This window comes from Cetorhinus maximus, chromosome 20 (assembly GCF_964194155.1).
Source record: "Cetorhinus maximus chromosome 20, sCetMax3.hap1.1, whole genome shotgun sequence".
Classification (NCBI taxonomy): domain Eukaryota; kingdom Metazoa; phylum Chordata; class Chondrichthyes; order Lamniformes; family Cetorhinidae; genus Cetorhinus; species Cetorhinus maximus.
This window is the reverse complement of record NC_135898.1, coordinates 8139859-8284037: the sequence shown is the minus strand read 5'-3', so window position 1 is coordinate 8284037 and position 144179 is coordinate 8139859. Positions and strand designations below refer to the sequence as shown.

General features: G+C 44.5%; 3 protein-coding genes across 3 annotated transcripts; 1 reads left to right on the top strand and 2 right to left on the bottom strand.

Moving 5' to 3' along the window:
* Positions 1-42014: 42014 nt before the first annotated feature.
* On the bottom strand, positions 42015-87947 carry arhgap25 (Rho GTPase activating protein 25). Its single transcript, XM_078565452.1, has 11 exons — positions 87779-87947; positions 69882-70081; positions 68477-68564; positions 63779-63904; positions 58828-59035; positions 56533-56665; positions 54671-54744; positions 53420-53541; positions 51088-51257; positions 48936-49507; positions 42015-45751 (listed from the first exon to the last, which is right to left on the bottom strand). The coding sequence occupies exons 1-11, from the start codon at positions 87945-87947 to the stop codon at positions 45547-45549; spliced, it is 2067 nt and encodes a 688-aa protein (XP_078421578.1). The 3' UTR covers positions 42015-45546.
* A 15837-nt stretch (positions 87948-103784) lies between these two features.
* cds2 (CDP-diacylglycerol synthase (phosphatidate cytidylyltransferase) 2) lies at positions 103785-130741 on the bottom strand. The gene is made up of 13 exons (XM_078565438.1): positions 130548-130741; positions 121383-121504; positions 118101-118197; positions 115940-116037; positions 114168-114307; positions 112154-112212; positions 111540-111622; positions 110416-110503; positions 109212-109280; positions 107970-108122; positions 107606-107725; positions 105279-105382; positions 103785-104056 (listed from the first exon to the last, which is right to left on the bottom strand). Exons 1-13 carry the CDS (start codon positions 130596-130598, stop codon positions 103933-103935), a joined length of 1308 nt encoding a protein of 435 aa, XP_078421564.1. The 5' UTR covers positions 130599-130741; the 3' UTR covers positions 103785-103932.
* Positions 130742-134823: 4082 nt separating this feature from the next.
* Positions 134824-142064, top strand: pcna (proliferating cell nuclear antigen). Its single transcript, XM_078565436.1, has 6 exons — positions 134824-135362; positions 137198-137295; positions 138154-138221; positions 138821-139015; positions 140560-140683; positions 141747-142064. Exons 1-6 carry the CDS (start codon positions 135142-135144, stop codon positions 141824-141826), a joined length of 786 nt encoding a protein of 261 aa, XP_078421562.1. The 5' UTR covers positions 134824-135141; the 3' UTR covers positions 141827-142064.
* The last annotated feature ends 2115 nt before the right edge of the window (positions 142065-144179 follow it).

Below are 144179 nucleotides of genomic sequence, written 5' to 3'. Positions count from 1 at the left end.
ACTAACTTCATCAAATAGAGCCATGTATCTTCAACATCAACCCTTTGCCAAATCGTGCCGTGAATCTTCTACATCTTCACTTCGTCAAACAGTGCCATGAATATTTGATATCTTCCCTTCGCCAAATAGTGCCATGGATTGTTTACATGCTCCCTTTGTCAAATAGTGCTATGAATCATCTACTTCCTCCCTTCATCAAGTAATGCCATGAATATTCTACGTCTTCCCTTCCAAAACAGTGCCATGGAATATTCTACATCTTCCCTTCGTCAAATATTGCCATGAATCTTCTGCATTGTCACTTCGTCAAATAATGCCATGAATCTTCTACATCCTCCCTTCATCAAACAGTGCCATGGGTCTTCTACATCCACCCTGTGTCAAATAGTGCCATGAATCTTCTACATCCTCCCTTCGTCATTTCGTGCCAGGAATGTTCTACATCTTCCCTTCATCAAATAGTGCCATGTATCTTCAACATCAACCCTTCGCCATATCGTGCCATGAATATTCGACATCTTCCCTTCATCAAACAGTGCCATGCATCCTCGACATCCTCCCTTCATCAAACAGTGCCATAAATCTTCTACATCTTCCCTTCATCAAATAGTGCCATGAATTTTCTACATCCTCCCTTTGTCAAACAGTGCCATGGGTCTTCTACATCTATCATGTGTCAAATAGTGCCATGAGTCTTCTACATCCCCTCTTCATCATTTCGTGCCATGAATGTTCAACATCTTCCCTTCATTAAATAGTACCATGAATATTCTACATCTTCCGTTTGTCAAATAGTGCCATAAACCTTAGCCATCTTCCCTTCATCAAATAGTGCCATGAATCTTCTACATCTTCACTTCGTCAAACAATGCCATTAATCTTCTGTATGTTCCTTTTGTCAAATAGTGCCATGGATTGTCTACATCCTCCCTTTGTAAAATAGTGCTATGAATCGTATACATCGTCCCTTCATCATCTAGTGCCATAGATCTTCTACACCTTCCCTTCTAAAACAGTGCCATTAAATCATCTGCATCCTCCCTTCTTCAAACAGTGCCATGGGTCTTAAATGTAAACCCTGTGTCAAATAGTGCCATGAATCTTCTAAATCTTCCCTTCGTCATTTCATGCCATGAATGTTCTACATCTTCCCTTTATCAAATAGTGCCATGAATATTCTACATCGTCCCTTTATCAAAAAGTGCCATAAATTTTCGACATCTTCACTTCGTCAAACAGTGACATGAATCTTCTGTATCTTCCATTCATCAAATAGTGCCATGGTTTGTCTACAACCTCCCTTTGTCAAATAGTGCTATGAATCGTATACATCGTCACTTCATCATCTAGTGCCATGGATCTTCTACACCTTCCCTTCTAAAACAGTGCCATTAAATCATCTGCATCCTCCCTTCTTCAAACAGTGCCATGGGTCTTATATGTAAACCCTGTGTCAAATAGTGCCATGAATCTTCTAAATCCTCCCTTCATCATTTCATGCCATGAATATTCTACATCGTCCCTTTATCAAAAAGTGCCATAAATTTTCGACATCTTCCCTTCCTCAAATAGTGCCATGAATCTTCGACATCTTCACTTCGTCAAACAGTGCCATGAATCTTCTGTATCTTCCATTCATCAAATAGTGCCATGGTTTGTCTACAACCTCCCTTTGTCAAATAGTGCTATGAATCGTATACATCGTCCCTTCATCATCTAGTGCCATGGATGTTCTACACCTTCCCTTCTAAAACAGTGCCATTAAATCATCTACATCGTCCTTTCGTCAAATCGCACCATGCATCTTCTACATCTTCCTTTCATCAAATAGTGCCATGGAATCTTCTATATCCTCCCTTCGCCACTCAGTGCCATGAATCTTCTATGTCTTCCCTTCGTCAAATAGTGCCATGAATGTTCTACACCTTCCCTTCGTCAAATATTGCCATGAATCGTCTACATCGTCGCTTCGTCAAATAATGCCATGAATCTTCTCCAACCTCTCTTCATCAAATTGTGTCATGAAACTTCAACTTCCTCCCTTTGCCAAATAGTACCATGAATCTTCCTCATCCTTCCTTGGCGAAATAGTGCCATGAAGCTTCTACATCCTCCCCTTGTCAAAGAGCGCCGTGAATTTTCTACTTACTAATTTCATCAAATAGTGCCATGTATCTTCAACATCAACCCTTCGCCAAATCATGCCATGAATCTTCGACACCTTCCCTTCATCAAATAGTGCCATGAACCTTCTACATCTTCACTTCGTCAAACAGTGGCATGGATGTTTGATATCTTCCCTTCGTCAAAGAGCGCCATGGATTGTTTACATGCTCCCTTTGTCAAATACTGCTATGAATCGTCTACTTCCTCCTTTCGTCAAGTAATGCCATGGATCTTCCAAGTCTTCCCTTCCAAAGCAGTGCCATAGAATATTCTACATCGTCCCTTCGTCAAATAGTGCCATGAACCTTCTATATCTTCCCTTCATCAAATAGTGCCTTGGAATATTCGACATCCTTCCTTTTTCAATCTGTGCCATAAATCTTCCACATCCTCTCTTCGTCAATCAATGCCATGAATCTTCTGCACCTGCCCTTCATCAAACAGTGCCATGAATCTTCTACATCCGTCCATCATCAAATAGTGCCATGAATGTTCTACATCCTCCATTCGTCATACAGTGCCAGGAATCTTCTACATCTCCCTTCATCAACTAGTTTCATTAATATTCTACATCCTTCCTGGGTCAAATGGTGCCATGAATCTTCATCAAACTTCATTGGTCAAATAGTGTCCTGAATCTTCTACATCATCCCTTTGTTAAATGATGCCATGAATATTCGATATCTTATGCATCCACACTTCGTCAAACAGTGCCATGGAAGGTCTTCATCTTCCCTTCATCAAATAGTGCCATGGTCTTCTTTATCCTCCCATCGTCAAATACTGCCATGGGTCTTCGACATAAACCCCGTGTTAAAGAGTGCCATGAATCTTATAAATCCTCCCTTCGCCATTTCGTGCCATGAGTGTCCTACGTCTTCCCTTCATCAACTAGTGCCATGAATATTCTACATCGTTGCTTCATCAAAAAGTGCCATAAATTTTCGATATCTTCCCTTCGTCAAATAGTGCCATGGATTGTCTACATCCTCCCTTTGTCAAATAATGCTACGAATCGTATACATCGTCCCTTCGTTAAATAGTGCCAAGAACCTTCTACATCTTCCCTTCATCAAATAGTGCAATGGAATATTCCACATCCTTCCTTTTTCAATCAGTGCCATAAATATTCTACATCCTCTCTTCGTCAATCAATGCCATGAAACTTCTGCACATGACCTTCATCAAACAGTGCCATGAATCTTCTACATCCGTCCTTCTTCAAATAGTGCCATGAATGTTCTACATCCTCCCTTCGTCAAACAGTGCCAGGAATCTTCTACATCTCCGTTCATCAACTAGTTCCATTAATATTCTAGATCCTTCCTTGGTCAAATGGTGCCATGAATCTTCGACAAACTTCATTGGTCAAATAGCGTCATGAATCTTCTACAACTTCCCTTTGTTAAATGATGCCAGGAATCTTCTAAATCTTCCCTTCATCAAATACTGCCATGTATCTTCTGCATCCGCACTTCGTCAAATAGTGCCATGGAACTTCTTCATCTTCCCTTCATCAAATAGTGCCTTGGTCTTCTTTATCCTACCTTCATCAAACAGTGCCATGAAACTTCAACATCCCCTCATCGACAACAGTGCCATGCATCTTCTACAGCCTCTATTCGCCAAACAGTGCCTTAAATCTTCTACATATTCCCTTCATCAAATAGTGCCATGAATCTTCAACATCTTCACTTCGTCAAACAGTGCCATGAATCTTCTGTATCTTCCCTTCGTCAAATAGTGCCATGGATTGTCTACATCCAGCCTTCGTCAATAGGGCCATGAATCTTCTACAACCTCTCATCATCAAATTATGCCATGAATCTTCAACATCCTCCCTTCGTCAAATAGTACCATGAATCTTCCACATCCTTCCTTGGTGAAATTGTGCCATGAATCTTCACATCCTCCCTTTGTCAAACAATGCCCTGAATTTTCTACGTACTAACTTCATCAAATAGTGCCATGTATCTTCAACATTAACCCTTCGCCAAATCGTGACATGCATCTTCGACATCTTCCCTTCATCAAATAGTGCCATGAATCTTCGAGATCTTCCCTTCGTCAAACAGTGTCATGAGTCTTCGATAACTTCCCTTCATCAATTAGTGCCATATATATTCTACATCTTCCCTTCGTCAAACAGTGCCATGAATCTTCTCCATCTTCCCTTCCTCAAATAGTGCCATGGATAGTTTACAGCCTCCCTTTGTCAAATACTGCTATGTATCGTCTACTTCCTCCCATCATCAAGTAATGCCATGCATCTTCTACGTCTTCCCTTCCAAAACAGTGCCATGGAATATTCTACGTCTTCCCTTCGTCAAACAGTGCCGTGAATCTTCTACATACCATCTTCATCAAACAGTGCCATAAATCTTCCCTACATCAAATAGTGCCATGAATCTTCTACATCCTCCCATCATCAAACAGTGCCATGGGTCTTCGACATAAACCCCGTGTCAAAGAGGGCCATGAATCTTATAAATCCTCCCTTCGCCATTTCGTGCCATGAATATTCTACATCGTCCCTTCATCAAAAAGTGCCATAAATTTTCGATATCTTCCCTTCATCAAATAGTGCCATCAATATTCTACATCGTCTGTTTGTCAAATAGTGCCATAAATCTTCGACATCTTCCCTTCATCAAATATTGCCATGAATCTTCTACATCTTCACTTCGTCAAATGATGCCATTAATCTTCTGTATCTTCCCTTCGTCAAATAGTGCCATGCATTGTCTACATCCTCCCTTTGTCAAATAGTGCTACGAATCGTATACATTGTCCCTTCGTCAAATAGTGCCATGAACCTTCTACATCTTCCCTTCATCAAATAGTGCAATGGAATATTCCACATCCTTCCTTTTTCAATCAATGCCATAAATATTCTACATCCTCTCTTCCTCAATCAATGCCATGAATCTTCTGCACATGACCTTCATCAAACAGTGCCATGAATCTTCTACATCCTCCCTTCATCAAACAGTGCCAGGAATCTTCTACATCTCCGTTCATCAACTAGTTCCATTAATATTCTAGATCCTTCCTTGGTCAAATGGTGCCATGAGTCTTCGACAAACTTCATTGGTCAAATAGTGTCATGAATCTTCTACATCTTCCCTTTGTTAAATGATGCCATGAATCTTCCAAATCTTACCTTCATCATATACTGCCATGTATCTTCTGCATCCACACTTCGTCAAATAGTGCCATGGAACTTCTTCATCTTCCCTTCATCAAATAGTGCCTTGGTCTTCTTTATCCTCCCTTCATCAACCAGTGCTGTGAATCTTCAACATCCCCTCATCGACAACAGTGCCATGCAGCTTCTACATACTCTCTTCGTCAAACAGTGCCATAAATCTTCTACATCTTCCCTTCATCAAACAGTGCCATGAATCTTCTACATCCTCCCTTTGTCAAACAGTGCCATGGGTCTTCTACATCCACCCTGTGTCAATTAGTGCCATGCATCTTCTACATCCTCCCTTTGTCATTTCGTGCCATGAATGTTCGACATCTTCCCTTCATCAAAAAGTGCCATGAATATTCTACATCATCCCTTTGTCAAATAGTGCCATAAATCTTCGACATCTTCCCTTCATCAAATACTGCCATGAATCTTCAACACCTTCACTTCGTCAAACAATACCATGAATCTTCTGTATCTTCCCTTTGTCAAATAGTGCCATGGATTGTCTACATCCAGCCTTCATCAAATTGTGCCATGAATCTTCAACATGCTCCCTTCGTCAAATACTACCATGAATCTTCCACATCCTTCCTTGGCGAAATCATGCCATGAATCTTCACATCCTCCCTTTGTCAAACAGTGCCCTGAATTATCTACGTACTAACTTTATCAAATAGTGCAATGTATCTTCAACGTTAACCCTTCGCCAAATCGTGCCATGAATCTTCGACATCTTCCCTTCATCAAATAGTGCCATGAATCTTCGAGATCTTCCCTTCGTCAAACAGTGTCATGAGTCTTCGATAACTTCCCTTTGTCAAATAGTGCCATGTATATTCTACGTCTTCCCTTCATCAAATAGTGCCATGAATCATCTACATCTGCCCATCATCACCCAGTGCCATTAATGTACTACATCCTTACTCGATTAAATAGTACCATGAATCTTCCGCATCCTTCCTTCATCTAATAGTGCCATGTATCTTCTACATACTCCCTTCATCGAATAGTGACACGCATCTTCGATATCGCCCTTTCATCAAATAGCGCCATGGATCTTCTATATCCCCCCTTAGTCAACAGTGCCATGGAATATTCTACAGCCACCTTTCGTCAAAAAATGCCATGAATCTGCTACATCATCCCTTCATCAAACAGTGCCATGAATCTTCTACATCCTCTCTTCATCAAACAGTGCCGTAAATCTTCTACATCTTCCCTTCATCAAATAGTACCATGAATTTTCTACATCCTCCCTTTGTCAAACAGTGCCATGGGTCTTCTACATCCTCTCCTCATCATTTCGTGCCATGAATGTTCTACATCTTCCCTTCATCAAATAGTGCCATGAATATTCTACATCGTCCCTTTGTCAAATAGTGCCATAAATCTTCGACAGCTTCCCTTCATCAAATAGTGCCATGAATGTTCAACATCTTCACTTCGTCTAACAGTGCCGTGAATCTTCTGTATCTTCCCTTCGTCAAATAGTGCCATGGATTGTCTACATCCAGCCTTTGTCAAATAGTGCCATGAATCTTCTACAACCTCCCTTCGTCAAATTGTGCCATGAATCTTCAACATCCTCCCTTCATCAAATAGTACCATGAATCTTCCACATCCTTCCTTGGCGAAATAGTGCCATGAATCTTCTACATCCTCCCTTTGTCAAACAATGCCCTGAATTTTCTACGTGCTAACTTCATCAAATAGTGCCATGTACCTTCAACATTAACCCTTCTCCAAATCGTGCCTTGAAGCTTCGACATCTTCCCTTCATCAAACACTGCCATGAATCTTCAACACCTTCACTTCGTCAAACAATGCCATGAATCTTCTGTATCTTCCCTTCGTCAAATAGTGCCATGGATTGTCTACATCCAGCCTTCGTCAAATAGGGCCATGAATCTTCTATAACCTCCCTTCATCAAATTGTGCCATGAATCTTCAACATCCTCCCTTCGTCAAATACTACCATGAATCTTCCACATCCTTCCTTGGCGAAATCATGCCATGAATCTTCACATCCTCCCTTTGTCAAACAGTGCCCTGAATTTTCTACGTACTAACTTTATCAAATAGTGCCTTGTATCTTCAACTTTAACCCTTCGCCAAATCATGCCATGAATCTTCGACATCTTCCCTTCATCAAATAGTGCCATGAATCTTCGAGATCTTCCCTTCGTCAAACAGTGTCATGAGTCTTCGATAACTTCCCTTCGTCAAATAGTGCCATGTATATTCTACATCTTCCCTTCGTCAAACAGTGCCATGATTCTTTGATATCTTCCCTTCCTCAAATAATGCCATGGATAGTTTACATCCTCCCTTTGTCAAATAGTGCTATGAATCATCTACTTCCTCCCTTTGTCAAGTAATGCCATGGATCTTCCACGTCTTCCCTTCCAAAACAGTGCCATGGAATATTCTACATCGTCCCTTCGTCAAATAGTGCCATGAACCATCTACATCTTCCCTTCATCAGATAGTGCCATGAATCTTCTACATCTGCCCATCATCATCCAGTGCCATTAATGTACTACATCCTTACTTGGTTAAATAGTACCATGAATCTTCGCCATCCTTCCTTCATCTAAAAGTGCCATGTATCTTCTACATACTCCCTTCATCAAATAGTGACACGCATCTTCCATATCACCCTTTCATCAAATAGCGCCATGGATCTTCTATATCCCCCCTTAGTCAACAGTGCCATGGAATATTCTACACCCACCCTTCGTCAAAAAATGCCATGAATCTTCTACATCATCCCTTCATCAAACAGTGCCATGAATCTTCTACATCCTCTCTTCATCAAACAGTGCCATAAATCTTCTACATCTTCCATTCTTCAAATAGTGCCTTGAATTTTCTACATCCTCCCTTTGTCAAACAGTGCCATTGATCTTCTACATCTATTAGGTGTCAAATAGTGCCATGAATCTTCTACATCCTCCCTTCGTCATTTCATGCCATGATTGTTCGACATCTTCCCTTCATCAAATAGTGCCATGAATATTCTACATCGTCCCTTTGTCAAATAGTGCCATAAATCTTCGACAGCTTCCCTTCATCAAATAGTGCCATGAATGTTCAACATCTTCACTTCGTCTAACAGTGCCGTGAATCTTCTGTATCTTCCCTTCGTCAAATAGTGCCATGGATTGTCTACATCCAGCCTTTGTCAAATAGTGCCATGAATCTTCTACAACCTCCCTTCGTCAAATTGTGCCATGAATCTTCAACATCCTCCCTTCATCAAATAGTACCATGAATCTTCCACATCCTTCCTTGGCGAAATAGTGCCATGAATCTTCTACATCCTCCCTTTGTCAAACAATGCCCTGAATTTTCTACGTGCTAACTTCATCAAATAGTGCCATGTACCTTCAACATTAACCCTTCTCCAAATCGTGCCTTGAAGCTTCGACATCTTCCCTTCATCAAACACTGCCATGAATCTTCAACACCTTCACTTCGTCAAACAATGCCATGAATCTTCTGTATCTTCCCTTCGTCAAATAGTGCCATGGATTGTCTACATCCAGCCTTCGTCAAATAGGGCCATGAATCTTCTATAACCTCCCTTCATCAAATTGTGCCATGAATCTTCAACATCCTCCCTTCGTCAAATACTACCATGAATCTTCCACATCCTTCCTTGGCGAAATCATGCCATGAATCTTCACATCCTCCCTTTGTCAAACAGTGCCCTGAATTTTCTACGTACTAACTTTATCAAATAGTGCCTTGTATCTTCAACTTTAACCCTTCGCCAAATCATGCCATGAATCTTCGACATCTTCCCTTCATCAAATAGTGCCATGAATCTTCGAGATCTTCCCTTCGTCAAACAGTGTCATGAGTCTTCGATAACTTCCCTTCGTCAAATAGTGCCATGTATATTCTACATCTTCCCTTCGTCAAACAGTGCCATGATTCTTTGATATCTTCCCTTCCTCAAATAATGCCATGGATAGTTTACATCCTCCCTTTGTCAAATAGTGCTATGAATCATCTACTTCCTCCCTTTGTCAAGTAATGCCATGGATCTTCCACGTCTTCCCTTCCAAAACAGTGCCATGGAATATTCTACATCGTCCCTTCGTCAAATAGTGCCATGAACCATCTACATCTTCCCTTCATCAGATAGTGCCATGAATCTTCTACATCTGCCCATCATCATCCAGTGCCATTAATGTACTACATCCTTACTTGGTTAAATAGTACCATGAATCTTCGCCATCCTTCCTTCATCTAAAAGTGCCATGTATCTTCTACATACTCCCTTCATCAAATAGTGACACGCATCTTCCATATCACCCTTTCATCAAATAGCGCCATGGATCTTCTATATCCCCCCTTAGTCAACAGTGCCATGGAATATTCTACACCCACCCTTCGTCAAAAAATGCCATGAATCTTCTACATCATCCCTTCATCAAACAGTGCCATGAATCTTCTACATCCTCTCTTCATCAAACAGTGCCATAAATCTTCTACATCTTCCATTCTTCAAATAGTGCCTTGAATTTTCTACATCCTCCCTTTGTCAAACAGTGCCATTGATCTTCTACATCTATTAGGTGTCAAATAGTGCCATGAATCTTCTACATCCTCCCTTCGTCATTTCATGCCATGATTGTTCGACATCTTCCCTTCATCAAATAGTGCCATGAATATTCTACATCGTCCCTTTGTCAAATAGTGCCATAAATCTTCGACATCTTCCCTTCATCAAATAGTGCCATGAATGTTCAACATCTTCACTTCATCAAACAGTGCCATGAATCTTCTGTATCTTCCCTTCGTCAAATAGTGCCATGGATTGTCTACATCCAGCCTTTGTCAAATAGTGCCATGGATTGTCTACATCCAGCCTTTGTCAAATAGTGCCATGAATCTTCTACAACCTCCCTTCGTCAAATTGTGACATGAATCTTCAACATCCTCCCTTCGTCAAATAGTACCATGAATCTTCTACATCCTCCCTTTGTCAAACAGTGCCCTGAATTTTCTACGTACTAACTTCATCAAATAGTGCCATGTACCTTCAACATTAACCCTTCGCCAAATCGTGCCTTGAAGCTTCGACATCTTCCCTTCATCAAACAGTGCCATGAATCTTTGATATCTTCCCTTCCTCAAATGGTACCATGGATAGTTTACATCCTCCCTTTGTCAAATAGTGCTATGAATCATCTACTTCCTCCCTTTGTCAAGTAATGACATGGATCTTCTACGTCTTCTCTTCCAAAACAGTGCCATGGAATATTCTACATCGTCCCTTCATCAAATAGTGCCATGAATATTCTACATTGTCCCTTCATCAAATAGTGCCATGTATCTTCTACATCTGCCCATCATCACCCAGTGCCATTAAGGTACTACATCCTTACTTGGTCAAATAGTACCATGAATCTTCCACATCCTTCCTTCATCTAATAGTGCCATGTATCTTCTACATGCTCCCTTCACCGAATAGTGCCACGCATCTTCCATATCGACCCTTCATCAAATAGTCGCATGGATCTTCTATCAACAGTGCCATTGAATATTCTACACCCACCGTTCGTCAAAAAATGCCATGAATCTTCTACATCATCACTTCATCAAAGAGTGCCATGAATCTTCTACATCCTCTCATCATCAAACAGTGCCATAAATCTTCTACATCTTCCCTTCATCAAATCGTGCCATGAATCTTCTACATCCTCCCTTCGTCAAGCTGTGCCATAGGTCTTATACACCCTCCCCTCGTCATATCGTACCATGAATGTTCTACATCTTCCATTCATCAAATATTGCCATGAATATTCTACATCGTCCCTTTGTCAAATAGTGCCATAAATCTTCGACATCTTCCCTTCATCAAATAGTGCCGTGAATCTTCTACATCTTCCCTTCGTCAAACAGTGCCAATTATCTTCCATATCTTCCCTTCATCATCTAGTGCCATGGATCTTCTACACCTTCCCTTCTAAAACAGTGCCATGGAATATTCTGCATCGTCCTTTCATCAAATAGTGCCATAATTCTTCGACATCTTCCCTTCATGAAATAGTGCCATGAATTTTCGACATGCTCCCTTCGTCAAATACTGCCATGAATCTTCTGCATCCTCCCTACAGCAATCAGTGCCACGAATCTTCTACATCCTACCTTCTTCAAATAGTGCCATGGAATCTTCTATATCCTCCCTTCATCAAATACTGCCATGAATCTTCTATGTCCTCCCTTTGTTAAACAGTGTCATGGAATCTTCGACATCTTCCTTTCGTCAAATAGTGCCATTATTCTACGACATCCTTCCTTGTTCGAAAAGTGCCACGAATCTTCCACATCCATACTTGGTCAAATAGTGCCATGAATCTTCTACATCCTCCCTTCGTCAAACAGTGCCATGAATATTCTACATACTCTCTTCATTAAATAGTGCCATGAATCTTCTACATCTTCCATCCACCAAATGGTGCCATGAAACTTCTGTATCATCCCTTCGTCAAATAGTACCAGTAATCTTCTAGATCTTCCCTTCGTCAAATAGTTCCATTTATCTACTACATCCTTCCTTGTTCAAATATTGCCATGAATCTTCCACATCCATCCATGATCAAACAGTGCCATGAATCTTCAACATCTTCCCTTCCACAAATAGTGCCATGAATGTTCTACATCTTCCCTTTGTCAAACAGTGCCATGAATCTTTGATATCTTCCCTTCGTCAAATAGTGCCATGAACCTTCTACATCTTCCCTTCATCAAATAGTGCCATTAATCTACTACATCCTAACTTGGTCAAATACTGCCATGAATCATCCACATCTTCCCTTCATCAAATAGTGCCATGGAATCTTCTAAATCGTCCCTTCATCACACAGTGCCATGAATATTCTATGTCCTCCCTTCATCAAATATTGCCATGAATCGTCTACATATTCACTTCGTCAAATAGTGCCATGAATGTTCTACATCTTCCCTTCGTCAAATACTGCCATCAATCTTCTACATTGTCGCTTTGTCAAATAGTACCATGAACATTCTGCAACCTCCCTTCTTCAAACAGTGCCATGAATCTTCAACATCCTCCCTTCGTCAAATAGTACCATGAATCTTCCACATCTTTCCTTGGCGAAATAGTCAAATAGTACCATGAATCTTCTACATCCTCCCTTCATCAAACAGTGCTGTGAATTTTCTACTTACTAACTTCATCAAATAGTGCCATGAATCTTCGAGATCTTCCCTTCGTCAAACAGGGTCATGAGTCTTCGATAACTTCCCTTCGTCAAATAGTGTCATGTATCTTCTACATCCTCCCTTCGTCAAACAGTGCCATGATTCTTTGATATCTTCCCTTCCTCAAATAGTGCCATGGATAGTTTACATCCTCCCTTTGTCAAATACTGCTATGAATCGTCTACTTCCTCCCTTCGTCAAGTAATGCCATGGATCTTCTACGTCTTCCCTTCCAAAACAATGCCATGGAATATTCTACATCATCCGTTCGTTAAATAGTGCCATGAACCTTCTACATCTTCCCTTCATCAAATAGTGCCATGAATCTTCTACATCTGCCCATCATGAACCAGTGCCATTAATGTACTACATCCTTACTTGGTCAAATAGTACCATGAATCTTCCACATCCTTCTTTCATCTAATAGTGCCATGTATCTTCTACATACTCCCTTCATCGAATAGTGCCACGCATCTTCCATATCGCCCCTTCATCAAATAGTCGCATGGACCTTCTATATCCCCCGCTTAGTCAACAGTGCCATTGAATATTCTAAACCCACCGTTCGTCAAAAAATGCCATGAATCTTCTACATCATCCCTTCATCAAAGAGTGCCATGAATCTTCTATATCCTCTCTTCATCAAACAGTGCCATAAATCTTCTACATCTTCCCTTCGTCAAACTGTGCCATGGGTCTTATACATCCTCCCCTCGTCATATCGTCCCATGAATGTTCTACATCTTCCGTTCATCAACTAGATCCATTAATATTCCACATCCTTTCTTGGTCAAATGGTGCCATGAATCTTCGACAAACTTCATTGGTCAAATAGTGTCATGAATCTTCTACATCTTCCCTTCATCAAATACTGCCATGTATCTTCTGCATCCACACATCATCAAATAGTGCCATGGAAGTTCTTCATCTTCCCTTCATCAAATAGTGCCATGGTCTTCTTTATCCTCCCTTCATCAAACAGTGCCGTGAATCTTCTACATCCCCTCTTCGACAAACAGTGCCATGCATCTTCTACATACTCTCTTCGTCAAACAGTGCCATAAATCTTCTACATCTTCCCTTCATCAAATAGTACCATGGGTCTTCTACATCCACCCTGTGTCAAATAGTGCCATGAATCTTCTACATCCTCCATTCGTCATTTCATGCCATGAATGTTCGATATCTCCCCTTCATCAAATAGTGCCATGAATCTTCAACATCTTCACTTCGTTAAACAGTGCCATGAATCTTCTGTATCTTCCCTTCGTCAAATAGTGCCATGGATTGTCTACATCCAGCCTTTGTCAAATAGTGCCATGAATCTTCTACAACCTCCCTTTGTCAAATTGTGCCATGAATCTTCAACATCCTCCCTTCGTCAAATAATACCATGAATCTTCCACATCCTTCCTTGGCGAAATAGTGCCATGAATCTTCTACATCCTCCCTTTGTCAAACAGTGCCCTGAATTTTCTACGTTCTAACTTCATCAAATAGTGCCATGTATCTTTAATATTAACCATTCGCCAAATCGTGCCATGAATATTCGACATCTTCCCTTCATCAAATAGTGCCATGAATCTTCGAGATCTTCCCTTCATCAAACAGTGTCATGAGCCTTCGATAACTTCCCTTCGTCAAATAGTGCCATGTATCTTCTACATCTTCCCTTCGTCAAACAGTGCCATGACTCTTTGATATCTTCCCTTCCTCAAATAGTGCCATGGATAGTTTACATCCTCCCTTTGTCAAATACTGCTATGAATAGTCTACTTCCTCCCTTCGTCAAGTAATGCCATGGATCTTCTATGTCTTCCCTTCAAAAACAGTGCCATGGAATATTCTACATCGTCCCTTCGTCAAATAGTGCCATGAACCTTCTACATCTTCCCTTCATCAAATAGTGCCATGAATCTTCTACATCTGCCCATCATCCCCAGTGCCATTAATGTACTACATCCTTACTTGGTCAAATAGTACCATGAATCTTCCACATCCTTCCTTCATCTAATAGTGCCACGCATCTTCCATATCGCCCCTTCATCAAATAGTGCCATGGATCTTCTATATCCCCCCTTAGTCAACAGTGCCATGGAATATTCTACACCCACACTTCGTCAAAAAATGCCATGAATCTTCTACATCCTCTCATCATCAAACAGTGCCATGAATATTCTACATACTCTCTTCATTAATAGTGCCATGAATCTTCTATATCTTCCATTCACCAAATGGTGCCATGAATCTTCTGTATCATCCCTTCGTCAAACAGTACCATTAATCTTCCAGGTCTTCCCTTCATCATATAGTTCCATTAATCTATTAAATCCTTCCTTGTTCAAATATTGCCATGAATCTTCCACATCCATCCTTGATCATATAGTGCCATGAATCTTCTACATCCTCCCTTCGTCAAACAGTGCCATGAATCTTCGACATACTCTCTTCATTAAATAGTGCCATGAATCTTCTACATCTTCCCTTCCTCAAGTAGTGCCATGAATGTTCTACATCTTCCCTTCGTCAAACAGTGCCATGAATCTTTGATATCTTCCCTTCGTCAAATAGTGCCATGAACTTTCTACATCTTCCCTTCATCAAATAGTGCCATGAATTTCCTATGTCCTCCATGCGTCAAACATTGCCATGAAGCTTCTACTTCTTCCCTTCATCAAATAGTGCCATTAATCATCCACATCTTCCCTTCATCAAATAGTGCCATGGAATATTCTACATCCTCCCTTCGTCACACAGTGCCATGAATCTTCTATGTCATACCTTCATCAAATATTGCCATGAATCTTTTCCATCTTCCCTTCGTTAAATACTGCCATGAATCTTCTACATCTTCCCTTCATCAAACCGTGCCCTTAAGCCATCTGCATCATCCCATCATCAAATCGCGCTATGAATCTTCTACATCTTCCCTTCATCAAATAGTGCCATGGAATCTTCTATATCCTCCTTTCATCACACAGTGCCATGAATATTCTATGTCCTCCCTTCATCAAATAGTGCCATGAATCCTCTACATCCTCCCTTGGACAAATAGTGTCATGAATCCTCTACATGCTCCATTCATTAAGTATTGCCCTGGATCTTCTACATTCTCCGTTGGTCAAATAGTGCCATGAATCTTCGATATCTTCCCCTCATCAAATACTCCCATGAGTTCTCTACGTCCTGCCTTGGTCAAATAGTGCCATCAATCTTCGACATCTTCCCTTCGTCAAATTGTGCCAGCAATCTTCTACATCCTCCCTTCATCAAAAAGTGCCATCAGTCTTCTATATCCTCCCTTTGTCAAATCGGGCCATGAATCTTCTATATCTTCCCTTAATCAAATAGTGCCATGGAATCTTAGATGTCCTCCCTTCATCAAATAGTGCAATGAATCTGCTACATCTTCTGTTGGCCAAATAGTGTCATGAATGTTCTACATCCTCCGTTGGTCAAATAGTGCCAAGAATCTTCCATATCCTCCCTGGGTCACATAGTGCCATGAATCTTCGACATCCTCCATTCGTCAAATAGTGCCATGAATCTTCGACAACCTCCCTTCGTCAAATCGTGCCATGGAATCTTTTACATCCTCCCTTCATCAAATAGTGCCATGGATCTTCGACATCCTCCCTTCATCCTTGGTCAAATACTGCCATGAATGTTCTATATCCTCCTTTCGTCCAACAGTGCCATGAATCCTCTACATCCTTCCATGGTCAAATAGTGCCATGAATCTTCTATATTCTCCCTTCATTAATTACTGCCATTGAATCTTCTTCATCCGCCCTTCATCAAGTAGTCCCATTGGAATTCTACATCCACCATTCATCAAATAGTGCCATGAACCTTCTACATCTTCGCTTCATCAAGTATTGCCATGGATCATCTACATCTTCCCTTGGTCAAATAGTGCCACTAATCTTCTACATCCTCCCTTGGTCAAATAGTGCCATGAATCTTCGATATCCTCCCCTCGTCATATGCTCCCATGAATTATCTACCTCCTCCCTTGGTCAAATAGTGCCATGAATCTTCTACATCCATCGTTCCTCAAATAGTGCCATGGATCTTCGACATCCTCCCTTGGTCAAATAGTGCCATGAATCTTCTACATCCTCCCTTCATCAAATAGTGCCATGGATCTTCGAGATCCTCCCTTAATCCTTGGTCAAATACTGCCATTAATCTTCTATATCCTCCTTTTGTCCAACAGTGCCATGAATCCTCTACATCCTTCCATGGTCAAATAGTGCCATGAAACTTCTATATTCTCCCTTCATTAATTACTGCCATTGAATCTTCTTCATCCGCCCTTCATCAAGTAGTCCCATTGGATTTCTACATCCACCATTCATCAAATAGTGCCATGAACCTTCTACATCTTCGCTTCGTCAAGTATTGCCATGGATATTCTACATCCTCCTTGGTCAAATAGTGCCACTAATCTTCTACATCCTCCCTTCATCAAATGGTGCCATGAATCTTCGATACCCTCCCCTCGTCAAATGCTCCCATGAATTATCTACCTCCTCCCTTGGTCAAATAGTGCCATGAATCTTCTACATCCTTCCTTCCTCAAATAGTGCCATGGATCTTTGACATCCTACCTTCGCCACATATTTCCATGAATCTTCGACATCTTCCCTTCGTCAAATTGTGCTAGCAATCTTCTACATCCTCCCTTTATCAAAAAGAGCCATCAGACTTCTATATCGTCCCTTCGTCAAATCATGCCATCAATCTTCTATACCTTCCCTTAATCAAACAGTGCCATGGAATCTTAGATATCCTCCCTTCGTCAAATAGTGCCATGAATCTGCTACACCTTCTGTTGGCCAAATGGTGTCATGAATGTTGTACATCCTCTCTTTGTCAAATTGTGCCATAAATGTTCTACAGCTTCTATTCGCCCAACAGTGCCATGAATCTTCTGCATCCTCCCTTCTTCAAATATTGACATGAATCTTCTAAAACTTCCCTTCGTCAAATAGAGCCATGTATATTCTACAGCCACCCTTCATCAAAACGGGCCAAGAATCTTCAGCATACATCCTTCATCAAACATTGCCATGAGTCTTCTACATCTTCCCTTCGTCAAATACTGCCATGAATCTGCGACATCCTCCCTCCATCAAACAGTTCCATGAATATTCTACATCTTCATTCCTCAAACAGTGGCATGAATCTTCTTCATCCTCCCTTGGACAAATAGTGTCAAGAATCCTCTACATTCTCCGTTCATTAAATAGTGTCCTGGATCTTCTACATCCTCTGTTGGTCAAATAGTGCCAAGAATCTTCCATATCCTCCCTGGGTCACATAGTGCCATGAGTCTTCGACATCCTCCATTCGTCAAATAGTGCCATGGAATCTTCGACATGCTCCCTTCATCCTTGGTCAAATACTGCCATGAATGTTCTATATCCTCCTTTCGTCCAACAGTGCCATGAATCCTCTTCATCTTTCCATGTTCATATAGTGCCACGAATCTTCTATATCCTCCCTTCATCAAGTACTGCCATTGAATCTTCTACATCCGCCCTTCATCAAGTAGTTCCATTGGAATTCTACATCCACCATTCATCAAATAGTGCCATGAATTTTCTACATCTTCGCTTCATCAAATATTGCCCTGGATCTTCTACATCCCCCCTTGGTCAAATAGTGCCACGAATATTCTACAACCTCCCTTCTTTAAATAGTGCCATGAATCTTCGACATCCTCCATTCGTCAAATAGTGCCATGAATCTTCGACATCTTCCCTTCGTCAAATTGTGCCAGCAAATCTTCTACATCCTCCCTTCATCAAAAAGTGCCATCAGACTTCTATATCCTCCCTTTGTCAAATAGTGCCATGAATCTGCTACATCTTCTGTTGGCCAAATATTGCCATGAATGTTCTGCATCCTCCCTTCATCAAATTGTGCCATGAATGATCTACAGCTTCTCTTCGTCAAACAGTGCCATGAATCTTCTGCATCCTCCCTTCTTCAAATATTGACATGAATCTTCTAAAACTTCCCTTCGTCAAATAGATCCATATATATTCTACAGCCTCCCTTCATCAAAACGGGCCAAGAATCTTCAGCATGCATCCTTCATCAAACAGTGCCATGAGTCTTCTACATCTTCCCTTTGTCAAATACTGCCATGTATCTTTGACATCCTCCCTCCATCAAACAGTTCCATAAATATTCTACATCTTCCCTTCCTCAAACAGTGGCATGAATCTTCTACATCGTCCTTGGACAAATAGTGTCATGACTCCTCTACATGCTCCGTTCATTAAATAGTGTCCTGGATCTTCTACATCCTCCGTTGGCCAAATAGTGCCAAGAATCTTCCATATCCTCCTGGGTCACATAGTGCCATGAAGCTTCAACATCCTCCATTCGTCAAATAGTGCCATGAATATTCTACATCTTCCCTTCATCAAGTAGTGCCATGAATCTTCGACAACCTCCCTTCGTCAAATAGTGCCATGAATCATCTCCATCCTCCCTTCATCAAATTGTGCCATGGAATCTTCTACATTCTCCCATCATCGAATAGTGCCATGGATCTTCGACATCCTCCATTCGTCAACTAGTGCCATGAATCTTCGACATCTTCCCGTCATCAAGAAGTGCCATGAATTTTCAGCATCTTCCCTTCACCCTTGGTCAAATACTGCCATTAATGTTCTATATCCTCCTTTCGTCAAACAGTGCAATGAATGCTCTTCATCTTTCCATGGTCAAACAGTGCCACGAATCATCTATATCCTACCTTCATCAAGTACTGTCATTGAATCTTCTACATCCGCCCTTCATCAAGTAGTTCCATTAGAATTCTACATCCACCATTCATCAAATACTGTCATGAATTTTCTACATCTTCGCTTCGTCAAATATTGCCCTGGATCTTCTACATCCCCCCTTGGTCAAATAGGGCCACGAATCTTCTACATCCTCCCTTCGTCAAATAGTGCCATGAATCTACGACATCCTCCATTCGTCAAATAATGCCATGAATCTTCTACATCTTCCCTTCATCAAGTAGTGCCATAAAACTTCGACATCCTCCCTTCGCCAAAGAGTGCCATGAATTTTCAACATCTTCCCTTCGTCAAATTGTGCCAGCAATCTTCTACATCCTCCCTTCATCAAAAAGTGCCATCAGACTTCTATATCCTCCCTTCATCAAATCGGGCCATGAATCTTCTATATCTTCCCTTAATCAAATAGTGCCATGGATTTATAGATATTCTCCCTTTGTCAAATAGTGCCATGAATCTGCTACATCTTCTGTTGGCCAAATAGTGCCATGAATGTTCTACATTCCCCCTTCGTCAAATTGTGCCATTAATGTTCTACAGCTTCTCTTCGTCAAACAGTGCCATGAATCTTCTGCATCCTCTCTTCTTCAAATATTGACATGAATCTTCTAAAACTTCCCTTCGTCAAATAGAGCCATGTATATTCTACAGCCTCCCTTCAACAAAACCGGCCAAGAATCTTCAGCATACATCCTTCATCAAACAGTGCCATGAGTCTTCTACATCTTCCCTTTGTCAAATACTGCCATGAATCTTCGACATCCTCCCTCCATCAAACAGTTCCATGAATATTCTACATCTTCCCTTCCTCAAACAGTGGCATGAATCTTCTACATCCTCCCAAGGACAAATAGTGTCATGACTCCTCTACATGCTCCGTTCATTAAATAGTGTCCTGGATCTTCTACATCCTCCATTGGTCAAATAGTCCCAAGAATCTTCCATATCCTCCCTGGGTCACATAGTGCCATGAATCTTCGACAACCTCCCTTCGTCAAATAGTGCCATGAATCATCTCCTTCCTCCCTTCATCAAATTGTGCCATGGAATCTTCTACATCCTCCCTTCATCGAATAGTGCCATCAATTTTCAACATCCTCCCTTCATCCTTGGTCAAATACTGCCATAAATGTTCTATATCCTCCTCTCGTCAAACAGTGCCATGAATCCTCTTCATCCTTCCATGGTCAAATAGTGCCATGAATCTTCTATATCATCCCTTCATCAAGTAGTGCCCTTGAATCTTCTACATCCCCTCTTCATCAAGCAGTTCCATTGGAATTCTACATCCACCATTCATCAAATAGTGCCATGAGTCTTCTACATCTTTGCTTCGTCAAATATTGCCATGGATCTTCTACATCCCCCCTTGGTCAAATCGTGCCACGAATCTTCTACATCCTCCCTTCGTCAAATAGTGCCATGAATCTTCGATATCTTCCCCTCGTCAAATACTCCCAAGACTTCTCTACGTCCTGCCTTGGTCAAATAGTGCCATGAATCTACTACATCCTTCCTTCATCAAATAGTGCCATGGATCTTCTACATCTTCGCTTGGTCAAATAGTGCCATGAGTCTTCTATATCCTCCCTTCGTCAAATAGTGCCATAAATCTGCTACATCTTCCATTGGCTAAATAGTGCCATGAATGTTCTACATCCACCCTTCGTCAAACTGTGCCATGAATCTTCTAAAGCTTCCCTTCGTCAAACAGTGCCATGAATCTTCTGCATCTTCCCTTCGTCAAATAGTGCCATGTATATTCTACATCCTTCCTTTTTCAAACAGTGCCATGGATCTTCTACATCCTCCGTTGGTCAAATAGTGCCAAGAATCTTCTACATCCTCCCTTGATTAAAGAGTGCGATGAATCTTTAACATCTTCCCTTCGTCAAGTAGTGCCATGAATCTTCAACATCCTCCGTTCGTCAAATAGTGCCGTGATCCTTCGACATTCTCATTTCGTCAAATAGTGCCATTAAGCTTCTACATCTTCCCTTCGTCAAATAGTGCCATGACTCTTCTACATCCTCCCTTTATCAAATGGTGTCATGCATCTTCTACATCGTCCCTTCATCAAAGAGTGCCATGAACCTTCTACAACCTCCATTCATCAAATAGTGCCAAGGATCTTCTACATCCTCCCTTGGTCAAATAATGCCATGAAACTTCTACAACCTCTCTTGATCAAATCGTGCCAAGAAACTTCTCCTTCCTCCCTTTATCAAATAGTGCCATGAGTCTTCTATATCCTCCCTTCGTCAAATAGTGCCATAAATCTGTTACATCTTCCATTGGCTAAATAGTGCCATGAATGTTCTACATCCTCCCTTCGTCAAATTGTGCCATGAATCTTCTAAAGCTTCCCTTCGTCAAACAGTGCCATGAATCTTCTGCATCTTCCCTTCGTCAAATGGTGCCATGTATATTCTACATCCTTCCTTTTTCAAACAGTGCCATGGATCTTCTACATCCTCCATTGGTCAAATAGTGCCAAGAATCTTCTACATCCTCCCTTGATTAAAGAGTGTTATGAATCTTCAACATCTTTCCTTCGTCAAGTAGTGCCATGAATCTTCAACATCCTCCATTCGTCAAATAGTGCCGTGATCCTTCGACATTCTCCCTTCGTCAAATGGTGCCATGACTCTTCTACATCCTCCCTTCGTCAAAGGGTGCCATGAGTCTTCTACATCCACCCTTGATCAAATGATGCCATGGATCTTCGACATACGCCCGTTATCAAATGGTGTCATGCATCTTCTACATCGTCCCTTCATCAAATAATGCCATGAACCTTCTACAACCTCCATTCATCAAATAGTGCCAAGGATCTTCTACATCCTCCCTTCATCAAATAGTGCCATGGACCTTCTACATCCTGCCTTCATCAAATAGTGCCATGTTTCTTCTACATCCTCCCATGGTCAAATAGTATCATGAATCTTCTGCATCCTCCCTTCATCAAAAATTGCCATGAATTTTCGATATCCTCCCTTTGTGAAATAGTGCCATGGATCTTCTACATCTTCCCTTCGTCCAATAGTGCCATGGATCTTCTACATCCCCCCTTCATCAAATAGTGCCATGAATCTACATCATCCTCCCTTCGTCAAATACTGCCGTGAACCTTCGACATCCTCACTTCGTCAAGCAGTGCCATGAAGCTTCGACATCTTCCCTTCATCAAAAATTACCATGGATCTTCTGCATCCTCCCGTGGTCAAATACTGCCATGAATCTTCTACATCTTCCCTTTGTCAAACTGTGCCATAAATCTTCTACATTCTTCCTTCATCAAATAGTACCATGAATATTTTAGATCCTTCCTTGTTCAAATAGTGCCATGAATCTGCAACATCCTCCCTTGGTCAAATAGTGCCATGAATCTACTGAATCTGCCCTTCGTCAAACAGTGCCATGAAACTTCTACACCCTTCCTTCTTCAAATAGTGCCATGAATCTTCTACATCCTCTCTTGGTCAAATAAAGCCATGGATCTACTACATCCTCCCTTCATCAAATAGTGCCATCAATCCTCTATATCCTCCCCTGGTCAAATAGTGCCATGAATATTCTACATCCTTCCTTCATCAAATAGTGCTATGAATCTACCACATCTTCCCTTTATCAAATAATGCCATGAAATCTTCTACATCTTCTGTTCGTGAAATACAGCCATGAATCTTCCACATCTTCCTTCATCAAATAGTGCCATGAACCCTCTATATTCTCCCTTCATCAAATAGTGCCCATGAATACTCTACATCCTTCCTTGGTGAAGTTGTGCCATGAATCTTCGATATCCACCATTTATCAAACAGTGCCATGGATCTTCTATGTCTTCCCGTCATCAAATAATACCATGAATCTTCGACATATTCCCTTCATCAAATAGTGCAAAGAATCTTCTTCACATTCCCTTCGTCATAGAGAGCTATTCATCTTCTACATCTTTCCTTCATTAAATAGTGCCATGAATCTTCTACATCCTCCATTGGTCAAATAGTGCCATAAATCTACCACATCTTCCCTTCACAAATAGTGCCATGAATCATCTCCATCCTCCCTTTGTCAAATAGTGCCATGAATCTTCAATATCCTCCACTCGTCAAATACTCCCATGAATTCTCTACATCCTCCCTTGGTCAAATAGTGCCATGAACCTTCTGCATCCTCCCTTGGTCAAATAATGCCATGAACCTTCTGCATCCTCCCTTGGTCAAATAATGCCATGAATCTTCGAAATCCTCCCTTCGTCAAATAGTGCCATGAATCTTCAACATCTTCCCTTCATCAAATTGTGCCAAGAATCTTCTACATCCTCCCTTCATCAAACACTGCCATGTGTCTTCTGTATCCTCTCTTTGTCAAATCGTGCCATGAATCTTGTACATCTTCCCTACATCAAATAGTGCCAAGGACATTCTGTATGCTCCCTTCATCAAAGAGTGCCATGACTCTTCTACATCCTCCCTTGGTTAAATAGTGCCACGAATATTCTGCATCCTCCCTTCATCAAATAGAGCCATGAATCTTCGATATCCTCCCTTCAACAAATATTGCTATGAATCTTCTACATCTTCCATTCACCAAATAGTGCCATGAATGTTCTACATCCTCCCTTCGTCAAATCATGCCATGAATCTTCTACAGCTGCCCTTCATGAAATAGTGCCATGGGTCTTCTATATCTTCCCTTCATTAGACAGTGCCATGAATCTACCACATCTTCCCTTTATCAAATAGTGCCATGAATCTTCTACATCCTCCCTTGGTCAAATTGTGCCAAGGATCTTCTGTATGCTCCCTTCATCAAAGAATGCCATGACTCTTCTACATCTTCCCTTGGTCAAATAGTGCCACGAATATTCTGCATCCTCCCTTCATCAAATAGAGCCATTAATCTGCTACATCTTCCATTCACCAAATACTGCCATGAATGCTCTACATCCTCCCTTCGTCAAATCATGCCATGAATCATCTACAACATCCCTTCATGAAACAGTGCCGTAGGTCTTCTAAATCTTCCCTTCATTAAATAGTGCCATGGAATCTTCTACATCCTCCCTTCATCAAATAGTTCCATGAACATTCTACATCCTCCCTTCATCAAATAGTGCAATGAATCTTCTCCAGCCTCCCTTTGTCAAGTAGAACCATGAATATTCGACATCCTCCCTTCATCAAATTATGCCATGAGTCTTCTATATCCTCCCTTCGTCAAATCGTGCCATGAATCTTCTACATCTTCCCTTAATCAAATGGTGCCATGGAATCTCCGATATCCTCCCATCGTCAAATCGTGCCATGAATCTTCTACATCCTCCTTTCTTCAAATAGTGGCATATATCTTCTACATTCTCCCTTCATCAAATCGGGCCAAGAATCTTCTGCATACTCCCTTCATCTAATAGCGCCATGAGTCTTCCACATCTTCCCTTCGTCAAATACTGCCACGAATCTTCAACATCCTTCCTTGCTCAGATAGTGCCATGGAATCTTCTCCATCCTCCCTTCATCAAATGGTGCCATGAATCCTCTATATCCTCCCTTTGACAAATAATGCCATGAATCTGCTTTATCCTCCCTTCATCAAACAGTTCCATGAATCTTCTACATCTTCCCTTCCTCAAACAGTGCCATGGATCTTCTACATCCTCCCTTAGACAAATAGTGTAATGAATCTTCTACATATACCGTTCATTAAATAGAGCCATGTATATTCTACAGCCACCCTTCATCAAAACGGGCCAAGAATCTTCAGCATACATCCTTCATCAAACAGTGCCATGAGTCTTCTACATCTTCCCTTCGTCAAATACTGCCATGTATCTTCGACATCCTCCCTCCATCAAACAGTTCCATGAATATTCTACATCTTCCCTTCCTCAAACAGTGGCATGAATCTTCTACATCCTCCCAAGGACAAATAGTGTCATGAATCCTCTACATGCTCCGTTCATTAAATAGTGTCCTGGATCTTCTACATCCTCCGTTGGTCAAATAGTGCCAAGAATCTTCCATATCCTCCCTTGGTCACATAGTGCCATGAATCTTCGACATCCTCCATTGGTCAAATAGTGCCATGAATCTTCTACATCTTCCCTTCATCAATTAGTGCCATGAATCTTCGACAACCTCCCTTCGTCAAATAGAGCCATGAATCATCTCCATCCTCCCTTCTTCAAATTGTGCCATGGAATCTTCTACATCCTCCCTTCATCGAATAGTGCCATGAATTTTCAACTTCCTCCCTTCATCCTTGGTCAAATACTGCCATAAATGTTCTATATCCGCCTTTCGTCAAACAGTGCCATGAAACCTCTTCATTCTTCCATGGTCAAATAGTGCCATGAATCTTCTATATCCTCCCTTCATCAAGTAGTGCCCTTGAATCTTCTACATCCTCCCTTCATCAAGCAGTTCCATTGGAATTCTACATCAACCATTCATCAAATAGTGCCATGAATCTTCTACATCTTTGCTTCGTCAAATATTGCCCTGGATCTTCTAAATCCCCCCTTGGTCAAATCGTGCCACGAATCTTCTACATCCTCCCTTCGTCAAATAGTGCCATGAATCTTCGACATCCTCCATTTGTCAAATAGTGCCATGAATCATCTACATCTTCCCTTCATCAAGTAGTGCCATAAATCTTCGACATCCTCCCTTCGTCAAATAGTGCTATGAATCATCCCCATCCACCCTTCATCAACTTGTGCCATGAATCTTCAACATCCTCCCTTCATCCTTGGTCAAATAGTGCCATGAATGTTCTATATCCTACTTTCGTCAAACAGTGCCATGAATCCTCTACATCCTTCCATGGTCAAATAGTGCCATGAATATTCTATATCCTCCCTTCATCAAGTAGTGCCATTGAATCTCCTTCATCCTCATCAAGTAGTCCCACTGGAATTCTACATCCACCATTCATCAAAGCGTGCCATGAATCTTCGATATCCTCCCCTCGTCAAATACTCCCATGAATTCTCTACCTCCTCCCTTGGTCAAATAGTGCCATGAATCTTCTACATCCTCCCTTCCTCAAATAGTGCCATGGATCTTCGACATCCTCCCCTCGCCAAATAGTGTCATGAATCTTCGACATCTTCCCTTCGTCAAATTGTGCCAGCAATCTTCTACATCCTCCCTTCATCAAAAAGTGCCATCAGACTTCTATATCCTCCCTTCATCAAATTGGGCCATGAATCTCCTATATCTTCCCTTAATCAAATAGTGCCATGGAATCATAGATATCCTCCGTTCATCAAATAGTGCCATGAATCTGCTACATCTTCTGTTGGCCAAATAGTGCCATGAATGTTCTACATCCTCCCTTCGTCAAATTGTGCCATGAATGTTCTACAGCTTCTCTTCGTCAAACAGTGCCATGAATCTTCTACATCCTCCCTAGGACAAATAGTGTCATGAATCCTCGACATGCTCCGTTCATTAAATAGTGTCCTGGATCTTCTACATCCTCCATTGGTCACATAGTGCCATGAATCTTCGACATCCTCCATTGGTCAAATAGTGCCATGAATCTTCTACATCTTCCCTTCATCAAGTAGTGCCATGAATCTTTGACAACCTCCCTTCGTCAAATAGAGCCATGAATCATCTCCATCCACCCTTCTTCAAATTGTGCCATGGAATCTTCTACATCCTCCCTTCATCGAATAGTGCCATCAATTTTCAACATCCTCCCTTCATCCTTGGTCAAATACTGCCATAAATGTTCTATATCCTCCTCTCGTCAAACAGTGCCATGAATCCTCTTCATCCTTCCATGGTCACATAGTGCCATGAATCTTCTATATCCTCCCTTCATCAAGTAGTGCCATTGAATCTTCTACATCCTCCCTTCATCAAGCAGTTCCATTGGAATTCTACATCAACCATTCATCAAATAGTGCCCTGAATCTTCTACATCTTTGCATCGTCAAATATTGCCATGGATCTTCTACATCCACCCTTGCTCAAATCGTGCCACGAATCTTCTACATCCTCCCTTCGTCAAATAGTGCCATGAATCTTCGACATCCTCCATTCGTCAAATAGTGCCATGAATCTTCTACATCTTCCCTTCATCAAGTAGTGCCATAAAACTTCGACATCCTCCCTTCGCCAAAGAGTGCCAGCAATCTTCTACATCCTCCCTTCATCAAAAAGTGAAATGCAATCTTCTACATCCTCCCTTCCTCAAATAGTGCCATGAATCTTCAATATCCTCCATTCGTCAAATACTCCCATGAATTCTCTACATACTTCCTTGGTCAAATAGTGCCATGGATCTTCTACAAACTCCCTTCATCAAATAGTGCCATGGATCTTCTACATCCTCCCTTCATCAAACACTGCCATGTGTCTTCTATATCCTCCCTTTGTCAAATCGTGCCATGAATTTTGTACATCTTCCCTACATCAAATGGTGCCCTGGAATCTTCTACATCCTCCCTTCATCAAATAGTGCCATGAATCTTCTACATCCTCCCTTGGTCAAATAGTGCCAAGGACATTCTGTATGCTCCCTTCATCAAAGAGTGCCATGACTCTTCTACATCCTCCCTTGGTTAAATAGTGCTACGAATATTCTGCATCCTCCCTTCGTCAAATAGAGCCATGAATCTTCGATATCCTCCCTTCATCAAATATTGCTATGAATCTTCTACATCTTCCCTTCATCAAACAGTGCCTTGAATATTCTACATCTTCCCTTCCTCAAACAGTGCCATGGATCTTCAACATCCTCCCTTGGACGAATAGTGTCATGAATCTTCTACATACACCATTCATTAAATAGTGCCATGGATCTTCTACATCCTCCCTTCGTCAAAGCGTGCCATTAGTATTCTACATGCTTCCTTGTTCAAATAGTGCCCTGAATCTTCTGCATCCCTCCTTGGTTAAATAGTGCCAGGGAACCTTCTATATCCTTCCTTTGTCAAACAGTGCCATGCATTTTCGACATCTTTCCTTCATGAAATAGTACCATGAATCTTCTACATCCGCCCTTGGTCAAATAGTGCCATGAATCTACTGAATCTGCCCTTCGTCAAACAGTGCCATGAAACTTATACACCCATCCTTCTTCAAATAGTTACATGAATCTTCTACATCCTCCCTTGGTCAAATAGTGCCATGAATCTTCTACATCCTCTCTTGGTCAAATAATGCCATGGATCTACTACATCCTCCCTTCATCAAATAGTGCCATCAATCTTCTATATCCTCCCCTGGTCAAATAGTGCCATGAATCTTCTACATCCTTCCTTCATCAAATAGTGCCATGAATCTACCACATCTTCCCTTTCTCAAATAATGCCATGAAATCTTCTACATCCTCCCTTCTTGAAATAGTGCCATGAATCTTCTACATCCCCCCTTCATCAAATATGGCCATGGAATCTTCTACATCCTCCCTTCATCAAATAGTGCCATGAATCCTCTACTATCTCCCTTCATCAATAGTGCCATTAATCTTCCACATCCTTCCTTGGTGAAATAGTGCCATGAATCTTCGATATCCACCATTTATCAAACAGTGCCACGGATCTTCTATGTCTTCCCGTCATCAAATAATACCATGAATCTTCGACATATTCCCTTCATCAAATAGTGCAAAGAATCTTCTTCATATTCCCTTCGTCATATAGTGCCACGAACTCTTCTACATCTTCCCTTCATTAAATAGTGCCATGAGTCTTCTACATCCTCCGTTGGTCAAAAAGTGTCATAAATCTACCACATCTTCCCTTCATCCAGTAGTGCCATGAAATCTTCTGCATCCTCCCTTCTTGAAATATTGCCATGAATCTTCTACATCTTCCCCTCACAAACAGTGCCATGAATCATCTCCATCCTCCCTTTGTCAAATTGTGCCATGAAATCTTCTGCATCCTCCCTTCATCAAATAGTGCCGTGAATCTTCAATATCCTCCCCTCGTCAAATACTCCCATGAATTCTCTACGTCCTGCCTTGGTCAAATAGTGCCATGAATCTTCTACATCCTCCCTTGATCAAATAGTGCCAAGAATCTTCTACATCATCCCTTGCTGACATAGTGCCATCAATCTTCAACATCCTCCATTCGTCAAACAGTGCCATGAATCTTCGACATCCTCCCTTCTTCAAATAGTGCCATGAATCTTCGACATCTTCCCTTCATCAAATTGTGCCAGGAATCTTCTACATCCTCCCTTCATCAAATAGTGCCATGTGTCTTCTATATCTTCCCTTCATCAAATAGTGCCATGGAATCTTCTACATCCTCCCTTCATCAAACAGTGCCATTAATCCTCTATATTCTCCCTTCATCAAATAGTGCCATAAATACTCTACATCCTTCCTTGGTGAAGTAGTGCCATGAATCTTCGATATCCACCATTTATCAAACAGTGCCATGGATCTTCTACGTCTTCCCGTCATCAAATAATACCATGAATCTTCGACATATTCCCTTCATCAAATAGTGCAAAGAATCTTCTTCATATTCCCTTCGTCATATAGTGCCATGCATTTTCTACATCTTCCCTTCACTAAATAGTGCCATGAATCTTCTACATTCTCCATTGGTCAAAAATGCCATAAATCTACCACATCTTCCCTTCATCAAATAGTGCCATGAATCTTCAATATCCTCCCCTCGTCAAATATTCCCATGAATTCGCTACGGCCTCCTGTGGTCAAATAGTGCCATGAATCTTCTACAAACTCCCTTCATCAAATAATGCCAAGAACCTTCTACATCCTCCCTTGGTCACATAGTGCCATGAATCTTCTACATCCTCCCTTGGTCAAATAGTGCCAAGGACATTCTGTATGCTCCCTTCATCAAAGAGTGCCATGACTCTTCTACATCCTCCCTTGGTTAAATAGTGCTACGAATATTCTGCATCCTCCCTTCGTCAAATAGAGCCATGAATCTTCGATATCCTCCCTTCATCAAATATTGCTATGAATCTTCTACATCTTCCCTTCATCAAACAGTGCCTTGAATATTCTACATCTTCCCTTCCTCAAACAGTGCCATGGATCTTCAACATCCTCCCTTGGACGAATAGTGTCATGAATCTTCTACATACACCATTCATTAAATAGTGCCATGGATCTTCTACATCCTCCCTTCGTCAAAGCGTGCCATTAGTATTCTACATGCTTCCTTGTTCAAATAGTGCCCTGAATCTTCTGCATCCCTCCTTGGTTAAATAGTGCCAGGGAACCTTCTATATCCTTCCTTTGTCAAACAGTGCCATGCATTTTCGACATCTTTCCTTCATGAAATAGTACCATGAATCTTCTACATCCGCCCTTGGTCAAATAGTGCCATGAATCTACTGAATCTGCCCTTCGTCAAACAGTGCCATGAAACTTATACACCCATCCTTCTTCAAATAGTTACATGAATCTTCTACATCCTCCCTTGGTCAAATAGTGCCATGAATCTTCTACATCCTCTCTTGGTCAAATAATGCCATGGATCTACTACATCCTCCCTTCATCAAATAGTGCCATCAATCTTCTATATCCTCCCCTGGTCAAATAGTGCCATGAATCTTCTACATCCTTCCTTCATCAAATAGTGCCATGAATCTACCACATCTTCCCTTTCTCAAATAATGCCATGAAATCTTCTACATCCTCCCTTCTTGAAATAGTGCCATGAATCTTCTACATCCCCCCTTCATCAAATATGGCCATGGAATCTTCTACATCCTCCCTTCATCAAATAGTGCCATGAATCCTCTACTATCTCCCTTCATCAATAGTGCCATTAATCTTCCACATCCTTCCTTGGTGAAATAGTGCCATGAATCTTCGATATCCACCATTTATCAAACAGTGCCACGGATCTTCTATGTCTTCCCGTCATCAAATAATACCATGAATCTTCGACATATTCCCTTCATCAAATAGTGCAAAGAATCTTCTTCATATTCCCTTCGTCATATAGTGCCACGAACTCTTCTACATCTTCCCTTCATTAAATAGTGCCATGAGTCTTCTACATCCTCCGTTGGTCAAAAAGTGTCATAAATCTACCACATCTTCCCTTCATCCAGTAGTGCCATGAAATCTTCTGCATCCTCCCTTCTTGAAATATTGCCATGAATCTTCTACATCTTCCCCTCACAAACAGTGCCATGAATCATCTCCATCCTCCCTTTGTCAAATTGTGCCATGGAATCTTCTGCATCCTCCCTTCATCAAATAGTGCCGTGAATCTTCAATATCCTCCCCTCGTCAAATACTCCCATGAATTCTCTACGTCCTGCCTTGGTCAAATAGTGCCATGAATCTTCTACATCCTCCCTTGATCAAATAGTGCCAAGAATCTTCTACATCATCCCTTGCTGACATAGTGCCATCAATCTTCAACATCCTCCATTCGTCAAACAGTGCCATGAATCTTCGACATCCTCCCTTCTTCAAATAGTGCCATGAATCTTCGACATCTTCCCTTCATCAAATTGTGCCAGGAATCTTCTACATCCTCCCTTCATCAAATAGTGCCATGTGTCTTCTATATCTTCCCTTCATCAAATAGTGCCATGGAATCTTCTACATCCTCCCTTCATCAAACAGTGCCATTAATCCTCTATATTCTCCCTTCATCAAATAGTGCCATAAATACTCTACATCCTTCCTTGGTGAAGTAGTGCCATGAATCTTCGATATCCACCATTTATCAAACAGTGCCATGGATCTTCTACGTCTTCCCGTCATCAAATAATACCATGAATCTTCGACATATTCCCTTCATCAAATAGTGCAAAGAATCTTCTTCATATTCCCTTCGTCATATAGTGCCATGCATTTTCTACATCTTCCCTTCACTAAATAGTGCCATGAATCTTCTACATTCTCCATTGGTCAAAAATGCCATAAATCTACCACATCTTCCCTTCATCAAATAGTGCCATGAATCTTCAATATCCTCCCCTCGTCAAATATTCCCATGAATTCGCTACGGCCTCCTGTGGTCAAATAGTGCCATGAATCTTCTACAAACTCACTTCATCAAATAATGCCAAGAACCTTCTACATCCTCCCTTGGTCACATAGTGCCATGAATCTTTGACATCCTCCCTTTGTCAAATAGTGCCATGAATCTTCGACATCCTCCCTTCATCAAATAGTGCCATGTGTCTTCTATATCCTCCCTTTGTCAAATCGTGCCATGAATCTTCTACATCTTTCCTACATCAAATAGTGCCCTGGAATCTTCTACATCTCCCTTCATCAAAGAGTGCCATGACTCTTTTACATCCTCCCTTGGTCAAATAGTGCCACGAATATTCTGCATCCTCCCTTCGTCAAATAGAGCCATGAATCTTCAACATCCTCCCTTCATCAAATTGTGCCATGAGTCTTCTATATCCTCCCTTCGTCAAATCGTGCCATGAATCTTCTACATCTTCCCTTAATCAAATAGTGCCATGGAATCTCCGATATCCTCCCTTCATCAAATAGTGCCATGAATCTGCTACATCTTCCATGGGCCACATAGTGCCAAGAATGTTCTACATCCTCCCTCCGTCTAATAGTGCCATGAATCATCTACATCCTCCCTTCTTCAAATACTGCCATGAATCTTCTAAATCTTCACTTCGTCAAATCGTGCCATATATCTTCTACCTCCTCCCTTCATCAAATCGGGCCAAGAATCTTCTGCATACTCCCTTCATCAAATAGTGCCATGAATCTTCTATATCCTCCCTTCATCAAACAGTTCCATGAATATTCTACATCTTCCTTTCCTCGAATAGTGCCATGAATCTTCGACATCCTCCATTCGTCAAATACTGCCATGAATCTTCTACATCTTCCCTTCATCAAGTAGTGCCATAAATCATCGACATCCTCCCTTCATCAAATAGTGCCATGAATCATCCCCATCTACCCTTCATCAACTTGTGCCATGAATCTTCAACATCCTCCCTTCATCCTTGGTCAAATAGTGCCATGAATGTTCTATATCCTACTTTCGTCAAACAGTGCCATGAATCCTCTACATCCTTCCATGGTCAAATAGTGCCATGAATATTCTATATCCTCCCATCATCAAGTAGTGCCATTGAATCTTCTACATCCGCCCTTCATCAAGTAGTTCCATTGGAATTCTACATCCACCATTCATCAAAGCGTGCCATGAATCTTCGATATCCTCCCCTCGTCAAATACTCCCATGAATTCTCTACCTCCTCCCTTGGTCAAATAGTGCCATGAATCTTCTACATCCTCCCTTCCTCAAATAGTGCCATGGATCTTCGACATCCTCCCTTCGCCAAATAGTGTCATGAATCTTCGACATCTTCCCTTCGTCAAATTGTGCCAGCAATCTTCTACATCCTCCCTTCATCAAATTGGGCCATGAATCTCCTATATCTTCCCTTAATCAAATAGTGCCATGGAATCATAGATATCCTCCGTTCATCAAATAGTGCCATGAATCTGCTACATCTTCTGTTGGCCAAATAGTGCCATGAATGTTCTACATCCTCCCTTCGTCAAATTGTGCCATGAATGTTCTACAGCTTCTCTTCGTCAAACAGTGCCATGAATCTTCTGCATCCTCCCTTCGTCAAAAGGTGACATGAATCTTCTAAAACTTCCCTTCGTCAAATAGAGCCATGTATATTCTACAGCCACCCTTCATCAAAACGGACCAAGAATCTTCAGCATACATCCTTCATCAAACAGTGCCATGAATCTTCTACATCTTCCCTTCGTCAAATACTGCCATGTATCTTCGACAACCTCCCTCCATCAAACAGTTCCATGAATATTCTACATCTTCCCTTCCTCAAACAGTGGCATGAATCTCCTACATCCTCCCTAGGACAAATAGTGTCATGAATACTCTACATGCTCCGTTCATTAAATAGTGTCCTGGATCTTCTACATCCTCCGTTGGTCACATAGTGCCAAGAATCTTCCATATCCTCCCTTGGTCACATAGTGCCATGAATCTTCGACATCCTCCATTCATCAAGTAGTGCCATGAATCTTCGACAACCTCCTTTCGTCAAATAGTGCCATGAATCATCTCCATCCTCCCTTCTTCAAATTGTGCCATGGAATATTCTACATCCTCCCTTCATCGAATAGTGCCATGAATTTTCAACATCCTCCCTTCATGCTTGGTCAAATACTGCCATAAATGTTCTATATCCTCCTTTCGTCAAACAGTGCCATGAATCCTCTTCATCCTTCCATGGTCAAATAGTGCCATGAATCTTCTATATCCTCCCTTCATCAAGTAGTGCCATGAACCTTCTACATCTTTGCTTCGTCAAATATTGCCCTGGATCTTCTACATCCCCCCTTGGTCAAATAGTGCCACGAATCTTCTACATCCTCCCTTCGTCAAATAGTGCCATGAATCTTCGATATCCTCCCCTCGTCAAATACTCCCATGACTTCTCTACGTCCTGCCTTGGTCAAATAGTGCCATGAATCATCTCCATCCTCCCTTCTTCAAATTGTGCCATGGATCTTCTACATCTTCCCTTGGTCAAATAATGCCATGAAACTTCTACAACCTCTATTGATCAAATCGTGCAAAGAAACTTCTTCTTCCTCCCTTTATCAAATAGTGCCATGAGTCTTCTATATCCTCCCTTCGTCAAATAGTGCCATAAATCTGCTACATCTTCTATTGGCTAAATAGTGCCATGAATGTTCTACATCCTCCCTTCGTCAAATTGTGCCATGAATCTTCTAAAGCTTCCCTTCGTCAAACAGTGCCATGAATCTTCTGCATCTTCCCTTCGTCAAATAGTGCCATGTATATTCTACATCCTTCCTTTTTCAAACAGTGCCATGGATCTTCTACATCCTCCACTGGTCAAATAGTGCCATGAATCTTCTACATCCTCCCTTGGTTAAAGAGTGCTATGAATCTTCTACATCTTCCCTTCATCAAGTAGTGCCATGAATCTTCAACATCCTCCCTTCGTCAAATAGTGCCGTGATCCTTCAAGATCCTCGCTTCATCAAAGAGTGCCATGAAGCTTCTACATCTTCCCCTCGTCAAATAGTGCCATGAATCTTCTACATACTCCCTTCATCAAATAGTGCCATGGATCTTCTGCATCTTCCCTTCATCAAATTGTGCCATGAATCTTCTACATCCTCCCTGGTTAAATAGTGTCATGGATCTTCTACATCCGCCCTTGGTCAAAGAGTACCATGAATCTTCTGCATCCTCCCTTCATCAAATATAGCCATGATTCTTTGATATCCTCCCTTTGTCAAATAGTGCCATGAATCTTCTACATCCTCCCTGGTTAAATAGTGTCATGGATCTTCTACATCCTCCCTTGGTCAAATAGTGCCATGGATCTTCTGCATCCTCCCTTCATCAAATATAGCCATGAATCTTCGATATCCTCCCTTCATCAAATAGTACCATGAATCTTCTACGTCTTCCCTTGGTCAAATAGTGCTATGAACCTTTGACATCCTCCTTTCGCCAAATATTGCCATGAATCTTCTACATCCTCCCTCCGTCATATCGTGCCATAAATCTTCTACATATTCCCTTCATCAAACAGTACCATGAATCTTCTACATCCTCCCTCCATCAAATCATGCCATAAATCTTCTACATATTCCCTTCATCAAACAGTACCATGAATCTTCTGCATCCTCCCTTCATCAAATAGTGCCAAGAATCTTCTGCATAATCCCTTCATGAAATAGTGCCATGAATTTTCTATATCTTCCCTTTGTCAAATTGTGCCATGAATCTTCTACATCCTTTCTTGGTCAGATAGTGCCATGAATCTTCTAAATCTTCCCTTTGTCAAACAGTGCCATGAATCCTCTACAACTTCCCTTTGTCAAACAGTGCCATAAATCTTCTACATTCTTCCTTCATCAAATAATACCATGAATATTCTAGATCGTTCCTTGTTCAAATAGTGCCATGGAACCTTCTACATCCTTCCTTCATCAAACAGTGCCATGAATTTTCGACATCCTTCCTTCATCAAATAGTGCCATGAATCTTCTACATCCTTCCTTGGTCAAATAGTGCCATGAATCTTCTGCATCTGCCTTCGTCAAACAGTGCCATGAATCTTCTACATCCTCCCTTCATCAAATCATGCCATGAATCTTCTACATCCTCCCTTCATCAAATAGTGCCATGAATCTTCTACATCCTCCCTTCATCAAACAGTACCATGAATCTTCTACATCCTCCCTTCGTCAAATCATGCCATGAATCTTCTACATCCTCCCGAGTAGGCAGATGGGTTTTCAGTTGAACACCTCCTCAGAATAGAAAGGAAGAAACCTGGTAAACATCTATGTTAGAGGTCACTTGGGTTCACTCTTAGTCATTGAATGAAATTTATTGCAGGCTTGGTGGAGGGAGGTGAGTTGTAAGTCTCTAAGTGTGTCAAATAACCCAGCAGCCATACCAGATTATCAGACTAGTGAAGACAAGGTAGAAAGCCTTTTACAATTATTTAGTCCAAAGTTGTTCCTTATTCTTTCTCGCATGGCAGTGAGGGGCAGAAGACAATCATGTGAGTGTAGTCGAGAAATATAGAGGACCAGACTCAGTAACACACAGTGGCTCCCTGCATTGAATGTTAGCTCATTGGAGGTCTTCCTAGATCTGCTTCACTCCTCACCTCTGTGCTCACTGACCTACCAGAGAGTCAGAGAGCTGTTAGAGCACTGAAGGAGGCCATTTGGTCCATCTGTGTAAGAGCAATTTCCTTCATGCCATTCCCCCACCTTCTGCCTATTTCCTTCTTCCTTTATAGAAGATGTTTACAAGCTTTGTCAAAGATGTAAGGTTTTTAAAAATTCATTCACAGGATGTGGGCATCTTCGGCTAGGCAGCATTTATTGCCCATCCCTAATTGCCCCTTGAGAGGGTGGGGGTGAGCTGCCTTCTTGAACCGCTGCAGTCTATGTGGTGTAGGTACACCCACAATGCTGTTAGGGAGGGAGTTCCAGGATTTTGTCCCAGCGACAGTGAAGGAACGGCAATATATTTCCAAGTCAGGATGGTGAGTGGCTTGGAGCAGAATTCCAGGTGGTGGTGTTCCATGTGTCTGCTGCCCTTGTCCTTGTCGATGATAGTGGTCGTGGGTTTGGAAGGTGCTGCCGAAGGAGCCTTGGTGAGTTCCTGCAATGCATCTTGTAGATGGTACACATTGCTGCCACTGTGCATTCTTTAAGTTGTTCCTTAAAATCAAGCTTTTTGACCAAGCTTTTGATCAGGTCACATCACCTTACGTGGATCTGTGTCAAATTTTGTTTGAAAATTCTACTGTGAAACATCGAGGGAACATTACTCACTAAAGGCGCTGCATAAATGTAGGTTGTTGTTGTGGGGAATGTAGATACTGACACTGAAGTTCCAGGGAGCTGTTTACTTGCTGGCATTGATGGAACTTTGTCCATGTGGGCATAAGGATGGCCAAGGACTGCCCAACCCCCTCTCCACCCGCCCCACAATTGCAATAGTCTGATGTGGAGAAGGTGGCCTCTCCCGCAGGGAATCTGAACTCGAGGAACAAGTTTCAGAAAAAGGGGTCTCCCATTGAAGACGGAGATGAGGAGGAATTTCTTCTCTCGGAGTGTTGTGAGTCTCTGGAATGTTCAAGGCTAAGATACAGTCAAGGGCGGTTTGGAGGAACAGGCAAAAAAGTGGAACTGAGACCAGGATCAGACCAGCCACAGTCTTATGGAGTAGTATAGCAGGCCCGAGGGGCCGAATGGTCGACTCCTGCTTCTATTTCTTATGACCTCATGCCAGTGATGGCAATTATAGCAGTGTTAACTTGGGATAGGTGCAGTACAGAAACAAGCCATGCGGCCCAACCAGCCCCTGCTGGTGTTCATGCTCCACTTGAGCCTCCTCCCATCTTTTCTCATGTAAATCTATCATTTGAGCCCCTGTTCCCTTCTCCCTCATACACTTGTCCAGTTTCACTTCAACCACTCGCTGTGGGGGCGATCGCATTCCACATTCTCACCACGCTCTGGGAAAAGAGGTTTCTCCTGACTTCCCGATTGGATTTCTTGGTGCCGATCTTATTTTGATGGCCTCGGGTTCTGCTCTTCCCCACAAGAGGAAACATTCTCTCCGGCAAAACCTTGCAGCCTTTTTTTCTGACCTTGGCCTTCTTTTTTCAAGTGAAAAGAGACCCAGCCCGTCCATCCTTTCCTGATGTGTATAACCCACACATTTCTGGGATCACCCTTGTCAATCTGATTGGTGCCGAAGCAGGAAGATTGGAAGTGACCATTGCTGTGACCCAGCAGGGACGATTTTCTTTTGAAGAGGTGTTCTGGGGCGATGTGCTTCATTACCAACCCCGAGAATAGCATTTGCAGAGTTGCAATGTGTTTTTAAATGTTCGAGTGCAGCATTGTGCTGCACCTGGGTTCCTGAAGGAAAAATGATTTGCAAATCACGCTTTCTCCGCCAGCAATTACTTGCCCCCTCAGAGATGTGGAACTGGTGCCAATGCCGTGACTGTGTCGAGAGTCAGACTCAGTCGCACGCCACCACCTGCTGGACACACCATGCAAATGCATCCACTTGAAGCTCGGTCTCAGGGATGCTTGCAAGCATGACCTGAAGGCCCAGGACATCGACTCTCCCACCGGGGAGTCACGATCTGGCAAAAGAGGGAAATGGCGACACCTCCCGTGGGCTGGCGTGCACTACCGCAATGAGCAGTGGCTACGTCAGCTTGGCAACAGGCACTAATGCCAGAAACAGAAAGCCACTACGACACCTGGGGGCTTCGTGTGTGCGGCACTCGTGGAAGAACCTGCCTCAAGGATTGGCCTTTCCAGCTGGTGGCAAATGAAGACACCCCACCCCCAACCACCTTCCCACCCGCCCACCCCATTGCCCATGTGAAATGGGTTTGTTTGCTGCGTGTCCATCTGCTTTCGTGGGACTGAGTATACCCATCACCAAACCACCTCCGATGAAGATGCTTCCAATTGGTTTATCAGTGTTGTCCAACAGGATTTCAATGCTTGTGGTGAGCAGGTTGACCACCTGATACAAAATCCATACGAAGGATGGGATGAACCTTGTGACAATCTCGCAGTGATGAAGTGAGATTGAGGGCAGGACTAAAGGTGTACTGGATGGTGACAGCCACTCTGCCACTGTCACAGCCTCCGGCTGAAATATCTCACCGTCTCCTCACAACAGGGAGGGGAGGGGAGGGGAGGGAGGGCTTCTCTACGATAAGCCTTGATGGAGCTCGGTTACTGTTCTGTCCATGCAAAGGGTTGCTCCTTGTGTGGCGGGTCTTTCTACTTGTGATGGGGACAGGGTCAAGAGCTGGGTCCTCGGTCACAGAGGCTGCCGCAGTCTCCAAATAGCCACCTGAGTTCAAATCTTCCAGCTGGTGAACAGCATCAACTCGCCATGCGCCCACTGTCGATTCACCAGGCGTGGTAAGTGCCCAGTGTGTTGGAGGGCAATGTGGGCGAAATCTCACCCCCTCCACTACCCCCCGCCACCACCCCGGGCCACCCCACCATCAGCGGGGTTCACGGTGGGTTGATGGCAGGATGGCCTTCCCATTGAAGCTCGGCGGGAGCCCACTTTGCATCATTAAAACCCCAACCGGCTGGAATCAAACCTTCCCGCCCTGCCAGCGGCAGGCTGGTGGTCTGCACCCAGCGAGGGAGAGTGTGAAAGCGCTTGTCTTGGAGTTGAAGCTGGCTGCACCACTGGAGCTGCTCACAGGTGTGGAACATGTGGAAGACACAAGTGAGGATGGTGCCAGAGGAGAAGTGGGGACGGGGTCCTGAATGAGAACAAAGGCTGGGGGCTTTCTGGATGGAGTGTGTGAGGCCAGAGTGCTTCAGAGGGTGGGGCCAGCGGAGTTGACATTGGGATTCTGGGGGGGTGTTGGCGATATGAGGGGACGGTAACTGTTGTGGGGGGTGGTGGTGGAAGTGGGACGTGGTAATGTGGGAGGGTCCGATACAAGAGTGTTGTAGCCATCTCCGGGGTCACTTTGTGCTGGTGTGCTAGCTACTTTACCTACCTTACCTAGAATGGAGAGAGGAGGGAATGAGGGGCTCCTAGCTGGCTCAAATGTGGCACTCATCAATCGCCTTGGTTTTCCGAGGATTATGCCTGCTCCCTCACTCGATGGTTGGCGGAGGCCGACCTTGCCATTGGCACAGACACAGTCATGGCCTCCCCTACCACCCTGCTGCTGTGTGAGGGGAATGAGATCTGGCATCATCCCCACCCATCCCCTCTTGTTTTCTCCCTCTCTCCCTCTTGTTGTGGGCCGCCTCCTCCTGCCTAGGGACAGAAAGATGGATTGTGAGCACCTATGATCACAGGCTTCTAAATCTACGGCTGCTAACTGACCTTGTGACTCCCCAAAACCCGACCACCATGTGCAAGGCGCAAGTGAGGAGTGAGATGGAATACTCTCCAGGTGCCAGGAAGAGTGCAGCTCCCACAGCACTCAGGAAGCTCAACACCATTCAGGAAAAAGCAGCCCGCTTGATTGGCACCACATCCAGCATTCAGACCCTCCACCACCCACGCACAGTGGCAGCCATGTGTACAAGTTGTATTGCAGCAAGTCACTAAGACTCCTTGAACAGCACCCTCCAACCCCACAAGCTCCTACCAGCTAGAAGGACAAGGGCAGCAGATGCACAGGAACAGCACCCCCTGCAGGTTGCCCTCTACTCTATACCCCCATGGCTGTGCCCTCATTGGGGCTGGGTGAAAATCCTGCAGCTCCCTTGCCAATAGCACAACACGTGGACTGTGAGGGTTCAGTAAGGCAGCAGCCCACCATCTTGTCAAGGACATTGAGGGATGGGCAAGAGAAATGCTGGCCTTGCCAGTGATGCCCAAGTCCAAGTGGGACAAATACAGATGTGTGAAGGTGGATTGGAAGAGTAGAAGATTCACTTATTCTAACATTGTTCTTTTTCTCGCACTGCGGGAGCAGTGTTTCTCAGGCGCTGACCTCCCTGGCTCCCTCCTCCCAGGCCACAGTGGAGAGCTGGGATGGCCTGCTGTTGCCATCCCTGGGAAAGATGGACATCCCACCTTCCTCGCACTGCCCCCAGGGAATGCTGGAGGGATGTATTGCTAAAGCAGGAGGCCTGCGGCTTACTGCCTTCTCCTGTTCATCCCTCCCTTCTTCCCATTAGTGAAGGCCTGTCTGGGTACCTTTTCAATATGGACATGATGGTGGGGTGCCCAACTCTCTGCCCGCCCTGCCATGAGACTCAATGTGGGGATGCACGCATGTGTAACTTACAAGGTGGGGAGCGCATGACTGCCGTAAAAGCCTGTCCGCCTGCGGTGGGAATCACTCCGACTTTCTCATCCTGCCACAGAACCTATGGCGGGAGGGGAAGATTCCGCCCTCTCTTCCAGCTTTCATCTGTTTCTTAACCAAGCCAACTGTCCTTGCCACCAATCTTCAGGCATCAATTGGACAGAATTTCCAAAACCAATCACCAATAAAACACAGCCACGGTTCTTCGGGAAAGGATAGCACTGATGGCTTTTGCAACACAAGTGACACTTGCAATCACAGTTGGGGAACTAACCCTTTTTAATATGGCTGGAGTTTCAAGAGTTCAGAAGAAATAGACAAGAAAAAAGACATCATAAATGATTGAAGAGCTATAATCACTCAAAGGCAAGAGAGGACACATCAAATAATGAAACCTTACTGTACAATGAAAGTGTACATTCACTCAAACAGACACAGGATCCAAATCTGCCTAAATCCTGCCCTAAGAAACCCCCTTTATACAGTACTTTTCAGCAGCATCGGTGATGTAAGCCACACAAACAACATCGCCACATTCGAGAAAAAAAAATGTTTACAAATGCAATACACAAGGTTGATTCCAGGACTTCCAGGGTATGCTTACTGGAATGGTCTGAACTGGCTGGGGTGCTTTTCTCTAGGCTTCAAGAGGACCCAATGGAGATCTTTCAAATGATGATGAGTTTAATGGGATGGATGTGGAGAAAATGTTTCCACTTGTGGGTGAGACCAGAACTTGGGGCTATAAGTGGCCATAGTCACCGATAAGTTCAATAGGAGGAACTTCTTTATTCAAAGAGTTTGTACATGGGACTCAGTACCACACAGAATTGTTGAGGCCCAAAGCATAGATGCATTGAAAGTGAATCTGGATAGACACATGATGGAGGAAGGAATAGAAGGACATGCTGGCAGGGTAGAAGGAGGCTCAGCTGGGGCATAAACACGAGCATGGACCAGCTGGGCTGAATGGCCTGTTTCTGAGCTATCGATTCTATGTGGTAGGCAATTGGAGGAAGGGGCCTTCGATGAGAAGGCAGTTCTGGAAACAGTTTCTGTTGTGGAATGGCACACAAATTCTGAATGCATGTCATGACTGGAACAAACCATCAGCTCCCCGCTTCTCTCTTAGCAATGAAACGGGAATATCTGAACTCTTATGGCTCAAATGTGACCACAATCAAATGCAAGACTTTGCATGTCCTGTTTAGGGAACCTTGGGAAGTGCTCAGGGGGAAGACTGATAAAGAAATGAAATTCCATGAAATGCATTCACCCAGAGGGTGGGTATGATTGCACCGTTTAAAAGTGAGTCAGTTCTTTATCCTCCACTTGAGTCTGCTCAGTGTTTCTGCAGAGGGCTGGTTTCAATGAGCTGCAGGCCATGCCCAGGATTGAACACAGTGGATTCAGGAGCAGAGAGACCTTCAGGAATGTGCAACAGCAAACTCTCAGTCAGACAGAGAGCTTGATTGATGTCTGGGGGCAAGTGGGTCTTGCTCTCAGGATGTGCAGCCTTTCGTACCATTCTTGGCCTCTCACACGGCCCTGGTTCTGGAATCTTCCCCACAGGATCCCTTACTCCTGCCTCAACACCAACTCCAACTGGAAACTAGCTCGTGCCCTGCAGGAACACCAGATGGCAGCATCTAAGGAGTGCCAATGTCACTCGCAGGAATGGAGAAATCGCGACATTTGAAAATGACCACTATCTATCTAGTTCTTCCTCCACCACCCTGGTATTTGTCTGATACAATGAGTAATGGAGTTGGTGGCTGATTAGAGCAATGGGCCTCCATTGATGAGTCTACAGAAGACCCAAAAATGACATAACCCCCTTATGATCAAGAGCTATCAGAGGTTTAAAGTCAGCTTTTTCTACTAAGCACACTTAACATATGCCAAATCTCAAAGGAATATTACATTGATGAGTAAACTGGTCAGCTGCACTGGCCTCTACATGCGGTGAATGGCACTGATATGAAAGATGTATGGTGGGATTTTCCGGCCCCTCCCACCGCTGGGATCATCCTGTCCCTCTGACTTTTGGCCGGGCCTCCGAATGTCCTGCGGTGGGCAGGACCTGCCACGATGGGGCCGGAAGATCCCAGCTACACACTCTTTATCGCACAGCCAAATCTGACTGAGGCTTCGTTGCCAGATATAACCCAGTGACTTCTCACTCACTCCTCACCTAGCTCACGAACAGCAGCTCCTCCACTGTGTAGTGGGTACATGCTGATACACACTCTATCCACATAAACTGTGGGCCACATGAAGAGGACAAAGTGACAATCCATTGTTGGATTCCAGCCAAGTATGTGTTGATAAAATGCAAGCCTACCACAGTCAGTCAGTGTGAAGGGATATTGCAGAGTACGCATAGATTGCGAGAGGGAAATCATGTTTAACCAATTCATTGGAGTTCTTTGAAGAAGTAACATGTGCTGTGGGAACTGCTGGATGGATTGTACTTGGATGTCCAGAAGGCATTTGATAAGGTGCCACATCAAAGGTTATTGTGGAAAATAGAAGCTCATGTTGTAGGGGGTAAGATATTGGCATGGATAGAAGATTGCCTAGCTAACAGGAAATAAAGAGTAGGCATATATGGGTCATTTTCTGGTAGGCAAGATGTAATGAGTGGTGTGTCACAGGAATCAATGCTGGGCCCTCAACTCTTTACAATTTATATAAATGACTTGGATGAAGGGACTGAAGGTATGATTGCTAAATTTGCCGATGACCCAAAGATAGGGTGGAAAATAAGTTGCGAAGAGGACATCAGGAGGCTACAAAGAGATATAGATAGGTTAAGTGAGTGGGAAAAGATCTGGCAAATGGAGTATTATTTTGGGAAAATGTGAAATTGTCCATTTTGGCAGGAAGAATAAAAGAGGAGCATGTTATCTATATGGTGAGAGATTGCAGAGCTCTGAGGTGCAGAGGGATCTGGGTGTCCTAGTGCATGAATCACAAAAGGTTGGTATGCAGGTACAGCAAGTCATTAGGAAAGTTAATAGAATGTTATCATTTATTGCGAGGGGAATTGAATACAAAAGTAGGGAGGTTATGCTTCAGTTGTACAGAGCACCAGTGAGACCACATCAGGAGTACTGTGTACAGTATTGGTCTCCTTATCTAAGGAAAGATGTAAAATACGTTGGAAGCAGTTCAGAGAATGTAGACTAGACTAATACCTGAATGGGTGAGCTGTCCTATGAGGAACAGTTGGACAGACTAGGCTTGTATCCACTTGAGTTTAGAAGAGTAAGAGGTGACTTGATCGAAAAATAAGATCCTGAGGGGTCTTAACAGGGTGGATGTGGAGAGGATGTTTCGTCTTGTGGGAGAATCCAAAACTAAGGGTCACTGTTTAAAAATAAGGAGTCGCCCATTTAAAACAGAGCTGAGGAGAAATTTTTTTCTCTCAGAGGGTCGTGAGTCTTTGGAACTCTCTTCCTCAAAAGCTGGTGGAGGCAGAATCTTTGAATATTTTTAAGACAGAGCTAGATAGATTTGTGGTAAGCAAGAGGGTGAAATGTTATCGGAGGTCGGCAGGAGTGTGGAGTTGAGGTTACAGTCAAATCAGCCATGATCTCAGTGGATGGTAGAGCAGGTTCAAGGGGCCGAGTGGCCTACTCCTGCTCCTAACTCACATGTTCGTATGTCTCTGTGATAAACTGGCAGAACGGAAATGTAAAAGTGGAAGATTTTGATTTCTTTGTTCCCAGTCAGCTTAGTCCCACTAAAAGGGACTCTCTCTCTTCTGGGGCAAGTACTTCTTGGAGATTTAAGATCTGTCGTCTTCTTTTTCTTTCTGAAAGAAGCCCTTCAGCTCCTCCTCCAGCTCCTGGTTGCGTCTCTCAGCGTCCATCTGTGCCCGAAATGCATTGCGGAACCTGATTTCCAGGGCTTCGAATTGCTTCTTATTTTCTTCTATCTGTTTGTTGAGACGGACAACCTTGGCCCAAACTTCGTAATTCTCCTTTTCGAGGCTGCAAACAAAAGCAGATTGATTTGGTCAGTGCCATCATGTTTCAGCAGGAATGCCCAGTTACAGGGCTAACAACACAGGGAAGCTGGGTGTACTCCAACAGGCACAGGGCATGTCAACAGTCAGGAACTGTCACATGGCTTGTGACTTGGTGTCACCAGCAAATTTGGAAACCTGGCTTTCCCATCCATCATCTAAGTTATTGATGAATGTCGCGGCAACGGCTTACACAGCACGTTTAATAGAATGAAATCTTCCAAGGAGCGTTCCAAAACGAAATAGACCACCGAGCCAGAAAAAAGAGATATCAGGGGAGATGACCAAAAGCTTGACCAAAGAGGTAGGTTTTCAAGAGTGTCTTAAAAGGAGGAAAGTGAGGTCGAGAGGGAGGGAATTCTAAAGCAGTGAAAGCACTGGATAGAGTGAATAGTTGAGGCCCAACACGAAACACCACTGGTCACATGTGCCAACGAGAATACTTATCCTCCACTCATCCTGCTCAGCCAACTCCCAAGCCAGATCAATAATTCGCCTTCACTTCCATAGACTTCAACTTTAGCTAGCAGTCTCTTATACGCGACATGTACTCAATCACTCTGGGTAGGGAACATGTTTGTCACGAAGCTGCAGTCAAATTCTCACTTGTTTTCATTGGGATCTCATGACTATCCCTGGTTTTCAACGCTCTCCCATTGGTGGCCGTGCCTTCAGCTGCCTTGACCTTCATCTCTAGAATTCCCTCCCTCAACCTCGCCACCTCCCTCCCTTTAAGACAGTCCTTGAAGCCTTCCTGCAAGATGAAGCTTATGTAGCTCCATGTTAAACGTTGTTTGATAATACTCCCGTGAAGTGCTTTTCAATGTTTGACTATATCACCGGAGCTGAATAAATATTATTTGGTATCATTTTCACATCCTCTGATTTACAAGGTAAAGGGTTGCACAGAGGAAAGTGAATAGAACAGACTTTTGGTGACAGTTTTGGTGATTGCAGCTCTACAGCGATCAGTTTCTTTCTCTATGGATACTGCCCGACCTGATGAATATTTCCATTGTTTTCTGTTTTAACTATAGATTCCCCGCACCCACAGTACTCAGCCCTTGTCATGAAATTCTGACTCTGCTGAAGTGACTTTCAGAGACTGCAGCACGCCATGCTAGCTGACACTCCACTGCATGACTGAGGGGGTGCTGCACTATTGGAGGTGTCATCTTTCAAACCAAGGCCCTGTGACCTGCCCTATATGTAAAAGAACCAACGACCCTCTTTTGAAGGAGAGAAGGGGAGTACTCCCCAGTGCCCTGGCTAATATTTACCCCTAAAAAAGATGATCTGGCCATTATCCTTTGACTCTTTGTGGGAGTTTGCTGTCTTCGAATGAGCTGCCCCATTTCCAACATGATAACAGTGGCTACGGGCGGAATTCTCCCATCCCTTCAAGCCAACGGGTTCTTCCAGTCCTGCCGATGTGAACGGGAATTTCAATGGCTCGCCGGCCCCGTGTCGGTGGGGAGGGGCTGGAAAATTCCACCCTACATTTCAAAAGGACATCATCAGCTGGAATGCACATCCTGAAGCTACGGAATGCACGGTATTAATGGAAAACTTTTTTGTTAAACTGTTGTAAAATGAGTGGTCCTGGCCATTGGGAATTCACTCACTTGTCACAGCTAACACTTTATCACAGAAAACTCCTGTCAAGCGAATATTTTGCTTTGGTACTTATGCTGATGAGTCTGCACATGAACCTGATATTTTATTCAATCTTCTCTCCCACTGCTCTCCACACACCACAGAACATGCAGCCATAAGGCTCAGCAAAGAAAGAAATAACTTGTGTTTTATGCAGCATCTTCCATGGCCTCACTACTAATGAAGTCATCCTTGGAAGGAAAACAGATTGTGATGGAAGTACTCAGCAAATCAAACAGCATCCACGGAGAGAGAAATTTATCGTTTCAAATGGATGACCTCTCGTCAGAACTGGGAGAAGTCGGAAGTGGAATAGGTTCTGAGTAAGGGGTGGGTGGGACGCGGAAAGAGGAAAGCCTGTGATAGGGTGAAAGACAGGGGAGATTAAATGACCTGAAATGTTGGTCTTCCGAGGCCAAAAGGAAAGGTGATGGGGCAAGAAAAGGAGCAAAGAAACAGAAGATGTCTTTTCTGAGCGCATCACCATTCCCCTTGGCTCCGGAAGACTAACTCTTCTGTCATTTAATCTCTTCTGTCTTTCACCCTATCACAGGCCTTCCTTTTGTCTGTGTCCCATCCCTGCTCAAAGGCCTATTCCATTTCTAACTTTCCCCACTTCTGACGGAAGGTCATTAACTCTGTTTCTCTCTCCACAGATGCTGTTTGACTTGCTGAGCATTTCCAGCAGTTTCTGTTTTCATTTAAAAATTTCCAGCACCCACGGTATTCTGCTTTTCAAGCAGTTTTTGAAGTGTAGCCACTGTGGTGAGAAATGCATTCTAGTCGGGGACCCCTATCAAAATCTAGTCCCAGGGCACCAGCTGAGGTGAAGAACAACAGGCCCAAGAAGCCCTCACCAATCATCATCCCACGCTCTTGGTGTGTTCCTTGGCTCCTCTGGATTGGGCTGATGAAAAGGACTTTTATCCTTTGAACACCCAGGTCCATTTTCAATCTACCCTTATGCCTTGGTTTCTACCTGTCTGGTTCCTGTTAATGAAATTTTGGCAATTTTGTGAAAGCTAAGCTGGAAAGAGTGGACTATATTTTAAAAGCCAGGTTTCTGTCGGTTACTTGAAAGGCTTCAATTATTGAGCTGAATGAAGATTCTCTTCAAATCTGGAACTAAAGCCGTGTCTTGCAGACTTGCAGATATTGCCGTGCCTTCACTGTCACTGGAACTCCCTCCCTAACAGCCCTGTGGGTGTACCTACTCTACATGCACTGCAACGATTCAAGAAGGCAGCTCACCACCGCCTTCTCAAGGGCAACTAGGGATGGGCAATAAATGCTGGCCTAGCCAGCGAAGCCCACATCCCATGACTGAATAAATAAAAAAGAGACTCGCATTTTGTTCCTATCTCACTTTCTGTCTGCATCCCACGCACGATCCAGTTGCTCACTTGCCAGGGTGTTAGCTTGTCACAGTAATTCAAACCAGCTGAGAAGCCCAAAGCCTCAAGCAGAAGAGTTGGTTTGTGTTGGCCACTTACCTTTCAATTCTCTCGACGTAACTTTCCCTCTGGCTGTGAAACTCCTCCCTCAGCTTCACGATCAATCTCTGGAGCTGTTCCTTGCTCATTTCCTCCACCTTCGCCTCACTTTCTTCTCCTCCGCTATCCAGCTCAGCTTGTTCCTGTTGGGTCTTTGCTGTGAGGCTTTGACTGGTCTGTAACAGGGAGCTGGCTGTTTGATGGCTGCCCATGTCCAGAGAGGGTGAGGGACTGCGTGCAGCAGACCCGTCCTTATCCTGAGAAGAAGCAGTAGAGGTTGCCGTTGGAGAGGTTTCAGAAGTGCAGAGCCACTGGTAGGAAGCTGAGGCACTCAGAATGTCCTGCGAAAGACACCTTCTGTGCCCCTCAGTCACAGCTTCCTTGTCATCCCTGACCTGGGAACTCTTGGTGTTCCAGGTCTCAGTGCCGGGAATACCTTCCTTCACACTGTCAGATATCTCTGTGCATTTCCTGGCTGGGAGTGTTTGAGTCCTTTTCCGGGGGCTTTCCATCCAGTTTTCCAATTCGCTCTCCTCTGTCATGATGTTGTCATTCCCATCATTCTGGCAGTGCTGTAGAGGGAAAGAAATTCCTGTCAATATTTCCAATCTTTCCCACCGAAAGAAAGACTTGCATTTATTTCTAAGGCACATTTGAGAAGCACGTAACAACGCATGATGTGCCTGTTGTCATGTAAGAAACATGGCAGCCAATTTGCACACAGCAAGCTCCCCAAACAGCAGTGTGATGAGGACCAGATGATTTGTTTTTGCATGCATTGTCTAGGGGATAAATATTGGTCAGAACATCAGAGAGAACTCCCCTGCTGTTCTTCAAAATAGAGCCCATGGGGTCTTTTACGTCCACCTGAGGGGAGGGCAACATCTCAACTGAAAGACAACATCTCCGACAGTACAGCACTCCCTCTGTTCTGCACTGAAGTGTCAATCTGGATTATGGGCTCTGGTCCCTGAAGTATGTCTTTGACGATCTGATTCAGAGGTGACTGAGTGCCTCCACTGATCCATGACTGACACCCAGGACACGGACAGTACAATAAGTCCCTTGCTGGGTGTCACAGTGAAACCAAGACCTAATGGCCTGATACACAGATATCTATAAGCAATAGCATTCAGAGGAAATACCGATATTGGAGTGATGAACTGGTGAAAACAGTTTCCTCTGCTCAAACTCATCCCCTGTTCTTGACAGTCATTATTACCTTAAGCATCACAGCAGTTCACACAATTCATTCATGCCTCGTGCTTTATCCTGAGATCTGTTGGGTAACTTGATCTCAGCTAGGACTAGGTGACTTCAGCACTTTGTGGCTCAGGCAGTAGTGTCAGGGCACTGGTGTGGGGTGGGCGGGGGGTACAGCCAGACACCACTTCATTCCTGTCACTGACTGCAATGCCATTGCCAAGTCCTACTGGGATACAGCTCAGTGGATATTGGCTGCACTTCAGTTCCACACCTCACTGCTCATGCTGCAAGCAAAAACATAGACCATGTACTGCAGCAGGAAATAACAGCAAACATAGACCCCATTCTCACCCAATATCCACATGTGACCCTGATGAGCTGTTGATGGTGGTTCAAGACCTCATCTCTCTCTCTACCTCTGTAACCATCTCCAGCCCTACAAAGAGCTTCAACTTGAGCTCATGTGTGTCCCCCATCTACTTCACCTAACACTGGTGACTGTGCCTTCAGCTGCCTTGGCCCCAAGCTCTGTAATTCCCACCCGGAATCTCCCCTCCTTCTACCTGACTTTGACCAAGCATTTGGTCTCCTGTCCGACTATCTCCTTAAGTGGTTCAGTGTCAAATCTTGTCTCATGAAGCACCTTGAGATGTTTTACTAGGCTGAAGGGAGTCACTTGTTCGTACAGAACTTGAGTGTTGATGAAAAAAAGAGACATGCTGTCAAAGCTTTCCGTCTTGCACTCATCAGGACAGCTCGCACAAACTTACCAACTGTAACGAGGGAAACAAGAATTTATACTGCATGAGAAGAGAGTGCCGATTGATTGGAGGTGTGAGATAAATGCAACTTATTGTTGATGTAGTATGGTGTGGCAGTGGTGATTGGGTGTGCCTGCAATGAGCTGTTGTAAGGCCAGATTTTGCTCTGTGTTCACAAATCTTACCCTGTGTGTTCTGGTTGCCACTCCTGTTGCAAACTCTGAAGCGCCCCAGCCAACCATACTTCGTTGTGCAGAGATTCTCAAAGGGGAAGGAGGCTTATCCTCATGTTTTGGAAACAGTTCATCATGGCTGCTGATCAGAATAGTCATCAGCTTCTGAACCTGTGGTGTCCCTGTCTCAAAAACAAAAGATGGAATATTGGTAAAAGGCAAAATACTGCGGATGCTGGAAATCTGAAACAAAAACAAAAAATGCTGGAAAAACTCAGCAGGTCTGACTGCATCTGTGGAGAGAAAGACAGAGTTAACGTTTCGAGTCCATATGTCTCTTCATCAGAGCTAGGAATATTGAGTTTTTTTTCTGTCAAACCTTTAAGTCAGGTGAAAGAAAGTGGGGGCAGGTTAACTCAGTTGGCTAGATGGCTAGTGTGTGGTTTGAAATAATGCCAACAGCGCAGGGTTCGATCCCCATTCCAGCTGAGGTAGACTTGGGGCCTGCTTTCTTGACCTGCCTCCTCGTAAAATCCTAATAATTCCATATGTGGCTTAGCATCTCACTTTGTCTTCGAACATTCGGAAAAACATTTTTACCCAGAGGGTGGTGACGGTCTGGAATGCACTGCCTGGGAGGGTGGTGGAGGCGGGTTGCCTCACATCCTTTAAAAAGTACCTGAATGAGCACTTGGTGTGTCATAACATTCAAAGCTATGGGCCAAGTGCTGGTAAATGGGATTAGGTCGGCAGGTCAGGTGTTTCTCACGTGTTGGTGCAGACTCGATGGGCCGAAAGGCCTCTTCTGCACTGTGTGATTCTGTGATTCCTGTCAAGCACCCTGGATGTTCTGCTCCACTAAAATCGCGATATAAACGTGAGTTGGTATCGGTGAGGTCGAATCATCGTGGACCAGGGCTGGAATCCAAAACCTGATCTCTACTTCTCAATGCCTCTTACTGGGTGTTGTTTCTTCCCACTGGCTCACTGGCTTGTTTTTGTAGCGTGCTTGATTTGACATTGTACATTTTAGTTTAGCATTTATAATCTATGTTTCTACAGGGGGTGGTGGTGTGGTGGAGATGTGGGTGGGGGTGGAGGTTGGGGTTGGTGAGGGTGGACGTTGGGGTTGGTGTGGGTGGGGGAATGGTGGTGGTGGGGGTTGGTGGGGGTGGGAGTGGGGGTTGGTGTGGGTGGGGGATAGTGGGGGGGTGGAGTGGGCATGGGGGAGGGGGTTGGTGGTTTTGCTGTGTGCTGCCACATCACATTAATCACTACACTTGTAAGCAATTCATGACAAGTGAAGAGTGTTGAGCTCTTTCTGAGAGGTGTGATCTGATGCTATTAAAATGAAAATCTTTTTCTTTGTTGTTTCTTAATCTTGTCAAACTCCTCTTTCGACGATGTGGCTTGCTCTGGTCAAGAAGGCAAGGCAGCTAATCTCTTTGCAGGCATCTATTATCACCACTCTAACCAGCTGTTAGAATGGTTTAAGTTTACCTTCGTTCACAGGATGTGGGCATCACTGGCTGGCCCAGCATTTATTGCCCATCCCTAGTTGCCCTTGAGAAGATGCTGGTGAGCTGCCTTCTTGAACTGCTGCAGTCCATGTGGTGTGGGTACACCCACAGTGCTGTTAGGGAGGGAGTTCCAGGATTTTGACCCAGTGACAGTGAAGGAACAACGATATGTTTCCAAGTCAGGATGGTGAGTGACTTGGAGGGGAACTTTCAGGTGGTGGTGTTCCCATCTATCTGCTGCCCTTGTCCTTCTAGATGGGAGTGGTTGTGGGTTTTGAAGGTGCTGTCGAAGGAGCCTTGGTGAGTTCCTGCAGTGCATCTTGTAGATGGTACACACTGCTGCCACTGTGCTTCAGTGGTGGAGGGAGTGAGTGTTTGTGGATGTGGTGCCAATCAAGCGGGCTGCTTTGTTCTGGATGGTGTCGAGCTTCTTGAATGTTGTGGGAGCTGCACTCATTCAGGCAAGTGGGGAGTATTCCATCACACTCCTGAATTGTGCCTTGTAGATGGTGAACAGGCTTTGGGAATTAGTTGGTGCGTTACTTGCCGCAGAATTCCCAGCCTCTGACCTGCTCTTGTGGTGATGCTAAGTTGATATCCAACTTGCACCTCTGTCTATTTTTGCCCCCACTAAGAAGGTGCAGCTGAGATCAGGATATAGGAAGGCAGCTGCCCACCTCCTGCCGCTCTGCGGTGCCAGCTGTTGAGTTCCAGCACCCTGACACCAGTTGCCATCCTAACAAGAGATGTTTTGTATTGTTACGGACTAGCCCAAGGTAGAGAATTCAGAAAGAGCTGAAGAATTACTTCAGACTCTGACTTGCCTCTCATGATGGCCACGGGATCTTCGATTTTGGGTCTGAGGAGATTCACCCCGATGACAGTCGCCAGATTGTCCACGCTCATTTTATTGACGCTGGAGTTGAGCTGCACTTCATGGAGAAATCTGTCCGGGAAACAGAAGAATCATTCAATTTGCACCTTCTGGGAACAATTGCCAAAGCCACTCTGTCTGGAATAACAACACCAGGGCCAAAAATATGTACAATCACAGGATTATAGAATGATAGAATAATACAGCAGGAGGCCATTCAGCCCATCGATACTGTGCCAGCTCTCTTGAATAACAATCCAGTTATTCCTAGTTCCCCACTCTTTCCCCATATCCCTGCAATTTTTTTTTCCTTTTTGTATTTACCTCATTCCTTTTTGAAAGCTCCTATTGAATGTGTTTCCACCACCACCCTGTCAGGCAGGGCATTCCAAATCCTAACCACTTGTTGCACAATCAAGTTTTTCCCTCTTCTTGCCCCTGGTTCTTTGAGCAATTACCTTCAATCTCTGCCCTCTGGTTATCTACCCTTTAACCATTTGAAAGCATCTCTCTTCAGTTAGTCTATTTAAAGCTTGTCATCTCTATCCAAGATGTACCACATCCCACAGGGGTATGTGATCAGAGGAATCAGTTATCGTTCCCATTTGAAATTGAAATGTTCATCCAACGTGCATGTTATGTTAGATAACAAGTGATACATGCTGAGGAACTAGGTGACATTCTATTCCGAGATCACGGATAACATCAACCATTTCCTGCCAAAGTAATTGCCTGTTTTCATTTTGTGTCTGTTTGGTAGACTTCGTATTCCTACAAGAAAAAGCCCATTGGGAGACAATGATTCAATGTTGTAATGGGGAAGCACCATCACCTTGTCCGTTCCATCAGCTTCATATTCAGAACATTTAATAAATCAGTTTCATCTCTTGCTGCCAGGCCCATAGCCTTCTATTCCCAAGCCTACATCCCTCTATTCCCAATCCTACACCCCTCTATTCCCAACTTCATGTCCCCGTTTCCAATCCCCTTTCCCTTCACTCCCACTCCAACTCCACATCCCTAATCCCAATCCCAAATCCCTCCGCTCCCACTCCTGTGTGTGCCCATTCCCAATCCTGTATCCCTATCACCCAAGCAGCATTTCTTTGTTTATGAGGACATAGCCCTCCAGTGCAATTGCCCTTTCACAAAGAAGCCTGGAGTTCACATTCTGATTTGCCGAAGGTCGCGAGTGTCTCACCTGCAGATGTAGCTGAGCAGGTTGCAGTTTACCTGAGGCAGTAATGACAGCTGTAACATCAGCTCCTTTCGCCCCTGTTGAACAGAAAACATGAGTCACATATCAAACCAGGTTGTCACAAAGTACATTTTACCTCTTTCTAAAGCCACAAACTGCTGGTCCCAGAAGAAATGGTTTAAAAATGATTATTTTCATTCGATTCTGGTCGATCTCCCTGGGCAACTTCTCGACAGAGCTTCTCATTCCTGGTTTCATTCTATGGAATCTTCACTCTATTGGTTCCAATATCCTTTCTACTGTAATTTCTTACAATCAACCTTGCACCACGCCTGTCCCACCCCACCCCTCACTATTCCCCACCCCCACCAATCCCCACTCCCATCCCCCCACCCCCACCAACCCCCACCCCCATCACCCCCCCACCACCACCACCCCCATCACCCCCAGTCAGTCAGCCTATTTAGCCATGCTGAACAATCAGCGCTCTTCCCTTGTCCTTTCCCCATTCCCTTGTACATTTCTTTCTTTTACAAATATTAGTAATGTTACCACCATGTTTGGAGGAATGAAAAAAAGAGACATTTTTAACAAGAGCCACAGGATAATCCAGTTTCTAATCAAAGCCTTAAGGATTAGAGACCATTCACTAAGCCAGTTGCTGTGTCTATCATTGCGTTGCTGTAGCTGACATGAGTGTTGATCCACAAGTTGATGGCTTCTGACAACTCTCTTAGAAGCTATTCAATTCCCAGTCTGTAGCACAATGGACAGCACTTGTGACAACATGTCACACGTAACTGTTCTTTCATATGGTCGTAGCTATTGTTATTAGAGTGGTTTCTTCAGCCTCCCTTTGCAAAAAACAACATTTTCACCTTTCAACTCTCTGTCTGTTGCTCCAGTATGAGTTCCTGAGGTGTGCAGTCAGATGTCAGTGTTATACTGGGCAGAATTTTCTGCCTGTCAGGTGGGGAACAGGTGTGGGCGCGGGCGCGGAGCCAATCGCCACCTGTGATTGGCTGCGCGCCGCCATTTACGTGGGCGGGCCAATTAAGGCCCGCCCAGTGTGACACACAGCCGGTAGCGCTACCTGTGCGGGCGCGGGGAGGAGACACAGTCAGTTCCTGCGCTCTTTCGCGCATGCCAGATGTCAGATGTCAAAGTTATACTGTGCTGTATTATGTATGAGTCCATTAAGAGGTGAGTTGGCTGTCATTCAAACTTTGCTGTCTTCAGTCAACTACACAGAATCTATCTGCGTACAGTTTCATCCATCTCTTACTTCAGATTTCGCTGGAACAATAAGATGAGGTTCTCTCCCCAGCGCCACGCACCTACAACAAAAGGCTCGGTGGGATACGCACACTGCCTGATATGAGCCTCGAGGACAAGGAAGATTGAGAATCCAAGCATGTTCTAGACTGACTCATTGACCTGAGCTGGGCAACTCATACCATGATTGTCAGGTACTCCCATCAATGGGCTTGGCTGTGGAATCACACACAGTCCAGTTACCTGGTGACAGCTACAGCCAGAGCTCTACTATGAAGACTGATAAGCTACAGGAGGGTCCACACATTTCTCCTCCTCTCCATCAGTATTCAGTAGGTCTCACCTCCTTCAAATGAAAGTATTCTAGCTCTCCAACCCGTCAGACTCAGTCCCTTCTTTCCCCTATAGTCTGAGTTTCTCATTATGGAAAAAAACATGTTGGCATTTATCATGTCTTCTCACCTACTGTTTTCAAACATTCACAGTGTCCTGTGCACTGACTTTCAGATGTTCAGTTTAGTTTCTCAAATCAACACAATGTACAGCCAAAACTGCACTGCAGAACACAGAGGCAGAGAACCAATACATACCTCCTCTTCGTTGCTGCTCATTAACTGGCAACATGCAAGGAAGTTGTCATACTGAGACCAAGGGATGACTGGTTCCTGGAGCTCTCTGAGGTATAGCTTAAACAGAGAGGCTACAGTGTGCACATCTGTATCCCTGGAAGAAAAGGCAAGTTTCATCACATCAACACTGAATGAAGATACAATGGACTGCACAAAAATAGAGACATTAAAAGGAATTTACTCAGATTATCCCACAGGGATACTAGATCAAACATCACTAAACTGAGTCACTTGTCCTTTATTATTAAGTGTTCATTATTGTAGAGTAATGGGTTAATTAATATGTTAAAGAGACCATGATGATATTAATGATGTAACTGTGACATCAGTTGTCAAATGACTGAGAGGCTCCAATCGAGCGAGGAGCAGAACAGTCTGTGTCCTGACCTGTGCCAACCTGGATGTCTTTGTAAATAGTTCTCAATAAACTGTTTGAAGTTAAACTATACCGACCATCTCAGGTCTGTCAAAGAGAAGCAAAGCCTCATCAAGGTTAGGTAAGCCAAGGAAACCTCACTAACACTTGGTCATAACATCGAAAGACATCAAAACAATTACCAGGAAGGAATTCGGGCTTTTGACACAATTCAGGTTCACATCAATTTCACATATTAAATGGGAATGAAGTGGAAATTAGCCTGCGTTGTATTAATCCAGGCATGGATATGTGTCTGTTCTCAGTGACAAGCAAACGATGCCTGGCCAACCTTTCTTTCTCCAACTGCTTCACATGGAGACGGCCTGGGAAGGGAGACTGACCATGAAGATGGTTTCAGCTGGGATGCAGAGTGCAGGGATTGTGCTGCACAAGGCCTGACAATTGCATAGGACAGGGTGAATGGAGCAAAGGGTCTCTATCATTGTTGGGATATCAGTGCTGGAGAATTCAACCCCATGCCTCTCTGGACACAATGTTACCATGAGTCACTCCATGGTCATGGGACAGATGCAGCGAAATCTCCATCAATCCTTCTTCAATGACATTCATTGACCACAAGCTTAGCAGATGCATATAGGATCAAGGTGAGCATCATCCTTTAAACCAAACTCTTGGTTCCTTACATAAGGGCATGAGAAATAGGAGCGGGAGGAAGGCTACATCATCCCTTAAGCTTGCTCTGCAATTCAGTCAAATCATTGTCTTGTCCCACAGAGTCACCCACTGCCATTTTGAGAAGAGTAAGCTAGTTGAAGAAAAGATGGGGCAGCATCTCGCTCCCTCTATTTCTCTCCTTCTCCTGTCCTGTCCTCTGTAACTACAGTAATCAACAGCAGCATTGATCATTGCAGCTTTCTGCTGCCAAGGTGGATCAAGTTTACCAATAGGCTATGCCACCCAATGCAAGGACAAACAAAATGGAGGCCTGTTATTCCACAAGATAACCAATGTTATAAATCTCCTGAACTCGTTTCAATCACTTCACGGAGTCCAAGAAGAAACACTCATTGTTTTCCCTCCTAATCGGCCTGAATTTATCTGTGTGTCTGTGGGGAGTTGATGTATTGTGATGCACAAAGGTAAAGGTTGGGTAGAGCAAGAGATCTTGCCTGCTGATCCTTCTCCATGTGTTGGGATACTGAGAAGATTAATTCTTCATTGTAAGAATACACTCCTGTGTTACCCTTTCCAATGAGAGTGAGCTCAGAAAGATTGACAAGTGGACAGTGACTCATGCAATGTGTGCTCTGAGGCTGAAATAAAAAAACTCACTCTCTGACTCCAGAGAATACATGGCACAGAATAAAGAGCTGTTGTAGTGACAGGGTTTTATATGGTTACAGGAGGACCATAAACTACTCTTTGCCAAGATATAGTTAATGGTTCAGACAAAATCAAAGCCTCACAATTAACTACGTGGTCCATTCTCACTTGATGGTATAGGGTGAGTGGTGGAGTGAGAGATCTGGTCAATTTTAACTCCACAGTGTGTGTGCCTTTACACTGGGGATAACTTGGACCTTGTACAAAAGTGTAAAATGGGAGACAGGGAATTGCATCCCGATTTTTCATTTCTTCCCATACTTATTTCCATTTATTATTTGCATATTACCCAATGAATTCATGGCAAAGGAAACTGGAAGAGAAATTGGCAGCCACACCAATGTCGCCTGCTTGACACCACGACCTCAGGCTGCAGTGAGCCTCTGTTTCGTTTGCAGGCTCACCAGTGAATGCAATCACAGCTTGAGCAGTGCAGTGTCCTAAGAAGGCCTTGGTCATTCTCAAAGAGTGTTTCAAAGTCGCAATTTGCGTACCTATCAAAAGTTGGCCTCTCTCCAGAATCAAAGGCATCTCGCAGTTCTTTGACTTGGTTGTCTTGCCCTGGTAAGCGAAAGATTCCTTCCTCATTCAGTCCATGCTGGCGAATGAAGTCTGCACACTGCTCCACTATCATGGGCACCGGGTGTTTCCCAAACTTCTGCTCGTATGCCATGGTGTCTGCTAAACGCTGATCAAAGACAGCTAAAGAAAGAGAAAGGGTTCAGTCTGGGCAGCAACACTTCACATTTCTTGGAGCTTGGGGAACAGAATGTGCCACAAGATCAACTCTGTGTCGCTTGGCCTGTTAGATTTCATTGAATCATAGAAACCTGGAGCACAGAAGGAGGCCTATTGGCCCATTGTGCCTGTGCTGGCTCTTTGAAAGAGCCCTTGTGCTAAATCCTACACCTGTCATTTTTTTGTCTGTAAGTTCCTCATCTTCAAGTACCTGTTCAATTCCCTTTTAAATCTATTTATGGAATCAGTTTCCACCACTTTGTCAGATATACAAATAGTCGTTTGTGTGTTGCTGAAGAAAGACATTTTGTCGAAAAGTTTTGTCTTACACCCATCAGGGCAATCACAAGAATACCAATGTCAGGGGAAGCAATGCTCATATCAAACAGCTTGTCCCTTCCACTGTTCACAACAGGTGGGATACAGGCCAGACTATATCCAACCAGCCCGTGGACACATTGTCCAACATGAGTTGTGATTCCGCGATTGGATAACATTTGCTAAATAATCCGCAGTGTGCTAAAAATTATTCTGACAACCAGTTAAAGATTGTCAGTGAGAGTGAGAGTGACTTCCCTTGACATCAAGGCCGCATTGACCAAGTGTGGCATCAAGGAGCCCTAGCAAAACTGGAGTCAATGGGAAGCAAGGGGAAAACTCTCCCGCTGTTTGGAGTCATACCTAGCACAAAGGAAGATGGTTGTGGTTGTTAGAGGTCAGTCATCTCAGCTCCAGGACATCACTGCAGGAGTTCCTCAGGGTAGTGTCCTCGGCCCAACCATCTTCAGCTGCTTTATCAATGACCTTCCTTCCATCATAAGGTCAGAAGTGGGGATGTTCACTGATGATTGTACAATGTTCAGCACCATTCGCGACTCCTCAGATACTGAAGCAGCCCTTGTCCAAATGCAGCAAGACCTGGCTTGGGCTGACAAGTGGCAAGTAATCAAACAAAGTGCGATCAAACAAAATTTGACACAGTGACATAAGGAGATATTAGGACAGATGACCAAAAGCTTGGTCAAAGAGGTAAGTCTTAAGGAGTATCTTAAAGGAAGAAAGCACGGTAGAGAGGGGTGATGCACTTTCTCCTTGCTATTGACATCGCCTGTCCCTCTACAGAGTGGTGCACTCCTTGTTTTTATGTACCGAAGAGAGATGGGCAGTGAGTGCGCCCCTTGCCAGAAACACCCATATCCTGAGGATCAATTGGGAAAATCAAATCAAATCTGATCTAGTCGGCTGAAAGATCTTTTCTGGGAGTCAAATCCAATCAGCTGACTTCAAGACCTTCAGCTGAAACAAAGGAACATTAGGCTTTACATGAGCTGTTTTAAACACTTCGAGGTTTCAGAGTATTTACGAGCAGTCTTCAGCTCAGAGTCATTGGGAAGTAAATGGGGAGCTGTGTGTGCTGACGCATCTGTACACCCACCAGTATAGCCGACTAGACCAACAGAAGTGAAGGCTTGTGTGTGCACTGATTCGGCTTGTAGGTTCAAGTCTGTACTGAAAGATGTTACTCTGTCGTGTGTAACCATTCCTTCCGGGAATGGAATCAGTCAGGCCAGGTTTCCACGTGTGTCCCTGGGGTGAAAGGAGCATTCATCCAAACTCGACATGACACCAGCAGAGATCATATTGACAACCAGAGCCTTGGAAATTGGAACCTCTTCAAAACATCTTTTAAGATGCAGGATCACTGGGAACTCAGGTTAAAAACTCTCAAACCTTAATGAGATTAAATATCTCTAAGAAGGCTTCCAGTTCAGAACTAAAATTGGAAATGACTGAACCAAATTTTTGAGAAGAGTTTTGCAAACAGACTCTCCCTCAAGCAAACCTGCCAGTGAAAAGTCTCCAAATCCTCAGGGTCATGGCTGCTATTGACCATCGGAATATTAACCTGGCTTCAAACATTGGTTCCCTTGTTTTGTGATGGACAGTATCAGTGTCATGGCAACTGTGGTGTCCAATTGTGTGTGGAGACCGCAGCAGATTGGTGGGTTGAATGATATTCACCCTCTCAGTACATTGAAAAATTCAAGCATTTTGCTTTTGTTGAGAGGAGGGGACAGGTGAAATCTCTCCCCATACTCAGGCTAGAATTATTCAGCAACCATGTATTGTGTGGCAAGTTGCAGCAAAGAATCTGCCACTCTGTGGGGCAGTGTGCTGACCAATTGGATGCCAAATTTGAAGAGTAAGTTGTGCAAGAGGCAGGCAGTAACTATTTCTATCACTGCTCACATGTTTATACAACAGCTATTTCTCACTGTTAGCTCAGATTCAAGTTATGCCTTCTATCTGCTGCTGAAATGCTACACAAGTGTTGTATTACAGGTCTTATGAATGAACTGTCATAACGCACTTGCCAAAAATTACCACTTTTCTCTGACTTTAAGTGACTACTCTTGACTGGCAGTGCAACGAATCCTCCCTGTCCAGATTCCAAATTCAGTGCCAACTCCAGGAAAAAGCTGAATGAAAGGTGGATGCAGCACACATCTTTCAACTCTCCAGCCTGGTGAAACTCAGGCTCAAGCCTGATGTGGGCAAGGGAAAGCATCCATGTTCTATCCAAAGAAAGCTTTGGTCCAAGGCATGAAACTAAGCAACATGGGAGGCCAGCAGTTCAGAGCAGATCCCTTGCAACAGAACCAGTAGCTCCATATCAACTTCCGATTTTGATCAAAAGGACAATTCCTTCCTGAAAGCCACAAAGCAGGCCTACACTTAGCTGGCTCTCTAAGGCTGGACAAATTGGTGAGGTGCTGCACAAACCTGCTCATTTGTATCTTCTCTTTAGTATAAGGGTCTGGCACTTACAGGGTTAATATGGGACTGAGTACAATACCACCCACGCAGTAATGTAAGAGAACACATGACCCAAACCCAGGGTCAGTCGAGTGTTGGACAGAGCCGTGTGTACCAGCAAGCATGGAGACAGCTCCCAGCTTGAACCCTTTCCTGTATATTTGCAAGTAGTTCTGAGTCAGTAACGACTTACAGTTGACCTATGTATGACGACAAAGACTTCTTCAGGCCTATCGACCTGTATCCAGCACCCTCCAACATCCTCTCGTTTCCAAACTTGCCTTTGCTCTCTCTCAGGTTTGAAAGAAAGGTGAAAAATGAGGAGGGTGGTGGGAAGAAGTGGGATAATTTGAGGAGGTAAATGATTTTAAAAGTGATCTTGAAAATTGGTTTTCAACATGGAAACCTTTCAGCACAAGAAGGTCCTTTCGCTCATTGTGTCTGTCCTGGCCATGAGAATTTTCCATCCTAATTGCTGGCTTTCAACTCTTGGTCCAAGGCCCTGTAGGTGAAGACACGGGCAACCATCTCCATGGCTATGTTTGTTGTGTTAGCTCATTTCTTTGGATTTTATTTCTTAAAACAAATGTTCCATCCAGTTTTGTCTCTATCCTTCTGCGATGAAGGTATGACTGATTTTCACAGGTACTGCCCACCCTCATTCTGGTTTTCCAGTGGGAGTTTATCCGCTGCACTTGTCCTTTTTAAGTAAAGGTTCGACAGTCTAGCCTGACCCTCTTCTCACCTGGCACTCATGTCCACGTATCTCATGTTGTGTGTGTTCTGATGACATAGAGGCTCCAATTGCTCAGAACGGATTGTGCAAATACATTGTGGGTTCATTTATTCATCCTCGACACAGGTGAACACATATACTTGGACAGAAAGCTTGAGGAGATCAAGAACAGGGCTGTGTGTGCTGTGTCCTGCTCCAGGCAGCAGTGAATCTGAGGCTGGATCACATGACACACTTCCCTTAAAGTGACAGCATGCTGCTATCTCTTAAAGGCATATTACAAAATCTCACAACAGAGGTCATTATGTAGTGCAAACCCAATAAGACCAAATGTAGCAACAGCTCCAGTTACCCTGGCTGAGATCAGCAAAATAAACTATGGATCAAAGTTTGTAGATCTGTTGATATCAGGCATTGATCTTAAGTACTCATCAAAGAGCTGGCTCCTTTCCTGTTGGAGAGCAAGAACCAAATTCCTACAGTGTGAGAAAGATAGAAAAAGGAAACAAACACCTCCTTCGCCCTTCACCAAACTCGAAGTTTGCACTCAGTTTCCTCAGCTGCACTCTGTTTGAATCTGATGATTCAAAGCAATGAACCCACTCACCAAATGAGTATCAGAACAGCAAAATCATTTTTACTTTCAGGCATACTTAGCAAGTTGGTGATAATATTAGTAGCACAATATGGGCTCTTGCACTGGTAAGAGTCCAATATAGGGGGAGCAGGGGGGGAGAAAATGGTCTTACATTTATATAGTGCCTATCAGGGCATCCTAAAACACTTGAAACCAACCAAGTACTTTTAAGTGCTAGCCACTGTTTTAGTGTGGGAAACACGGAAACCAATTTGTGCACAGCAAGCTCCCACATACAGCAATGTGGTGATGAGCAGATAATCTGTTTCTGTCTGAGGGATGATATTGGCCAGAACACCAGGGGGAACCTCCCTGGTCTTTGAAATAGTGCATGGAATCTAAGAGGGCAGACAGGGCCTCTGTTTGAAATCTCATCTCGGATTATGCAGCTCTCCCTTCGTACTGCACCAAGAGTGACAGTCTGGACGATTGTCTATGTTCTCTCTAAGATTTATGTGGCATGTAGGTCTTTTATCAAACATGAATTTAAGAGGAGTGCCCAAATGTAACCTGGTACCTCCACTTGATGTTCCCAATGTTCGGCGGATTGCTTTGACCCAGTCTTTCATTTCATTCTGCGAATTGGCCATCAGCAGTTGTGTGTCATAACCACTTCCCGTCCAGTCTTGATCACTGCAGCCCACTGTAAAACACCAGGGGAACAAACGATTCCAGAAATATCAATACAGATCTTTGAATCCACATGCACTTAGGATTATGCAGACAGTTAGAATACACTTCCTCATCACTTGTGATTCAACAACCATTTGCATTGCTCTGATAGTTTTAAACAATAAATGACCTAAATCTCATCAGAAGAGAAATAAGAATGAGAGGAGGTGATGAAAGGGGATACAAGATGGCCTTTGAAATGACTGTTGTGGTACACCTTTAAGCGGGTGTGGTTATGTTTTCTGCTTACATCACCAGAGGGGAAATGATGCAATGTTTCATGTAACTTAGACTCAGTTTGTTCTGAGGAAGCTCCTAACTCAGACACGCGTACAGGGTCTTCAGCTGTGTTATGCTGTGACCAGCTTGTCAATCCTTTATACATGAACCGAAGGATTTTTGTGTTAACCTATCCTCTGTGTGTGGTTGGTACCTTGATGTTTATTTTCTAAGTAAACACAAGGAGAATAAAAAGAACAGTGGATAGGAAGGTGGCAAAATGACATGCTGGAGAGGGTTGAGCGAAGGACTTGGAGAGTGTGGGGCTGAGCTGGCTGAAAACTGTGCTGCAGGTTAGGGGTAAGGAGAGATGGAGGCCAGTGGTGGAAGAACAAAGAATATGATGTGAGCACAGAGTTGGAAGTAGTGCTGAGGTAGGATGGTGAAGGCAGTGTGGACATTAGCCAAGGACTTGAAGAATTTTGAACTCATTGTGCTGGAGCATGGTTGGGGAAGAGAGGCGATATAAGAAATGTTTGTAGTCGGTAGCAATTATGAAATATAAAGGCATAAATTGCCTCATGACTTGCATATTTGCCCTCAAGCCAAAAAGAACTCATCCCTCTCCTAAAAATTTACCAAGGAGCTTTTTGTTCATAAGAACCCTTGCACTTTATCCTTGGTAATTTCAGGCTAGCCAGTTCAGACTTGACTTGTAGCTGGGCATTTGGAGGACTCCTGCTGTGGGTATCACTCAAACAGGGAGAAAAGGTCCCAGCTCTTAGGACTCCATCTCACTCTCCCCACCTCCCCCTCCCGTCCCCTCCCCTCCTGGCAGCTCAAGGTAAATCAGCTCCCACCTATCACCACTATCGGATCCGAGAGGAGGAACTTGATGCTGCTGGAAAGGAAAGTGTTTATGAAAATTCTGCTTTCAGATTTCTTCTAACCAGCTATGCTAAAATATAGAATTTATATAATATAGAATGCATGCGAATGAGAAGTGACTGGAAGATTCTTGTGACCTCCATTATTGGTTTAAGGCCATTTAGTTCTGTGTCAGAGTCACAACAGTTGTTAACGGGAGTGATTTAATGGCTGGATAAATTAGTGTGTGTGTTCACTGACCCAGGATTCCCATCACCTGCTTCCCTCTTCTCCCTCCCCACCCAGGTTTCTCACATCCTGCTCTCAAGGCACTTGTTCCTGGTTGGAAAGTCTGTGTCTGCTGGTCAGTCACCAGCTAAATATTAGATAGTTTGACAAGGTAGAAGCTGCGATGTTGTTTCCCCTTGCAGAGAGTCTGGAACTAGAGGATCACAGTCTCAGAATAAAGATGCTATGTTAAAGATATTGTTAAAGATAGCAGGTGGAGGGTATTGATTGATTAAATGTGTATAAATGCTGGAGTGCATCATTTCCCCGAAAAAGGTATTTGAATTTCAATTGAAATTTCTTTTCAGATTTCTTTTGTTACGGTCCCCTTTAAGGGGCTGTCAGTTAGTTAATTTGTTTATTTGATACTCAAAAGAGTGTAAAAAGAGATTGCTGGGACACTGGTAGGTAGAAGGCAAAGAAATGTAATGCTGCATTCTGTGAACAAACCTAGTATCAAAAAAAGGATGTCTGTCTAGTTTCATACTTCACCAACTGGCTTGGGTCTGTATAACAAAAGAGTCATTTAGGACTGAGATGGAGAGAAATTTCTTCAAAGGGCTGTGAATCTTTGGAATACTCCAACCCAGGCGGCTGTAGATCCTCAGTCATTGAGTGTATTCAAGACAGAGATGGATAGATATCTGGACACTGAGGGGATGGGGGTGAAAGTGGAGTTGAGGTAGAAGGTCAGCCCTCATGTCAAACAAGGGACCAGACCTGAGGTATGTGTACCTAGTAAAAGTAGCTACTGAGCATGTGCATATGGAGCGATGTCACTCACTGAGGGGTGATGACTGAGTAACGTCTCAGAGGGCAGCTCTCACTGTGTCTCAGTCTTAGCTCACCTCTGGAAATGGTTAGAATGGAAATTCATGTCTTTTGAACAAAGACCATTGCCTCTAGCAAGATCTCTTCTACAGCAAGAAGCTAATAAATCCTGCGCTCAAACCACGATGACAGACTATGAATATGAGCTACGTCTGCTCCTATTTCTTAAGTTCTTAGATCCCCATGAATAAATAGTGAAGGGCATTAGGCTGGATATCCGAGGAGGGTTTTTTAATTCATTCATAGGATGTGGGCGTTATTGGCTAGGCCAGCATTTATTGCCCATCTCTAATTGTCCTTGTTCAGAGGGCAGTTAAGAGTCAACCACATTTGCTGTGGGTCTGGAGTCACATGTAGGCCAGACCGGGTAAGGATGCAGATTTCCTTCCCTGAAGGTCACCAGTGAATCAGATGGGTTTTTACAACAATCAGCAATGGTTTCATGGTCATCATTGGACTTATAATGCCAGATTTTTATTGAATTCAAATTCTATCATCTGCCATGGGACACGAACCCTTAATCTGGGTCAAAGACCCTTCCTCACTGGACAGTAATCATGAGGGAGAATTCCCTTGGCCAGCGAGGGGAACTGAGGACAGCCATATGGACCACACCCGTTGAGCTCAAATAAAGTGCACAGACTGAGGATCAAACAGCAGACTCTTGTCGTCTGTTTGAATCATGGCAGGTGGCGTCTTTGCTCCGGAATCCGTCTGGAGAATTATTTGAGCAGAAGGTCCTTTGCAGCCAAAGTGAGAATGACAGCCCCTCTATTTTATTTCAAGTGCTACTCCTGCTCTGTAATTGGGTCTGCTCCAAAGGTAACAGCCAGTCCCTGCTGGTACAAGCTGATCTTTCTCACTTTGGATTGAACGCTTGAAAATAAAACGTTCACTTTTAGGCAGGGGGCATGTATTCAGGATTAACTAAGTATAAGGTCGTGGGTGTATGAAAAAAACCCCCAACAATTTTACATTCAAATCACTGACTCAGAAAATGAAACTTCTGTTTTGAGGGACAGCACACACTTCCGCTGAGACTTTCTTTTGCAGCATCGAAGCCCAGGGGCGGGGCTCAGGGTTTTTCCGTCACATTCTGTTGAACAGAAACTGCTCACAGTTGGCGTTAACATCACTCAGAGACCACATCCGCTACAATTTCACCAGCCAGCTCGAGGTGCAGGTAGCAGACCTCGGCCTGCATTGTGTAGGAAGGGGAGCTGCACAGGATGCATGATCTGATTAAAACAGCCACCTGCACAATGTCGTGAAAAAGGCTGCAAGATTTGAACTGGATGTGTCCTGTGTGTCAATCTGTATCTTTCTGACAGTTAAATTGATGCAGTTCATTGCTCATCTTCTTGGCCTGGTAAATTTCAAGAAAGTGGAAGAATTGCTAGATTCCCTGAAAAACGGAAATATCAGCAGTGACCTTTTCCCTCAAAAGCTGCAATTCAGTGAAGTGGGGTAGAAATTGGAACCTATTTACACTTGGGTGTAAAACAGACCAATTGTGGGTTGTTCTACCCTGCATTGGGCCATATCGGCTTAAGTAATATTCTGACTCTGCTCAAACAGGAGTTTTGGCATCTTACATGTGCTTATGAGTGGGTTAATGCCACTTGACTGTCCTGGAGCCGATTGCTGGACCCCACTTTCGGTTGGTTTTTCTTCACTCAATTGGTACCCTGGCTAATTCCACAACAATCCTGTTGGCTTTTCCCAACCGTCATTCGCTTTAGAGGACTGAAGTACTGGCCTGTATTTGGTGTTGGGGAAATCCCGGAACCCAAGTCGCCATTGTTATCCAGGAGTCGGTCTGGTCTCCCAATGGGAGGAAAGGAAGAGCGAGAGGCATGGAGGTGGAGAAGCTTAGAGAGAAAATTCCAGAGCTTGGGCAACTGACGGCACAGCTGCCAATAGCAGGGTGATTAAAACCGGGGAGGTGCAAGAGGTCAGAATTGGAGGAGTGAAGATATCTTCAAGGATCATTGGGCTGGAGGAAGTTATAGAGATAGGGAGGGGCGAGACCATGAAGGGATTTGGAAACAAGGATATTTAGTATCACAAACAAAGCTCATTCAGTCCTCACTCAACAGCCACCCACACACTTAAGAACGTTCTTCATATTAAAAACAATTATAGCCCACTCTAACTTTCTTCCCCTCCAGTCCAGGGATACTCCTCAAGCTGTAGGACTCTTGGAGATATCTGAATGTGGCTGAGGGATTGAGCTGGGAGCCTTCCTAAACTTTATAATTCAGTCCCACGTGTGGCGGCTGAATTAAATGCTGAGATATTTGTGCTTGGAGCTTTTAAGGGAACAGAGAGGATATACCTGGGGTGATCTCAAAGAGGAACTTTCCTGGATCTTCAGGGTTTGATGGTACTTCATTGACCTTGATATCTTTGAGGAGAATGCAACCCTATGGATAACACAGATGTAACGAATGCATCACAGAGGAAGGGCTTACACTAAGCACATGATTAAAAATAACAACAGCTTGCATTAATAAAGTGCTTCCAATGTCAAAGAAAATGTCCCATTCATAGAGGCTGAATGGCTCATCAATCATGCTCACAGTGGGTAAAGGCTACGTCAACTACATTGGTTTGTGCCTGTGACATTACATAACATTTGTCGATTGAAGGATTTATTTTTCTATTGAACATGACGAAAATGTGCTGACATATATCCCAGTGCAAAATGCAATTTCTACTTTTTGACATGTAACATTGAGAATTGAGAAGGCATCTTTTCAAATGAATGATGAAAAGTGCCATGTTTCTGAGGTGACTTTCCAAGAGTTATTGTCTTTGTGTATCTCTGATGGACGGGTGAGGCAGTTAAGTGTTGTGCAACATTTATTTTTTTCCCCTGAAAATGACTGTGTTCCCCCACCAACATCCCGCCCCCAATATTGGCAGTAAGTGGAGTGGAACTGAAATTATTAAGGATCAAGTTCACCTCACATTCAATCTCTGCACAATTTGTCAATCTCGGTCCAGACAGCTGTGGAAGGAGGTTAAAATGCTGAACCCCCAATCAGAATGGTTAGCTTAGTGTTCAATTGTTCGGTGTTTGATTAAGTATGTCTAAGTATCTTCTCTGTTCACAGAGTGCATCCAGTTCAGCCTGGCTGTGGTGATTGAAAAAGGGACACGAAACTATAGGTAGCAGCTGTAAGTATGAGAGCAGACATTTAAGAGTATCGTAAATAAACTACTCGCACACATGGAAGCTAATGTGTCATCTCTGCATATCTGCAATGCATAAAACACAACAGTTAGGCTCAAGTTCATACTGAGCCTGAACAACAAGGAAGAGCTTCAGTACCATTCCTTGTTTCAACCTCCAGATCTCAGTCAAGTTCCAGCCTGGAGAAATCTTCTAATGATAGGACACTGATTGGTTAGTCATCCTGTCCAGCCCTGCCATGGCTTGCACGTGCTGTGAGCTATAAAGTCACCTTGGTTATTATCATATTAAAATCTGCCTCATGCTTACAGGCACCCTGTCTTAAGAAAGACTCCGCAGACAGGAAGATGGTAAGAAGGCATGTGAATGGTCAACGGTTTTTAAATAAACCCTGTGGTGTGGATAAATGCCAAATATTTACTAACTCTCTCTAAATATTACCACAATTAACCAGATCCTAACTGTTCTATCATGGTCAGGGAGAAATTCATTTTCTTGGTTCCAATCCAAGCATCATTGTTAGCAAATATTTCCGATCTGATACCTGTGGCTTCCCATCCTCTTCCTCTTTGTAATAACACAGGTAAACTCCTCGAAGAACAAACCAGCGAGACTGCCACTGCTTCATTAGAGATCTCCTCTTTTTTAGCCAGCCTGACTTCACAGGCCGTTCCATTGTGTTGGGAGATGAAGCTCTATTTAATGCTGTGCCATGGTCAGTTGGCATCACACTCTTTGAACGACCTAGTCAACAAAAGAAAAACAAAAGGTTGAGGGGTTTATTTTAACGTTAGCAGTGCATCCCTTTTTACATTATTTACCAAGACAAGTTCTGCAACACTGAGATGCTGTTATGTGCATTTTTTACAAACTTACATGTTTGTACATATTTCTCTCCACAAATAAGAAAGTCAATTACTCGTCTTTCAGTTTTAATTGGTGGACTAATGAACTGTCCTCCTGACTGCCCAAAGCCTGTCCACCATGTACAAGGCACAAGTCAGGAGTGGGATGGAATATTCCCCACTTGTCTGGATGAGTGCAGCTCCAACAACACTCCAGAAGCTTTACATCATCCAGGGTAAAGCAGCCCGCTTGATTGGCACCACATCCACAAACATTCACTCCCTCCACCACCAACGCACAGTAGCAGCAGTGTGTACCATCTACAAGATGCACTGCAGCAACTCACCAAGGCTCCTTAGACAGCACATTCCAAACCCATGATCACAACCATCTAGAAGGACAAGGGCAGCAGATGCATGGAAATACCACCACCTGGGAGTTCCCCTCCATACCACACACCATCCTGACTTAGAAATATATCACTTAGAAATATAGAAATATATTCAGTGTCACTGGGTCAAAATCCTGGAACTCCCTCCTTAACAGCACTGCGGGTGTTCCTACACTACATGGTTCAAGAAGGCAGCTCAGCACCACCTTCTCATGGGCAATTAGGGCTGGGCAACAAATGCTGGCCTCATCAGCAATGCCCACATCCCATTCATTAAAAAGAAATGAATAATACGATTGTTTTTCTGAAGCTCCAGATATACCTTCCCACTAAATCATCAATGTACCACAATCAAAACTGTGGACTGACTCATGCTTTTTAAGGACTTGAAAGTGGGGCATTTTCAGGTTTAACTACTTGTTTGGCACAACTTAACTTAAAGGCTGATGAATTTTACATTTCCAAAGCAAAATATGTTGCATAAGTCAGAATATTACCTCTTGAATACAGGAGAGCACAGCAAACAAAGCTGTTTTGCCCAACGTGACTGTCAAAAAGCAAATGTGGAAATGCTGAACTTGAAGGTGAACAGGCTTTCGAACGAATGTATTCATCACCTGGTAACTTTAGGTCCTTCTGTAGAACAAGCTCATTCCCCTCCCTTTCCAAGAATACGGCCTCCTGAACTGGTTTTTGAGAAATCATGGTGAAGGAGAAGGATGGAAATGAGTCCAATATTGAAGAAGTCAAGTTTGAGTCTTTATGAAATATCTCCTGTTTGCAGCCTGCCTCAAGGAGTGGTGCCCACCATGATGGATGTATGTTTGACAGTCATTAGGAGTGACGCAGCATGTTGGAACATTGCTTCCTCAACCCCCATCACTAAAACAGATTATCCAGTTGTTATCACATTGCTGAGTGTGGGAGCTTGCTGTGCGCAAACTGGCCAACATGTTTCTTATGTTACAACAGTGACTATGCTTCAAAAAGTGTTTCATTGGCTGTAAAGAACTTTAGGGCATCCTGAGGTTGTGAAAGGTGCTATATAAATGCAAGTCTTTCTGAGTGCTGTTTGTGATGTTGTATCTAACCTGGTGCAGGAGTAGAGCATACATGAGCCTGTGTGACCATTCAGTGCTGACCTTCGCTTTCACCTCCATTCTCCCACCCAGTCCCTCACCTGGCCCTGATTCTCTGAGAGACCAAACATCTCTTGACCTCAGCCTGGAATCTACTCCGTGACTATGCATCCACAACCCTCCTCCTGAGGGAGAGAATTCCAAAGATTCTTAGCCCTCTGGGTGAAGGAATTTCTCCTGAATGATCATTCCCTTATCCTGAGACTGTACCCCAACCCCCACCATTCCATGTCCTGGATTTCCCCAGCCAGGGAAACAACCACTCAGTGCCTATCCTAACAAGCCCCCTCGGAACCTCGAATGTTTCAGTGAGATCAGCTCTCATTCTTCTAAACTCCAGAGAATATCGACCCAATTTACTCAGCCTCTCGTCACAGGGAGCGATCCAATGAACCTTTGCTGTACCACCTCTAGTTATATGGCTCGGTGTCAAATTTTATTTGATACACGCTACTGGGAAGCAGCTTGGGGTGTTCTACTGTATCAAAGAGGGTGTAAAAATGCAAGTTGTTGTTAGACATCTCCAAGTCACACAATCTGACTCTACCTTGGAGTGGGGAGGAGTGAAAAGAAGATTTCCAAGGCAAGTTGACCTGTGGCATTCAGCACATTTTAATGACAGGACATGCGTTATCTGTATGGACAATAGCCCAAAATGGGTGCAGACACAGGTTCTCCTGCCTCTTCTCGTTCAAAACAAGAGCAGTTGCACCAAGATCTTAAAGGAAGAAATCTTGCAGGAGAGAATCATAACCTTTTTTGAGAATAATTTAGGTCACTGAATGAATTAAGTTCTGTTTTTTGTCCGTAAGGCTCTGGAACTTGGTTCATTCAGCACCAAATCACTTCAGCCTGTGTTCAATGTTCATGATGGTTCCCGTCGACAGGGACAATCTGCCTTAATTACAGCCCCGCCAATCAATAAGCTTTAATTTCCAAATGCCATGAACTGAGTCATCCTTCAGAAAAAGCTGAGCTACGCTCTGTTTACAGTGTTCCATTCCAACAGTCGAGTATGTCATTGGACTGTGCAAGGCACAGCTGGTCCAGACTCAGGAAGTACTTGCTTAAAATAGAAACCAGCTTCCCAGATGTTTGCACTATCATTGCAGTGACAGGAAACAAATGTGTTTGAACATGAGAACTTGAGGAAAACTTTCTCACCCCTTACATTCCAAACTATCACTCCCTCTTCTGTTTCTAAATGTGGAATTCTGGTAGGGTGACAGACTGGGAAATTCAGGCAGCATCTTGAGCATCCCTGATTTTTGTCGTTGTGCTGTTGCCTTCAGCTGCCTAGACCCCAAGTTCTGAGTTCCCTTGCTAATCCTCTCTGTCGCTCTCGCTCTCTCTCTCTTTCCTCCTTTTTTATAAAGTCCATCAATTGTGACCAAGATTTCCTACTATGTGGATCAATGAGAAATTCTTGTTCAATAATGCTTCTGTGAAGCACTTTGGGACTTTTTACTGCATTAAAGGTGCTATTTAAATGCAAGTTTTTGCTTTTAATACCCTCCGAATGACCTCAGCTGTGTTTTTTCAGTGCAGCAAACTTGCTGTCTCGTCTTAACAGCATTTGTTAGCTTCTTCAATTAGTCCAGTATGCTGGCCGCAACTAACCTTGTTGACAAATTATCCCAGCCCCTGGTCACTCTCTGTGAGGAGAAAGGAACTTGTTGATGATGTAGGTCAGCTTTTCACAACGCTCAATGTAATCGCTCTCTTACTACTGTCCCTGGTGTTTCTGAAACTATTTTGGCAGTTTTACATTCTCTATCATTTAAAGATCATATAGGACTCTATAACCTTCCAAGATATTAGCAGGAGTCAAAGTTAATCAAGGCGTTCATCATTCCATTGACTCTCAGCTTTGTTCCCGAGAGCTGATACATTGCAATGGCAAGAGTTGCATCTCATACATTTTCAGATTTGTTCCGCTGTGTTTAATACCAAATTCTTTAATGGTGCTGCGGTAACTCAATCCAGGGAGCAGTTGAAAATTGCAGCCTCTAGTAAATCAGACAGAGGTGGCAATCCCACCGAAAACTCAATATTCTGAACCAGAGAAAAAACACAAGCAAAGAGTGCAAGAAAAGCCCTCAGCTGTTTCCTTCTTGGCTGTCATTGTGTGTCTCACCCTCTTGACCTTTGTCCTTTAAATTAGAGCTAGGTTGCTCGGGGGTGCTATCATGAAACGTTAGCTCAGCAGAGATTCGTGTCAACCTGGAATACTCTCGCCCAAAGAGCCGTTGAAACTGAGGATATCATTCGGAACGATTGGATTTTTCCTAGTTAAGGGACTTGTTGACTGTTTCATCGCAACATAGTCCAAGACTATAGCAATTTGCAGCACAGAAACAGGCCATTCAACCCAACAGGTCTGTGCTGCTGTTTATGCTCCACACAAGCTTCCTCCCACCCGATCAACATATCCTCCTATCCCTCTGTCCCTCATGTACTTATCTCACTTCCCCTTCAAGGCAATGATCAGCTTAACCGGAATTATGTGTGAGAACGATGATTATAAAGGGACATGTTCCCCTTACGGTACCGTAATGGTAATGGAATCAAGGTGGAGAAATGGAATAAAGATACAGATCGGCCTTTTCCTCTTGCAGTGGCTGACCCAATTTGTGTGGGATGAGTGGTCTCATCCTGTTCCTGTGATCTGTGAAGCAGGATGGTGCTTGAGAAAATGCAGGAGAGGCAGCAAAGAACCATTCAAAGCTTACATCCCTTTCAAAACCGATGAACCCAGAGCTACCTCTGTGCTCAGTCAAAGTGGGTTCTGACATGGCACCAGGGTACAAAAGCTGGAAAATAGCTATTTTTGTTGGAATACTTTTGAATGGGATTGCAGGGTTTTATCGAGGCTAAAGCCCGAAAAGGTCAGTTCTGGGGTTTCTGCGAGTGACATGAAGCTTCAATAGGTACGAGGAAAGGCCAGAGGTTCGGCCAGAAAACAATGGCCCCGCTTCTCTGCCCTGTGGTCACCTACTCTGAGAAACTTCAGCACAGTGCAGCCTCAGAAAATTAGATCTGAAGAGTGTGCAAGCAATCTAACACAGACAAAAATCTCACCCACAAAAGTCATTTGATAAAAGAGAGCGGGGGCGCATTTGGGAGCACTCTTGAGTCACAGGGTTTTGGATCCTGTCCCACTCCTGAGAGTTGAGTGCGTTATCTTAGGCTGACGCTCCCAATGCAGTACTGGGGGGAAGCGATGTGTTGTCAGACTGAGGATGATGATGATGCCTCGCGTGGATGTAAAGGAGAGCACTGACATGGCCAAACTTCGCCCCTCAGCCTAAAGCCAAAAGAGATGCCAAAAACAAAATACTTCAGGTGCTGGAAATGGGAAGTAAGAAGACAAAATGCTGGAAACGCTCAGCAGGCCAGGCAGCACCTGTGGGGGGAGAACCCGAGGACATGTTTCAGGTCGATAACCTTTCATCAGAGCTAAAAGAGATCATCTGTTTGTGGGGGCTTGCTCTGTGCTGAATGGTCCCTGCAGGATAACAGTGATTACTCTTGAGAAGTACTTGATAAATTATCAAGCCTTGTGGGACTTCCTAAGGTTACGAAAGATGCAGGTTTTTCTCATTTTTTGTTGTTTACAAAAGTCATGCTCCCCAGATTTTCCCCTCACCCCCAGCCCTCCCCCGTCCCCTCACATCTGTTCTGCCGAATTACTGCTACGCATTTAGACGGGGCTTTTTTTCTGTAGGTGTGAAGCAGCTCGAAGCACTCTGTGCTACATCTGACAGAATAGCTGCAAGCATGTGATGTTCATTTGGGAATGCACACTGTGTGTTTCACCCTCCCACGATGATACTTTGTCGCGCGGAGGAAACCTCAGACAAGCGCAGAGACATTGGGGTCTTCGGCCCACACACAACCTCACCAAAGGCTTGCTAAAGCAGGGGATACAGGGTAGGAAGCTTCTCTTGGTATTGGCCGCTCTCCCTCCTGTCACACAGCTCAGGACAGTCTTATTATTCAGGATTTATGAGCAGCTGAGCTGTTGATGAAGGGAGTAAACCCAATTCCTGGCTCTCCTGGCCTGCTGGCCACTGCCTGCAGACACAGCATTGTTCCTATGTCCCGAATTTGCCGTTGGATTGCATGTCACATCTTCCCAAGTCAAGCATGTTGTTTCTTGAAGGCAAAGCTTCCTCTTTTGGGAGGGATCTGCTCGCTTCCCTTTGGCTGGTTTTCTGCAGACCCCTATACCTGCTGAGAGCATGGATGGACAGCTCCAGCCTCCGCCAATATCATTCCAACTGAGTGCAAAAGGTACCCAGTCATATACCAGACCCACTGGCTCTGAAAATGTGCTTTACTTCCACTCATTGAGTTTTCAAGGCAACACCCTTGTCCCACTGTCTAATGGCAGCTTGAAGGCCAACTCCTCCATGCCCAATGCAACCTGTCTAGACACCTGGGGCAGATCTGCAACCCTCCTTCCTTTATTCCTCCATCGTGAGCAAGACTTCTCACTCCCTTAGATTACAAAGCCTGCCCTAGATACATTGAATGGCTTTCACCCGCTTGGCACTGATCACAGGAAGGGCAGTAACAGGGCTGTTGCAAGTATCAAATGTATCAGCTGGGACAAATGTGAGGCTTGAAAAGGCGGCTCTGTTTTGAACTGTCTCCTTGAACTTCAGATAAAACAGGATGCCCTGGAGAAAGGGAGATGGTGTGAAATTGTATTGGACTCTACCTGGCAACAGGCCAGGTGATGGTTACAATGGGGCCCAAGTCAAATCTTACTTCATGTGAACATAGTAACAGAGCCTGCTCTACTGTTGAATAAGGTCATAGCTGATCTGTTTGTGACCTCCCACCTACCCCCCAATAACTTTTCACCCCCATATTTATCAAGAATCTATCCACCACCTCTGCCTTCAAAATATTCAGGCTCTGCTTCCACCACGTTTTCAGGAATAGAGCTCCAAAGACTCACGACCCTCAAAGAGAGAAAATTTCTCCTAATCTCTGTCTTAAATGGGTGACCCCAAGTTCTAGATTCTCCCACAAGAGGAAACATCCTCTCCACGTCCACCCTCAGGATCTTCTTAGTCTCTCCATGACTGTGCAAGTTTAACATAAAAACATTGATTTCCCCATGGGCCAGTCCCTGGTGCCCAGGATTCATTTCCCATATACTTCCAGCCAATGCCTGTTCAATGAACCTTGGATCAGATCAACAAACTCAATTCATATCTGACGGTTGTGGGATTTTCTGTTGTCTCTGAATTGGCTCGATGTTGCACCTTAATTTGGGAGGTAAAAACTTGATTTAAAAGTGGTTTTAAGAAGTGCCTGAGGGAGATCGCCGAGGGGCATTGACCCTGCAGCATTAACATGAGAAATTGGACACTGTTCCTCATTGAACATTTGCAGCTTCCACATTGCAGTGTTATCACAAAGCCACATCCTGTTACAAAACGGCTGTACAGTTGATTCAGAGGCCTGAACACCCAGCAGGCTCTGCAAACAAAATGCATCTCAGCAACTGTTTCTAACTGCCTTTCAGCTCAAGGGCAAAAATAATTTGAGTAAAGCATCTGATTTTGAATCATTTTCCTGGAGTGACCCACCTTGTTGGATCAGGAATGGAGGTCAATTAGTTCATCTAGGAGGAACTAACACTGCATCTTTTACAAGAAGTACATTGCAGTTGTAACAGTATAAAGTATTTTGAGAAGTTGCAGCAAAATGTAACTGCAAGAATTCTTTGAACACATACAGCAAGGACCCAGCAATGGTCCTTCTAAATCTACTTTTTGTTGCACCCTGCTTGCTTGTTGCACTACTGCAGAGTACACACATCACACACCTGCACAGTTCAGAGGGAACAGGGCTCTCCAGCAATATGAGCATTTCATTATTGTTGTTGAGAGTATTATTCTGTGTAAGCTGGGCAGAAACAGTCCCATTTACTATTGGGTGTGACGTCTTTTAGAATTGGGACAGGGTGTCAATGCTGTTTAATATTGTCGGGAGCAATGTATTCCACAGATTGGGAAAGGACAGTACTGATTAAGAAAGAGTTACATTGCACCCCTGATGAGCTCAGGACATCTCAAAGCACTTCACAACCAATGAAATACTTTATGAAGTTGTTCGAGAGAATTTTCATTCTCAGGAAAGTATAATAATGTTCAAAATATTTTGCTGGCTTACTGTGAAGTAGGTTTATGGGGGTAAGGATAGTTGGGTCTGTGTGCGATTTAATTAAATTTGGAGTCAAGTTGGCTGCAAGTTTAAATCATCAAAAGAAGCTAGGTGTTTGACATGCTATTGAGTAAACATGGATGCTGGCTTAGCATGTAAGGTGTGAAGGGAATTTGCATTTTTAGATAAATGATGGGATATTGGATTTCAAAGTCTGTTTACAACTAGCCAGATAAGCAAGGCTAAGGAACGTGTTTATTTTTTACCAAAAGGTTACTAACAATATGTAGTGACAACATGAAAGTTTTTATATTATGAGGGAGATACGGTTTCAAAGATGTATGGAACAATAGAATTTAAATATTAAAAAGGGAGAAACATATATAAAGGAAAATGAAAGGTTGTGTGTCAGGAGAAGGCCATGTAAGATCTAACAGGAGTCTGTGAAAAGCTTTAATGAAGCCTCCAGCATTTGTGCATAAGTCTGCTGTCTAATGGAACTGAAGCTGGAGAACAGCCATTTGGAGTTCCACTGTCCAGGGTATTGAGTTAACTTGCTGAGTCTGTTTTAAATTTAAAATCAATTTCGGACCATTGCCTTAAAGGGAGTGTAACTGGGAGTCAGGTTAATTAGGAATTTTAGGAGTTATTATAGTAGTAATTGTAGTCTTATGTATGTGCTTGACATCTTTAATTTTGTGAATAAATATTTTAATTTAATTTTTTTTTAAATCCCTAAAGGTCTTGGTGGACTTATTACTTCTGAATTCAATGCATGCATCTCATAATAAATACAAATTGCAAAAGTGTTGTGCTAGCGCAACCAAGTTTCCCTCGTGGATTTGGTCCGCCTGGCACACATCACCGGCCACGTCATAACATCACACAGTAGAGTGACAATGACCAGGTAATCTGTTTTTGTGTTGTTGACTGAAGGATTAATATAAACCAGGGCACCCAACTCATTTTTGAGTGGCGTCATGTGATCTTTTCAGTCTGCCTAGGTTTAACCTTTCACCTGAAAACTATTTGATACATAAAAGTGGGTAAACATGGATCATAGAAAATGTATTGCAGCTAGCTCAGTGCATTCAGTTGCAATGCTACTGCAGCACCAAGTGAAACAAATGTACAAATCACAAGTTAAATTATAATAATGTAGACCACTCAGCCAATATTAATTCATTCATCCTGAAATGTCATACCCTGACCAAATGGCTAAATCCCTCTCTTTGTGAGCGAGATTTTACCCTGCTAGTTTTACCCTGCTGTGTTAGTCCTGCTGTTTAATTACTGGGTGAATGCTGGGCTGAGTGCCCTGTCTCTGACTGCATCAGCGTGACATGTTGTCCATCTGAAGGAACATGAAGCCTCATCATCCTGTGTGACACTTCCAATGCTACAGATTAGATGAAGCATCACTGGAATAGCTTTCCTCTGTGCTTCCTTTCTAGTTCAGTTACTATCTGTGGTGTGTCCCTGTGGAACTTCACCTGACAGAGCGAGGATTGATCCCAGCTTTGTGCTGAATTAGCTGATGCCCACTAAAGTAGCTTCATAGAATTACCACACATTTACAGCATGGAAGGAAGCCATTGGGCCCATCATGTCTGCACTGGCTGACATGCAACTATCCAGCCTAATCCTACTTTCCAGCCATTGGTCTGTAACCTTACAGCACTTCAAGTGAATATCCAAGTACTTCTTAAATGTTTTGAGGATTTCTGCCTCTGCAATCCTTTCGCCAGTGAGTTTCTTACCCCACCACTTTCTGGGTGAATCCTCTCGAAACCCCCTACTTCTTCCCCTAAATCTATGTCCGCTGGGTGTGAACTCCCCTAACAAAGGGGAAATAGGATCAATTTATCCATCCCGTTGTCGCAATGATAGGAAAGTGGGACTGAGTGAGAGCTCCTTCCAATTTCAGCAGCTAACCACAGACATATTGAACTGTTTAAAGAAGATCTGTTGCTTAAAACATACAAGAAAAGACACTGATCAAAAAATGGTGGCCATGAGTCACCTGATGGCTGATACTGCAAAGTTGACCACTTCTCTGGAAAGTTTCTATATGTATTGCACTGCAGACCTGTTACATGGAATTTCACACCTGGGTGCTGTGGTGGCTGGGGGGTTTCAAGCTCCACTTCAAACAGGGACACTCTGAAAAGGAAGGTATTAAAAATGCAAAATGCTGGACATTGATCAGCTATAGATCTGTCAAGACAATGGAAGCTGCTAACCAGCCAGGTATTCATCAGACATTCAAAACCCCCTATGCTGTGGAGGATGAAATAACCCCCAACTCCTAAGGGTTTATACCTTGAAATGTGTCAAAAGTCTCAGAGATGAAAAGATCAAAAATGGGATTACTTGGTCAGCAATAAGGACTGCAAGACATGCTAATTGATGTCCTTTCTGGGAATATACAGTTAAGAGTTTGAAAACTGGAGCAGCAGGTGTAAAAGGAACATGACAGTCATCGAAAAACACTGCTGGAAAAGAGGAGGAAAGATCTATCTCTCTCTCTCTATCTGAAGCTGGAGTTTCTTTGACACAGTATAGACCTAAATCAAGTTAACTCCAGAATTCTACCAATTAATTTCAAAGAGCCACCACATGTAACAATCTATGCCTCACACACAAGCAATGGACTGAAGCATATATTCTTTTCAATTTTAATTGGACCTTTCTTACTTTTGTGTGTGTGTGTGTGTGTGTGTTTGTGTGTGTGTGTGTTTGTGTGTGTGTGTGTGTCTGTTTGTGTGTGTGTTTGTGTGTGTATGTGTGTGTTTGTGTGTGTGTGTGTGTTTGTGTGTGTACGTGTGTGTTTATGTGTTTGTGTGTGTGTGGTTGCGTCTTTATTTTTTTCCTCGGCTTTAGTAATGAATAAACTTACTCTTTCTTTGGCTGAAGAAAACCTGGTTTGATTGACTGCGTATGAACAAATAAATACATTTGGATTGGAAAAGGCATTAACGGGGAAACAAAATTCTAAAACCTTTGTTATGACCAACCGAGGAGGCTGAATGAAAGGGGACCCAGCTCACCCATCCCGACCCAATCGTAACAAAATCTAGACCCATCATAATTTTATACAATTTGGTCTCCCCTCAGCCACCTCTGTTCCAAGAAAACCATCCTAGTCTATTCAATATTCCCTCATCACTAAATGGCAACATCCTCGTAAATCTCCTCTGTAACTTCTCTTGTACAATCAGACCTTTCCTATAGTGAGGTGACCAGATGTTCATTCAGTGCTCCAGTTGTGACCTAACTAGGTTTTTTTGTGGCAGCTCAAGCATAATCTCACTGCTCTTCTATTCAATACCGCAGCCAGTAAAGGCAAGTGTTGCATATGCCTTCTTGACCACTTGACTCACCTGTCCCACCAGAAGGCCTTGGTGTTCTCAGTTTGGTGTGGTGATGCTGGGCATTTGGGTGTGGTTGCAGGTGAGTTGAGGTTCCATCACTCAAGTGCCACTGAAGTGACACTTGGTGCTGCATTTCTGTGGAGCTTAACTCAGAACATGCTCAACCCATTAAGGTGGAAAAGCAGGGTGTTGGATGAGGAGATTTCAGAGGCAGGGTGGCTGACGCTGTGGAGGGATTTCGACCTGAGAACAAGGATTCTGAAATGAATGTAATTTTTGTGGTAGGGGGGAGGGTGGGGTGCAATGTATGTGTTAGCAAGGACAAGAGTGAATGGCTGAGTGGGAACGAGTGCAGGGAAGGACATGTGCAGCACAGCTTTGGACAGGTAAGAGTTAATGGAGAGTGAAGGGTAGATCATCAGCAAGGAGAGCATTGGACTAAGTCAGGGAATCTGAAAGTGACAGTGTTTCAGTGCTGGAGGTATTATTGAGCTCTTTTCAAGGCTGTTGGGCCTGAACAGGAGACATCCAAAGAATGAGAAGTCCTTCAGAAGGCTGATAGCAAATCCTTCCGAACACATCCTGGCAACAAGAGGAGCACAAATCTCTTTCAAAAAGTAGTTTTCAAAAGAGAAGTTTTTAAGGTCGGATTTTCCCCTTCAGGATAGTGGGATAGGGATCTGAAAGTATTGGAAATAAAGCTGCAAGGAATGTCAATATTTAGAAAGAGTGCTTAGCAATGCCCATTTCCTAACCTGGTGTGTGGCACTGGCACTTTGTCCAATGTTCATGTACAAATTGTCACCGGCTGCACTCTGTCTGCAACGTTCTCATTCGGGAAGAATTAGGAATGGGCAACAAATACTGGTTCAGCCAGCGAAGGCCACATTCCATGAACGAATCAAAAAATATACTAATTAAAAACTATTAAGTCTGTAATGTTCCCATTTAACATACATACTGAACATACAAACATATGAATTAGGAGCTGGAGTAGGCCACTCGGCCCCTTGAGCCTGCTTCCCCATTCAATAAGATCACGGCTGGTCTGGGTGTAACCTCCCGCCTACCCCTGATAGCCTTTCTTCCCCTTGCTTATCAAGGATCCATCTACCTCTGCCTGAAAAATATTCACAGGCTCTGCTTCCACTGCCTTTTGAGGAAGGGAGTTCCAAAGACTGACTACCATCTGAGAGAAACAATTCTCCTCATCTCTATCTTAAATGGGCAACCCCTTATTTTTAAACATTTATACACATTACACACTATTTCTGCTCATTATACACTGTTCTGTCTGTAATGTTCACACGTATCACATACTGCCCTCCCTCAGATGATGAATCAGTGCTCCTCCATGTTGAACACCACTTGGAGGAAGCACTGAGGGTGGCAAGGGCGCAGAATGTTCTCTGGGTGGGGGACATCAATGTCCATCACCAAAAGTGGCTCAGTAGCACCACTACTTGACCGAGCTGGCCGAGTCCTAAAGGACAAAGCTGTTCGACTAGGTCTGCGACAGGTGATGAGGGGACCAACAAGAGGAAAAAACATACTTGACCTCATCCTCACCAACCTGCCTGCCACATATGCATCTGTCCATGACAGTATCGGTAGGAGTGACCATCGCACAGTCCTTGTGGAGACGAAGTCCTGCCTTCACATTGAGGATACCCTGCATTGTGTGGTGTGGCACTACCACTGTGATAAATGGGACAGATTTCAAACAGATCTAGCAACTCAAGACTGGGCATCCATGAGGCGCTGTGGGCCATCAGCAGCAGCAGAGTTGTACTCAAACACAATCTGTAACCTCATGACCCGGCATATCCCCCACTCTACCATTACCACCAAGTCAGGGGATCAATCCTGGTTCAATGAAGAGTGCAGGAGGATATGCCAGGAGCAGCACCAGGCATACCTAAAAATGAGGTGTCAACCTGGTGAAGCTATAAAACAGCACTACTTGTGTGCCAAACAGCATAAGCAGCAAGTGATAGACAGGGTTAAGCGATTCCACAACCAACGGATCGGATCTAAGCTCTGCAGTCCTGCCACATCCAGTCATGAATGGTGGTGGACAATTAAACAACTCACTGGAGGAGGATGCTCCACAAATATCCCCATCTTCAATGATAGAGGAGACCAGCACATCAGCACAAAAGGCAAGGCTAAAGCATTTGCTACAATCTTCAGCCAGAAGCGCCGAGTGGATGATCCATCTCAGCCTCCTCCGGAGGTCCCCAGCATCACAGATGCCAGTCTTCATCCAATTTGATTCACTCCACGTGATATCAAGAAACAGCTGAAGGCACTGGATATTACGAAGGCTATGGGCCCTGAAAATATTCTAGCAGTAGGACTGAAGACGTGTGCTCCAGGACTCACAGCGCCCCTAGCCAAGCTGTTCCAGTACAGCTACAACAATGGCATCTACCCGGCTATGTGGAAAATTACCCAGGTATGTCCTGGGCACAAAAAGCAGAACGCATCTAACTCGGCCAATTACTGCCCCATCAGTCTACTCTCCATCATCAATAAAGTAATGGAAGGGGTCATCAACAGTGCTATCAAGCGGCACTTGCTTAGCAATAACCTGTTCACTGACACTCAGCTTGGGTTCCTCCAGGGCCACTCAGCTCCTAGCCCTAGTAAAACTGGAGTCAATGGGACTCAGGGGAAAAACTCTCCGTTGGTTGGAGTCATACCTAGCACAAAGGAAAATGGTTGTGGTTGTTGGAGGTCAGTCATCTCAGCTGCAGGACATCACTGCAGGGGTTCCTCAGGTTAGTGTCCGAGGCCCAACCACCCTCAGCTGCTTCATCAATAACCTTCCTTCCATCATAAGGTCAGAAGTGGGGATGTTCACTGAAGTTTGCACAATGCTGTGCACCATTTGCAACTCCCCAGATACTGAAGCAGTCCATGTTCAAATGCAGCACGACCTGGACAATATCCAGGTTTGGGCTGACAAGTGGCAAGTAACATTCGTGCCACAGAAGTTCAAGGCAGTGACCATCTCCAACAAGAGAGAATTCAACCATCGTCCCTTGACGTTCAATGGCATTACCATCGCTGAATCCCCCACTATCAACATCTTGGGGGTTACCATTAACCAGAAACTGAACTGAACTAGCCATATAAATACTGTGGCTACAAGAGCAGGTCAGAGGCTAGAAATCCTGTTGTGAGTAACTCACCTCCTCACTCCCCAAAGCCTGTCCACCATCTGCAAAGCACAAGTCAGGAGTGTGATGGAATATTCCCCACTTGCCTGGATGAGTGCAGCTGCCACAACACTCAAGAAGCTTGACACCATCCAGGACAAAGCAGCCCGCTTGATTGGCACCACATCCACAAACATTCACTCCCTCTACCACTGACGCACAGTAGCAGCAATGTGTACCATCTACAAGATGCACTGCAGGAATTCCCCAAGTCTCCTTAGACAGCACCTTCCAAACCCATGACCACTACCACCTAGAAGGACAAGGGCAGCAGATAGATGGGAACACCACTGCCTGGAAGTTCTCCTCCAAATCACTCACCATCCTGACTTGGAACTATATCACCGTTCCTTCACTGTAGCTGGGTTAAAATCCTGGGATTCCCTCCTTAACAGCACTGTGGGTGTACCTACACCACATGGACTGCAGCAGTTCAAGAAGGCAGCTCATTAGCATCTTCTCAAGGGCAACTAGGGATGGGCAGTAAATGCTGAACTAGCCAGTGAAGCCCACATCCCATGAATGAATGAAAAAACCATTTATACACATTGCACACCATTTCTGCTCATTCCACACTATTCTATTTGTAACATTCACATTTATACATATTACCCACCATTTCTGCTATTCCACACTATTCTGTCTGTAATGTTCATATTTGTAGTCTGGTTCTGATGCAGATGTACAACACGCAAAGAGAAATGGCACCAGAATTTCCACTGAATTTCTGCAAACAATGAGTCACCTTCTCTTTTTCTCTCTTTGACTCAACTTCCTTCTTATTATAACTAGAGCCAGATGTTACCTATTTACCCACCTTTCTACAAACACTTAACGAAGCAAAGAATGAGACAGTACAGAGGGAGACCATTCAGCCCACTGCGCCTGTGCTTCACTCCGGAGTGGAACTATCAAATTGATTCCTGTGCCCTGCTCTTTCCTCATCGCCCTCTCACTGTGTCATTTCAGGGAGTTCTCCAATTCTTCTTTCAGGAAGATCATAACAACTCACCCTGTGGACTAAATGTTTCCTCAGCTCACCTCCGCTTCTTCTTAAATTCTTGTCCTCGGGTGACTGACCCTCCTGCCATTGGAAACACTTGCTCATGATTTACTCTTTGAGACTTTGACTCTATTCTGTGCTGTGTGGGTCTTGGCCACTGATTTTCATTTTGTTAACAGAAAATGCATTTTGTCCAAACAACAACAACAACAACTTATACATAGTGCCTTTGACATAGTCAAATGTCCCAAAGTGCTTCACAGAGGAGGCATGATCAAACAACATGTGACATTGTGTAACGTAGGGATATATTGGAGCAGATGATCAAATCTTGGTCTCAAGGTAGGTTTTAGGGAGAGACCTAAAGGATAGAGGAAGAGATGTGGGGGAAGATTTAACAGAGCTTAGGATTCAGGCAGCTGTAAGCATGTCTACCAATGGTGGAGTGATACAAATGGAAGCAGACCAAGGAGGTGCACAGAGATCTGAGATTTACAGGGCTCGAGGGGGTTGTAGAGATAAGTGTGGTGGGGTTTGAAAACAAAGATGAGAATTTTAAGTTCACGGTACTGCTGGACCAGGTCAGTGAGCACAGGGGTGATAGGGATGAGGATTTGGGGTGAGTTAAGATACAGGCAGCAGATTTTTTGGATGAGCTCAAATCGATGGAAGTGAAAGATGATAAATCAGAACTCTGGAATGAGGTCCAGAATGTACCAGGCTGGCAAACAGGAGATGCAGAGGGCATGTATATGTTGGCTCCTCATTTGATGCCATTCTGCCCATTGTACTGAAGGGGATGAGGAATGGGAAGCTGACTGATTTTGCTTTCACATATCCTGTGGGGACCTTTTCCCCAACGAGCAGCCTGAGACTGGGTTAGCTCATGCTAGACAGTGCTCTGGTCTAAGGTCAGACAGTGACCTCCTTAATGCCCAGTGGCGTCTCGCTTGTGGAGTGAGTTTGTCAAAATTAACAGACAGAAAACAGCAGAGAAGGAAGTTACAATAATAAACAACAGGCCAGAAATAAGGTAATCACTAATAAATTCAATGGGAGACTCAGGAGAAACTCCTATACCCAGGGAGTGGTGAGAATGTGGACCTCACTATCACACCGAGAGGATGGCTGCATTTAAAGGGAAGCTGGGCAGACACAGGAGGGAGAAAGGAATAGAAGGACAGGGTGATAGGGTGAGATGAAATGGGGTGGGAGGCTCAAGTGGCGGGGGGCAACAGCAGCACAGAGCAGACGGGCCGAATGGTCTGTTCCTGCATTGTAAATACTCTGTAATAACAAACTGCATTGATATTGGCCCTGTAGAAACAGCACAAAAAGAGGTCATTCTGCCCTGACCTCCTGAAAGGTAGCCCCAAGCTGACGAGCAGAGAGGGTTGAGGAAATGCACAGCGGGCTGCAAGATCAGCTGAGTTCAGTTTGGTCAAAGAGCTGAGTTTTGAGGCTGTTTTGAAACGGTGGGAGTGGGGAAGTGAGCGAGAGAAAGGAATATCTTAAGTCGCAGACGCCAAGGGATTTGAAGGTGCGGGTACACACAGGGGCACAAGGAATTGCAACACCTGAAGCATTCAACGTTGGGGTTCAAAGTGAACCATTGAATGAAGAGTTCAGCATGTCCCACCATTCTCCACAAGTACACCGAGAGAATCACTGGATTCACCTGTCAGTGCACACAATGCCGAACCGCCTGATAAACTGCAACACAAGAAGTGGTTTTGAAATAGTGCCGCAGCCACTCAGGTCAATCTCTCTCCAGTTCGATTTCTTGATCCCCCCACCCCAGACATGGACAGGTGGCAAACTGACCTCGCAAGTGGGATGGGAGAGGAAGAGCCCCCACTGGACAATTGCAAACCATTGTGAGCCGCCTCTGCCCTGGGCTCTGTGTCGATGGGGGACAGCGTCTGGCTAAAAGAGAAGTGGAACAGGACATTCCGGGCAATACTCACATCCACACAAGTTGTCACCAAATGCCGGCACTTGGATCAACCGGACACTTGCACACAGCAAGCCCATGACTGACAAACAGACAGACAGATTCCTCCCCTTTTACCCCCCTCTTCTCCGCCACGCAGACCTATATTTGCCCTCTCCTTCCACAGTCCCTCACTGTGGATGGAGAGGGGAATCCCAGACTCCTGAGTGTCATTCCTTGTCTGTCCACCCAGTTTCTGAGCACCGCCCCCCACGGCCAGGCAGGTCCAGCCGGCTGGAGGTTGGAGACAGACAGGAGGCAGGATTGAGAGATCAGACTGGACAGTACCTATTCGGCCGCCGTCTTTCAGGTTAAAATCCCAAACATTCCGAGGGAGCTTCAGTGACATGCTTTCTCGCTTCTGGAAAGGCGACCTCTTGTCTTCAAGTTGCAGGCACTTGTCCTGTGTGTAGGCTGGTTCCCGATTCAGCCTCTGTAAGTGTCTGCCAACCCACATCCTTGTTCCTGTGTAACCCGACTGTGACCAGACACGAACCCAGCGTGTGCACACGAGAGGAAGGTGCCTGTTCTGCTCTGTGCTTCCGTTCATGTTTCTCAGAAAGAAATGGTTGCAGCCCAGAGCTTTACTACCCCTCCCCGGGGAATGCACACAGGGACCTGTGCAGAGCCTCCTGAAGGTGCAAATAGAGCCGAGTGGGTGTTTGTTCCACACTGCTGCAGAAAGACGACAATGACAAAGGCACTGTGTATAAGCCAAAAACAGAAATACCTGGAAAAACTCAGCAGGTCTGGCAGCATCGGCGGAGAAGAACAAAGTTGACGTTTCGAGTCCTCATGACCCTTCAACAGAACTAAGTAAAAATAGGAGAGGGGTGAAATATAAGCTGGTTCTATGTATAAGTTGTTGTTGTTGTTGTTGTTTGGACAAAATGCTCCAAGTGTGGAGCAGAGTGCACTGTGCATACACTGATCACGCAGTCCAATCCTCCACACTGGTTGGGGCCTCTGGCCTGACCCTCAGTCTAACCAGGCTAGCTTTCAGGGTAGTGTTGAAAATAAGATCCAAGATTAACCAGAGCCCAACCGTGATGCTATAATGGAGAAGAGAAGAGATCAGTGGCACCTTTATAAAAGACTCATTTAGCTGGTCAGCTTGCCATCCTATTTGAAACTGAGCTCGGTTTCTGATCCTATGTCTCCCGCATCACAAAGATCGCCCACTTCCTAATCTGTAACGTCAGCCATCTCTGCCCTTGCCTCAGCTCATCTGTTAGCAAAGGCCTCATCCATGCTATTTTCATCCCCAGTCTTGACAATTCCACTGCTTGCCTGGTCGGCTTCCCAGCTTCCTCCCTCCGTAAACTTTAGCCTATCTAAAACTCTATTATCCATGTTCGAACTCACATCAAATGCTATTCATTCATCATCCTTAGCCTGGCTGATCCCCATTGGCTCCTGATCCACCGATGACTCGGTTTTCAAATTCTCATTGTCCTCTTCAAATCCTTCTATGCCTCACTCCTCACTATCTGTCCTACAACACTACATCAGTCCTACAACACTACAACAACTCTGTTTCCTCCAATTCTGGCCTGCAACTCCTATGCTTGATCACTGATGTCCGTGCCTTCAGCTGCCTGGGCCCTGAGCTCTGGAATTGACTCCATAAACCTCTACACCTCTCGAACGCCCCTCCTCTGTTCAGACTTCCCTTCAAATCTGGCTCTTCAGTCTAACTTCCAGTCACTCGGCAAACTGTCTTCTTGCATGGCTCAGTGTCAATTTTTTCACCTGGTTATGTTCCAGGGTGCCCTAGGGTGTTCTCCTGTTGTCAAAGGTGTCAAATGAAAGCAAGGTGTTCTGGCAACACAGAGCATAGTCCTGCCAGTGGGCAGAATGAGTCCTAAGACATTTGCCAGGCATCCTGTTGCGCGTTCCACAAAGATGAGCCAGAATGTGCTCTCCATCTCTTATCCCTCCAGATCCTACAAACAGACTTCCTCCACACTGGACCAAAACAGCACCTCACAAGTGATCTCACTGGGTATGACTCATTGACATTCACTGATGTCACAGTCTCTTCACTACCATCAGCAAATAAAAATAAAGCTCAGTATCAGGCAACAAGGAAAGCTGCAATTGGATTTCATAGCGTCAGGTACCTCATACGAAAAGTTGACAGTGAATATCCTTCAATTGTAACCTGGAGTGAGTAACAGTGAGTAAGTAACAAATAAACCATTTTGATTAGATTCCAGTCTGTAACTCACTCCCAGTATCCATTATTCTATATAAATCATTCGAACCCCTCGATTAGATTCCAGTCTGTAACTCACTCCCAGTATCCATTATTCTATATATAAACCATCTGAACCCCTCGACTAAATTCCAGATCTTTACTCATGTGGCTGTTCCTCAGTGTGTTAAAACTGGGTGAGGAGGAGTGAGCTGGCTCCTCTTCTGTTCAGGCCCCTCGGTTGGTCACAACAAAGGGTTTAACATTTATTTTTCCTGTATATGCCTTTTCCAATCCAAATTTATTTATTTATTAATAAGGGGCAATCAACCCAGGTTTCCTTGAGTCAAAGAAAGAGTAAATTTATTAGTTACTAACCCCGAGAAAAAAATAATAAAGGTGCACACACACACACAAACATAACACACAAACATAACACACATATCAGAGTAAGAAAGTTAGAGTACAATAAAAGTTAAAAGAATAAACGATTAAGTCCTTTGCTTGTCCTTGAGGCTTAGCTTGTTCGGCTTTGCAGCCGCTTGAAGTTAGTTGGTTTCCTGTAGAATTCTGGAGTTGACTTGTTTGAGTCTGCATTTTGTCGAAGACACTCTTTTAGTTTGAGAGAGAGAGAGGTCTTTCCTGCTCTTTTCCAGCAGTGTTTTAGATGACTGTCATGTTTATTTCTCCTCCTGCTTTTCTTTATCATTCCGCTTGGCAGAACCAGTTTTTAAACTTTTGTTTGTATATTTTCAGAAAGAGAATTCGATGAGCATGTCTTGCCTTCATTGTTGCAGACCAACATGTCTTGATCTTTGCATCTCTGAAACTTTGGACACATTTCAAGAGATAAATTAACAGGAGATAGGGGTTATTACATCCCCCACCGGGGTTTTAATGTCCGATGAGTATTTGGCTTGTCAGCAGTTCCCATTGTCTTGATAGAACTATAGCTGATCAAAGTCCAGCACTTTGCATTTTTAATGCCTTCCTTTCAAGATTGTCCCTGTTTGAAGTGGGCCTTGACATCCCTTCCCCAGGTGTGAAATTCCATTTAATGGGTCTGCAGTGCAATTGATGCAGAAGCTTTCCAGAGAAGTGGTCAACTTTACAGTATCAGCCATCAGGTGACTTGTGGCAGCCATTTTTGACTAGTGTATTTTCTTGTATTTTATGAAAAAACAAATCTTCTTGAAACAGTTCAGTGTGTCTCTGGTTTGCTGCTGAAGTCATAGGTAGCTCTCACACTCCCAGTTTCCTGTTGTCATGACAATTGTGAGCCCAGACAGTATTGGTAGGCTGTTGGCCCAGGGACACCCGTGATCTATGAGGTTCTCTTGTACTTAAGCAATGTGCATTCACAAGTGTGTTGTTGAGAGTGTTTGCTGTTGCAGATCAGGTACAGGAAATACAGGAACCCTGAATGATGTTTATCTGGTCTAGTTGTACATGGGTCAAATCTGACTCATTTCCACATGTGAATTGATCAACTGAGCCACTGCAGCATTGTAAAAGTATATATTGTTAAAGGACATTGATTGTATGAGATAGTAAACACCAATGTATGATAGCTTCTCATTAAATTCTCATTTAACAGCCTTTTCCTAGGTAGTAGCATCAAAGTGGAGAGGTGGGGTTGATTCAGGGAAAGGAGACAAGTGTTTTGGATCTAGCATTCTTCTTCTGGCCTTAAAAAAAATAGTCTGATTAAAAATTCTATCCCAGCCTAATTGGTGGGCAGTAACACAGTGTTCATTCCGTGGTCAGTGTTGACACTGTTAGAAACGCAGGTCCTTTTAAGAGGAAAGCAGGACAAGCTTCAGAGCGGATTGAGAGCAGGTGATGTGCACTGAAGCCTGTATTTAAGAGTTGGGTATTTTCCCTCAGTTGTTGGGTTTGCTTCTGAACAGGGAGAGGATCCAGAAGGGAAAAGTGGAAACTGGTGTTTGTACTGAACTGCAGTGAAACAACAAAACAGTTGTAATTCACACAATGCCTTCTGCTGCTTGATTCGGTCAATGGATATTCACCTATTAAACAAGAGTCACCTCAACTGTTCTGTTGTCCATGAGGCATTCCTTCAAACATCCTTTCAGAAAGATGGAAGGAACAAAATATCATTGGTAGTAACAGTGCAATAGGAAACAGAAATCCCTAGTTTTGAAGGCAGAGGGGAGATGGTGGCATTGTGGTCTTGTCGGTGGACTAGTAATCCTGAGGGCTCAGCCTTGCACTCTGTGGACATGGGTTCAAATCTCACCATGGTGATTTGTGGAATTTAAATTCGATTAATAAATCTGGTAATCAGCAATGGTGACCATGACAACTATCATTGATTGTTGTTAAAAACTCATCCGGTTCACTAATGTCCTCCAGAAGGAAATCTGCTGTTCTTACCTGGTTTGGCCTACATGTGACTCCAGATGCACCGCAAATGTGGTTGACTTTTAACTGCCCTCTGAAATAGCCTAGCCAGGCCCTCAGTTTAAGGGAAATTAGGGATGGGCAACAAATGTTGGCCTTACCAGCGAACCCCACATCCCATGAAAGAATAGATTTTTTTTTAAAAGTATAGTAGGCTGTTTATTTCCAGTTCCATTTTGGCATCCTTCCCTTGTTTTTGAAGAACAATAGTTCTGTTGTTAAAAATGTTACCCCAGAGTTAACACTTAGCACCATCTAGTGGTGCTTTTATCGTCCAGTGTTGGAGTGCGTCCGAATTGATTGAGAGCTGTAGATCTGAAACTGGGACCTGGAGAGACTTTCTCGAGGGTCTATGAGATAATATGACAGTGCAATCAGGTGGCAGGAACTAGGTGTGGCCCTGCCCACAGGAAGTGCAGAGTTATCTGTCTCGCCTAAAAAGGGCATGCACATGGTGGAGAGAGAGCAGATTGGCACAAAAGGAGATATCTTAAAAGCATCATTAAAACACTATTTATTTTACGTGCATCACCTCCATGTAATGTAAGAGTTGTATTGTGTCATAATTAGCTGGGGAAGTGTCCACAATGATGAATCCATTTGGAAAGGGGCCTTTCAACCAAAACAGCCGGAGGACCAGTGTTTCAGACAGCTCCACTTCTCATTGAGAAAACTAATCCAGAAAAGGTTGGTGCGAAGTGACAATTCAGTGCTGCATCACTTGAATTTTCAAATCTAGGCTAAGGAAGGAAGGAGTTCCACAGTTTGGAGAGTTTGGAAAAGAAACTCCAACACTGTCAGATATAAGAGTGTGTAGCATGATTTCTTTTGCGGCTTTGGAGGATTAAGGAAGGGAAATTAAGTAAAGATACGGCCAAAGTGGCAAAATAACTTTGGGAAAGACCAAACAGGTTGCAATTGAGGGAAAGGGGTTAGGGGTTAGAGCTGAGAGAGGGATTATCTATCTTTTTCAAGCATGACAATCTATTTGACCTTGGGTTCAACCCCATATCAAGCCCTATTTCCTCACCATCACTAAGACTACGTATGTCAGAAGTTTGACAGGGCCCAGCTGAGAGGATTCCAAGCCAACTAAAATTAAGCATTTCTGATCATTGTGTCCTCAGTTCTTCTGGATTGCCCTGGTGGTGTGTGTGTTCATTCAGGGAATGCAAGTTACTGTGGCAACTTTTGACATCCATGTTGGAGTCAGGAGCTATGGATGATGATTTCTTTCCATCTCATCGCTGACCAGAAATCTTTCCCACTCTTACCACCAGCCATTAATGTGGATTTATACTTTGATACACAACCTGTGTGGGAGAGTTATGAACACATCTTCCTTCATCATCAAAGCCTGGAATGGGATTCAAACCTAGAGTTACTGGCTCAGAAACAGGGACACTACGCACTGCACCACTGGTTACCCTGAAGTCACCAAGCATGAAAAACTGAGTGGGTGGGGGGGGAGGGGTGTTTATGTTGGCCAAAGGGTGAAAACAAGTGATGCAGTGTTAATAAAGATATGCCCTGTATGAAAGCTTGGATTTTGGACACAATATTTGGTCCTAATTACTGACCACCTTTAATATTGAGCTTACCTAGAGGGTGCTAACCTGAAACCAACAGCTTCAGCGCTCAAGTGCTGATTAGATGTAATTTTCATGGAGTGGTCCATGTGGGCCTGAAGGTGTGGAGTGCACTGGCTGGCATGCCACAGGACTGAAACACAGGCCTCATAGTCCGTTGCTATGGCACTGGAGGTCCTGTTGAAGTGAAGGGATATCCTGTACCATCAGTGGAGACAGGAAGCCACCTTGCCCTTCTCTCCTGCTGCTCTGCCTGGACCCATGTCCTCCTCCCATCCCTTGCCCAGACCAAGGGGGAAGCCCTGATAGGATGCCCAAGAACAAACACACACAGTTTCTGCCGCTCACTCTGATATGGTGTTTTGTAAGGTGGAGAAGCACAGCACTGACTCTTTTAAGCTGAAGCCCTCAGAAAATTTCTAGAATAAATGTTGCCTCAACCTGGAAGTCCAAAGCAGCACAGCAAGTTTTTTGGATGTGATTCAGGGGTCCTCTTCACAGCTCCAGCACCAATGACCATGAACTCGGGAATATCCTGTGAACGAGCGCTTCAAATTGACAATAAATTAACACCCTCTGGTCACAGTGGCCAACGTGGGAGTAAACATGGTGTTGAGGTGCAAGTCACCAAACTTTTAGGTAACAATCAGCTAACGAGCTTCCCGATGGCCATCCCTCACGCTGGCTTAAACTCCTTTATCATGATGGCATCTCGCACTAAACAGGGGGCTAAGGTCATGCTCCAGCTCAAGACCCCATCTTAGCCATCTCTTTGGCACCTCAAATATTTGGTCAAAATCACGCTTCTCATCGCGAGCACATTGCTGAAAGCAACATTGGAAAACAATATTAAGGCTGTTAAAAATTGTGCTTTTTTACCAAAAAGCTTTTGATTACGACTTATAAAAATATGAGATGCAAAAGAGAAGCATTCCACTGACAGTCAAAATCATCCAACTGGGTCATGAAGAGTTGACTTATTTTCCAATTGGCTGTGGGAAGCTTTGTATGGACCTGTTGTAAGATCAACAGCAGGAATGTGGGAGCTGTTGTGGTACACATTTAACTGGGGGTGGTTATGTGCTCTGCTGACATCACAAGAGGGGAAATGATGCAATGTATCATGTGATTTAGACTCAGTTTGTTCTGAGGAAGCTCCCAGCTCAGACATGTGTACAGGATCTCCAACTGTGTCATGTTGCAACCAACTTCTCAAACCCTAAATAAATAAACCTATGGTTTTTTGTGTTAGCCAATCCCTTCTGTGTAGTTGCTTCCTTGACATTTACCTACTAGGCAAATTCAAGGAGGAGAAAACGTTGGCGTCTTCTGCCAATGCAAAATGGCCACCACCACCTGGCTGCGCACGTGTACTTGACTGCGCACATGCAGAAAACCATTGACATCATTGGCCGGACTTGTCCGCAGCAACAGCCGCTTCTTTAACTTGTCCTGTGTAAGGCTTTTGATCCCAGACAAGCCAGATCAGAAGCAAATGCCCAATTTGACATGAAAAGCTAAATAGTGCAGTCATGGATTATTGGGACTATCAGTGACATGGCACCGACACAACACGAGCTTGCCATTGCTGATAACATCCACTCATGAAAACTTGAGTTGAAATTTGTAATTGTTTTGTGCAGGTTACATTTCTCATGGTTTCTAATATATCAGTCCAGGTCCAACCAAACCAATATATCAATTGGGGCAGAAAGGAGTGCAAGGATTATCTGCATGCTATAAAGAGAAAGAGGTGCATAATTGTCCATCTAAGGTGATTCATACCACAATTTGGGACAGCCTCTTTGACCAAAATAAGGTTGGATGGAATATACACCGTGGCAAATGAATGGACTTCTTATGTGTCAAGAAGCTAAGCTGTCTTGATGAATTGGTGTTTTAAATGGAAAGTCATGTCAATCGGTGTGGCCATAATCTCTGTTCTGATCTCTGTCACTCACAGTGGCATCACGGAGTTGAAGCGATACAACTGCGTGGGGACCGCAAACAGAGCCAGAAGAGGAGCACAACCGGAGGAGCAGGTGGGCAAAGGCAAGTCATGTGATGCCACCTCCAGGAATCCGCCCACACGGTTTGCAACTCAGACTGAGTGGCAGCAGCCGTGTGACTGGAGCAAACGTCCAGCGAGGCTAGCCACTGACAGAGGCCGAGATGATCAGACACCAGGGCTGCAACAAGTGCAGTGTCGGTGTGGGGGTAAAAGACATAAACACCGTCACACCGCACATAAAACATCATCATAGACCTCCTGTCCAGAAGCCTGTGTGCGGCTCTCAATTAAATAATGATGGTCATGCAAATAACCAGAAAAGAAATGAGCACAGCCCTCACCCACCGCTCCCCTTCCCTGTGTTTCACTGCAGCACGGCAGTCAGTGAGTGGCCTAGGGACGATCCTGCAGTGAGCGTTTGCATCGTTAGTGACCACAAAATAAAAACACTGGACATAAACACACTTAAAGTTATTTTGGACTTGAAACGTGAACTCTGTTTCTCTCTCTCCACGGACGCTGCCAGACTTGCTGAATTTTTCCAGCATTTCCTGTTTTTATTTCAGGTTTCCAGCATCCGCAGTATTTTGGTTTCCTAAAAGCATCTGGTACCAGACAGTGGACAGAGCAGCTAGAAACTGGAATATCTGTTCTACAACTGGATGAACGGCCAGCCGACAGTCAGGCCATGAATCAAACACACTACCTCTTTCCATTGTGTAGATCCTGAACCCAGATCCCAAACAGAAAATCGGTGGAAACCCTCAAACTTTCCTTTACATTCAACACCGATGTAATCTTTCTACAGTAAACGATCATGTCCAAATTTAAGAGGAAAATACCAACTGAGGGAAATCTGAAACAAAAGGAGAGATGTTCAAAAAGACAAGGGGAGCAGACACATGGGGAACACCACCACCTGGAAGTTCCCCTCCAAGTCACTCGCCATCCTGACTTGGAAATATATCGCCGTTCCTTCATTGTCACTGGGTCAAAATCCTGGAACTCCCTCCCTAACAGCACTGTGGGTGTACCTACACCACATGGACTACAGCGGTTCAAAAAGGCAGCTCACCACCACCTTCTCAAGGGCAATTAGGGATGGGCAATACAGGCCTAGCCAGCGAAGCCCGCATTCTGTGAACAAATAAATTTTAAAAAGTGAATGGACAAGTTAAAGACATGCAATGTGAAACTGCCAAATACACTAGTTTCTCATTCAGGATGTCTTGCACCCATTGGACTAATTTTAATCCCCTCTCCCAAAGTCCATTCTACATCATCCTTGCCAGCTTTCAAACAAAAAACTCAGTGCACATGTGTTACTGACAAGGCCAGCATTTAATGGCAAACCCTCGATGCACTGAGAATGTGGGACTGTGTCATATTAGACCACTGCACTCTCTGGCAGTTTGAGAGAATGGAGTAGCTTGACAGGCTACATGAAAGAGTCAAGTTCATGGCTCTGGGACCCGAGTCACAGAGGGCAGACTGCATAAATGTGGCAGGTTTGCTTCCCTGAAGGACATTAGTGAACCAATTGGGTTTTGAAGGCAAGATAACAGCTTCAAAATCACTCAAGAAATAGAAGGCTAATTTGTCATTTAATAAGGTTCTTTTTATTTGCAACATATATAAATATTATGTACTCTTTAACACCATCAAATATATATATGTATAATATATATATACACACACACACACACAAAGACATATTCAATACAAAACAAGCACGTATACAGTAACACTTGGCAGCAGATATCACTTGAACTGAATGGTTCATACTCGACACAGACACACATGAAGAAGCATTAATAAAATAAACAATTTACTCAACTACTTCACCTCATGTAGTAGTCCATTCTGTAATCCGACTAGTTGAAAAGCAATGCTGTGCCCCTGACCATTGAGAGGTTTCAACATGATTGCAGATTCCTTCATTTTGACATGTTACAAAGATGCAGGACTTGTACATTGCTGTATGTGCTTTTTTTGGGCTATAACTCACAAATCAAACTACAATACAGTATCAGTATGGGGAGTGTGTTCAGCTGCTCTGCCTGTCTTGGACTCAGGGTTCTGGTTTTTGCCATCCCACGCCTGTCTATCTGCCTGTCGCCAAACTCCTCTCACTTGGAATACAGTGTGAATTACCGTCAAACTTCCTGCTCGCTGGATGGCCACGATGAGGTTGTCCGATCAGATTTTACTGTTGGAAACCACGTTACACACGGGCAGACATAATCCACTCTCCTTTTTTTTAAAAATCTGCATAAATTCACTTTTTGGGATGCCACAGCTGATGTTATGTCACACATGTGACTGATGCTGGACAGTTTTGTTTAAGCTGGCAACCTCATGAACAAAAAAAAAATAATAATTTTCAGAAGTGCAATTTAGACATGATAATAATTTGCTGCCATACTTTTGTAAGGAGCCACGCTCAGGTGGTACCAGGATTCTTGTTTGCTAATGTCCAGCGCTTTGAAATGAGTTCGAATTCTACTCTGTGCATTGCCAATCTGGACCACGTCAAGCAGAAAGACAAGTAGAGGTTGTGGTGTCTTCCTGCAGCAGGGAGTGAAGCACAGGGTACTTGTAACCTTCTAGTGGCTAGCTGGAAAGGACACTGAGCTAGCCCTGGCTGCAGAAAGGTCAGTCCAGACAGGTGAAATTTACAAATAAAGCAGGGGAATCATATCCACGAAAATAAGAAAAAGCTGCACCCAACATTATTTTTTAAAAAAATCATAACCCACTTCAAATGTATTCAAGGTTGCTTGTGAATAAGTTTGATAAACTGCATGCAAGGTTGGGAATCAACTTCCCACATGTGGCTCAGTTGCAAAGCAAGATATCTCTCAAAAATGCATCTTAGCCCCAAACTCGAAAGAGCGTTTGATATTATGCTGCAGATGCATTACTATTTCCCACACTTGCTGTCCATGTATCCTTTCTCAAATGTGAGATGGCAAAGTACTTTACGCAGCAATTGGAGGTTGCATGTAAAAAGGCTCCTCGCTGTTTTGTTGAAATTGTGACTGCACCATTTTAATTCATTCATTTCAAGTTGCTCAAGTCATATTAAAATATTACAAACAGGTGCTTAAATAAGTGCTATCAAAGCAGAAGGCCCATAAGAAGTAGAGAGTTGAAGCTCCCCAAGGTCGGACAGACACAGCATTTACTTAGGTGGTCTTGTAACTATGTTGGACAATAGTGCATGGACTTTGTTTAAGGAATTGAAACACGTCACAGAGTTTGCACAGAACACTGCCTTCCAAAACTCTGAATTAACACAATCCCTGAAAGCTCCTTCATACCCACGCCTTGATAGAGATTTTGCTTTTGAAGAAATACCCCTGAAATTCAAAAAGACTGGACTATTGCTGCTCTGATTCTTGGGGGCATCTCTCAGTGTCTATGTTGAACAAGGAGCAGTGCACTGGGATGGGGGGGATGGGGCTGGGCAGGAGGAAGAAACACATTACTGCAAGCTGCAGGGGCCTTGTCAGCAGGTACCACAGGCAGTGAAGAGCATGCTGAGGTGCTTCAGGTTGCTGGGCTGCTATGCACACATCACCTCTTAATTATTGCTGGCCAGTGTATGACTGGAGTACATCCCTACAGGACTGGGGCCAATATTCCTCATGATAACAAAGTTACAGTGACAATTCGGCAGAGAATTTTTAATTCCTTATTTAAATCAAGCACTGTGTTGCCATTTTCCCACAGGTTTTTGGCATCATCTCGATACAGATTATCCCACAATAACAACCCAGGTGACAGAGGCAGCTTCAGCACTTGTTCATTTGCTTTCGGTTCCTAAAGGTGTTAGGACTTAGTGCCATAGGCTGGTTTTCAGGACATGACTGGGTCTAGAGGGTTCCCGTGTCCCATCTAGTGTAATGGTTGGACCCGTTGATAATATATAAACTGCACAACAAATGCAAATAATATGAAATATACCTTGAATTTTATAGTGCAGGCAATTCTACACGTTTGAATCAAACAGGAACTACAGTTCAATTTTAAGGGGATTTAGTATTAGGCTGCAATTTACATCAGTGTTTTTATAATGGACCAAGTCTAACCACTAACAACTTGGTCCTTCATAGAGCTTCCAAACATCAATGTATTTCAAGAACTGATTTTTTTTTTGGTACATCGTTGTGATTTTCCAACCAACTTCTTTTTAGAAGATTGTTTGGATGTTGTTTTCAGATTTTTTGTTTGGACAATTGTTCAAATTCTGACAGTGGGGGGACACTGCAGGATTTTCAGATCTATAACGGTGCAGCCACTTGCTGCTGGCCCATCAATTCTCAAACTAAACAGCAAACTGTGTAAAACTATTTCCCGTACGCTTGTAACAGTGAATATTCAAACAATCAGAAAAGCAAACAAATCAAAACTTCAGAGAGTACAAAAAGAATTATGCTGAATATGTTTGCGTTGTAATCCTGCTGATTATTCCCACAGGGTGAAGACAAGTGAAAGAAATCAGGGGAATCAATGCAGCTTGTGCGGCTGTAAGATGAACGGATTCATGCTAGCCAGTAAATGTTTGAGAGAAAACCTGAAGCCCTGGGACCAGATTCTGTACAAGAGGAGCTAGCAACTCAGGATTTGTTCTGCCCCTCCCCTCCTATCCATGCTCAAATCAACATCAGCAACGCCAACACACGAACAGGCTTACACAAATTGCATGTTTGGCTGCACAAGCAGGAATTAGCTCCATGTTTAGCAACTGGCCAGAAGCATTCGGAGAATTCCAGAGATTGCATATCTCCAGATTTTCCTTTTATGGGTTCCACGATCTCGAGGAATTTTAGAAAGTTGGCGTTTGCCTGATCAAAGTATTTTAAAAATGATATGTTGGAAGTTTCTCCAACAATGAGCTGGTCTCAGTCAGATTGTACATGGGAACTGGATATACCTGCCACTAGACACAAGGCATTTTGCTTCCATTTGTTTGAACCAGACATCATTTCTATCTTTAGCAGAACTACAGTGAAAAAGTCTGGGGAATACTTAATTGGTCAGGCACCAACTTTATTGTAGTGCACTTGCTGAATTGATGCCGAATTAGGGGTTCCTGAGCAGCAGGATCAGAGGCTGGAAGTGTCCCACACTCCCTTTGCACAGCAGGATACTTGCTGCTGAACAATAACCAAGTCACATCAGTCCAGGGATGGACTGAAACCAGAGTCTGAGAATTGGATGGACAACTGTTGGGACCAAGCCAGCTGAACACACTGCAGTGTCTTAAATTCATTGACAAAGGGGAGCTGCAAAGACACTTGCGGCTTTGTCAAAGTGGTTTTGAGATGAGGCACATTGAGAATGAACTTAGCCTTGTCTGCTCCTTAATTCCCGAAGAAATATTGCTGGTTCCTCCCTACCTTTCAAAGCTCATCAGTAAGGCCACTGGTTTACAGTCAATTTAATACAATTTGCCTATCATTAATGCCTCTTGTCACTCTCCTTCATGAAACATGTCATTCCTGTTGCAATGACCTGAAATAATTTATTCAGCTCCATTTCATCAATTTGAAAGTGGGACCTCTCCAATTGAATGAAGTTATAGTGGCTATCTTCCCCACTGAAGTCCCTCACGTGAGTGAAACTGAACCACAAAACCAGCAGTTTGGAGAGAAAGCTCACCAGTCTGAAACAATTCCTGAGTTGTTCTCACCTGTCCTGTCCTGTCCCCTCACCACCCCAAACAAAGAATCACTCCTCAACACTGCCCAATCTCAACTTGGCAAGAAGTCTAACTCTGGCACAGTATCTGGTGACTCTTTAAGATGGCTGCAGCCCACAATGTTCTGCATTGTTCTGCATGCACACCAAGTCTTTAATCACTTCACCATGCAGCGAACAATGCAGCAGGACAACTAATAATACAACACACACAAAAAAAATAAGCTATTGGAGTGAAGGCTGACAAGAGAGAGCAAATAACACAAGCAAAAGATATGACAACTTCAACATGTTTGTCACCTTTTGTTACCCACTAAGCATAGTGCATGAAGCTGCACACACGCAGGTAGGCCCCAGGACAATCTTTGCTCCTCCAGGTGTGAGAGCTTGACTGTTCAGAATTGTGCCCTTCCCGGTTAACACAAGGATTGTCGACACAGCATTTGTGCATTGTTTTCTTTGCCGTGAGCTACCTTTCACAGCAACGACGGAGCTGGACACTACAAATTGACAGAGGTTTGGGTCACTTGAAATCCTGAGCTTTGGATCAACGAGGGGAAGAGGTTAGCAGTAGGAGCATGGCAGCAGGGTAGCTAAATTAAAACTGTTACTTGGAAGAATTGAATTTCTCTCTCATGTAGGTTTTGTTGGATTCTTGACCAAAGGATCACTTGGAAAATCTCTCCTATCTATTCACGGTCACTCAATGTTTCGTGTTCTGGTCAGATGAGGGGGTCTTCTCTGCCACCACTCTCCTGTTTAAATGTGCTTCTGGATGTGTGCTAACTACATTCTAAACATTTGGCAGTACCTGCCTTTTGGCTTTATGCAATCCTCACGGTGACCTAAAGAAATGGATGCCAATCTCCGCACCACAATGACCTGCCACTTTCAAGGTTGCTGTCATTGGATCAGCTTGCCTTCTCGTACCACAGTGGATGAGGGAAGAGTAAATCTGCCAGCAGGTTAGCACTGGGAACTCTGCAACCTATTCTAGTGATCAGCTGAAGAGCAACAGATTCAGAAAAGCCCAAGAGCCAGCCCCCTGGCCACCTTTGTGGAGCATTGCTCATCCAATCCACCCTATCCAGAACATCCAGTTTAGCCGAGTTGAACTGAGCACAGATACCTGCCAATTGTAAAAAATCTGTACCGAGCTAGCTGATCTCATCCGGGCTACAATAGGCACATTATAACTCATCTCGTGTCCTTAAGTTAGAGTGCTGGAGGTCAGGCAGCTCCTGGTACCATCCAGCATGTCTGTATGGGCACTGGGAGTTTGGGAGTGGGGGGGGGGGGGGGGGGGGGGAGGTGGGTAACGGATTGGTCTTTGCTGTGTATTGGAACAGGCTGCACCAGCCATGTCGGCCTCCATGCAAAAAATAGCCTCAAGTCTGAGGTACCGGAAGACACCTGCAGCTCTTGGAACTGGCCCAGAAAAGGAATCACCAACTCCAGAAATTAATTGTATTCACTGTGCGGCAGTTCCCTTGCAAGACCTCACGTGACATACGGGTTAAAATTACAGGTAATAACTAAATACTACTCCTGTTCACATACTCCTTTTGGATGTATGTACACTTCTGTAAAAGCTAACATCCGCTTTCAAAACTGATGGGTCACGGTGTTGGAGATATTCACCTTCAAGGGAACTGTCTGTGAAAATTTCAAAAGACATAGATAATACTTTTAGCATCATTCAGGTCATGAAGTCATCAGGTTCAATCATTTGTGAGAAATGACATACCATCTGGGGAATTCTGTCAATCTATTCATCTATCCTCAGACACCCTATGGGATCTCCACTCTCCCTGTTGCAAGTTCTTACTTGTTTCTCCGAGTCTCTACCTACTAAAATACAGTCAGTGTAAAATTCAATGTTCTCGGCTCCTTCAGCTGCCACAAGAAGCCTGACGAAAGCAAATGTAAAACTCAAATGTTTTTTTCAAAATGACATGGCCTGTGTTACACCAAATTCTACATCTAATCCACCCTAAGCATACATTCTGGCTAAGGAGCAAGTAATTGTGGAATATCAGTTTGACCTTTAACACAAGACTCCTCAACTGGTGCAGAAGAGGCTCGGGTTGGTATTCTACTGGGGTAAAATCCATGATTTATGCAGAGTTAAGATTCAGCCTCACAGCCCCTCACCTGCTTTGCAGTGCAAACCGCGATGGTGAGTCATTTTTGTTTTAAAAAAAGTAATTTGTCTCTGTGGGTTTGACGGTTAATCATAGGCTCAGCACAACAGTGGTCATTACAGCTTCTAACCTTCTACTAATGGGCTGAGACCCCGTGATTAAACTCATGCCTACTTACTAATTATTGCATCAACCAGTACGTGAAGAAAACTTTGCTTTTGAGTTTGAAGGGATTTGGACCTGTCGGTTACATAAGGAAATCGCTGGTAGGATACTAGCTTGGATGCACACTGTGTTTGAAGGCAAGGTCACAGGCTGGATTCATCCCCCCAGGCTGTTTCACTGCAACCACTTGACTGAAGTCGCCATTCCTATGCTCCAGCTGACAGTACCCCCTTCTGGATCAGATTCGCCTTCAGGCTCTTGAAAATCTGCAGCTGTTGGTCAAGGCGGAGGGCCAGTAGCTGCTGCAACAGTTTACTGGGATTCGGGCCCCTAGGAAGAAGCAGAGACAAAGAGACAATTCAATACAGATCCATTCTAAACTCCACTTCCAAAGGAATTCTTTGCAGCTGCCCTCTCCAAGTGACAGCTCACTGAGTGAGGCAAAAGGCTTGAATTTATATAGCTACCTTTCACAACGTCAGGACTTTGCTAAGTGCCTATGAGGTAGTTGTTGAGTTTTCGTCACTGTTGTAGCGTAGCACATGCAGCAGCCAATTTACTCACGGCAATGTGATAATGATCAGATAATCTGGTTTTATAGTGATGTTGTTTGAGGGATAAATGTTGAACAGAACTCTTCTGTTTCTCTTCAAAATAGTGCCATGAGATTTTTTATGTTCATCTCAGTGAGCAGACAGAGCCTCAGTTTCATGTCTCACTCGAAAGACAGCATCAGTGCTCCTTCAGTTCTGTGCTGCGAGTTTTGGCCTCGATATTGCTCGAGTCTCTGGAGCGGGGTGTGAATCCCCAACCATCTGACTCAGACAAGAGTGCGAGGCTGATACCACCGAAGCTCGCAAAGGTAAAAGTGCCCAACTTTGCATCCTATGGTGTACTGGCTACAGGCGCACAATTTCAATAGTTGTTTCTGGTGGGTAAGGTTCAGCGCAAGGAGTGGATAAATGGAAAATTTACTTTCTAATCGACACAGCGCTGTGCAGAAACAACAGTTGTATTTAGATAGCACCTCTAGGGAAGGAAAATGCCCCAAGGAGTGTAAACATCAAAAACTGACACCGTGAAGGTGCCCGGATCATAAAGGAGGAGGGGCAGATCCTGAGTGAAGGGAATTCCAGAGGCTGGAACCTCGGCAGCTGAAGTCACAGTCTCAATCAGAGAGGCATTGCGTTGGAGAGAGAGAGAGAGAGAGATCTCCAAGTGCTGTAACGCTGCAGGAGGTTACAGAAAAAGGTTGGGGCAAGAAATGAAAGACGTGTCCCATTCATTTAATACACCCACAACCATTCAATTTATAGCACTGACAGACCAGAGTCCCTTCTCCCAGCACTTAGTTGTAGAAGCGTTTTTGTTCTACACAGCAATCATGTCAGTTTGAGGTTGTTTTGCTGTGCTCAAGGTGTTATATAAATGCAAGTTACATAGATTTACATCACACCTCATCTCAAAAGGTCCCACAGTCAATGAATTCCTTTTGGAAGGTTAAGCCTTCACTACGGGGAGGTGGAGCTCAGGGTCAGTGAAAGGTTTTTACCTAATAAAGCTGGCAATGTAGACATTCACAAAGGTCGCCATAAGATATTGGCAATCAAAGCGGTCCATAATCCCACCGTGACCAGGTATGGTGTCAGCAAAGTCCTGCAAAGAAAACAGGCCAATTACATCATGGGAATGTCACATTTTTCTTGCTGTTAACAGACAATTTGAAGAGCATGTGTGGAGTGAAACTGGGCAGATGCCTCAATCTCCTTTTGAAATAGTGAACAAGCTATATAAAACAAAAAATCATAGATCAGCTCACTAAAACCATGGGCATCTAACTCGGGAGACCTCTGTGGGATCCCCCTCCTGTTTAAACTGAAACAGACTAGCTCCCTCGAATGGTGAGGGGATTCTTTGAGGTGAAAAGAAAAGTGGTTGCTGGTCTCACAGTGCAACGGAGCCGTTCACGAGGACTCTCTCCTGGTTTCCCAGATGACCACTCCCAGCTCTGATAAAGGGGACAGAATTAGCTGAGCAGTTTTAAGGAAGATGTTTTCAGTGTCTAGGTAAACACCCCCCCAGGCACTTTTCAGAACATAAGAAATAGGAGGAGGTCATACATCCCTTCCGAGCCTCCACCATTTGACATCATGCCTGATCTTCAACCTCAATTCCACTTTCCTGTCCCATCCCCGTATCCCTAGATCCCCTTAGTGTCCAAAAATCTAATTGAGCTCAGCACTGCATATGCTCAATAGCTTAGCATCTACGGTCCTCTGGGGTCAAGAATTTCAAAGATTCACAATCCCCTGGATGAAGAAATTTCTCATCTCAGACACTAACACTGGGCCCTTATCCAGAAACCAGAAGCCCTCATTCTACATGTTCCTGCCAGGGTGGGGAGCCACCCTCTAAACATCTATCTTTTCAGGCCTCGAAAATGTTGTACGTTTCAACAAGATCAACTCTCATTCTTCAAAACTCCAGAGAGTTTAGAAAATGTTTCAGGAAGAGTTGCAATGGAACAGCATCTAACTGAGAATACATGTCACAGGCACATCGATGACAAGAGTCTTCTAGGTGGTAGTGGTCACGGGTTTGGAAGGTGCTGTCTGTTGCAGTGTATCTCGTAGATGGTACACACTGCTGCCATCATTACAGAATGGGACATCCTGTTTGTACTTGGACCAACTTTTGCACTTGGACCAACTTTTGCACTGCGTTTCACGATCGGAGGGATCTCATCTCTCAAGTACTTTCTCATTTGACCTCTCATAGTGACTTCTCTCCTCCAAATCACTTATAGGCTGATTGACATCTAAAACCAGGACAGCAAGTGGCTAACTTCATCCCAAACCTGGCTCAAGAAGGTTCACAATGGCAGCCCTGGAACAACCCTACTGTTTTCTCTCTTGGACCTGGAGTACTTCAAAAAGGAAAAATCTGCAGGGCTACAGGGATAGAGCAGAGATGTGTAGAACTGACTGGGTAGTGCTTTTCAGAAGAGATAGCACAGACATGTTGGGCTGAAAGGATGGGCCAGTTCAGTTCTGGGGAGAGGTCAGAGAGGCAAGGATTGTCCTCCTTGGAGCAGAGACAGTTAACTGAAGACCAAAGAGAGGTATTCAAAATATTGACAAGCTGTGGGGGAAGCAGGAGGAGACTGTTTCCTCAGGCAAGGGCTGGTGACCAAAAGTCACAGAGTTAAAATAGTTGGGTTATGATCCGGAATGTATTCTCTGAAAGTGCAGCAGAATCACATTCCATAGTAACTTTCAAGAGGGAATTGAAGGCAACTAATTTGGAGAGCTATTGGGAAAACTGCTGTGATGTGGGACCAAACTGCAGAGTCCTTTCATAGAGCAGGACAGATGCTTAGTGGGGAGACCGAGGCGAAATACTAATGTCACTGGACGAGTAATCCAGAGGCCAGACTAATGCTCTGGGGACCTAGGCTCAGATCCCACCATGGTATTTAAATTCAATTAATAAACGTGGAATATAAAGCTAGTCTCAGTAATGATGAGCATGAAGCTATCATCAATTATTGTAAAAACTCATGTGGTTCACTTGTGTCCTGAAAGGAAATCTGCTGTTCTTACCCAGCCTGGTCTCCATGTAGTTGCCCTCTGAAATGGCCTTGCATTTCTCAAGGGCAGTTCGGGATGATAAATGCTGGTCTCGACAGTGACGCCCACAGCCCATGAAAAGAATAAAGAAAAGCAAACAGACAGAATGTGCTCCCAGCTATTTTGCAAGATTGCAATGGCCTGCTTGTGTGCTGGGTGATTTGCTGGTTTTAATCTCTTGCTGTGTCGGGCTGCTCTCAGGTGCTGCATTATCTCTTCCCTTTGTCAGGAAACAAAGGATTAAAAATACCTTGATCTTGAATGCTCTCTTGAAACCGCTGGCAAAGAATCCTCCAAAGGGGCTGATCAGTGAGGCAAAGGTGGAAAGGGCGATGCTGTGAATCTGGAACGGGTACATCCGGATAGTTTGCTACAGGAATGAGACAAGAAAAAGCACAAATAATTCATGAATAGTAACTTCTGCCCTTTTCAGGTTGGAATATTTCACTTCAAGGGGCTGAGTTTCTGACCTTGTTCTGCACACACACTGAAGAATTGGCAGGCATGTTACTTACTGTCCTTTTATTTTAACGAATAAAAAAAAACATGATTTCCCAGCAGTGCAAAGTCAAAAGATCAGCCCCTAAAAACTTGGTGAACTCACGCCATCATACCCAGCCTATAATGGAGTGCAGACCACAGGGGATGGTGTAGTCCTGTAGCTGGAAGAGCTCTGATGGCTCACAGTCCACGCTGAAAGTGTTGGCATCATTGTTGAACTCAAATGGGCAGACAAAGTATTTGTATCCAGACATGGCGTAGGAAAGCTGCAAAAACAAGAAGGCACAGCAATGAAGGCGAACAGCAGGCCGGCACTGAGCTAGAAGAGAAGACACAGATGTGTTTCAATACCACCGGCTCAGCTCACTTCCCCCACGTGCTTTCCTGCCTGGTGATATTATCCAGTTACTTCCAAGCCTCTTTGTCCGTCCTGCATTTAACACTGGTCCACTTGTCTTGGAGCAGAAATGTTAACAGTCAATTAAATGACTGTGAAAGCGTGGCTGGTTCACTGAACGGTAAGCGAACATGGCCTGCTGCGTAATTCATTGTAGACCCAATGTAGACAAAGCTCCTCAGAATCAGAGGGCACGGGAGGCCATTTGGCCTATTGTGTCTGTGCTAGCTCTTTCCGAGAGCTATCCAACTGTCTAACTTGGCTAGATTTTTCCTTTTCAAGTATTTATCTCATTACCTTTTGAAAGTTATAGCTGGATGAGCTTGCACCACCCCTTTCACAGAGTGCATTCCAGGTCACAAGAACTCAATGCACACAAAAAATTCTCATCTCTTCTTCTGCCGATTAGCTTAGACCTGTGTCCTCTGCCTACTGACCCTTCTGCTACTTGGAAACAGCTTCTCCTTATTTGCTCAATCAAAATCTTCCTGATTTTGAACACCTCGATTAAATCTCTCATTAACCTTCTCTGTTCCCAGGATTACAACCCCTGCTTCTCCAATCTCTGCCATGTAGCTGAATTCCCCCAGTCCTGGGACTGTTCTAGTAAATCTCCTCTTTCTCAGTCCTTTCTTTCATAACATTAGGCAGGCTTCAGTAATTCCGTTCACATGCAACGGTTAGCTCTGTGAGTAAGTAACTTATGCCTGCGCCTCTCAAACTGAAAGGATGAAATTCAGAAATGGAAACCTTTCCTTCACATCTCCCAAAGCCCATTTTACTGGCTCTGGCAAGGAGTGTGTGATTGCCGTTGTTTTTCTCAACCACTTGGTTGAACGGAGAGACATCCTGATTAAAAAGGGACAGTTGAGAGACAAGATTAAAATAACAAATGATAGTGGCTCCTGGCTTTTTAAATTCTAATCCCATCCACAGAGACTATCTTACTGATTCTCACCAGAACGCCAAATAGAACTGTTGAGAAGAATCCTCCGATAAATCCTTCCCAGGTCTTCTTGGGCGACAACTGTAAAGACACGGACACAACTGACAATCAGATCATTTTTTTACAACATGTGAAAATGGAAAGGCTTGTTATATAACCTTTTTTTTGTAACTTGGTCTGTGAAGTGTCCATACCACCCCAGAAACTGATATACAACTAGAAGTGGCGAGAAGTAACTTTCACAAAGGCCAAAGTGATCCTGTGTCACACAGTTACGTGTAAACAAGCTGCGTCAGGTGGGAAGGCTGTTCTCTCTGTCTACCTCCACACCCCCATCCCTCATTCTATTAAGTTCTGATAGGGGAAGTCTGAATCTGAATTCAGTTGTAGGTGGAGCACAAAAGAGGCAGCCCTTCACCCACTCACATCACCCCTTGCACAGGAATCTCTGATTCCCTTTGCAGCAGCATCCAATGCTTCTTGCATGACTCTCGAGCATTTGTCTTGCCCAGCCTACCTGAGAAACCATTCGAGGAACTCATTGCTGGGTTGGTGTTGACATGCTTCCTGACATCCAGGCCTGCACTTGGCTTAACTTCTCTCAGTGGATTTACTTGTATTTCAGTTAATAGAATTGAACAAGGGGCAACCTAGCCACAACTGAAGAGAGTCCGAACTAGCAATACACACTCTCCTCCAGCTAGTTCAACACCATGCCCTGCCTTTTTCCCTGCAATCTCTAAAGCCTCGCACTGACCTATTTCCTCTGTCTGTTTGGAACTATTAAGAGCTTCTGTTAAGCTTTCATTGCTTCATTAGGCTCTAGCAGTTTAACATCTTCATTTGATCAAGTGACAATGCATCAGCGGGTGATGAAAGATCACATTAGGATGTGACTTCCACACTGGGATCTAGGGTGATTGCTGCATATAAACTTTCGTTGGAAAGGACAAGTTCAGAGTGCCATGTACTTGAGTCCCAGCATCAAGCATGATCAGGTGAAATGGACAACGTGCAGCATGAAGCTCCCTCCACAATGTGCTTCAGCCTCCACCAGAAGCACTCCTGCCATTTCCCATGCTAATCATCTCACGGCCTTTTCTGAGTGAGCTCACCACGCGTACCGAATTGGCTACTTCTATCAGTGGTAGAGTTTAAAATATAACTGGACGTTTCTCTGCGCCATGCAGTCATGTCTCTTCGACTCCCCACTGACCTTGATGAGTGGAGTTCTGCCAAAGAAGAATCCAAACATGTAGGCCATGATGTCATTGCAGATCACACAGGAAATGGGCACAATGAACCTGAGGAGCAAGAAAGAAGAACAAAAAATAAACCAACATCTGGGAGACAGAAAGACACTGACCTATCAGGGCTCTGGATCTTTAATCCACCCAAGCTTGCTCATATTTACCACTGAAAGCAGCAGCTGACAATTCTATTCTGAATGACACACACACACACTCTGTGAAGCTGTGTCCCTTGCTGTTCAGTGCAGCATTCTGTTCATGTTACTCGTGATTGGCCTTGAGGTATCAGGACTGCATTGCTCAAGTGGAGACTCTCAACCTAGGCTCTAACAGTTTATCCTGCAATGGGATGGTTCCAATGTAGGCTTGCTCGGAGACTGACAGGGACAATGATGCACACTGTCTTCTATAACAGTTCTTGGGGCCCATAGTAATTCAAGCTCAGGATCTATGACAAGACAGGATCAGGGTTCCGTTGGATGCATGGAGTTCATGTGGCTTAGACTGATGAGTGGGACAGTTACGCCAACATTATGTTTCTAAGGCTTAAGGCAGTTGAGCATGGAGTCCCTGGTGTTGGGAAGGTTTCAAGTGTTGGTTTGGTGTTGCCACATAGCAGGACAGTTCAACAATGAAGTGTGCCATTGGGACCCAGTTCAACAATGAAGTGTGCCATTGGGACCCAGTGGTAACATCATTACATGCTTTAAATAGGAATTTCAGCGACAGAAAATCCTCCTAACATCTGAGTCCAAATCACCGGAACACGAGATGGTTGATCGTTCATCTCACTGAGCTGCACTCAAGTATCTGCCCAACTTGCCATGTACCAGTCACTGATTTTAGAAGGAATGCATTGTGCAAAGTGCTCAGGGGCAGTTCAACAATGCCACAAAGCTCGTCGTCAATGTTTCTCTTCACACTAACTGGGTCATCCAAGAGCTGATAAAAAGCCCTCACAAGGAAATCTTGTGTTGGTGAAAGGTTGAACTGGACAGAAATGGGAGCAAATGAAAATGATCCAACTGTTAAAATGACTCGAGTTTACACAATCATGGACAAAGGAAGAAAGTACTGGCTTGTCACATACCAAATCATTCCATCAAAGAGGTTGTGGATGATCAGATGAGACTGAGTAACTACAATCAGCAATGTCACATGCGTCCATCCAAACTGTGAAGGAACAAAGGACATTAGATAAACCTCTGGCCAGGGTTGTTAAATCCAAATACCAGGTTAGCAACATTTTTAACCAAGAGAAATGTAAACAACTGAGAACCAAATGGTGCATAAAATGGGATTCCAAGGGTATGGCACAAGACACCAAGCTGTTACAAGCACTGGGATTAAACCCTGGTGGGTTGGTGATCCTTCTGGAGTGAATAGAATGAGGATCACATCTTAGGATGTAGGAAGCAGCATGGAGACGGGAACCAGCTCTGCATCCAGTGAGCATCCAAGGTGTAACACAGATTGGCCTTCATGGGTGATTAGTCCCACTCCTTCTGCCCCATTCAGTTGTGTCAAACAAACTGCAACTCCCTACAAACTCCCCAGCTTACGGCCCATCCAAGATGCTGAGCAAACCAATCCCAGTTGGCAGATTGGGATGGCGGACAACACCAAGGGTGGCTCTAGGTGGCAGTGCCAGCTGAAAAACCAATGTACTTTGTGTTTCATTCCGATAGTCAGCAGTTAACGTACCATGTAGAACTGGAGTCTGTAGTGCTTCTTCACCAGGCTCAGGACAAACATGCAAAATCCTAGGAACAAAACAAAAGTCATTGTCCCATGTCTTGAGTGGACTTGCTGAAACTCATTCAGTCCCATTCAAATAAGTGGAGACAGCTGGTTCTTAGGCTGCTTGTACCTCTGATATGCAATTAGACCGGCCCTTGAGGAGCTGCTCTTAGATTCCCAGGATGATCCAACTTTTGATCCTCAGTCTGTACTGGGTTAGCTGGTCTTTGCTGAGGCAGCACGTGGGGTGTATAAGTGATGTTCAGCAATGCTGCACAGGAAAGGGGAATGAAACATGGAACCTACAGCACACAAACAGGTCATTCAGTCCAACTGTCTCTGATGGCGATTATACTCCACACGAGCCTCCTCCCACCCTTCTTCATCTGTATCAACATATCCTTCTATTGCTTTCTCCCCAATGTGTTTATCTAGCTTCCCCTGAAGTACATCAATACTATTCAGCTCAGCCACTCCCTGTGGTAGCGAGTTTCCCAATCGCAGGGGAGGGGAAAAGAAATTTTCTTAACTATCTAACACACTCACTCCCGACTCTAACCCATAATTCACATTGAAAGTGAAGGCAGAATGAGGTTTGGATGCAAATCCGCCTCCCACCCCACCACCCTCAAATATCTTGCATTACCTAGCTCACTTCGCAAAACTGGCCACTTGAGTGGGGTAGCAGAATGCATTTAATATCTGTGATATATCATCCCAACAAGGGGCAACAGTTTCAGAGGAGGGGAGCAGAAAAGGTGAACTTCGAAGAGAAGCGCTCTTCACATCTGGGGCTGGCTAGATTGACAGCAATGGTATTCTCCAGCTCTGCACTATCCTCTGCCCCTAACTCAATCACCTCACTTTAAATCCAAATTCATTTTGCCACTTTGCTGGAAAGGTTCAGGGGAAAAAAGCCTGTGCTGTGGTCCTCTGTCCCCTTCGCTGTTCACCTGTTCCATTGCAGCCATCTGATTCAAGGGTTCAAACAACCTCAAAACACATCCTGCAACCCCAACGTGTTACTGATCATTATCTCTAACCCAAGAGAAGATTAGCATTGGATTATCAAGCAGTATTTTCTGTAATGGCAAGCTCGTCTCTCGATGAATCGAAAAACAGGTTTAATATATTCCTGCCGGGAGCTCACTGCAGTAAAAAGTACACATCACAGGTTTCTCGGCATGAACCATCTGGGGCTGAGTGAATAATCGAAGGATTTGAGTGCAGAGACAAAGCCAAGTTAGAAATCTTGAAGGCAGTCAGTCATCATCTGAAGCACATTTTAATGCACCAAATGGACACCCTGCATCAAAACATGCATACTCAGGTTGGAGAAGTCTCTTTGAAAGACAATATAGGGGCTATTCTGTCTGTCTGCGTCTCCCAATTCTGACAGCGGACCTCCAATGGAAATGTTATCCTCTCTGTTCCCTTTCAGACACAAATGGAACTCGTGCGACACTGATGACAGCCCAGGATCTGCAGTGCAATTATGCTGGGCGCCAATCTGACCTGTTCCTTTCCAACCATTGCTCAAGTACTTGCTGTGAAAAGGATATCTAAAATTGAAACTAGAGGCTATCTGCAGACCACAACCTGTAGGTATGCTTGTGAAGTTCAAGTTCCAGATCAATGCTGAGATTTCTCTGTCTGTGTTCTTTTCAAGAAAAAAAGCTTGTTCTGAAGCTGATAAAATGTAAGGTCTGGTGTGTGACCAGTGCCACAGAGCCTTTTCTATTTACAGTACGTACTTCCTTCCTGTCATACTCAATTGTTGCTGACTCAATGCATGTAAATATGTATTTGATGTTCAATTATGAAGTTTAAAAAAATTGTTTTGCACCAATTCCTGTGTGCTCAGTAAGAAAGAATGACAATGTCGCTGTTGCTTGGCAAACTGTTCTCTGCTCACTGAAAGAATATGTGGTCCGTCAAAAGTTATTTTCACAGATTGAGACAAGCAAAGCATCAGTACCTGCCAGGTAAAGAGCAAACGAAATGAAACGATGGTATTTGCTCAAGATCCGGAGCGGCTCCTCCCTCTGAACCAGTGCGAAAAATGTGTCTGTTACTGTCTCGCCATAGAAGAAGTAGTTAGCACACAGCAAGAAATACCTTAAAGAGAAGAACAGGGAAAAAGATTCATCTTCAAACTTCTCAAGCAGGGAAACTGAAACTCCTATGTGAACCCAGGGAGTCCTATTTATCAACTCCTGCACTTGTTCACTAACGTTGATTCCCGGTCTGTGAAAGCTACAATTTTAACCTTCTGAAACTTGTTTCCAAATCCCTCCATGGCCTCACCACCCACCAGCGCCAACAACTCATCTCTCTGGACCCTCCTCTAGTCTTTCACTCCGCCAGGAGCTCCGCGTTCCTTCAACTCTGGCCTCTCACACATCTGTGATTGCCATCGCTCCACCACTGGTAGCTGTGCCTTCAGCTGCCTTGGCGCCAAGATCTGGAATTCCCTCCCTAAACCTCTCTGGCCTCTCTACCTCCCTCTCCTGCTTTGAGACATACCTGGCTCAGAGATGACCGCTTTGGTCAGATTTTTTTTTGTCACCTGAACCCAGTATCTCCTTATGTAGCTCAATGTCAAATTTTGCATGATAACGTTTCTGAGGAGCACTTTGGGATTTGTTACTATGTTAAACGTGCTATGGAAAAACAAGTTGCTGTTGTTGTTTGCTCAAAAATGGTATTCCGAGCAAATGACATGCATAGCGTGGAACAACAGCGGAGCTCATGAAATAAGACGACCAGGGCAGCAAGTCTCGGAAAACTACTCAACATAAATTATTCCATGTGGGTACTTCTATGTACCTGTCAACACACTGTCAGTTATTAACAAGTTCACAATGGAAATAGAAGTGCTTCAGCAGATTCAACGGTGACACTGTTGGCACAATGACAACTCTGACTGGGCGGACTCATCTTAAACACCATCCCAGGTCTGTCCAGGTGACCAGATCAAGACTCTCGACTCAAGTTTAAACGCTGATGTGATTTCCACTCCCACTACTCTATACCCATTGGAGTTTTGGAGAAATGAGAGGTGATCTCATTGAAACATACAAAATTCTGAAGGGGCTTGAGAGGATGGATGCTGAAAGGATGTTTCCTCTCGTGAGGGAATCGAGAACGATGGGGGGGGGTACAGTTTAAAAATAAGGGTGTCCATTTAAGATGGAGATGAGGAGGAATTTCTTCTCAGTGCTTATCAGTTGTCAGTGCTTGGAATTGTCCCCCAGAGGGCAGTGGCGACTGGGGCATTGAGTGCATTAGGGGCGGAGTTTGATAGAATTTTGATTGACAAGGTAGCCAAGGGTTGTGGGGGACAGACAGGAAAGTGGAGCTAAGGCCACAATCAGATCAGCCATGATCTTCTTGAAATGTGGAACAGTCTTAAGGGGCCAAATGGCCGGCTCCTATTTCTCACGTTCCTACGTACCCCAACCTTCCTGGTTAACTTGCTATTGCTTATTCTGCAGTTCCTCACCTGGCTGGGTAGGAGGCTGCATTTTGAGCATCGTCTACCTAACGTGAGTGAAATCATACCTCAGCTGGAGGAAGCAAGAGTGGCACTCCCGTTAAAAACCAAGTAAAGCTTGTGGCTGTTTCCATGAGGAATGTGTGGATTTCTGTTTGAACTTTGTGTGATGGTAAGGGTTTTATTTTACAGCCAGGCTTCTCATTTGTGCCTTTGTTACTGCATTTGCACCCCAATGTCTGTCATGTGCTCACCAGCTAAGAGTCCGGAACCACGGCAGATGGTAGGAATGATAAACGTTGTATCCAATGAGAATAATCTCATGAAAGCATTTAATCTGCACACAGAGAACCTAAGGAAATAAAAGAACAAATTGATGATCTGTGCTTTTCATCCCGAGTTATGTTCAAGCCTAAATGTAGCAGGTATGTCACATTCGACCACTTGTTGCACACGTTTAGTTGTATAGTGCACACAAATTCAGCATGGGACAAATATCTGGAGATCTGTTAAGTAAGGAGAAATACTTTGGTTCCAAATACATTATGATGGCTTCATATCACACTCCAGACCATGAATTTCCAGCATCCTTGAATCCCATTGTATTAATGTTTTAATTCACACACGTGGAGTTGTGGGATCATTTTTAATTCCAATTCATGGAGCGCAAGGGATCACTGGCTGAACTCTGGCTTAGAAACCAAGTGTATCACAGGGCATTAGTTTGGCAATGACATTCTCTGACATAATCATGCTAAAGCTTCCTTCAGGTCAAATCCTGTCCACAACTTTCAATGGAGACATTAACCCATTTAAAATATGTGAGTTAACAACTGCCTTAAGACTGTGCACAAACTAAGATATTTGCAAAGATAAAAGCAAAATGCTGCAGATGCTGGAAATCTGAAACAAAAACAGCTGGAAAAACTCAGCAGGTCTGACAGCGTCTGCGGAGAGGAATACAGTTAACGTTTCAAGTCCATATGACTCTTCATCAGAACAGAACAGATATTTGCAACACTATTAACTCTGTACGTTCACATTGGCACAATGCCATTTTCAGTTGCATTTTATTTGAAGCTCTAAGCACTTTGTACACAAGTACAATGCTCAACTAGTTTTTCAGGATCACTTTGCCACACAGTGTAGCTTGGTCTCTATCGCTATTATACAAGTATATGTGTTAGTTTGCGAGTACTGCTCTTGTGTATTGCAAACCAAATGATTTTACTATGATTTCGATGTTTACTATCTCTCCTTGTGCCAACATTTTTTTTCACCAAAAATAATCAGAAAGCTTGCACCAGAACACCAAGGGATTTGTTTTACTGATGAAAATACATATTTGCAGAATTCCAGTAATTTAGAACAGTAGTTTATTATTTAACTGGGGAATAGATTTTGTGAAAGTATTTTGCAATAACAGATGTTTACAGGATTACATTATTTGCCTGTGTATTTTCACTCGCTCCTTAATTCACTGTCTCCATCTCAACCCTAAATATCACGTTCAGCTTCAGTAATGAAGTGAAAAATTTGTTAGCTCCCTTCTAACACTGCAGGAAAGGCCTTAGCACCTGTGCAGATCAAAACAAGACAACCACTGGCCCTGAGTTTAAACACTGTGCTTGTGCTGACTTCAGTTGAGGTATCAACTGATGTGCTGCAATCACACATGGTGCATCTGGGCTGATGAGGGACAGAATCAGTCAGGATTTCTGCTCCTAGACACTATTCACTGAGTCATGATTCCGTCTATGTGTACGTGGAAACGTGCATCAGGTCAGAGGAGCACTGGGCTCAAATGCCATTCATTCCACAGGCAAAGCCTTTCCGAGGAATGGCTCCAAGTCTTGATTCAGTGGACATAACTCCTGCCTGTCAGTAACTATGTTGTGGGTCCAAGACCCATGGCAGAGACTTAAGCACATAGTCCGAGTTGAGAAGTCGTTGGAGTGTTGCATGATCGGAAGTGAGTCCTCGAACTGAGAGTCTTCTCTCTCACTTGGACAGAGAAGATTCCAGGGCACTACTTGAAGAGCGAGCATGGGGGTTCTCCCTGGTATCCTGGTCAGCAATTATCCACTAAAAACAGATTATGTGGTCACATACATTACTACAGTGACTACACTTTAAAAGCAGCAGAGGTCCTGAGGTCTGAAAAATCATTACAGAAATGCAAGATTTTTTTTGGTGAGTGGAGAGAGGTAGTGAATAGCAAACAACAAGTAAGGCACCAAACCAGGTAGAAATCACTAATTTAGGGGGAGGGAGGGAGATGAGTGGAGTAAACAGCACTTCCTGCACGTGTGGGTGCACGACTGTGGCTAAACCTAACTTCTAGGAATCGGTTTTCACTGAGACAGAGCAAATACAGACAGGGCAGAGAGAGTGAAGTACAGAACTGTAACCTACTATCATCATGAGAACCATGGGTCCTAGGTAGATGATGAGGAAGAAGAAGCTGATCATGGCCAACGTGAGGATTCCTCGAATCCACCAGTTCTTCCATCTGTCAAAAGTGATAAAAAGAGCTTTACAATCCCAAATCACTGTCGGTCAATCCATTTCTCTTACCTTGACCTGCATGGTTCCCCAATAAATCTCTGCTTGGCTCAGGTGTAGCACTCTCCCCTTGACTCTCAAGCCCGTGGGTTTCACAGCCAGGTGCCATAACACCACCACTTCCCCCTTTGCCTGCACCCAGCCCCTTCCAGGCACTTGAGTGCTGCAATGACTGCAATGTTGGCTCGAACACTTTCTGAATGAGACCTTAATCCAATTCCATTTCAGCATACAATTCAAAGAAGTGACAAGGGCCATATTAAAAGCAAGCAAAGCACTAGGGTTCATTTTTAGAGGAACAGAATTGCAAAACAGAGAAGTTAAACTTGTACTGAACCTTGATTAGATCACACCTGGCACACTGTGATGTTGTGGTCACCATGTTATAAAAAAGGAGGTGCAGGATAAGATACAAAATGTTTTTACAAGAATTATATTAAAATGGTCAGTAAAGATTGAATAGGGTGGGGATTTTGTCTCTGGAAGGTTGGTGGAGCTCTCGAAGACAATGAAAGGAATTGATACAAGTCAAAAACCAGGATCCATTAGTACACGAAAGTCCAATTGGGAATTCAGGAGAAACTTCATTAACCCAGACAGTGGTTAGAATGTGGAGCTCATTCCCCATGCAGTAGTTGAAGTGAACAGCATAGTAGCATTTAACAGGAAGCTAGATAAACATATGAGGCAGAAGGGAATAGCAGTTATGTTGACACAGTCAGATAAAGTCAGATGGGAGAAGGACTGTGTGCGCACCATAAACACAACAATGCATCAGCTGGGTTGAATTGGCTGTATGTTCTAAGTCATTCCATCTAAGTTAACTCTCCCTGGTCAGCCTAAAAGATCCCACAGCATGATTCAAAGAGGAGCAGGGGAGTTTTCCCAGTGTTTTGAGCTCTAAGCCAGACACCTGGTTAGGGACGGGACTGAAATTCCACTTGCGGGGGTCCTATCTGTCTCTTTGAATGAAATCATTATCGCTGGTTCGTTTTTGTTAAAATAACGCAGACAAGAATCTGCTCGGAGTTTACGATTACCCAGTGCTTGGCCCCCAATCGAATGTTCTTTTCAAACAAAAACTGTCTTCCTCACAGCTCGCATGCAATGGAGTCATACCCTCCCTGCCCTATTGGCCTGTGTAGTGCCACGTGACCAGACCAAAGTGTGCAGATAGCCAGTAGTTGAGGCCGAGAGTAATCCCACTGGTTCCTCAAGTGTTGTTGGAATGAGGACTGTGAGATTGTACATTAACAAGGGGAAATGAGCAAGGAAGTGGTGGGGGTGGGGTGCGGGGCATGTGTGTGTGGGGGTGGTGAAATGGATTGCGTCTAACTGGTAGCTCTGTCAAAGGGTTGGCATTGGCCACATCGCTTCCTCTGTGCTCCATTTGATGTGTGAGAAGTATTGCATTTCTTTTTTTTTTTTTAAAAAGGTTATTTGTTCCCTCCTCATACTTTGACTTGAGACAATGGTGAAAACTGCTGGTTAATTCCAAATTCACTGGGCAGGAAAGCCACAGAATCCATTTTAGAGTCCATTATTAAGGATGAGATTTCAGAATACTTGGAAGTGCATGGTAAAATCGGGCAAAGTCAGCATGGTTTCCTCAAGGGAGGTCATGCCTGACAAATCTGTTAGAATTCTTTGAGGAGGTAACGAGTAGGTTAGACAAGGAGAGCCAATGGATGTTATCTACTTGGATTTCCAGAAGGCCTTTGACAAAGTGCCGCACAGGAGGCTGCTCAGTAAGATAAGAGCCCATGGTGTTAGAGGCAAGGTACTAGCATGGATAGAAGATTGGCTGTCTGGCAGGAGCCAGAGAGTGGGGATAAGGGGGTCCTTCTCAGGATGGCAGCCGGTGACTAGTGGAGTTCCGCAGGGGTCAGTGTTGGGACCACAACTTTTCACTTTATACATTAATGATCTAGATGAAGGAACTGAGGGCATCCTGGCTAAGTTTGCAGATGATACAAAGATAGGTGGAGGGACAGGTAGTATTGAGGAGGCGGGGAGGCTGCAGAAGCATTTGGACAGGTTAGGAGAATGGGCAAAGAAGTGGCAGATGGAATACAATGTGGGGAAGTGTGAGGTCATGTACTTTGGTAGGAAGAATAGAGGCATAGACTATTTTCTAAATGGGGAGAGAATTCAGAAATCTGGAGTGCAAAGGGACTTGGGAGTCCTAGTCCAGGATTCTCTTAAGGTTAACTTGCAGGTTGACGCGGTAGTTAGGAAGGAAAATGCAATGATGGCATTTATTTCGAGAGGATTAGAATATAAAAGCAGGGATGTGCTGCTGAGGCTTTATAAGGCTCTGGTCAGACCACATTTAGAATATTGTGAGCAATTTTGGGCCCCATATCTCAGGAAGGATGTGCTGGCCCTGGAGAGGGTCCAGAGGAGGTTCACGAGAATGATCCCAGGAATGAAAGGCTTAACATATGAGGAACGTTTGAGGACTCTGGGTCTATACTCGATGGAGTTTAGAAGGATGAGGGGGGATCTGATTGAAACTTACAGAATACTGAAAGGCCTGGACGTGGGGAAGATGTTTCCATTAGTAGGAGAGACTAGGACCCGAGGGCACAGCCTCAGAGTAAAGGGAAGACCTTTTAGAACAAAGATGAGGAGAAACTTCTTTAGCCAGAGAGTGGTGAATCTATGGAATTCATTGCCACAGAAGGCTGTGGAGGCCAGATCATTGAGTGTATTTAAGACCGAGATAGACAGGTTCTTGATTGGTATGGGGATCAAAGGTTACGGGGAGAAGGCGGGTAATGGGGTTGAGAAACTTATCAGCCATAATATAATGGAGGAACAGACTCGATGGGCCGAATGGCCTAATTTCTGCTCCTATGTCTTATGGTCTTATGGTCTAATCAGGTCCTACTCCAGTTTTACACCTTGTCCAGTATTACTCTCAGTTGGCTGGAATGAAAGTAAAATTTTACACAGGGATAAAGGAAGCTTTGCATCAGATCCAGTCGGGTGAATTAAGTGATCATTATCCCCATACTAACTCCAAGCTGTTCCAAGTACTATGCGGTAGGAAGAGTCAGCAAAATACAGCCACATATTGCACATCCAGAGCCAGAATGTAAACTGTTGTCTTTGCTGGGAATACTGCACCTTGAAGACAGGCCTGACAGAGCCTTGTTCAGCACCTCTGGAGTATTATCCACAGAAGGAGCAGTGTCCAAACTGCCAGAGTCCAGCTTCACCTCATTTCCAGAGGTCGTCGACTCAGATTCCTATACATACATAAAACAAAAGCAAGGCAGATTAATTGAAAACCTGAATGAATAGGGAAAATGCCAGAAGCACACACTAAGTCAGGCAGCATCTGAAAGAGGAAGGTGAATGTTTCTGCTGAAGGGTCCCATAATCAAACCTTCAACTGTCAGGTGCTGATCACACCATCTGCTGAGGGATTTTTTTTATGTCTAAGTCTGCAACCCAAACCTAGTTCACCAGGGTTTGGCCATGTATAAAATCTATTTTTAACTAACACAACTGGATTTAACACGGGACCATGGTCAGCAGAGTGGGGCTAGTCTGATGCACTACAAGTTATCCTTCGACATGGGCTCCTCCATGCGTGCAGTGCAGAGTTTTTACACAGCGTGAATAAAAGAGGGTAAGGTTTTGGTCCTCCAGCTCAGTGTGTGTGTATATTGCATATCTTCTGCACTCTGGCAAATGCTGCTACAGAATCAGCTTCCAGTGGGTGAAGGCAAGTTTCAAAAAAACACCATGCCAGGATGGAATTCAGAGACATCAGAAAATCCCACAAACATCAGATATGAATTGAGTTTGTTGATCTGATCCAAGGTTCATTGCACAGGCATTGGCTGGAAGTACATGGGAAATGAATCCCGGGCACCATGGGGAAAGCAATGTTTTTGTGTTAAACTTGCACGGTCATGTCTAAACTAACAAGAACCTGAGGGGTCTTGACAGGGTGGATGTGGAGAGAATGTTTCCTCTTGTGGAAGAATCTAGAACTAGGGGTCACTGTTTAAAAATAAGGGGTCACCCATTTAAAACAGAGATGAGAGGGAATTTTTTTCTCTGAGGGCAGTGAGTCTTTGGAACTCTCTTCTTCAAAAGGCAGTAGAAGTAGAGTCAATATTTTTAAGGCAGCGGTAAATAGATTCTTGATAAATATAGGGGTGAAAGGTTATTGGGAGGTAGGCAGGTGGGTACAATCAGATCAGCCATGATCTTATTGGATTGTGGAGCAGGCTCGAGGGGCCGAGTGGCCTACTGCTACTCCTAATTCATCTGTTTGTGTCCAAAAGGAACAGACTTACTTCGCACAGCAATCATAGGACTGCCTCAATTCTGGATCTTGAATACTTCTACAACTTTTCCAGTGGTTCGTATTGGCTCAAACAGTTTTAAAGGCACAAGATGGCTGCACTTCAGCAAGTGAAGCTACAGAAAGTCAACATTTGAAATGGATGTGGAATGTCAACTGTGTTCTCATCCATGGGAGAAGACCATATTTCCAATACACACTGACAAGTCACATCAAGCTCGTCAACTCCTTTCTCTGGGACCTGCTGAGACAGAGCGATGCACCGAAGTGTACAGCAACAGCACTGTGGTAAAATAAATGCATTTTCTCTTCAAACATTTGAAGTTGAAATTACCTCAGGTTATGAAGGGAAACAGTCGTTTGTGGTCTAACAGCGTGTGGGAGAATGTGAGTCAGGAGGTGCTTTTGACTGAGACGCAAACTGAAGCAGCAGGTTAGTTCCGGAGTAGCTTCACACTGTTTGCTACCACTGCTGGGCTTATATGTATGTCTCTTCCCATTTCCTGTCAGAAGGTTGATATTCCTCCATTTGCTTTGTTGCTCAATCTGTTATTTTACATCAGCCTGCTGTTCCTTCCTTCTGCACTGATTGGACCCTTGCCAAGATCTAGTACAATTATCTGGCATGCATTAGGTCAGAACCGACAGGCACAATATTAGTTGCTAAATCAGTTGAGAAAGGGATGCAGATTGCCCTTCCCTTAAACTTTACCTTCTCTCCCACATTTAACAACTCCTGCTGGGCACAAAGCGTCACCAATGGTATGAGCTCACCTGAGCGCTATTTATGTGTACACAGTCAATGTCAGTTAACAGGCTGTTTGATCATGATGGGCCATTATCACAGCCAAGGCTCATCCGAAGTTCACAGAACGACACTCACAAGCAAGAGGCACTGAATAGTGATCAGAAACAAGTCCCATGAGCAGACAGCTCAGCATGGAGCATGGAGTGAACCCCTGGTCAATTGGCTCCTCAGGTACAACACCTTGCTAGGTGTGCCTGTCTCTCATCCGCCATTTTACCATCAATAATACAAGCATTTCAGAAGTTTCTGACAAGGCAGAAGAATCTCTGCAGTGACCTCTCAGCGCCTTGCAACTAGGTGCAATGCCGGTTATCAGATATCGTGTCGACCCAAAGCATTTCACTCAACTCCCTATGAAAGAATTTGGGGGGCAGCACGAGACCAGATAACAAGTTCTTATTAAAAATAAATCCACAGAGTGGACAGATGAGTACTTCAGCTGCCAAGCTCCTAAAGTTTGGAACTGTCTAAACCTCACTACCTGTCTCTCCTCCTTAAAACCTAGATCTTTAACGAAGCGTTCAGTGGCTGCAACCAGCACACCCCCCACCCCGGCTAAATACCTCCTTGTGGCTCAGTGTTAAATTTTGCTTGACAAGGCCTTGTGATATTTTACCATGTGAATCGGAGCTATGTAAATGAAAAGCGTTGTTTCTACTCTCCAGTTATGATCTGCCTCCCACCCTGTGTTCCTGCTGCACCAATGCGAGAAAATTGAACTCACGTCTCCTCATCCCAGCTTCAGAACAGCACCTATGGTTTTCTCGTAAATGGAGAGGTGGCAGACGATCAGACCTGGGTGCCACCCTGCCTCACAGTGTATCGCTGATCGCGAGACAGCTGAAGGACCAATCACCAAAGGACACAAGATTTTGAAGGAAAGTTCAGCAATAATCTTAGGGCCAAAATGATCGGGGGAGTATTCTGAATGCTGTTCCTCTGTCATTTTAAGAGAAATGAAAGGTGAGGAAACAAAGTCATGCCTGGAGTTAAAGCATCAGGCAGATGAATGTGACACAAACGCAGCATCAGTTAATTCACGAACAAACTGAACCCATCGTTTCCATTCAATGTCTGTCAGGGTTCGATTACTATCTGATTAATATGCAGACTGGAGACAGAAATTAAAGTCTATTGCTGACACAGATGAGACCAGCTCTCGCCTTTTTTATCTCTCCTGAAGGTTTACATTCTTCCACCCTGCTCAACCAGCTAGTCAAGTTGGAGTCAAGTGAATCATGGCAAGTTCTTAGGCAATGCAGGGTGTAAGAACCAAACTCAGTCTCACCCTTATCCAATAACCAGCAGTGAAATCTGGCAACAGGCCACATGTAGGTGCGACAGACTTGGTTCTGGATGATTTCGGAACACAGTACTCCAGGTGAAACTGCGATGTTCCCCAATCCCACCGAGTCGGAAGATTGTGGGTTCGAGTCCTCCCCACTCCACAGAAAAGAATCTAAGCTGACATTCTGGTGCTGAGGGAGTGCTACACTGTGACAGATGAGATGTTAAACCAAGGCTGTATCTCCTCTGTGGTAGATGTAAAAGATCCAAGGGCACCATTTTGAAGAGAAGGGGAGTGATCCCCAGTGTGCAGCCCAACGAAGATGGCAGAAAAACAGATTATCTGGCCATTGTATCACATATCTGTGTGGAGGAGCTTGCTGTACACAAATTGGTTGCCGTGTTCCCTGCAATGTTGGCCACACTTCAGAAGGTACTTAGAATGTCAAGTGCTCTGGGACATCCTGAGGTCATGAAAGATGCTACCTAAAGCAAGTCTTTCTTACTTTCTTCCTGTGCACAATAAATTGCATTCATTAGCTGGCTTTAGGAGCTATGCAAATCAGAGTGTCTAATTTGTTTACGAGTAAATCACTGTACAATATTATTAGTCACGGCCTTTGAGATGTGAACTCAGATGACAGGGAAACTTGGGTCTGGAAGGATATTTAATTTCTGTTCATGATAACTGCAAAGTGTAATAGTGCAATTTCAGCGACAGTGCATTTTCTGCACTGTATCTTTGAGAGAGAACAGAGCTGGGCAGTAAGATCTCGGTCATCAGAGGAAGTCAGCAGTGATGCTGACCACTTGTGAGCCACACTCTTTTGCTCACGTCAAGACACTGAACGGAAAATTTGCAAGAGCTGCCACACAAAGAAAGGAAACGTGCTGTGGCTACACTCAGACAAGAACTCCAGTGGGTGGGGTAGAATGCTCAAATGGCGACAGCCCCAGCCTGAAAGTGAGTCACTGAGGAGTGTCAGAGGAGCCATTCGCGCAGACATCAGCACTCAAAAGACCAACCTGGGAAATAAGTTCATGCACATCTCCTCTGCAAGCTCTCCAGTTTCCATAAACACACCCACTGGCCCTATTCAATGCATCAAGAAATGAGCAGTTTGAGAGGTTCAACCCATCCTTCTGCTGTTTACGCTTCTTAGCCTGACCTTCATTTCATGAAGAAGCAAATCACTGCTTGTATTGGCTTGTCACATTCAGCCTCTGGGTCTTATATGGACTCAAAGCAGTGAGCACCTCCTGCTCAAAGCCCACTGTCATATGGAGCCCATTATCATGACCATTGATTGCTCTCCAAGATTTCAAATGACAATCAGGCAGCAGCTCCCAGGGTTAAACTCTGCCAAAGAGAGTTTCCCAATATCCTCTTCTAATTGCATGGTTGATATGCAATACAAACACAAAACCCACCTTGCTTCCTCTCTATGTCCTCTGTCTGACCTCGATTCGGGTGAAAAAAAAAAAGCAAGCCTCCTTGCAAAAGGCTGGTCGTACAGGATAGACGTTCAATGGGTAAACCGTTCCCTGTCCAAATCAAAGTGAAGTTTAGTGTGTACCAGATGGAGACTTCATTTCACCCTGCAGAAACGGTCACTAAATGCAGGAATTTGGAATGACTCCACACTCAGTAGTTGCAATGAAAACTGTGTCCCATTAGTCATACTGGACTTGACACTAAACAGAGAATCATAGATTCATAATCATAAATCCATAACCCCCCTGGTCAGCCATGAATCATTGCTATCTCCTGAAGCATTCACGGTACCCGATTGCCCAGAGACAGCAAAAAAGGACAGAAACAGTACCATCAAACATGCCCATCAACACCACCCCCTTCACTCTTTAAAAAAGTGATGAAAATGGAATGGAATAATCTCACAGGAGACAGTCCATTCAGCCCCTTGAGCCTGTTCTGCCATTCCATTCAATCCATTTACCTGCCCTTTGCTCCATACCGCCTCTTACCTGACCAAACAAAAATCTAGCAATCTCAGTCGACAATTTTACAATTGACCTCCAGCCTCAACAACTAATTGGCTGAAGACTTTCAGATATCTACAACCCTTTGTGTGAATAAGTGCTTCCTGACATCACTCCTAAAAGCCTGACTCGAATTGGAAGATTATGTTCCCTTGCTCTGGACTCCAGCCTGAAAAAAAAGTTTCTCTCTATCAAATGGTGTCATCATTTGTAAACCCTCAGTTCGATCAGCCTGTAATCATTAAGAGTTAAGGTTGAACAGACTAGGGCCATATTCCATTATCATTTCATTCAGCTTCTTGCCTCATGCTGTGTGTTATGAAGCAGTTTTTTTGTTTGTCGGCTGCAATGCTATTGGGATGAACATTTGTTTTAAATCTGGCAAATCACCTTCAGTGACTGCAAGCCGGCTAACAGCAGTGCCAAGAGAAGACGCTTTCTGTCAGAGTCAATGTTACTGTGCATCAGCCATTGCACAGCTGATCCCAGCTCTAGAGCAGAGGACAGTGAATTAACATTTTAAGAAACAATCCAAACCCCTTTAGTCTCAGTAGGATTTTTTTTTCCCCATAGGAAAGTTATGGCAGAGGCCATTCAGCCCACCATGTCTGCGCTGGCTGAAAAAATACTAGCCGTCCATCCTAAGCCCAACTTCCAGTGCCTGGTCCGTAGCCTTGGGGGTCACAACACTTTAGGCACAGATCCAGGTACCTTTTAAACGAGTTTGAGAGTTTCCGTCTCAACCACCGATCCAGGCAGCGAATTCCAGACATCCTCTGGGTGAAAAAGTTTTTTCCTAAAATCCCCTCTAAGCCTTTCACCGAAAGGTTTATTTTGAAATATATTTTGAGGGCTGTCAAAGGATTTGATTGAATAATATACAGAACAGTAGCATTTGGCCTGATTTAGAATCAAGGAAAGCAGGCAGTGTAATGAGAATAGGCGATTGTAGATAGTCACAAAAAAAACATCTTTTTTTTTAAACAGCCTAAATATTTTGACTGAAGATAATGTGGGAGTTTTTCCCACAACTGGTCCCCAAAGTGCACACTGTAGCAGATAGACAGCATAAGCACACTTGAAACAATTAAACAAGGTCAGTGTCATTTGTGAATGCCGTGGCACAGTCATGCTACAGACACCAGCTAACCCAGTTGCCACTGTAACTAGGAAAATAAGAGTCTAAATGTCGAAGGAGAGTAAAGAGCATCTAGGACACAGGTACACAAAGAGTAAAGGAAGCCCGTTCATCAGGCACGTGTCGTTCATTTCTAGAGGGACAGAATTGAAAAGCAGCTAAGTGATGTTAAACTTATCTTGAAACTTGGTTGGACCACACAGTGCTGTGCATTGTTCTGGTCTCCAGATTACTGAGACATTAGAGAAGAATCGCCCCGCAGCCGAGGCGCCCCGTACCTGAGGGGTGATACCCATCAGAAAAAATTGAACAGGGTGAGGCTGTTTCTCAGAGAAAGGGCTGAGGGGTGACCTGTTTAAAGTCTTTGAAGTTACAAATTGATTTGATTGGGGAGATGTCAAGAGGATGTTCCCACTTGAGGCAGACCAGATTGAAGGGCCACAAACCTAAACCCAATAAATAAATCCATGAGAGAATAGGCACCACGGCATCGTAACTATGCTCAAGATCCCAGACCACTCACAAGCAAGTTAGATCTTCCAAACTGCTGCCCGGATAGAAGTTAAATACCACAAACTTACATTTCCCCACGCACCATTGTGAGAAATAAAGCCTCCTCACAAATTTCTGGAACACAAAACATGGATAAAAAAATACTTGATCCAGCCAAACATCTATATGCAAGAAAAAAAGAGAGTTCCTCTATCATGCTGGTCAACCTGCAAAACCTCTATCCAAGGTTTTCTTCATTCATGAACCTACCCAGTTGCAAAGGTTAATCTGAAACAGAAACAAAAACAAAAATACCCTGAAAAACTCAGCAGGTCTGACAGAATCTGCGGAGAGGAACACAGTTAACGTTTCGAGTCCGAATGACTCTTCATCAGAACTAAGAAATATAGAAAAGAGGTGGAATATTAGCTGGTTGAAGGGGGCGGGACAGGTGGAGCTGGATAGAGGGCCAGTGATAGATGGAGGCAAAGAAGAGATTGCCAAAGATGTCGTAGACAAAAGGACAAAGGGGTGTTGACGGTGGTGATATTATCTAAGGAATGTGCTAATAGGTGACAATAAGGGTAGAAAGCAGAACGAGCAAGGTACAGATAGCCCTGGTGGGGGTGGGGTGGGGTGGGAAGGGATCGAAACAGGCCAAAAGGTAGAGATAAAACAATGGATGGAAATACATTTAAAAATAATGGAAATAGGTGGGAAAAGAAACATATATATAAAAAAATATATAAAAAATTATAAATTATTGGACAAGGAGGAATTGGAAAGTTCTGAACTTGACATTATGCTGTTTTCGATCTGCACCCTTATGTCTAATACTACCATGGCGTTGTCTGAAGCAGTTTCAATGTCTTCCCAAGATTTTATGCTTCCATCAATTCACCTCTAAGTTGTTACCTGCCCAGGTTGAAAGGACCAAGCTTCTGTACTCTGTCCTTCTGAACTTGATGATCTGGCACTACAGTGTACCCTCACCTATCCAAAACTGCCTCCACAGCATGAGTTCCTCCACCACACTCCACCCCCACCCCCCCTCTCCCTCCCCGGCCGAGACCAAAGCCTCACTCGCCCCAGACACATCCCAAGTCTGCCAGCCACATCTTGCAATCAGCACACACCGATCCAGGTACAACGGGCCCATTCTGCATCACAATTCACATTCCAAATTCCCTCAAAGGCATCCCACATAGTTCATCCAATGTCTGACAATGAAATTCTGGGTTCTGGGGTGAGATCCCAGTGTGGGTCGGATATATTTGTACCAGCTGGGGGTCTTGAGGGAAGGTATGGGGTCGTGGGATGTGTCGGTGTAAAATGGGGGTGTATTTTGGAAGGTTTGCTTGTGTGTGTGTGGGTGTGGGGGGGAGGAACAGGTGATGAGTGGTATTTGACAGGGGGGGTTAGTTTGGGTGGGGGGAAGTATATCGGGTGGATGGACCTGATATTGGGCTGGGGGTGTGGTTGAGTGGGAGTGGGATCTGGCTGGGGTAAGGACGTGGTTGGAGACTGCCACTGTGTTGAGGTCGGGGTGGGGGAAGGATGTGTCCGGGGATGGGGTGGGATTGGGGGTTTCCAGGATCAGTCAGGGAGGGAGGGAAAGTGTTTTAGGGAGGGAGGGAGGGAGGGAGGGGAGATCTCAGGGAGCTGTCTGGATGCAGAAGTGGGATTGGTGGGGGGGGGGGGGGGGGAGATTGTGCCTGGTAATGGGGGGTGTTGAGGATCAGTCAAGGGGGAAACAGTGTTTTGGGGAGGGGGAAATATCAGGGAGCTGTCTGGGGAGGGGGGGGGATGCGTCTGGGGAGGGGGGGGGGATGCGTCTGGGGAGGGGGGGGGATGCGTCTGGGGAGGGGGGGGGATGCGTCTGGGGAGGGGGGGATGCGTCTGGGGAGGGGGGGATGCGTCTGGGGAGGGGGGGGATGCGTCTGGGGAGGGGGGGGGGATGCGTCTGGGGAGGGGGGGGATGCGTCTGGGGAAGGGGGGGGATGCGTCTGGGGAGGGGGGGGATGCGTCTGGGGGGGGGGGATGCGTCTGGGGGGGGGGGGGGGATGCGTCTGGGGTGGGGGGGATGTATTGTTACTAGAATTGGGGGGAAGCCAAACAGCTCATGTCCCCCCCCCCCCCCCCCCCCCCCATCATCCCCCATCATCCCCCATCCCCATGATCTCCCTCATCCCTTTAATTTAAAGGGGCCGGGCTGAAGGAAATTGGCCGACCCCCGCCCCCTCTCACCCGCTCTTCCAGCAAGTCCTCTTCGCGGCCCCTGCGCCTCAGCTCCGTCATGGTGGCGGCTCAGCGGCCTGTCTTCCCCCAGCTACCCAAAAGCCGCCGGGATCGGGATGGGGATGAGCACCGGGAGAGAGAGAAGAGAAGCTCCGATACCGGCCGCTCAGCAACGACCGCCTCACGCCGAATCCAGCCGCCGCCCTCTTATCGCGAGATTTCTCTCCGTCCCTCCTTCCCCCCCCCCGCCGCTAGGGGGCAGGGGAGCGCCCGCTGCAAAGCTCCTCCACACCGCCACCTGCTGGCCAGCTGAACCTGGTGGCGCAGGGGTAGCGTCTCCGCTTCCGAGCTCAGAGGTGCGGGGTTCGAATCCTCCGTCAGCATTTCCCGTCTATAGACAATGCGGTGCGTTCACTTTACAGCCTTCCGGACTTAATATAAATATTGAGTTCAACAATTTCAGACCATGAACTCTCTCCTCCATCACCACCCCTTTTCCAATAATTTATCATTTTTTTACAACTATATATTTTTTTCTTTTCCCTCCTATTTTTAAACTTATTTCGATCTATTGTTTCATCTCCACCTTTTAGCCCATTTTGATCCCTTTCCCCCACCCCATCCAACCCACACTAGGGCCATCTGCCACTAACTTGCTTCCCTAATGTCCCCATTACCACATCCTTTAGATAATATCACCACCGTCAACACCTCTTTGTCCTTTTGTCTATGACATCTTTGGCAGTCTCTTCTTGGCCTCCACCTGTCACTTCTACCAGCTTATATTTCATCTCATTTCTATATGTCTTAGTTCTGATGAAGGGTCATACGGACTCGAAACGTCAACTGTATCCCTCTCCGCAGATGCTGTCAGACCGCTGAGTTTTTCCAGGTATTTTTGTTTTTGTTTGAGTATTAACTCAATTGAGTAAATCCTTCCAACACTGACCTGTAGGTAGTAAGAGTGGGCTTTGTGACTGGATAACCTTCTCAGAAAGAGGCCAGTGTCTGCACCGGCCAAAAAGAGAACAAACTAGTTGCTCATTTTAATCCCACTTTCCAGCACCTGGTAGCCTTCTTCAATCAGTTGAGTGGTTCAGCCTCAACCACCAACTTGGGCAGTGAATTCTAGATGTCCACCACCCTCTGGTGATTAAGGTTTTCCTCATGTCTCCACTAATCCTTCTACCAATCACCTTAAATCTATGCCCCCTGCTAATTGACCCCTCAGCTAGGGGACTTGGGAGTCCTAGTCCAGGATTCTCTTAAGGTTAACTTGAAGGTTGAGTCAGTAGTTAGGAAGGCAAATGCAATGTTGGCATTTATTTCGAGAGGATTAGAATATAAAAGCAGGGATGTGCTGCTGAGGCTTTATAAAGCTCTGGTCAGACCACATTTAGAATATTGTGAGCAATTTTGGGCCCCATATCTCAGGAAGGATGTGCTGGCCCTGGAGAGGGTCCAGAGGAGGTTCACGAGAATGATCCCAGGAATGAAAGGCTTAACATATGAGGAACGTTTGAGGACTCTGGGTCTATACTCGATGGAGTTTAGAAGGATGAGGGGGGATCTGATTGAAACTTACAGAATACTGAAAGGCCTGGATAGAGTGGACGTGGGGAAGATGTTTCCATTAGTAGGAGAGACTAGGACCCGAGGGCACAGCCTCAGAGTAAAGGGAAGACCTTTTAGAACAAAGATGAGGAGAAACTTCTTTAGCCAGAGAGTGGTGAATCTATGGAATTCATTGCCACAGAATGCTGTGGAGGCCAAGTCATTGAGTGTATTTAAGACTGAGATAGATAGGTTCTTGATTGGTAAGGGGATCAAAGGTTACGGGGAGAAGGCGGGAGAATGGGGTTGAGAAACTTATCAGCCATGATTGAATGGCGGAGCTGACTCGATGGGCCGAATGGCCTAATTTCTGCTCCTATGTCTTATGGTCTTATGGAAACAAGTCTTTCCCTGTCTACCCTATCTAGGCCCCTCATAATTTTGTACACCTCAATTAGGTCACCCCTTAGCTTCCTCTGTTCTAAGGAAAACAACCCTAGCCTATCTAATCTCTTCTCGTAGCTGCAATTTTTAAGCCCTGGAAACATTCTTGTAAATCTCCTCTGCACTCTCTCCAGAGCAATTATGCCCTTCCTGTAATGTTACAATCAGAACTGTACACAAAATTCCAACTGTGGCCTAACCAGCGTTTCATACAGTTCCATCATTACATCCCTGCTTTTGTATTCAATATCTCGCCCAATAAAGTAAAGCATTCCATATGCTTTCTTGACCACGTTGTCCACCAGTCCTGCCATCTGCAAGGACATGTGGACATGCACACCAAGGTCTCTCACTTCTTCAAATCTTCTCAATTCCCATTTATTGAATATTCGCTTGCTTTGTTGGTCCTCTCAAAATGAATTACCTCACACTTTTCCGGATTGAATTCCATTTGCACTTCTCTGCCCACTGAACCAAACCATTGATATCATTCTGGAGTCGATAGCCATCCTCTTATCTATAAACTACATGGCCAATTTTTGTGTCATCTGAAAATTTCCCAAACATGCCTCCCACGTTTAAGTCTAAATCTTTAATATATACAACAAACAGCAAGGGCTCCAACACTGAGCCCTGTGGAACACCACTGGAAACTGTTTTCCTTTTGCAAAAACATCCATCGACCATTACCCTTGGTTTCCTGTCACTGAGCCAATTTTGGATCCAACCTGCCACCTTCCCCTGTATCCCATGAGATCTCACTTTCCTGACCAGTCTGCCATGTGGAACCTTGTCAAATGCCTTACTGAAATCCAGGTAGACAGCAGCCACTACACTACCCTCATCAATCCTCCTTGTTACTTCCTCAAAAAATGCTATCAAGTTAATAAGACATCATCTTCCCCTAACAAACCCATGCTGACTATCCCTGATCAATCTGTGCCTTTCTAAGTGACAGTTTATCCTGTCTCTCAGAATTGTTTCCAATAATTTGCCCACCACTGACTGGCTTATAATGGTGCAAAGGAGTCCAGAACAGAGGCATGAGATCTTAAAATTTGAGCTGGGCCTTTCAGGAAGCAGTTCTTCACAAGAACACAAGAAATAGGAGCAGGAGTAGACCACACGACCTGTTGGGCCTGCTCTGCCATTCAATATGATCATGGCTGATCTTCAACTCCATTTTCCTGCCCGTTCCCCAGATCCCTTAATTCCCTGAGAGACCAAAAATCTGTCTACCCCAGCCTTAAATGTATTCAATGATGGAGCATCCACAACCTTCTGGGGTAGGGAATTCCAAGGATTTCACCCCATCCCACAAAGGATGGTATAAACCTGGAAGTGTCTCCCCCAATCATGGTTGAGATTGATGAGTTTTGGATGAGTGTAAGAATGAGGGTAGAGATAGGGTGGATAGGAAGGCACTTTTTCCATTAGTAGAGGGGTCAATAGCCAGAGGGCATAGATTTAAGGGAAAAGGTAGAAGGATAAGAGGGGAGTTGAGGAGAATTTTTTTCACCCAGAGGGTGGTTCAGTCAGAAATTCTTGTAACATTTAAGAAGTATTTAGATATTCACTTGTGTTGCCATAGCCTCCAGGATTATGGGCCAAGTGCTGGAAAATGGGATTAGTGGTAGCCAGCTCTTTGTTGACCAGCGCAGACACGATGGGCCGAATGGCCTCTTTGCTGTAAACCTCTATGAGTCTATAAATTCAGGGTTCTGGAATCAGCAGGGGAGTGAGTGGGGGGTGGGGGGTGTTGATGGAGTCAAGACCTGGATCAGTCCTGTTGGGATTGAATGACAGAACAAGCTGGAGAGGCTGAATGGCCTTCTCCAAATATATTTCACCTCAAGGCGACTACCATCCGGTTGGCTTGGAATGTGAAACTGCTACATGCTGACAACGTGGCAGTGTGGGGGCACCATCTCCAAGAAGCAGCAGGTTCCACTGCTCTGTTGGAGGCGGCAAGCAGCTTCAACATTATTAACTGGAGCAATGTCCTTTGCGAAAAAAGGCAAAACCATGTCTGAACACAATCGAAGTGTTAAAAACAACTTGGAAACTGTCAGGAAAAGTTTGTAAATTGTGATGTGTTGAATGGGGTTTCAGTGCAGTAAGAGCTGAAGCCCAAATGTGATGAAACTGGAAAACGAGACAGCTATCTCAAACTTCTTCCCCCTTGGCCCAATGACAGAATAATTTGCAAATGTCAGTTTCACAGATGATCAGGGTGAGAATGTGTTGTGCATATATTATCTATAAATTATCTCTCTCTCTCTCTCAGTGAGGTGAAGCTTGCAATTCAAACCAACACAGGATTTGACTGAAGGCTGCAGAAGGATAGATGTTTGTGAGATTTATTTTTTTAAATTTAGAAGCTGCATTTCGCGCCCTTACCATATATGGCGAGGCTAATTTGCATGAGGTTATATCAGGAAGTGAGGGAGCTACAAGCCCTCTCATTTGTTGCTGAGACTGACTGCCTGCGAGTTGCCCCAACTCCCTCCACTGCCCCTTGCTGTGGACTTTTGATTATTTTGCACCCCTCGTCCCATCCCAGACCGACGCTGTTTGCTAACGTGACGGATAACTCATCGCAAAGATGTTCGAGGCTCGCTTGGTGCAGGGCAGCATCCTGAAAAAGGTGCTGGAGGCCCTGAAGGATCTGATCACCGAGGCTTGTTGGGACATCAGCTCCACCGGCATCAGCCTGCAGTCCATGGACAGCTCGCACGTCTCCCTGGTGCAGCTGACTCTCCGCAGCGATGGCTTCGATACCTACCGCTGCGACAGAAACCTGGCCATGGGGGTAAACCTCAGCAGGTAGGGGCATTTGCACAGCGGGCTTGCTGCAGTAATTTAATACCAGGCGGGAGCTGGGGCGGGGGGGGGGGAGCATATGACAAGAAACCATTGCATAAAGAATTGCTACTTTCAAGCTTGTATCTCGCTGTAAATAATGCAAATATTTTATTTCCATGCAGGTATATATTTTTTTAAAACGTAATTGTATTAGGCAAAGAAATAAATTTCAACTTGTAATGCAGCAAAGTAACAAGTTAATGTCTGTTTCAGCAGCTGATTGGGAATTTAACTGGAGAGCCTGGGGGGAGGGGGGGATTTGAAACGGTCAGAGGGGGGTAAAAAGGGGTGAATGGGCCGTTTTCGGGCTTTCCTTTTGCACCAACTTTTTTCAACCCCCCCCCCTCCTTAATTTCCCTCCGCTTTTTTTTGTTACAAAAAGGCGCCACCGGCCCTGCCCTGACGTCATTTGCGCGCGAAAGGACAAAGACCTGAGTTGGCGGGAACATGCGCAGACTTTGTTACAAGTTCATTCATTCACTCACTCCCTCCACACGGATCCCTTTCGCCTCTTGTTCGCACCCGCCGCGATTTATCTCTTTGCTTTTCCCTATTTGAGAATTCCTGTACTTGCGGATTCTGTTATGCTACAGACAGTCAGGATATAACTCCCCTGTGGAGAGAAAAACAGGAGTTAATGCGAACTTTAACTCGGTTATTTATTTCTCCCCACAGATGCTGTTAGAGCTGCTGACTTTTTCCAGCATTTTCTGTTTTTGTTTCAGATTTCCAGTATCTGCAGTATTTTGCTTTTATATTAAGGTATAACCCCCCAGCAGCTCCTCAACTCCTGGTCAAAACCCCACAAGGCATGACACCTACCCTCAGTTCCTCACCCCTCCCAGCTCCTCAACCCTTGGTCAAACCCCCCAAGGCATGACACTACCCTCAGTTCCTTAACCCCCATGGTGTCACCCCACCCCCCCAGCTCCTCAACCCCCATGTGTAACACATTCACAATGGTTGTGGACTCAAATTGTCACACTGTTCTCACTGTCAATTGACATTGTTGTTTATTCTCAACCATGACTTCCTCAGCTCTTCTGTCATCATGGATCCTTCTTGCTTGTCTTGTGCTGGTACAGTACTGTCAGCAGGATGACTGATGTTCCTCCTTTGATCACCAGAACTAGCCGCAAGATGTTCTGGGAGAGCACAGCTGACTTGTCAATGGTATTGAAAAGCAGTGTTGAAGGCAGACTTTCTTGTCCTTGTGTTCCTCACCCCAGTCATGACATTCCTGAACCCCCACAGCCACCTCCCAGCTCCTCACCTCTGCTTTCTCGACAGTGTTCCCCTCTCCCATCCCAGACATCTGTCCCCATCCCCCTGCCAAACCACCATTCCCCACCAACCCCAATCTACAAAAACATGGCGCCAATCCCACCCCAGACACATCACAAACCCTGACCCACCCCCAGGCACATCTCCCTTCCTCACCCACCCCCATTGTTCCCCAGTCCAGTAGAAAAGCAAAGTACTGCAGATACTGGAATTAAATAAAAAAACAGCAAATGCTGGAAATAATCAGCAGGTCAGCCAGCCTCTGTGATAAAAAACAAAGAAACACGGTGAGCATTGATGTTCTGGGTTAATATGGCCTTTTGTTAGAATGGAGTAGTTAGCCGAGTACAGAATGAAAGTTAAACCGTGTCACTAACATATGGATGGTCATCTTGTTAGCTGATCAATTGGTTAGTTTTTCAGACTAAAGGATTATATAGTTTACAGTTAACTCATATGGACATTGGGTTGAACAATGACTGTGATTCTGAGTATTCTGGTTCCTGTTACAGCATGTCCAAAATTCTCAAATGTGCTGGCAATGAGGACATCATCACACTGAGAGCAGAAGACAATGCGGACACACTGGCACTGGTGTTTGAGTCGCAGAGTGAGTATCACACTTGTATTAACCTGGCACTCCCACTGTCATTCTCTCAAGCCTGTGCGTGAAAGCAGAACTGTGCTGCTCGCAGTTGTACTACAGCTAGTTTGAAGGTGAAGTGGATTCGGTTTAGCTCCTCTCGATCAGTGTCAGAGCTGTACCACATTGTACACTTGGGTGAGCCGAAACAGCTTTGCATTGGTGGACAAGTGATGTCAATGGCTGCAGAAGTAGACTTGAAGGAGTCCCCTGCCTGATCATTTGTATTATCATGGAATGGAATTCTGCAGCATGGAAAGGGGCAATTTGACCCACTGTGCTTGGGTCAGCTGTTCGGAAGAGCTATTCTAATAATTCCACTCCCCTGCACTTCTATCATAGCCCGTAGTGTGTTCCCTCTTCCAGTATTTGCCTAATTTTCTTTTCTAAATCTCTATTGAATCTATTTTTAAACCCTTTGAGACAGTGCTTTCCAGAACATTAGAACTCATGTTTTCAAAAAAAAAACTCACCTCCCTCCAGCTCTCCTGCAAGTTACAGTAAACACGTCCTCTGCTTCCAAACGCTCCTGCCAGAGACAATAGTTGACCTCCGTCGACTCGATCAAGGCTCGTCATCGTTTTTGACATCTCTGTGGTCTTTCTTAAGCTCCTGTGCCCAAATGAGAACAAGCCTGACTTCTGCAGCCCTTGATGGCATCCTGGTAAATCAGTGAAAGACCCTTGTTGTCTTACCCGAAGAGTTGTGTGCAGAATACTGCAGTGATGTATAATGGTTGACCATATCTCTTATGTCAACAGGGTAACTCTGAAATGTTGTGGACAGTAAACTTTGGTGCATTCAGCTGACTGTCTCTCGTTACAGATCAGGAGAAAGTCTCTGATTATGAGATGAAGCTCATGGATTTGGATGTTGAGCAGCTGGGAATTCCGGTAAGTGGGTCTGAGCACCTTCACCAATGGTCTGGATGGGCGGTGGCATTGATGATGTGCACCCATGCGTAATCATGTGAAACTCGCATTCATGACCCCAATTCTTTTACGGCCAGAAGTCATGAGGTCAACTCTTCACAAGGTTCATGGCTTTGTGGGGTTGGCAGGTATGTTTGATTTGGGCCCAGATCAGAGCACTGCAATGGAATCAAATCCAAAACCGGACAGCATGGAAGAGTTCAAATAGATATCACTCCCAATCTGATGGTTTCTAATGAAAAGAAAAGATCAACGTAGAAATGTTTTGAACATTTTACTCATTGGTATTCATTAGCATTGATACATTGACAATCCAATCAAATCATGAACCTCTCTCTGGGATGATCTTTTGGTTTTGAAGTTTTTGGGCGTTGATCCTTGGGAAGGCCCAAGGGGTTGATTTTTACACGGTGTCTGGAAAGACAAGTTTTTAGGCTAGGGAATTGCCTTTTGCATGAGATGAACCTTTACTTGGATCTATGTGGCATCCATGATGCGGCCTGTGTTTTGTCTTGTCCGATACAATGTGACTGACCCCTTGTGCCCTGTGCGCCATTCAGGAGCAAGAGTACAGCTGCGTGGTGAAGATGCCGTCCGGGGAGTTTGCCCGGATCTGCCGAGACTTGAGCCAGATTGGCGATGCTGTCGTCATCTCCTGCGCCAAGGATGGGGTCAAGTTTTCTGCCAGTGGGGAACTGGGAACGGGCAACGTGAAACTGTCCCAGACCAGCAATGTCGACAAGGAGGAAGAAGCAGTAAGTGCCTAGGATTCATTGCTGTATCTCAGGGGTCGTGTGAGAATGAACAAGTTAACCAGTGGATTGAACTGATAAACCTATGCAGATGCCAGGATATGTCTGCCTCGTTCACCAATCCAAATTGAGGTGTAAGAGCAATTTATCTCCTGAAAGATTCAGGGCTGTGGTTAATCCCAGACCTGGGTCACATGGATTGATCGATCTAAGCTCGTTCTCATGCCCATTACTGACACTGGGTGGGAGATGGTGGTCCAGTGGTAATGCCACTGGACTCGTAACCCAGAGGGCCCGGCCTCGTGCTCTGAGGACATGCGTTCAATCTCACCACAGCAGCTGGTGGAATCTAAATTCAGTTAATAAAAATCTGGAATATAAAGCTCGTCTCAGTCGTGGTCCCCAACTATCATCAGTTGTTGTAAGAACCCATCTGGTTCACCAATGCCCTTTGGGGAAGGAAATCTGCCGTCCTTACCTGGTCTGGCCTACATGTGACTCCAGACCCACAGCAATGTGGTTGTCTAGCCAGCCACTCGGCTCAAGGGACTCGTAGCCCCCAACACTGTTATCAGTAACGACACGAGAAATTCCTAGTGAGGTTGAGAGAAGCACTTTTTTTTAATTGCTGGAAGGTTCCAGCTCAGGTTTTGAATGTAGACAGCCAAAGGGATTGCTCCTGGATGAAAGGGTTGTGCCTGAGAATCCACCCTTGTTTCACTGGCCTGCTTGCAGCCTGAATTCCATGGCAGAGTGTGGGCCCGGGTGGGTGCATGTCCTTGGGAAGTGTGGGCCTGGGCGGGCGCATGTCCTTGGGAAGTGTGGGCCCGGGTGGGTGCATGTCCTTGGGAAGTGTGGCCCGGGCGGGTGCATGTCCTTGGGAAGTGTGGGCCCGGGCGGGTGCATGTCCTTGGGAAGTGTGGGCCCGGGCGGGCGCATGTCCTTGGGAAGTGTGGGCCCGGGCGGGCGCATGTCCTTGGGAAGTGTGGGCCCGGGCAGGCGCATGTCCTTGGGAAGTGTGGGCCCGGGCGGGCGCATGTCCTTGGGAAGTGTGGGCCCGGGCGGGCGCATGTCCTTGGGAAGTGTGGGCCCGGGCGGGCGCATGTCCTTGGGAAGTGTGGGCCCGGGCGGGCGCATGTCCTTGGGAAGTGTGGGCCCGGGCGGGCGCATGTCCTTGGGAAGTGTGGGCCTGGGCGGGCGCATGTCCTTGGGAAGTGTGGGCCCGGGCGGGCGCATGTCCTTGGGAAGTGTGGGCCCGGGCGGGCGCATGTCCTTGGGAAGTGTGGGCCCGGGCGGGCGCATGTCCTTGGGAAGTGTGGGCCCGGGCGGGCGCATGTCCTTGGGAAGTGTGGGCCCGGGCGGGCGCATGTCCTTGGGAAGTGTGGGCCCGGGCGGGCGCATGTCCTTGGGAAGTGTGGGCCCGGGCGGGCGCATGTCCTTGGGAAGTGTGGGCCCGGGCGGGCGCATGTCCTTGGGAAGTGTGGGCCTGCAGCTTGTGCCGGAGTGGGTGAGGGTAATGAAATGAAAACCTTTTCTTTTTTTCTCAGGTGACCATTGAGATGAATGAGCCTGTCCAGCTGACCTTTGCCCTGCGGTACCTGAACTTCTTCACCAAAGCAACTCCCCTCTCCCCAACAGTCACACTCAGCATGTCTGCAGATATTCCTCTGGGTAAGTGTTGCATTGGTTTTGACATCCTGTGTGCGCTATTCCCGAGCTTTCTCCCTCTTGTCTTTCTGCCCCCTCGAACTCCCTGTTGGCCACTCGGTGCTGGTTTATTTCAGGCTTGCTTCGGCGAGGTGATTTGCCCTGTTAGAGGCGGTGAACGCGTTGACCATGTGCTCTCCCTCCACTCTGCTGAAATGCAGGAAGCAGTCCACATGTTAGATTCTTGCTGCTTCTCAACTCTTGGGATGGTTAGAATGATAAAGCACAGAGGGAAGCCATTTGACCGTGGTGCCTGTGTGAGCTCTTGGTTTGGGTTATCCAATTATTCGCACTCCTCCCTGGTTTGAACTCGAGTCAGCGAGATGTGTTCCTTTGTCAAACAGTTTGAGCAAGGTGAGTGATGGCTGTAGCAGTGAAACAGCTTTGGGAAATAAAGCCCAGGGCGGTAGGTGGGTGGGTGATGATGCAGCCGGTGATCCCTTCGGGAACGGAGCTCGGACGCGCTGCACTCTGCTGCCGGTTAAACTTAGCGCACGGGGAATGCCAGTTTGGCCTGAGCTGCCAGGGTGTTGGCCAACACGAGAGCCGCCAAACCCGAGTGGGTCAGCTGTTACTCATTGGATAGTGCAGGCTTCTCTGAACCACGGGGCTTGTCAGTTCAAATCCTACACCAGAGACTGGAGCACAAAAATCTCACTGGGCTTGTCTGGTGCAGCACTGAGGTAGCGGAGCACAGCGCTGTCGGAGGTGCACAGCGCTGTCGGAGGTGCCCACCACCTCTTTGTTGAACGCCAAAGGCCCACCTGCCCCCTCTGGTGGAAAGCGGAACAGCGTCCTGGTCAAGATGTCTCCCTCAAACAACCTGACTAACCTGCCCAGCCATCATCACCTTGCCCTGTGTGCCGATTGGCTGCTGCGTTTGCTGTCGCTGGACATTGTGTGACATCCCGAGATCCTGCCGGGTGCAGCAGACCTTGAGGAGCAGCCGGTTGAGTTTTTCAGTAACTATTATTGGTCTGTCGTACTCTGCTACATGTGCTTCACGCTCTGTTGTTTGCCTCCCTAGTGGTGGAATACAAGATTGCTGACATGGGTCACATCAAATACTACTTGGCACCCAAGATTGAAGATGAGGAGACCTCTTAAGACTGTATGGTGGAGACTGAGCGTCGGACAGAGGTTGTTGAGGAACAATCACCGGAGAAAGCCCTGAAGCTTGTGTGGAAGGTGTTCACTGACCTTGCCTCAGTTCCAACATTGCTCCTTTACATACGCTTGTCTTCCTGTCCTATCGAAAGTTTTTGTAGATATTTTATGTAAATATGTTGTCCAACGTTAAATTGCTTTTTGTAAGACGAGGGAAAAGGCAGAAAATAAAATGTTTCCGTGATACTGGTGCTCTCGCCTTTTAAAATGCAGGAAAATGGGACAAGAGTGAAGTTCGGAGCTCACACTGTGAAGTCGAGGGTGATGACTGAATGAATGGTTTTCAGTTCCGCTCTCGATCGGCACAGGTAAATTAACAGGTGCTGCTGAACGGCTGTTGCCCCTCTGCTGATGCTGAGAATCCGTTAGTTACTGCGCATTCGGACTAATTTTCCGGAGTTCTGACCAGGCCCATCTCGGGGATGCTTGCCATGAAATTGCCGGGTTGTTGTTACAGCCTGTCTGGTTCGCTAACTCCCTTGAGGGAAGGAAATGGACCGTCCTTAGCTGGTCTGGCCTACTTGTGACTCCCAAAATTAATAGCGCTGGCTCTATTTTAATCCTAAACTCCTACCTTAATCGTCCTAATCGTTTATTTCACCCGGTTAATTTTAATGAAAAGTGAAGGATAATCAGTGCGTTTTAGTTGCTGTTTCGCGTCTCACTGTTTATCAGCTATGACACTTTGACAAACTGGATGTCAGAAGGTGCATTGGGCAGTGTTTCTTCAACTGGCAATTGGATGTGAAGCCTGTTGCAAGTCCATCGTATGCATGATGGTACCACGACCCTGTTAAAGCTGTCGTGTTTGTGCTTTGCAACAAAGAACCCCACAGGACAGGTAAAACCACCAGGTATAATGTGCATTTTGTCCCTCCCCCTGTTTCTCTCGCTTCCATTTAAATTAAATGGTGGGGTGATAAAGGCTGAGTTATTTAAAATCCCAGAGGGAAACTTTAAACAATTCTCATAATCTATATTTTCAATTGGTATGTTTAAGGTGCAGCTCTGAATTCAGGAATAAAACCACTAGGCCTCAGGAGGTTTCTTATATAAATTAAACATTTATTAATTTAACAAATTTAAATACATACACATGTCTACAAATTACTACCATAATAACTTTCAAACAAATTCCAAAATTAATTACTCCCAGGTAAATCTTCATCAAGGCAACAATAACCCATAGACTTAAACAGAAACCAGGCAAAGCACATTTTATCTTACAGATTCAAAATGAGGTTCCTTTCAATTTGTTCCTTCGCAGACACAGTGGTAGATTGACAGGCTTAGATATTACATGCCTCTGACCCACACCCAAAACTCTTTCCTGTATATATCTAGCCTTCCCTTTGAATGTAAACTCTCATTGTATTACCAGACCCTTTGAGCTCTGCCTCTTCTAACACTAAAACCCCTTTCAAAGTACCAATTTTATTAGTAATATAAACACATTGCTTGGTGTCTCCTAGCAAGGTGTAAGATTTTACCCCCAGTCTTTGAATGGCTTATTCAACAAAATGCAAATGTCCTCTTTACCTTAATGTTTAACATCTCAAAACTACTGTACATCAGAGCACCCAGGCTAGCTGGCTTTAATCCAATGAAGACACTCACACCCACAGACACAGACCTCACTACAAGTCCAATTTAAAACAATTTCCAATAACATTATATACATTAATATCTTCATGACAGAGGTGGCAACGCAGAAAAGTGACCATTTTTATTAGAAATGCCACACCAAATTGCAAGGAATCAACCTCTAACCATTTAAATTCCAGAATGGTGGAACTGATAACCTGCCAAAACATTGGACCTTTTCTTTCAAACCGAGAAGGTGTGAAGTTAGATTTCACACACAAAAACCCTGCCATTCAGAATCCTGATTGGAGCTGTCTGTGAAAATAGAAGATTGCTGAAGGCTGGGGGACTTTTCACCAAGATTGCCAGGAGAAGTGGACACTTGTATCTGCTTCCTCCACATCCACATGGTCAGTGATTGTGGGAAGGTGAATGTTTCTGTATTGGGGAGGGGTGGAGGGTCAGCACCATCTCCGGCCTCCCTGACATGAGAAGGTAAGTGGGGCATTCGCCAATGGTGGCACCGTGTTCAATGCCATTGGCCATGAGACTGAAGCAGTGCATTCCTGTACGGAGCAGGGTCTGGACAGCACCGGTCTTGGGCTGTGAGTCACTGAGTCGCCTTTGTGCTGGGAAATGACTCCAATGAGAGGGTCCCTTACCGTCTCCCTGTGAAACCAGCATCACTAAACTGCCCACTGTCAGCATT

What these genes read in the sequence shown, in the direction of transcription:
- pcna (XM_078565436.1), top strand. Translation starts at nt 135,142, where the DNA reads ATGTTCGAGGCTCGCTTGGTGCAGGGCAGCATCCTGAAAAAGGTGCTG. An exon ending in ATGGGGGTAAACCTCAGCAG is followed by an intron (nt 135,363 to 137,197) that starts GTAGGGGCATTT and finishes TTCCTGTTACAG; the next exon opens with CATGTCCAAAATTCTCAAAT. An exon ending in ACTGGTGTTTGAGTCGCAGA is followed by an intron (nt 137,296 to 138,153) that starts GTGAGTATCACA and finishes CTCTCGTTACAG; the next exon opens with ATCAGGAGAAAGTCTCTGAT.
- cds2 (XM_078565438.1), bottom strand. Translation starts at nt 130,598, where the DNA reads ATGACGGAGCTGAGGCGCAGGGGCCGCGAAGAGGACTTGCTGGAAGAG. An exon ending in CCATGGTTCTCATGATGATA is followed by an intron (nt 116,038 to 118,100) that starts GTAGGTTACAGT and finishes TTATTTCCTTAG; the next exon opens with GTTCTCTGTGTGCAGATTAA. An exon ending in AGAGAGCATTCAAGATCAAG is followed by an intron (nt 105,383 to 107,605) that starts GTATTTTTAATC and finishes TTTTCTTTGCAG; the next exon opens with GACTTTGCTGACACCATACC.
- arhgap25 (XM_078565452.1), bottom strand. Translation starts at nt 87,947, where the DNA reads ATGTGGGTTGGCAGACACTTACAGAGGCTGAATCGGGAACCAGCCTAC. An exon ending in AAGAGGATGGGAAGCCACAG is followed by an intron (nt 68,565 to 69,881) that starts GTATCAGATCGG and finishes TGTTATCCATAG; the next exon opens with GGTTGCATTCTCCTCAAAGA. An exon ending in TACGTCGAGAGAATTGAAAG is followed by an intron (nt 45,752 to 48,935) that starts GTAAGTGGCCAA and finishes TTTTGTTTGCAG; the next exon opens with CCTCGAAAAGGAGAATTACG.